The sequence below is a fragment of the Macaca fascicularis genome, chromosome 6 (genome assembly GCF_037993035.2).
Source record: "Macaca fascicularis isolate 582-1 chromosome 6, T2T-MFA8v1.1".
Lineage (NCBI taxonomy): Eukaryota > Metazoa > Chordata > Mammalia > Primates > Cercopithecidae > Macaca > Macaca fascicularis.
This window is the reverse complement of record NC_088380.1, coordinates 121,927,345-122,071,523: the sequence shown is the minus strand read 5'-3', so window position 1 is coordinate 122,071,523 and position 144,179 is coordinate 121,927,345. Positions and strand designations below refer to the sequence as shown.

At 40.6% G+C, this 144,179-nt stretch overlaps 1 long non-coding RNA gene and 1 pseudogene across 1 annotated transcript; one reads left to right on the top strand and one right to left on the bottom strand.

Annotated features, from left to right (window-relative positions):
• Window positions 1–63,322: 63,322 nt before the first annotated feature.
• On the bottom strand, window positions 63,323–64,551 carry LOC135971137 (uncharacterized). Its single transcript, XR_010587218.1, has 2 exons — window positions 64,058–64,551; window positions 63,323–63,517 (listed from the first exon to the last, which is right to left on the bottom strand). It is a non-coding gene; the product is annotated as an uncharacterized lncRNA (long non-coding RNA).
• A 26,615-nt stretch (window positions 64,552–91,166) lies between these two features.
• Window positions 91,167–94,088, top strand: LOC102139519 (catenin alpha-1-like; annotated as a pseudogene).
• Window positions 94,089–144,179: the final 50,091 nt, after the last annotated feature.

Here is a 144,179-nt window from a genome sequence, read left to right as displayed (position 1 = left end):
CTTCCTATTCTCCCTTAGAGTATTAAGAAAGTGATCAGGGGCCTAATGTATGTCCCTGAAAGCCTTGGTTTTGGTCTTGTCCTCAGAACAGCAATTCTGTGCTTAGAAGGAAATGAACATGGTTCTCTAAGACATCGTAAAACAGAATTCTGGATCCAGTGTGATGTTGATGCTGAAGAGCCTTTGTTCTTGGAGAAACCTGGTGCTAGATCTTTCCTGAAATTGCCCCAGTATCCTCAGACCCGTCTGAGCACTGAGGAGAGGGCACGAGTCATGTGCTGGAAGGCTGCTAGAGATACAGCAACAAGAAGACATTTTCAGAGCTAGGACCCCGGCCATGAAGAATTTCCAATAATTTCATGGTTGTGCCATAGGTTTGTGAACAGATTTATACACTCCAGGCATGGGGAGTTTCAGGGCTCTCAGTAAAGCAAGAAGGCTAGAGAGATGAAGTGGGAAGGATATTTACAGAGAATGAAGCAATTTTCAACCGGAAAATATAAAAATGTAGCAACTGCAGAAACCCAGAACTGATACTTCTCTACTGCTTACATTGTGTGAACACGTGTGTGTTTGTGTGTGTAGCAAAGTTAAAAATTGAGTAATCAGATTGTTTAGCAATCGTTCCTCATTAGGCCCCGAGCCTTGGTGGTGGTGCCTTGTTCATGGTTTGAGGAGCACTGGCTGGAGTGTTTGCCCTGAAGCCCCATGCCTCATCTTTTCCTCTGGGGATGGGAAGGAGGTGCAGTGGGCTGTATCCTTGAAACTTGGCCCAGTGACACAGAGCATGGGTCACTTTGCTTTGTGCAGATCACCAGACCTCAAATGGGAGGGGAAAGGCTCTGATGCTGACAGGTTTCTAAGTGAGGCTGGCTGGAGGCTGGTGTGGCATTGGCTGGGGAGGCTGGAGATCGGGATTATTGGCATTTTCTTGAACCACATGACACTGGACAAATACTAGTCAACTACCAGCTGACTTGGTGCCTTTAGGCTCCACCTCACCCTTTCAGTTGCCTCAGTGGAATCGAAATATAGGTCTGTGCTGTAAGACTTTTTCTGTGTTTCCCAAGCCTGCCAAATTCCTTGAAATGTATTTGAGGCCACTTTTTTTTCTTTTCCTCTTGTTAACTCTTTTTTCTTAAAGTCACACCAAGAATACACGCTGAACCATAGAAACATGAGAAAATTCAGAAAAACAACATGAAAGAGTAAGTATAAGCCCATTGTTAACATTTTGTTAACATTCTGTTAACATTTTGTTACATGTACAGTCACGTTAATCATTGTTAACGTTTTGTTACATGTGCAGTTATGTGTTGATTAACAACAGAGATTTTGTCCTTGTGTGACACCATCACTGTCCATCATGTGGTGCATGACTATTTTTTCTTTCTGTGTTTATTGCTTGGTAACCTCTTTTTAAAAATTGAGTATATTCTAGACATCTTTTCTTATCAATAAATACTCTTCTATACAATCATTTTAAAGGTTGGCTGCATTGTGTCCTATTGTCTGGATATGTGTAATTTATTTTGCCAGTCCATGTTGCTGGGCAAGAAAGTGGCTTCTGGTTTTCCTGTATTCAGTATAATAACCTCCTTATAGTTACATGTTTGTGTAGATCTTTCAATATTTCTCATAGCTTTCTTGAATTGGAATTGAAATTTTGTGGCTTATTATGCTTGTTTTTAAGGTGTTGATGACTTTGTCAAATTGTTCTACAGGAGGTTGTGCCACTCATTTATGAGTGTCCATTACCTGAGTACCAGTTTTCATGAACTAATGATCATTCCACCCACTTTGGGGCTGGAGCACAACAAACCACACAGACTCACTTTCTTTTTTAAGCTATTTACTTCTTTGTAGTTTTGCTTCTCATTATCCTAGATACATTATGAATTTTCTGTGGAATGTAAGTATCTTGGTCCTTCCATACATTTAACCAATGTTTTTTCAGTGCCAACATGTGCTCAGGCTGCGGCTCAGACTAGACTCTACCCTCAAGGAGCTTGCAACCTAATGATATTAATTAGAACCAGAATCTCATGTAAGTTATAACCAATTCATGCACAGCAATTTTAATGTTACCTCTTGATATATATTACCTCATTTAATGTATACAGTAATGCTGATATCAGTATTACTACCATCTATTTCACAGATAAAGACATCAAGACTGAAAGATGCTGGTTGAAAGCCTATGTAACTAACACATGGAAAAGTAGCAATTCTAAATCTCATCCTTCTTCCTTATACCCTCAAGATAGCAGGGGGAAAGAAAGTATTCTATTAAGGACATATGGAAGGACTTCTTACCCAGACTTCTTTGCCTCATTGTCTCTCATCTCTGAAAATCCCTCATGCATTCCTTTATAATCAACATCACTTTTTGAGATAAACTTCTTTTTAAGAGGTAAATAGATATACAGTTCCAAAAAAAATAATAATGCCTATCAGTTTTCTCCCTACAGGAGGGTCTAGGGTGGAGGTGGGGCTGCATCAGTGGGAGGGAAAATGAGTGTACATAATGCCACTGAATTGTACACTTAAAATGGTTAAAATGGTCATTTTAATGTTATGTATATTTTATCACAATTTTTTAAATTACCAAAATAAAACCTTAAAAAATAAACATTATCATCTGTGGGGTAAAAAATAGGAAGGTAGATTTCAGGAGATGAGCTTCACCTATCCCATATTTAACATGCATGGACCTTCCTTCCACAAGACACTGGGACTATAATATGGAAACGATTGATATTCTAAGAGCTGCTAATTTTTAGAGTTGTTTGGATTTTCAGGTTCAATATTTCATTTTCATTTCAGAAGTATAATTTTCAACATTATAATGTCATTACATATTCCCTACATAGCAGCATATGTAAAATCCAGAGACGAGACAGTGGCCTCTGACTCTCCGGCATACGGCAGTATCAGTTCCCAGAATAACAAGACATTCTTGATTATGATTTAATCATAACTGGGAAAACCCAATATGTAGAGAGGTCATGTTAGAGTTTACAGCGAGAAAAATTTTTGTTTCTTTCAATGAACAAATGTGTTTCCTTTTATTAGATGATAGTTTTTATATTAATAGTTTTCCTTTTTTCACCTTGACTACCAGGAGCACAGAGCTAATTTGGGGGATGAGTACAATGATTTGTCTATAGCTTAGGCTTTATAGTCAGTGTTTTCCTAGCTTTTCAATCCAAGTATTGGTTCTTCCATTTTTGTTTTAATGGGTCAATTGGATTTTTGACTTTCGTCATAAACGCCCTCTTTTTTTTTAAATAGGCAAGGAATATAATATAAATAAATGGAAGGACAGATGAAAAACAACCACTTGACTGACAGGCTGAAATAGAAGGGAATACTAAATTACTTTATCAGTCACCTATCCCAGTTTAGATTCCTGCCTGGCTACATTTTACTTGAGTTAGCTGCTTTTCTGCTGTCTGTATGCAAGGTATATGTTCTCTCATCCGTGACCTGCTTGGGCCTGGCCAGCTGAAAGAAGCAGCTGGTCTTCACCTTCTGAAGCTAATATTGGTATACAGTGCTTAGAGAGTCTCTGCTGGAGGAGAAGTGCTGTGTAACGTACCTGCTCTTCACATACTGTCAGAAGAAAAGTCAGTTGAGCCAGAGTGGGCAGGGTTACCAAGGTACTGCTGGTGGAGGGTCCAAGCCCAGGGCTTCAAGATAGTAGCAGAGGCAGGGGGAAGGCTGGCCCTGCCGAGCTAGCCCTGGTGGTTGAGCCTGAGTTGGTGCTGTCTTTGTCAGAGATGGCCTTCTAATGATGGTGGGTGTGCCTGTGTACCCCTGACCCCTGAGTGTAATGTAAAGCTTCTTTCTGCTTGTGTTCTAGCCCCTGAGTGTCTGCCTTATGTTTTAGGTTGGTTGTGGAAAGAGCTTTCTGTGTGAGATTTTAGAGTGTGATGCTTGAGGGGAGTAGGTGCTAGGATAATTGGCTAGCCACGTGTAGGAGAATGAAATTGGATCCTCATCTCTCACCTTATACAAAAATCAGCTCAAGATGGATTAAGAACTTAAACCTAAGATCTGAAACTAAAATTTCTAGAGGATAACATTGGAAAAATCCTTCTAGACATTGGCTTAGGTAAAGATTTCATGACCAAAAACCCAAAAGCAAACGCAATAAAAACAAGGATAAATAGCTGGGACCTAATTAAACTAAAGAGCTTTTGCACAGCAAAAGGAACAGTCAGCAGAGTAAACAGACAGCCCACAGAGTGGGAGAAAATCTTCACAATCTATCCATCTGACAAAGGACTAATATCCAGAATCTACAGTGAACTCAAATAAGTAAGAAAAAAAACAATCCCATCAAAAAGTGGGCTAAGGACATGAATAGACAATTCTCAAAAGAAGATATACAAATGGCCAACAAACATATGAAAAAATGCTCAACATTACTAATGATCAGGGAAATGCAAATCAAAACCACAATGTGATACCACCTTACTCCTGCGAGAATGGCCATAATAAAAAAATCAATAAATATTAGACGTTGGCATGGATGCAGTGATCAGGGAACACTTCTACACTGTTGGTGGGAATGTAAACTAGTACAGCCACTATGGAGAACAGTGTGGAGATTCCTTAAAGAACTAAAAGCAGAACTACCATTTGACCCAGAAATCGCACTACTGGGTATCTACCTAGAGGAAAAGAAGTCATTATTCGAAAAAGATACTTGTACACACATGTTTATTGAAGCACAATTCGTAATTGCAAAGTCATGGAACCAATCCAAATGCCCATGAATCAACGACTGGATAAAGAACTCTGAGAGAGAGAGAGAGAGAGATACACACACACACACGCATATCATATATATACATATATATCATATATACATATACATATATATCATATATATAAATTATATATATAATATGTATATACACACACACACAGTGGAATACTACTCAGCCATAAAAAGGAATGAATTAACAGCACTGATAAGTGGGAGCTAAGCTATGAGGATGCAAAGGCATAAGAATGATACAATGGACTTCATGTATTTGGGGGGAAGATTGAGAGGGGAGGTGAGCGATAAAAGATTACAAATATGTTGTGGTGTATACTGCTCGGGTGATGGGTTCACCAGGATCTCACAAATCATCACTAAAGAACTTATGTAACCAAATACCACCTGTACCCCAATAACTTATGGAAAAATAAAAAAAAAATGATGTTTTATTTTAAAAAATATTCTCTGAAAATACTTAAAGGAAGAAAAACAAACCCCTTGGGCTGGGGCCTAAGTGAGAAGAGGGTGTGTCACCCAGGGTGAAAACAACTTCTATTCTTTGTAGTCCCTCATCTACCCCTCTTGTTTCTGCACCACCCTGGAGCCAAAATGATAAGATTTAGAAGCTCACCAGCACATGTTTTGATTTTATGTTTTAAAGTCTCCTCACAACCCTAGATAGTTTATATTGAGATTAAGGAAGGGAAGGGATCATATTCAAATGACTTCGCTTTTTCTCTCTTCTGTCATTTATTAGTCATTCTGGAAAATCAAATGTCAGGTCAAATATGATGAAAGTTCAAAGTCTGTTTCTATGATTAATTTTAATATGTCCTTCAGAAAAGGAGATTCCTTCCCTTCCCAAAAGTAGACAGCTTTGCTCCTTAGGCATTTCTTTTACAAATGAGGTTTTCTCTTTATTTTCAGTAACCACACAAAGATGGCAAAAATGTTGTGAGCGGGTCTAAATTTTAGCAAGTAAGAGGAAGTTTCTGAGGATTTATAAAAATGGAAACAAAGCACAGAGCAATGAAACCAACACTGTAGTTCAAGTCCAGGGCACTGTTTAGCTCAATACTATTCTTTTAGAGGACCTATGGCCATGTGTTATAATTCCTTGTTACTCAGAGTATAGTAGGCAAACCAGCGTATTTGACATTACTTGGGAACTTTTCAGAGAAGTCTTGAATGTCCTAAATTGACATGAATTTGAAAGAGGTCACATCAACTGTTAGTTAATATTAACATACCCCAAATTGTATTTGCTTCATCAGTTTATTAGTTCCAATGAGTTCTCGTTACCAGTAATAGTTGAACCTTACCAGCTCAGTTTTCCCTGGCAGTGCCAAAGATAGGATTGTGTTCATCTTCAGAGTGCCCATAAGCTTTCCTTGGAATCCTCTGAATGTCACCCATGCTACCTTAGGAGCAGATCCTGCCCCTGCCCCCTTGCCTGTTGCTTACTGCCTACTGGGTGTTCCATGGGACTCCACTAGGTCATGGGCAGAAATAGGGAGGGTGCCACCTCCTCCAGTCTCTGTCGGCTGTTGTGCCCAGGCCCACATAGTCTTGTGTATATCCTAATTTAACTCCCAACCCCACTCTCCACAGATCTAAGCTATCTTAAAGGCTACAACTTTGACTGACGTCTCATGTCCTCACTACTTCACATTTCCATCCCCAGGCATTCTGACACAAAACCCCTCCCACAGGCTTCTTCCTCCATGAAAATCACCTCCTACAGAATGATCAATGCCCGCAGGTCACCGTTAATAGCCATCCTTCACATACTGTACTCACAACGTTTGAATCCAGTTCAGGCTCAGCTGCAACCCCACCTCTGATAAGCAACAGTATAATGTAGCTGGTTTAAACTTCAGCCACCACCATTACCACCACATCAACAGCCAATGCATGCTGTTTTTTCACTACTAATAAAACCAAAACATTTGGAGAAGCATTTTCTTAGATTACTAGAGATACTCTTTGAGCTATCTGCTGAGATCACAAGGATATACAATTTAATTTGGGGAACTACATTTTAAGATGGGCATTGATAAAGTAGGGAGGGGCCCCACATAGGCAAGAAAGATGTTGAGGTGTCTGAAAATCATTTACATAGAGTGAAAGGAAGTGGAGAGGGTAACTTGAGAATGGAGGCCAGAATAATGTCTTTAAATATTTAAACTGCTGTCATGTGGCCAGGTAGGGTCTCTTGTTCTGGATTATTCTGGGGTCCAGACTAAGATCAATGGGAGAAAACTACAGAGAGACAGATCCTGAGACCACAAATCGGCTAACAAGGAGTAAATGCCCTGGGAGGCAGAGTTCTCTGTCACTCATGCGTCTAAGCTAAGCTGAGTATGTTTACTTTGGAGCACTTTAGGAGAAACTATTGAATCGGAGGGAAATAAACACAGCACTGTCTCTTTAAACATAAAAGCTGCAAGTAACCTTAAAGATTATCATCCAAGCTTAGGAGACAATGGCCCAGAGTGGGGATTTGATTTATCCCAGTTCACACTAATCACTGTCAGAGGGGACTAGAGCCTGCATTTCGAGTCCCTGTCTCATGATGCTTTTCTCTACATGCCATTCTTCCCTCTAAGATCCCATAGAAATTTCAGCCTCTCTAATGAATGCCACAGATGGGAAAAGAATAGGCACGGAGAGTCCAGGTGGCAGTGGCTGGGACAGACCTGGGTGGTGCCAATGATATGGAGACTAATTTTAGAGTCTACATTGGGATTATAGAACATGATGACTTTTCTATTCATTTTACTCAGCAAAAATGCATTTTTGGTTCTTTTCTTCCCACATACTGAGTTTTGAAGAATCTGCAATTTGCTTTCCAGTAATTTTTTCTGATATCATTTTCATGTATGAGCAATATCAACGTCAACTCAATCAGAATTCACTTGTCCTGGTTCTTCTCAACTTTGTGTTTCCCATGGCTGCACCATGCTGAGTGTCCCTGGGTTCTGTCCTCTCTTTTGTCCTTCCTTTCCCTGTCCCTTTCCTATGTTGCTTCTAGTAAGGTATGAAAGGAGGAAGTCACTGGGAACCTGTAAAGGGGAAGGGAAGGACTGTGGGAGAAGGGAACCAAAACAGGAGATGGATGGCCCAAAGAAACTTTGCTGACTTCTTCTAATTTTTGCCTCAACTTTTTCTTATTTCAGTCATCTGTGCTAAGAAAAAGAGAAGCTATAAGCACATGTCCTTTCACATCCTACCTCACATGCCCCAGGAATGATGGCTAGAAGGCCCACGTAAGCAGAAGTAGCTTCCTCATGGCCTGTTATTCAAAATGGCTACCATCACAGTAATTCCTTTGGGGGAAAAACACCTCTAAAATGGAGTTGTTATTGAGAATTTCACTGATGCCTGAACATCTCTGAGGGAAGTAAGAGAGTGCTGCAAGGGGGTGGGGCATGACACTGGGCATCCTTGGGGATAGATGGTTAGAGACCTTCCTGGGAAGGGTTTGGAGTGTACCTCATGTATCTTTGGATCCCTGGGCTAAGGCACTAAGAATGCCTGAAACAAATCAGGTAAGTTTCCTTGGAAGGCCAACACATGAATGCATTGACTCTTTGACTCCAAATCCTGTATTAAATCAGGGAATAAGGGAATGGCTCAGCATTTTCTTGGCAGTTATATGAGGCAGTAAGAACTTCAGCTGGACTTTACCCTAGTGGATTGTCATTTGAGCTTCTCTCTTTAGGCACGATCTATAAACCTCTTATAAGAACTGTGTTCTTATAGAGTTGTTCAATAAATATTAATTTCCTGTTGTAACTGTGCCACCAGTTTAGTGACTTTGGATAAATAATATCTCCAATCTTCAGATTCCTTTGACTATAATATGGGGGCTTGAACTAAATGGTATTCAAGGTTCCATGTAGGCTTAATTGCTTAAGATAATAAAAAAAATAAAAAATATATTTGGTCTTTGTCTTCAGTTTCTAAAACCCTTGGAATTTCCTGAGTAATAGGAGTGTATCTTGTTATTCATAATGAGCCCCTTTCAACTATACCTGAGTTTATGCTAATGATGTGACCTTTGATGGGCCCCTAGATAGCTTCAGGATGGGGCAGGAGGCCAGAAAGACCAAACAGGTAATTAGAAGTTTGCAGCTTTCAACGCTCCCCACTCTGGGAAGGAAGAGGCACTAGAGAGTGAATTCAATCACCAATGACCAGTGATAGAATCAATCATGCCTATGTTAAAAATAAAGGAAAACTCCATAAAGACCCCTGGCAGCAGGGATTCTGATTCTGCAGGCCTTGGGTGGGGCCATGGAATCTGTATTGAAAGAACTCTTCCAGAGATTTAGATGAGCAATCATATCTGGGAGAAACTCTTCTGGAAAACCTACTTTCAACAGTTCAAGTTGATCCACGAAATAGTTTTGTTGAACTTGTTTTTGTTAAGTAGACTTTGCTGCCCAGCATCCCTTTTCCCTTTCCTCTGATAATAGCATGTTGATTTTCACAGGGGACACCACCTCTTTCTTCTTTTCAGTCTGAGGGGCTCTGGAGGAGCTGACCCCACCTCTGGTTACAGCAGTAGCTCATAACCCGTGGTGGCCAGTTGATAGATTCTGTCCTTTTTGAAAAAGTGATTGTTTCAAGAATAGACACATAAAGCAACTTGGTTCAGTAAAACCAATCCTTGGATTTTTTCCAGATGTTGCAGAAGAAATTTTCTTTTTCTTTTAAGATTGCTAATCTGGAGAGATATAAACCACGGCCTGCTGATCTTGCCTCCATGAGGGTGGGGCTGCTTGAGAATGGAGCCGAGATAAGAGAAAATTTGAGGGGATGGGAGTGCAGAGGGAGAGAAAGTCAGATCCCTGGTAACATCAAATAAAGCCCTCAATCAATCAATGCCATGACTAAAGCTAGATCATTACCAAAACTTTCTCTTATAGGCACCAATAAATTCCCTTTTCTCCTGTTTAGCCAGCTTAAGTTGGGTTTCTGTCACTTAAACCAAATATATCCTTCATAGCATTTTCAAATTGCCCTTCCACTCTAGCTCCAGATGGCCTGAGAGGAACATAAACAAAGCTCCTAAATCTCGTTGCCTGAAATTATTTGAGGTCAGGAGACTGAGTCTGAGTTTTAGTGCTACCATCATTCACTAATAATGATCAGAAACAAGCAATATCATCTCCTGTAAAGCATGCCCAGGATCATTGTGATAATGGGATGAAGCATATACCTTTACCACCTCGGCAGTATGAATGTGTTGAAATGTAAATGTGAGGCTGAAGAGAAAAGCAGTGATGACATTTGGTGTCTGCTCTGTGCCAGGCACAATGCCAAGCACTCTGCATATTTAATCTTGTTTCATCTTTACAATAGCCCTGTGAGGCAGGTTGTGGTGAGGGTTCACATTCACATATATAGCACCTAGTATATTTCCTGGTTTGGAGAAGTTGCTCAATAAATATTAATTTCCTGTTATAACTGTGCCACCAGTTTAGAGACCTTGGATAAATAATATCTCCAATCTTCAGATTCCTTTGACTATAATGTGGGGGCTTGGACTAAATGGTATTTAAAGTTCCATGTAGGCTTAATTGTTTAAGACAAAATTTTTGAACATGGCACTTGGAAAAAGCGTTCCATGATCAGAAAGGCTGGGGACAGGCTGGGATCAAAGTTAAGCAAGGTCTTGACCAGGGTCATGTAGCAAATCTGTAGTCAACCCTGAGGTGAAGGTGTTCTGTATCTTGATAGGGGTTTGGGTTACACAGGTGCATATGGTTGTCAAAATGAGGCACCTGTAGACTTAGTGCATTTCATAGTATGTAAATTTTACATCAAACGAAGTATTTAGATGGAAACATATTGAAGCCTGTAATTTACTTCAAAATGCACCAAAATTAGGAAGAAGTAATGGATGCATAGAGGGATAGCTGGATGGACAGATGCAATAAAGCACAGATAGTAAAACCATAATGATAGAATATAGGTGGGGCTATGCCAGTGTTCACTAAAAAATGCCCTCAACTGTGCCATATGAGATTTTTCATAATAAAATGTTAGAAAAAAATAACCTATAGCCAAGCCTGGATGTTTGCCCAAGAGCTTCCATCAGTCCATGACACCTGCTTCCCTCGGGGCCTCCATGAGAGGAACCATTGCCTAAGGGTATGAGTGCTCCTTCTCTGTAGGACCTCTAAGCTGAAACAGGCACACTCTCTTATGTGGCGATTCCCCTCCTGGGCAAACAAGGCTCGCCCTTTCTCATAAAAAGGGAAGCAAGGTTTCCTCTAGCTCATTCCCCTCATTTTAATGAGAGCCAAAGCTAAAGAGGCCACAGTGAACAGTTCTGAAATAACCCCTTTCTTCAGCTGTCATCGCCTCTACTCCCAGCTGCTCCCTTGGCTTCGGCAGCTCCTCTCCTCTAACAGTCATTTTAGCACCCTTGCCCCTCCCTTGGCCTCCCTCTCTCCTCTTGGCCTCATTTCTGGGCCCAGCAAGCTGTGGAAACATCTGAGATTCCTCTTTTGCCTTCCCTCTTTTAATCTTATCTGAGACAAGTCCAGGGGTTTAAGCAGACTTCCCTAATTATGGTTTTAGTCTGTTTAATAAATTAATCAAGCACATCAAATCTGCTCCTGCTCTGTCTTAAACTCTGACTTTAGTCCATTTTTGCATAATAATAACTCCTGTCATTTGCATTTGCTTCTCTTAATTCCAAGCCCCTTTCCTTCTCTATTCCTTGCTCTATATACATTTTCACGGGCTAGATTGGCAAGTATTATTTCTGTTTCACAGATGGAGACTCTGGGAGATGTTACAAATTAAGAGTTATTGAGTTCCTACTATGTGCATTCACTGTGCTGTCTGCTTCTAGGTACACAGTCCCACTTGAAATCCACAACCTCCTTGTGAGGTGTCTATTGTATTGGTACCACTTTTGCAAATGAGGAAACTGAGGCCTAGAGAGAATATTTTCTGAGGTACAACCACCAGATGGTAATTGCCATGAGAAGTGCAGTCCCACAGAATGTCAGAGCAGGAGGGATGCTGGTAGATTCCTAGGCCAACTCCAATATTTTCCAGTTGAGGATATTAAGGCCTAGAGAGTTAAGTGAGCTATTTAGAAGCAAAGCTAGAATTAGAACTCAGGTCTAAATTTTCTGACTTGGCCCAATTTAGCAAATGAGAAACTCCACATAGCTCCAGACATATGGGGAAAGTTGGAGTGTTACACGCCCTCAGGGTATCTGGATGCCACTCTCTGCTGGCAGTGCAATTTTTAAATCTGGCATGAGCTGAGTTGGGTTGTCTTGAAAACTTAGCCACTCACAGCCTGTGAGGCCCTTGGGCAGCCCAGACATAACCGATGTTGCCTTGTGCAATACTCGTCTCCTGTGCCAGGAGACTTTGAAAGCAGGAGCAGCATCAACAGTTGCAGTATAAACATGGGAATGGGGAGTGAATGGAAAAACATGGTGCATAGACCCCAGACCAGCTGGGCATCAGGGTCTGTTCCTTTATAGCTCACACCTGCCACATCTTGATTCAGTTTGATTGGGCTTGAGGGTGAATGGGGAATATAAAGCTGGATTTTTTCATTGGCCTGGGATTTGTATCACTTTCATGCCAATAGCATAAACTTGCTTGTCTGATACACTTTGCATATGGCTGTTCACACCCGAGTGTTGCAGACAGAAAGAGTCTTACTTCTGAGCTGATACAGCTGATATTTTCTTTCCTTTCCCAACAGAGTTGAGAGTTAGGTCAGAGGTTTATTTGGTTTATTTATTTGTATATTTAGTTACTTGTATATTTTCTAAAATTGCTTAGTGCTCTAACACCATGGGGCTCCTATCATTGAGGGGGAACCATGCCTTATAAACTGTCCTGTAGACAAGAGGCTCATAAGTCTGAATGTTGTATAACAAGGGATTCTGCCAGGCTGGACTTTAAGGTTGTTTGGACTCCTAATCACTGAGGACTCACCTCTCACTAGATGTGTGACTAAAAAGGGAGAGCATTGTTCTGCCATCATGCAACTTGCATTGTGCTAGTGATGCCCACATATGGTATTTTGTAAGATGGAATGAGCCAGACATTGGTAAATGCGCTACTTCCAGACTCTTGCTGTATGACCATTGTTGAGCCCCATAAGGCTGGATCAGTCCCTTGGTGTTGGGATGGGATTTCTCAGAAAAGAATGGAGATCATCACGACCAGTCTTCCTAGAGCAGATTATTTCTAGACAAAGTGACCATGTAGCTGAACATCAAATTGGAGCTATTTGGGGAGTGAGAGGGGGAACTATTAATAATTAATAATTACACTAAGACATCAAATGTAAACTGGAACGGATGGTCATCCTACTCTTACGGCACTAAGAGGTGAGATAAGAGAAAATACTGCCTCTCTGGGCTAGGAGGCAGAAGTCTGGAGCACTTGCCTGCCACAATGGGCCCTGGAAAAGAACAGGGACATAATGGACCCTGAGGGTAGGTCTGGGTTTTGGCACTTACTAGAAGCTACTCCCTGAATTGTACTTCTGATCCATTATCCATTATATATATTTATGAGACATAGTCTCACTCTGTTACCCAGGCTGGAGTGCAGTGGCATGATCACAGCTCACTGCAGCCTCAAACTCCCGGGTTCAAGCAATTCTCATGCCTCAGCCTCCCAAGTAGCTGGGATTACAGGGCTGCCACAACTCCCAGCTAATTTTTGTATTTTTAGTGGAGACAAGGTTTTACCATGTTGGCCAGGCTAGTCTCGAACTCTTGGCCTCAAGTGATCCACCCGCCTCGGCCTCCCAAAGTGCTAGGATTACAGGCATGAGCCCCCATGCCCGGCCAATTGTGGTTCCTTAAATGTTACCACCCTGCCAAATGTCCAGGTGGCAACGTTTAAGGAACCGCACATAAAAATCAGAATTGTTTGTGATTGTGCTGGGCATAGAAGAGTCTGGGGAACTTACTTCCCAGGAGTGAGCAGGACAAGAGGCAGCAGATGACAGCAGCACCAAGACACTGGTGCAGACAAGGCAGAGCCCAGGGACCAAGTGAGAAGAGGCAGGGGGAGGGGCATGGCTAGTGGCCATGGCTGGCTTGCCAAGGACCCCAGCCATCTGTGAATGCAGCGCTGACTCTGAGAGCTTTACTCACCTTCCCAAGTCCACCTTCACTCTTTCCCACCTGAGTGACCTTAAGAGGGTATTTCCATTGCAATCACAAGCAAAAATGCTTTTGCTTTCTGTTGCTCTTCTGTTCCTTTGTGTGGTTTCTCACCTTTGGAGAGATAATGGATGTCATTGGGAAGAAGGCTGAGCTCAGGCTTCCCATGCCCTCGCACACACCTCCAGAATGGCATTTGAGTTCTGAATTGTAATTGCTGTTGGCTTGTGTCTCTCCCACTCCCTCTGCTAACAGCAACTCGAGGTTGTCACATGCCCAGTGTCCAATGCAATGCCAGGCAAAAAAGTAAATCTAATTAAACGAAGGAGCAAGATGAAAATGACAGTGAGCTGGAATATACAAAGGTTAAGATATAGACTCCATCTTCCTCAAGGTCTCAAATATCCATGTGGATTTTCCAAGATAATATAAAAACTCTGTTCTCATTTTTCTATTGCTTTCAATTTGATTTTGTTACTCTGCTTTCTACCCTACAGAGGAAAAAAAAGGGATCTTGGCATTTCAGCTTAAAAACAAAAGGCAAGCAGGATTTGTTCTTAATAAAATGCTTTCAGAAATATTTCTCAAGGCATTTTTTTTTCTTTGCAGGTCTTACTTCTGATAATATATAGGAATGCTGTTTTTATCTTTTTTTTTTTTTTTTTCAGTTTTTCCACAGTACAGGAATTAATTTAAAAACTGTCATTATTGCCTTGGAGTTATTTGATATAATCTTAGAAAGAGTACTCACCTCTTTTAACTTGGCTTGCATGCAATTTTCCTTAGAAAATTTTCCAGAGTGAGCCCAAGGTGTTAGGAAAAATTATATAACATATCTAGTTATTTATTCTGCATATTATAATCGTTCAACAAATGTTACTTAAATAGAACATTTCCTATTTACAAAGGCTGAATAAAGTATTTTTTTTTTTTTTAGAAAAAGAAAGATCACAGAAGCTTTAGCAGATAGAAATATATGCAGGATTTATGTGTGAACACAGTTTTTATAAATCCGAGGGTAAGTAATAGAGGGATAGATTTAAAGGTTAAGATTAAACCTTCACTTTGAACTCTTTTAACCTTTTTCTTTTTAACTGTTTTTATTTGAAAAATGTGAAAAAAGGAGAAAATGAAAGTAATAATCACTGACAACTTTCCTACATTTTTTAGTTATGATCTCTCCATCATCACCACCACCAAAATCTAGTTACTAACAATTTAGTGCATGTTTTAGACTATTGTTGTTCTCAATTGCTCCTTCCCTTGCACTTCTCTCACACATGCATACACACACACATACTCACACACAAACTCACATATATATTTTTACCTAAAAAATAGAATTGTGCTAATCATACTGTACTCCTATTTTCTTTTTTCACCTAAAAATAGCTTATAGATGTATTTCAAAGTCAGTACATACAGATATTATCTCATTCTCTTTTTAAAATTTTGGGTTTTGCATTTAGCTTTTGGATCTAACTGAAATTTCTTCCTTTGTATGGTGTGAGACAGGGATCTAACACTGATTTTTCAAAATGAATTGCCAGTCATCAAATAACTATCCCTAATGATTTAAAATACTGTTAAGAGGCTGCCGTTATCATGAAATGAATTTCCATATTAATTTGAATATTTATCCTGTTTCATGGAACTATTTATTTCTGTGACAATTATTGTTTAACTTACATAATTTATAATGTATTTTGATATCTACTTATATATTTCTGTGTAAAGTAATGAAAATTTTAATTTCCATTTTAATTGTTATATCTCATAGGAAAAGGGCCCCTTCATTGCTTCTATTTTCTGGTTTGTTTTGATTTCATTTTTGTCATTTCAATTTTAACAAAGCAATGCATGTACATAATTTTAAAACCCAAACAAAACAAGAAGGCTCATAATTATATACAGCACTTGCCTCACTACTCTTCAACCCTTACCTCCTTCTTCTCAGAGATAGTCACTTTCATTTATTTTAGCTGATCTTTCTGGCACTTACCTCTGTAATTCTAAATAATATGATTATGCTACCAATTCTTGATTTACATCCTTTAGACCCATTTAGTGGCTTCTATTTTACCCAGTAAGTATTCCTGTCTCTTACATTCCACTCTCCTCTCTCTTCTGCTCAGCAGCGTGTATAATAAATTTTAGCTCAATTAATAGTGTTTACATTGAGATTGGGCAAACACTTTAAAATTGTGAAATCAATTCATAGGGTATAATTGCATTTCCTTTCTTGTCTGAAAGACACCTTTCATGGGATTTTTTAGGGTTATAAATTGCTTCTGTTTTCACTGTAATTTTAAAAAGCTAATATCCAAAGTTTTCTAAATATTCCATCGGAGACACAATATACCTATCAGCTGATGTTTTTCCCCACACTCAGAGGCATCAAAGGGTTTATTAATTCTCTACCTGGAAACTTTCTTCCCATAACACTTTGTCTTGCAATGCCAATCCCCTGTCTCCTCAATCCCATGTGTTATTTTTTCCTTAATTTATTTTCTCATTTTGTTGGAGCATATTTTCTAGTTGCTGTCAACATTTCTTTATTTTATGTTTTATTTTTTGCCCCTTTGAAATTGATTTTTATCTTTATGTCTTAGATATGTTACTTTTAAACAACCTATATTTGGAATTTGTTCATTAGTTTGTCTGTTTTTTATCCAGAAGGACAATCTTAGACTTGTAATTGCAGCAATTAGTCTGCACTTAATGTAATAACTGTACATTTGTGTTTAAATCTACCATTTTATTTTGTACTTTCCATCATACCTGCTGTTCTATTTTTTCTCTCTTCTTTGCCTTCTTTTTGATTTTTCTAGTTTGAAGTTTCTTCCCCTTCATTAATTTGGAGGTTGTACACTTTGTTTCTATTTTCTTAGTGGTTATTCTAGAAATTACAATACACATCCTTGACTTACCAAATGTTAATTACTACCTTTACCCTCCTCCTAGACAACACAACATTTAAAAATTCATTACCACTTTCCCAAATTCAATGCTATTATTACAGTGTATTTAAATTCTCTATATATTTAAAACACTATAAAACATGTTATTATTTTACATAATATTCATTTAGATTTACCCACATATCTACCATTTTTCTTGCTTTCTTTTTTACCTTCAGTAAAGAAGGTACCTTCAGTACCTTCTACCAATGATCATTTTCCTTATGTCTGAACTACACGCTCTACAATATATTTTAGTGCAGATCTACAGAAGACAAAGTCTCTTTTTACTTATCAAATAGAGTCATTATATTGCTTTAAATTTTGAGGTATATTTTTGATGAGTGTAGAATTCTAAGTAGGCAGTTATTTTCTATTACTGTATTGAAGACATTCCTTCGTGTTCTTTTTTTTTTTTTTAACTTTTAGATTCATGAGTACATGTGCAGGTTTGTTGCATGGGTATATTGCATGATGCTGAGGTTTGGGATATTAATGATCCCATCACTCACATAATGGGTGTAGTACCCAACAGTTTTTCAACCCCGGTACTGCTCCTCCATCTAGTAGTCCCCAGTGTCTATTCTTGCCATTTTTATGTCCATGAGTTTCGCTCCCAGTTCTAAATGAGCACATGCAGTATTTGGTTTTCTGTTCTTGTGTTAAATCACTTAGGATAGTGGCCTCCTGTATCCATGTTCCTGCAAAGGACATGACTGCATTCTTTTCTATGGCTGTGTAGTATTCCATGGTATGCATATACTACATTTTCCTTATCCAATCCACTGTTGATGGGAACCTAGGTTGATTCTGTGACTTCATTTTTATGAATAGTGCTGCAATGAACATCCAAGTGCAGGTATCTTTTTGGTAGAACAATTATTTTTTTTTAATAAAAGAAACAGGATTGCTGAGTTTAATGATAATTCTGTTTTTAGTTCTTTGAGAGATCTCCAAACAGATTTCCAAAGGGGCTGAAGTAATTTACATTCCCACTAACAGTGTGTAGTGTTCCCTTATCTCTGCAGCCTTGCCAGCATCTGTTATTTTTTGGTTTTTTAGTAATAGCCATTCTGACTTGTGTGAGATGGTGCATCATTGTGCTTTTGATTTGCATTTCTCTGATTATTAGTGATGTCGAGCATATTTTCATATGTTCTTTGGCCACTTGTATGTCTTTTGAGTAGTGTCTGTTCATGTCCTTTGCCCACTTTTTAACAGGGTTGTTTTTGCTTGTTGATTTAATTTCTTATGGATTGTGGATATTAGATCTTTTTTCGTCCAATGCATAGTTTGTGAATATTTTCTCCCATTCTGTAGGTTTTCTTTTCACTCTGTTGGTAGTTTCTTTTGCTGTGCAGAGGCTGTTTGATTTAATTAGGCCCAATTTGTCAATCTTTGTTTTTGTTGCAATTACTTTTGAGGACTTGGTCATGAATTCCTCCCCAAGGCCAGTAGCCAGAATGGTATTTTCTAGGTTTTCTTCTAGGATTCTTACAGTTTGAGGTCTTACCTTTCAGTCTTTGTTTTTTGATACTGAGAAGTTAGTTGCCACTCTGTCATGACTTTGAAAGTGTTCTTTTTCTGTACCTTATGATTTTCCCTTTCTCTTTGTTTTTCTTGCAAACCAAGGTATGCGTTTCTTTATATTTATCCTATTAGGGATTTATTGAACTCCAGAATTTTTTGAATGGATGTCATTCATCAATCTTAAAAAACTCTTGGTAATTTTTTTTTCATTTACTGTCTGTACCTCATTACTCTCCTTGTGGTCTATTTGGAGACCTATGTCTCCAAGACATAACATACATATGTTAAAATTTTCATTTTATGTTAAGTGTTGATAAACTATGGCTTTGAAGGCAGCCACTTGTTTTTGTAAATAAAGTTTTGAATATAGTTATGATTATTCAGTTGTTTGTTGTATATGGCTTTTTTTGAACTATAGTGGCAGAATTGATCACAGAGTGTTACCACAGAGACAGTATGGCCTGCATGATGTGAAATATTGACTCTCTGGCCATGCAAACAAATATTTGGCAATCGGTACTCATCCTTTTGGTTTTTCTGTATACTTTCTTTTGATTTATATTCCAGTTCCCTAGTCTAATATTTGGCTGTATCGGTTCTACCTCTATATCTGTTAAACCTGTAGAATTCTTAACTATAGTTACGTATTTTTTTAGTTCTAGAATTTCTACTCAGTTCTTTTTCAAATAAAAGCAACTTTGTAAAGTTCCCACTTCCCAATTGAAATGTTCAAGGTTTCCTTTTTATCTCTGAAGACAGAAAATATGATTCTGGTGGCTGTGCCCAATACTTTCACTATCTGAAATCTTTGTGGGCTTGTTTCTGTTGTCTTTTTTTTACTCCCTGGTTCTGACTCATACAGACCTTATGCTTGACATTGTATTTGAAATCTTATTCGTGGAAATAATTTGAGCATAGATTGAAAACATCTACCTTCACAGAAAATTTTAATTTGCTTCTGACACTCTAGGACTACCTTAATTGAAATTGCAGGCTTGAGATCCCTGGATCATCCAAATGAGAACAGTGTTGCTTTCAATTTATTCTTTCTCTAACAGCAGTGATTCTCAAACTTGTTTGTACATTTGAGTCACCTGGGAAACTTTAAAATGGACTGATGTTTGTTTGCTACCATCAGAGATTGTGATTTGAATGGTATATGGTGTTACCTGGGCTTTGGAGTTTTTAACAGTTCTCCAGTGATTCTAATGTGCCGACAAGTTAGGAAGCTCTGCCCTAAGAGTAAAGCCCTTCAGGACCTTAATTTAATGTATGGGTATTTATCAGACTTTCCACTTGGCAGGTCCTTTTATCTATTTTGTCCAGTGAGGCTGCCAAATACCACAGCTCCATATTGCAGCTGTTTCTTCCTAATCAGGACCAGTGCATCTGTGAGTACTTGCTTTTTCCTTCTCATATTCTCCCAAGTTTTTGGCATGGTAATCCTTCACTAGCTTATTTGCTTTTTAAGGATTTTAAGAAAAAAATATGTACGTGTATATTCATCCTCTACATTACTCAATATGCATATACAGCTGTTTTAGTCAACCTCATCAGGAGGGTTAGCCTAGGCTGCCATTAAAAGGACTCAAAGTCCTCCAGTTGCTTTTAAAAACAAGAAATATGGATAGTGTTTTTGCGTTCCTACTCTTCTGAAAATGTCTTTATTTTATCAACTCTCTGGAGTCATAGTCTGGCTGAGATTCAAAGTCTAGGTTGAAACTTAATTTTCCTTCAGATATTTGAAGGCACTATCTTATGGATCTCTTCTAACATTTATTGTAGCTGTTGTATAATCCTATTCCTTCCTCATGCCTATTTTCTTGTAAGTGACTTTTCCCCTTTCTTTGAGGACACAATTATCTCACATAATGTTTCTCACATAAATTGGGGGCAACACATAATCTCACAATTATGTAGTTTGGTATAGGGTGGGCCTTAATTTATTTTTCTGTTCATAAAAGCAATGTGTTCAATCTGGAGATTTTTGTTTTTACTCCTGGGAAATTTTTATTGTCACTTTACTTTTATACCTCTATTTTTTCTCTCTCTCTATTTGTTTATTTATTTAATTTTATTTTTTTTTTGAGACAAGGTCTCACTCTGTTACCCAGTCTCTGTTACCCAAAAATCATTTTGGTTGAATGTTGGCTTTCTTAGATTCATCCTCTATACCACTCAGCTTTTCTTTCCTAATTTTTTTTGTGGAATTTCTTTTTGTGCTATCTGTTGAAAGATCTCTTCAAATTTATTCCTCAACTCTTCTATTGGATGTTTTATTTTTATTACATTTTTATTTACAGAAGAAATTTTTATTTCTTGTTCTTTGACTCACTCTTTTACATTACCTCATTACCTCTATTTCTGGTTATAAGGATACAATGTCTTCACGTATATCTTTTTTTTTTTTTTTTTTTTTTTTTTTTTTGAGAGGGAGTCGGCTCACTGCAAGCTCCGCCTCCCGGGTTCAAGCCATTCTCCTGCCTTAGCCTCCCGAGTAGCCGGGACTACAGGCGCCCACCGTCACGCCCAGCTAATTTTTTGCATTTTTTTTTTTTTTGTATTTTTTTTTTTTTTTAAGTAGAGACGGTGTTTCACTGTGTTAGCCAGGATGGTCTCAATCTCCTGACCTCGTGATCCACCTGCCTCGGCCTCCCAAAGTGCTGGGATTACAGGCGTGAGCCACCGTGCCCAGTCTATCTTCACTTATTTCACTAAGGGTTATAGCTTTGAAAACCTTATATCCTCTTGTGTTATTTGTTTTCTCCAGATTTCTTTTTAAAATTTTTTTTCTTGCATTGGTCTTTCTCTTTCATGCTAGAGGCTTTCCTCAGCCATCTGGGGGAGGCTTGACACTCTGTTCACATTAAGAGTGAGGCTTTAAAAGATTGTTCAGAGGGCCCTGTGTGTGGGGGTAGAACTTATTGACCTGTGAGTTCCATTTATGGGTGATTGAACATGGAGTTCATAAATGCAAATCAGTCAATCAATAAAGCTGGAAACTTTTTCTTTAGGATAATTTGTCAAAAGATAATCTTCTGATAACCATCATTCTGCTCTCTACTTCCAAGACATCAACTTTTTTTAGTTTCACATATAAGTGAGAATATGCAATATTTGTCTTTCTTTGTCAAGCTTATTTCACTTAACATAACATCCCCCAGTTCCATCCACATTGCTGCAAAAGACAGGATTTCATTTTTTTATGACTGAAAATGTATTTATATACAATAGCATTCCATTGTATATATAGAACTCATTTTCTTTATCTATTTATTTGTTGAAGGACACAGGTTAATTCCTTATCTTGGCTATTGTGAATAGTACTGCAGTAAACATGGGGGTACAGATATTTCTTCAATATTATGATTTCCTTTCTTTTGGATATATTCCCAATTGTGGGATTGCTGGATCATATGGTAGTTCTATTTTTAGTTTTTTGAGGAACCTTTATATTGTTTCCATAACAGTCGTACTAATTTACATTCTTATCAGCAGTGTATAAGCATTCCCCTTTCTTCACATCCTCACCAACATTTAGCTTTTGTCTTTTTGATAACAGCCATTCTAACTGGGTTGGGATCATATTTCATTGTGGTTTTGACTTGCGTTTCCCTAATGATTAGTGAAGTTGAGCATTTTTTCACATACCTGTTAGCCATTTGTACATCTTCTTTAGAGAAGTGAGACTGAGAAGAGTAGTAGGGAGGGAGAAATGAAGAGAAGTTGGTTAAGTTTGCAGACTTCCATGTCCCTCCCCTCTGTTGCCCCTATCTGTGTAGCCCCAAATCAAAGCCTTTCCCATTCAAATTACACACAAAAAAAATAACTCTTTCATCACCAGCCTGGGAAACTAATGGCCTGACTGTGCAAGGTGAGAGAAGAACATGACTGCTTCACAAACAAACTTTCAACGTCTATTTTTAGCTCCTTACCTCAACCCAATCCTCCTTTGTGCCCGCTGTCTCCAAATCTTGAGCATCTCAGGTTTTCCATTGGGATGAATGAGCTAATTAATTTGTGGTAACTTGTCTTTAGGTGACTTAAATCCTTGCTTCCTCTGTCTTACTAAACCACTTACCTCACCTCCATCTGGTCCTATCTTTCAGACTTGTGTGGAATTCTCTTGTCTGCTTGTTTTCTTTATTCTCTTTGTCTTTTATGGGTTTCTACATTCTTTTTGACTCTAGTTAGCCATTTAAACTCCATGATTCATCAGTTCCTCATCCATACATGAAAATAATGCTGGCTTTGCCTATCTGACTCAGAGACTTTTTGTGTGTGGATGTAGTTAGATAATATACATGAAAGTGATTGTGGGAAAGCCTAGAGGTCTTTATTATTATTTTCCTTATGATGTCTTTGTCCTCATTAATCTGATTTTCTAAATAAATGCTGAATTCAAATTATGCTTTCATTTCTTACCAGAATGAGCAGTGTCTGTTTCTTCTTGGTTGTAGTAATTGTATCCCTCTTCCTTTTCATCTGCTACGGTCTCTTTTCTGTTGAGGTTTTCAGGGTGTGCATGAGTCACCACTGCTCCAAATGACTGTATGATGTTCTCTGCCCTACCCTTGAAGCACTCATCACTGGCTGGGTGGATTCTCACTGAGCTCTCATGGGTGGTGACACCTACCATCTTTGAGCTTCCCAAGGAGTATCCCAGCTGCTAAACTGGAACTGATCAACAAGAGGAGGCTGACTCTCCATTGCTGCAGTTCTGATTTCTACCCAATGGGTGTTGTCTTGTGAGAGAGATTTCACTAACTAGGCAGGCCAAACCACCTATTTTAAATCAAGATAATGATTATTAGCACTTCAAGATTCTATGAATGTTACATGTATTAACTTACCTAATCTTCACAACACCCTGTAATATCCCATGTCATGGGGAACAAAACTGAGACCCAGGTTGATGAACAAACTTGCTCAGTTTCACAATGCTCGTCAGTAGCAGAGCTGGAATTTAATTCCAGACAGTCTCTCCCGAGTCTAGGCTCTAAACCACAATGTTATCCTGTCTCTTAAATCTGCTTTAACTAGCTGAGAGTCAAGAAAATCTCCCAGAATTTAAAGTGCATAACAGGGTGCTGGCCTTCCTTGATTCTTTGATAACGTAAATAAAAGTCAACACTGGGGTTCTACCTCTAAGGTTCTGCCTTGTTTGTACCCAATACTCCAACCAATCGGACACTGATTTCTTAGGTGCTTGAGTAGTAAGCTGATGGCAGGTTGAACCATATGAAATTGTCAATATTTGGCCACTTTTGACCTATGTAAATGGCAATGTCATACGGTTCAATTCAATATTTGTTGAGCCCCTACCTACTTTGGTGCAAGATTTGGTTCCAGGCATTTTTCTTATGTTATCTCATTTAACCTTCACAACAATAGTTCCAAGTATTTTTATCTCAATTTTTCACATGAGAAAATAGGCTCAGACTAACTAGCTGGAGATCACTCAGCAATTATAGTGGCAGAGCCAGGGATCCTGTTCCAAGGTGGGTTCCTTTCCATGCATAGCTCTGCTGGCTGAGCCCCAGGAGCTGAGTGGAGCTGGAGATCCTACAGGCAAAAAGGAAGGTCACATTCAAGTGGCAGACTCAAGTTATATCAGTTTTGAAGTTAAGCATGAGTCAAAAGGAGGAAATCAAATGACCTGTGGTAAACAGATATGACTCAATCAGCAGCAAAAGTCAGCTTTGGGAAAGTGGATCAGACCTATTCCATTTTATTCAACGTTGTCACAACCGTGGGTGTACTTGCTACAGCTTTAAAGAAAATTTGTGGATTGAAGGGTGATTTGCCTAATTGGAGAATACTGTCATGGGAAGCCCAGCCAGGAGAACCCAGATGGGGGGTGGGGGGGGGCGGTGCATCTAAAACAGCTGGAGACTATTGGGATTAAAAATTGGAACAAATACAACTATGGAACTTAGTGAGTTTGAGGAAGAGATAGGATGGGAAGGTCTTTGGTGGTACAATCAGAAAAGAATGATAATTTGGGGCTCTCCAGAATCTCCAGTGCTAATTGAGCCTGATGGAGCTTGGCAACCCAGTTTAGCCACATGGAAGCATTTTGGAACGATGACAGGCTGTAAGTTGTAGATGCTGGGTTGGGAAGACAGGGGATGTTAAATGGGCACAAACACACTGAGATATGTTCCAGTTAAGTGGAATATTATTCAGGGATAGATGCAAAAATAGTTGAAGTGGTTCATAGACATTCATTTTAATTCTATGACTTTCCTCTGTGGGAAACTACTTTCCTCTGGTTCTTTTCAATATGAATTGAGTCATGTTCTTTTTATTTGCCACAAGCATTTATTCGCCCTAAGTATTTTAAAGCATTTGACAATTGCTGCCTTATTTTCAAGAAATTGATTGAAATACCCTTGCTGAGCTGCTCAGAATTTGAGATTAATTCTCAACCACTGGCACAAAACTATCAAGAGAAGATAAGAGTGAACGTGGTCATTGATCAACAGATTTTTGTTTTAACTCTTTTCTGGAAAACCTGCCAAATATTGGGGGGTATAAAGGCTTCCAGACTGCCTTCTCTGAGCTTATACTCTAATTGGGAGAAATATGACATATACATAGAGCAGAAGACATTGATTTACAAATGCCAAATGTGCAGAAAGTAAACAAAGTTATAGGAAGCAAAGGAAGCTGACATTGGCAGTGGGGATAATGAGGCCCATGATTCCTGGAGAGGGTAGATTTGAGCTGATCCTTAAAGAATGAGCATTCAGGGGCACTAGGAAAAGGGAGGAAGGCATTGCAGGCAATGAGAATGGCAAAAGAAAGAAGTCCAGGGGTGAGAGAACCCCTACTTGCTCAGAACCCAAGAGGACCAGGTTGGACAGAGTGGAGAAATTGTTGGTGAAGTAGTATGAGTGCCCCCACTTCTCTCTACATGATTTCCTGGATGATCTCGTTCAGTCTTTCTCATTTAAATAATGTCTATATGCTGATGATTCCTGGATTTATAATTCCAGCACAGACTGCTCTTCTGTATTCATGACGGAACTCTTGATTTTTGCCCTCCCAGCTCATCCCTGTCTTCCCACTTCCCATGTCTTTCCCCTCTTGGTAAATGGCATCATGATTTACCCAGGTGATCAAGTCCAAGCCCTGGTAATTGTGCTTGACTTCTTTCACTTACTAGTTTATCTCTGATCCATCAACAAGTGACATCAGCTCTTCCACAAGAGTATCTCAAATATGTTCATGTTTTTCCAATTTCTATAACTACCACCCTGGTTCAAGGCACCAAGCTCTCCTGCCTGTCATTCTATCATAGCCCCTGATTTCAGTCCTTCCAAGCTTAGCTCCCTGAAGTACTTTCTGTAACCTGAAGTCAAAATATTCTTTTTGAAATGTCATCAGAACATATGTCAGTGGATCACTCTCCTGTTTAAAATGCTTTGATGGCTTCCCAGAGCTCATAGCATAAAATGCCAACTCCTTACCATGATCTACACGGCCCTGCTTTGTGGACACCTCTCATGCCTGCCCAGCATCCATGCAACTTCTTCTAATAGCTGATTCTCCATTTTTCTTTGGGGGAACTACCCCCTTCCTGATTCTTCCTCCAAGTGGTCTGTGTGGGCTGATTCCACCCCACTTCCTGTTTCAGCAGCCAGCAAGTAACTCCAGCATGGACATTTCCCCATGTCACAGTGGTTGTCTCAGAGACGAACACATCTCCTAAGTTGATCCAATAAAACTCAAACCTAGATCTTTTACTAGAACACTGGTGCTTCTGGTGAGGGCCTAAAGAATATTACAGTCATGGTGGAGTGAAGGGGATCCAGAATGTCACATGGTGAGAGACAGAGCGAGAGAGAAAGGAGGAGTGCTATGCTACTCTAAATAACCAGCTCTCACGTGAACTCACAGAGTAAGAACTCAACGCCACAAGGACAGCACTAAGCCATTCATGAGGCATCTGCCCCCATGACCCAAACACCTCCCAACAGGCCCCCCGCCTCCACTTCAGCAGTGGGGATCACATTTCAGCATGAGATTTAGAGAGAACCACATCCAAACCATATCACCTAGGAACCGCTGGCTGTAAAATTATTCATACTTGGAGTTAATAGGGAACCATCTGTGGGAGGAGGCTTCCTGAGTGTGAAACCAACTCAGAACAAAGGAGACTGGGAATGGAGAAAGACCAAGTTTTGTGGACTCTGTTTGAGCCCAGCACAATCCCTCTTCCCATGCAGTGCCTCTACTTTTCAGTTACATGAGTCAAAATGTTCTCTTTTTAGTTCTACTGTATGCCTATGCCTATACCTATCTATGTCTATTTATCTTTTGAAGAGATGGGAAGATATCTTTCCAAGGAGCCTCCCTGGGAGTCTGCCCATGTGTCTCGTTGGCCAGCATTGGTTCCCATGTCCCTCCCAAACCAATTCCCAGAGGCTTAGGCCAATCCCTGAAGTGCGTGGATCCTTGGGGAGTGTAAGCAAAATTTGAGCTCTGTTAGAAAGCAGGTGGCGGGTGACTCATTGCTGGTTATAATTTAACAGGGTCTGCTACTTAAGGTTATCTTCTTTTCTTGGAGTTTTCCAGGTGCTATAAATGTGATACAGGCCTGAGACCATGAATGAGGGAAGCAGTTGGTTGTATTTCTAAACAGGATTGGTGGCTTCCAAACTGACCTCTGATGGTCTGCATGATTTTGGCGGAATCCCCTCTGCTTTCTTTGTCTTAGTTTCAATCTCTGTATTAGGAATTCAGAGGTTTAGCCACAATGTGTCCACAGCACAGACGATCTCAGAAAACAGATTTTAAAAAGGACCTTCCCTTCTGTGTTATTGCCTTATAGAAAGTCATAAAACATTTTTGAAGCCACACGGTTTTATTTTGCTGCGGCTTTATTTATTTGTTTGTTTGTTTGTTTATTTTTTATTTTTTAATTTACCCATTCCTGCCCTGTTCCCAGTGCCACCTCTTTTCCTTGTTCTGGTTATTTATAATTTAAAGAAAATATACTCTGCCTCTCGAGCACTGTCTTTTGGAAACCACTGACACAGAAAAGGAGAATCAAAATCAGCCTCCGTAGGCTGCCTCTGAAGGGTTTCGCGCAGCTGTAATTGAATTAGTGCCTTCTCTGAATGGTCTGGGGCCAGGATCAATAAAGCTCCACAAAAGTTCAGACTCGAGGGGAACTGCGGGGAAACTACAGGAAGAATTCCTTGGGGGAATTCCTTGAGGGCAAATCCTTGGGGGCTGCAGAGCCCAGAGCAATGCAGCCAGCGTGTGTCAGATGTTATGAAATTATGTACGCTTGTAATGTAATTTAATAGCCATCAAAAATAACTGCAACGTCCTGGGGCACCCACCACCACCAAACCTAGGGCTCAGGGTAGCCACCCCAGTTTCCCTCCCAGAAGAACAGGCCTGATTTAGAAGGGGTCCCCTGGAGGGTGGAGCTGAAGGTGAGGAGTTAGGTGAACAGATGAGGCAACTTGGCCCCCGAAGACACCCAGACCTTTGTTCCTAAGAAGCGGATCCTCCTTTTTTGCCGTCTCCTGTTGATCCTCTGTGACTCGGCTCAGGCTCTGCCTTCTTCTTAGAGCCTGCCCTGACACCTGCCCACAGTTCTGGTAGTTCTGTGCTCCCACAGCACTCTGCCCTTTGCCAAAGCAGCTCTTCCACAGGCTGAAATTGCAGGGCCATTTGTTTTTCTTCCCCACTAACCTGGTTCCTTGAGGAGTGACCAATCACTTCATCAAACGCTAGCTGTGTAGCCTCAGACAGATTCATTAACTTTTCTGAGCCTGTTTCCTCATCTGTAAAATGGGGATAATGACAAACCTTTCTTCAAATTGTTGTTGTGAGAATTAAATAAGATAGTGTGTAGCCCAGAAGCTGGGGTATAGTACTCTGTAAATATTGTTTTGGGGTTATTACATCATCATTATTATTATCTTTATCTTTGAGTCCTCCTCAGTGAGTCAGGGTACATGTCGCATGATCAATATATGTTGTTGAGGGAAAATGAATGTGGGATTGCATGAGCAGAGAAAGAACATATAAACAGTTAGGTAATGATAATGATCATTATTATAGCAGGCCAACAATGCAGGGAGACATGACAAGGTGGCAAGGGTGTGTAATTGACTCTCTAGAGGGAGGGGCCTGCAAGAGTTCAATGATTGCAAAAGAATGAAATATCCCTGTGAGATGAAGCAGTCAGGTGAGACTTCACCAGGGCCAGTAGGGCCTGAGATGTCTTTAAGGATGGATGGGACCCGAATACACAGAGAGGAAAGGGGAGGAATTTCAGAGAGAGGTCTCCTGTACTCAGGCCTGACATCTTGGAAAATGTGAGCACTGGGGATGTCCCCTTCAGGAGCTGATATTTAATTTGACTTTAGGATCTGCGGCTTAACCCTAAAGGGCCCAGCCCAATCCCAGAGTCTGTTTTATTCTTGTTGGAGAATGGGAGGCGGTGGCAGTACCAAGCCCACATATCTGCAGAAACATTTTCTTTGTAAACCAGCTCTCTATGACAACCATTGCATGTGTTTTGGGGTAGGGGCCAGCTGACTCAGGGATTAATCAAACCCTTTTATGCCTATTCTCATCTACTTTCAAAGGGTCTTTACACAGAACACTCCTAAATGAGCAGTGAATGAATATTCATAGATATATTTTCCTTACCCCCGATCAGGAAGGACACCACTCTCAGAGCCATTTTGCTGTTTCTTGGTAGAGTGGACTGACTTTGGCCTTTGTGCTTATTGCAGAGAAGAGGGAAGTGAGTCAGCCCGTAACACTAAAGAAACAGAATGTCCTTCTCCCATCTGTGATCAACTTGTCAAAGGCCAAGACGTGTGGAGGAGTCAGAGGATTTCCAATCAGAGCACTTGTCTGCAATGGGTAGAACAGGCTGGCACGTGCATTCACCACAGATTACCCTCCATGAACTGACGTGACTCAGTTTCTCATGACCTACGTTTCATTCATTTGCCTTGCCAGATCCATGGTTCTCGGCATTCTGATTGGACACTGCCTTTCAGTAATAATAACTCCTACATTTAAAGAGTGGTTTCCACTCTCCATTTAAAGAGTGGTTTCTATCCACATTATCTGATTCAACCTTCAATGATCCCGAAAGAAAGGAAGGGCAAGAATCTTTTAACCCATTGCACAAGTGAGGCATCTGAACCTGAGAGGTGAGTTTAGTCACAGAAAGGCAGACGTGAACTTAGAACACACAAATCCCAACTCCCAGGCCAGGGCTCTGCTGCACGGCCCCTTTGCCCACCTGCTGTAACCAGGATTTGAAGTATTGACACTGCAAGTATCATATGCTCAAAAATTCAAATAATGTTAGAGTCCTTCATCAAAGGAGTAAGGCAGTTGTTTAACTTCTGCTCGGAAAGAGGTCTCCCAAAGGGCGCTTTCTAAGGTCCACAGGAACTCAAGTAGATTTGGCTTCTCTGAAACTCATTCCAGTGTTCTTCTGAGCGCCACGTAGTACAGCACAAACCATCGCCTGTCTTTCACCTCTCTTTACATAGTGTCTTGAGGGCTGCCCTGGCACAAGGAACTGCTTCCCTCCAACATTTCCCTTGACAAACAGGCACTTTCCTACAATACTTGTGAGGGTTCAAATGGGCCAGGTCTATGGAGGACAGTTGTGTTATATCCCTTAAAATTACAAATGCATTGACACTTGCATTCCCAACGATCTCACTTCTGGGGATTGACCTACATACATACCTGTATGTATATAATAAGATGTACGTACAAGGTTTTCAGCTGCAGCTCTGTTTTGTAATAATAAAAATTAAAATCAATCTAAGGGATCATCTGTAGGAAACCAGTTAAATAAATTGTGGTAGAACCACATAAACACTATCCAGCTACAAAAATGAGTGAGGAAGTTTTCAGTAAATTAATAAAAATTACCAGGATATGTTATTAAGTGGAAAAGGAAAATGTAAAACGGTGTATATAGTTTGCTACATTTCGTGTAAGGGATAGGAAAGAGTACATATTTGTCTGTGTTTGTATAAAGGAACACTGGAATGATATTCAAGGAACTCATAAAATGGTTTCTTCTGAGAAGTAGAGAATGGGATAGATGAGGTAGTGGTGAGGAAGAGGGGCCTAGACTTTTTAATGGACACTTCTGACATCATTTTGAGTTTTGAATCATGTTAATGAATTATCTGTTCAGGTTATTAAATTAAATCCAATTCACTTGCCCCTACCAGCCAGCCAAGGTGTACTGACCTCTTGCCATTGAATTCCTACCTTGGAGGTTTCCTAGATACATGTGTATTTGAATGAAATCTATATTCTTAAGTCTTGGGCCATTGCTCAGGCATCTCATGAAGTCACTGGAAGATACTATCACCTAAAAAGACCCAGTCAGGTGAGAATGTGTCACCTCAAGTGGAGATGTGGAAAAAGTGAGGAGGTGTCCTGAGGCTGGGCAGGGTGGAGTGATTGCTTGGAGGATTGAAAGGCTTTCCAAAGTTGTTTGAATGACTTTGGGATTTTGTGGAAATTAAGGCCACCCCTTTTGGAGCTCAGGTGAATTACTCTCTATGCTCATGTTATTTTTTAATATTGTCGTTACTGTCACCAGATACTGCACGGAGGAGCAGAGCCTTTGTCTGGGTCTGTGGAAGCCCACCCACACCCCGTTGCCAGAACTGCTCACCTTGCCTGCCACAGCCCTCAGACTGGCCAACCTGAGTCTGTGCCCAGAGCTCTCCCTCCCACCCACCAGAACAATGGGAGTGGCTGGGTGTGGGCTGCTGTTGTACACATGGGAGGCTGGGACACTTGATGAATTAAATCATTGATCTTCAGCTTCTCCAACACTTGCTCAGCTGCACAGCTAGAGTGTCTCATCATCACACGCACACACACCTATGAAGCTGCATTTGGTAAATTTCTAGTCACAAATCAGTCAAGAAGACAGTTTTAACAAGGAAGGTCCCTGCTTGTTTAGAGTTGTGACACCTCTCAAGGTGATGGCCTCCTGCCCCTTAGTAGTATTACAAACAATCTAGGAAACCCACTCCTGACACATCTAATAGTGTTTCTCAAAAGTTCAAGAAAGATAGCATAGTCACATCAGAACCAATGTGCAATTATAATGTTTTTTTTTTTTTAATTTTCTCTCAGAAAAGATCGACTGTGGGGAATGAATAAGCTTACAATAAAACCTGAGGAATTTAATGCCACATTAATTGAACACACATTTTGACTTGAAGCATTGCCTCATTTCACGTCTCATCCTAGCTCGGCCCCACCCAGTAATTACATTTCATATTCATCATTAGCATTTCTGCTACGATAAACGGTATCAAGGGGAGTTAGTTGATTCACAGACTGTACGATTTTGCTCAGTTCTGAAGGCTGAGTCTATAGTAAATGGTATAGCCGCATAGAAAGTGTGCAGATTCCATTAATCATCTGGAAACTTCCCAGAAGTTGCTGCATATCTGCTTTATAAACAAAATTCAGAGGCCTTCTGGAACGTTCACATTTTATCTAAAAACTCTTTCAGAACTGGTAGCACTGAATTCTTGCTTAACTTGGGAAATTCCCTCTATTCTCCATGGCCCTGGACCTCTGGGCCATGTAAAAGTTGCTGATGTTTGTTCTGGGGAGACACTCCAGCTTGAGATGGGCTGACAATAGTTGCTCTTAAAGCTTAGGCTGTAATTTGTTCTTTAAGGAGGTTGAGAATGAAAGCTTGTTTTTGTTTAGGGTCTTGGCTTACTTTCACTTTAAACAGAGGGGAAGAAAGACAGGAGGAAGTGGAATGAGGTCACGGGCAGTAATTGGTCTAAGAAATGGCTCCACAGGACCCCTGTGAAATGGGCCTGGGAAATAGAGATCAGTGAGAAATCGGACATATTTTTTAGCATGGTGCGATAGGAAGAACCTGATTGGTGGGTGGGGTACAATCAGGGATTCCAAACTCTGTGCCTACAGGGACCAAGCTGGTAACTTAAACAGGGGGAGAAAAACTTGGGCTACCTGGAGAGTCTTGGCTGTGTCCCAAAAAGGCACATACATCAGCTCCAGCTAATTGCTGTCCAGGGTCATTCAGGAGGTCTAGTGTTGCTAACTGTAATTGTTTTTCAAGAGAAGCTGGAAATCCAGATTTTTGTATGCAATCTTCCAACCTAATAAAGATTGAGAAATTAATTTAAATATTTAAAACCTTAGGAGGATCATTAAAATATATTTGCAATCAGTATATGGCCCCAGGGCCACCAGTTTGCTATCTCTAGTTGGGACATCTCCTGGCTCAAGGCAGATTTGTTCTCTTCAGATATTTTTTAAGTCTATGAGTCCCTTAACTAGCAGAGGATTATTGAAATCTCTGTCCCACACTATCCTGAACTTTGAATGAGGGTGGGAATAGAAGAATATAGGGCAAAATTATTACCGTAAGATTATATTCAGAAGAGGAGGCAAGATGAACACATATTATTACTTTCTACAAGGGCTTTATAGTTGTGGATGTAGCTTATTTGTCCTCTTAGTTTGTAAACTCTTCATCACTTCAGGGGCTTCTAAGACAAATTAAGGTAATAATGAAAAATTAGAGGTGTACAAATTGCAACAAAGTAATGTGGTAAAATGCCAAATTGGCAGAGAAAAATCTGTGGATTCCAGGGTAACTTTCTGAAAGGGGGATGCTGAGGAAAGCACCTGAGTAAAGGTGTGGAGAATGAGAAACCAATGTGATTGGAAGCATCCAAGAGGCTCATTTGCCAGGGGGAGCAAGAACAGTGAGGTCGCTATTACAAGAAAGAAGATGAGAATGAAGAGCCTTTACCAGATTGATGACAGTGAGAACATGAAAGAAGAGGACCAATGAGACACTGAAACACTGGACTGGTAGAATGAATAGTGCTTGGAAACAGAGTCAGTGTTGGGGCTAAGGCAATACAGTGATCAGAAAATTCCCCTAGAGTTTAAGCCTGAGTTCTTGGAAAATACATATATATACATATACATACACAATTTAGCAAGGAGATGGACAATGTGAAGGGGGCCAGCCCTTCCACACCTGTAGGTATTTCTTAGCAGGTGGGACGAGAGACTGAGAAAAGAAATAAGACACAAAGACAAAAGTATAGAGAAAGAAAAGTGGGCCCAGGGGACCAGCGCTCAGGGTATGGAGGTTCTGCACCGGCACCAGTCTCTGAGTTCCCTCAGTATTTATTAATTACTATCTTCACTATCTCAGCAAGAGAAATGTGGCAGGAGAGCAGGGTGATAGTGGGGAGAAGGTCAGCAAGAAGGTGAGCAAATGAATCTGTGTCACAAGTAAGTTCAAGGGAAGGTACTATACCTGGATGTGCACGTAGGCCAGATTTATGCTTTTCTCCACCCAAACATCTCAGTGGAGTAAAGAGTAACAGAGCAGCATTGCTGCCAACACGTCTCGCCCCCCACCACAGGGCAATTTTTCTCCTATCTCAGAATTGAACAAATGTACAATCGGGTTTTATACCAAGCCATTCAGTTCCCAGGGGCAGGCAGGAGACAGTGGCCTTCCTCTATCTCAACTGCAAGAGGCCTTCCTCTTTTAGTAATCCTCCTCAGCACATATGCTTAACGAGTGTCAGGCTGGGGGACAGTCAGGTCTTTCAAATCCCACAAGGCCATATTTCAGACTATCACATGGGGAGGAACTTTGGACAATACCCAGCTTTCCAGGGCAGAGGTCCCTGGGGCTTTCCACAGTGCGTTGTGCCCCTGGTTTATCAAGACTGGAGAATGGCGATGACTTTTACCAAGCATACTGCCTGTAAACATTTTGTTAACAAGGCACATCTTGCACAACCCTAGATCCCTTAAACCTTGATTCCATACAACACATGTTTCTGTGAGCTAAAGGTTGGGGCAAAGTTACAGATTAACAGCATCTCAGGGCAAAGCAATTGTTCAGGGTACAGGTCAAAATGGAGTGTCTTATGTCTTCCCTTTCTACATAGACACAGTAACAGTCTGATCTGTCTTTTCCCTACACAATGAATTTTTGGCATACTGAGATTTAGGTACTAGGGTGGCAGTCATATGAAAAGGTCCTGAATATTTAAAAAGTACATATTAGTCTGGAGCTTTTGAGAAACTTTGAAATTAGAGATATACATTTTGGAATTTTTAAAAAATCAAGATGATGAATTTAGATGGTAGATAAAATTTTTCTTTTTTTTTTTTTAAGTCATACTTGAAGTTCTAGGGTGCATGTCCACAATGTGCGGGTTTGTTACATATGTATACATGTGCCTTGTTGGCGTGCTGCACCCATTGACTCGTCATTTATATTAGGTATATCTCCTAATGCTATCCCTCCCCCAGCCTCCCCACCCCACGACAGGCCCCGGTGTGTGATATTTCCCATCCTGTGTTCAAGTGTTCTCATTGTTCAATTCCCATCTATGAGTGAGAACATGCAGTGTTTGGTTTTCTGTCCTTGTGATAGTTTGCTCAGAATGATGGTTTCAGCTTCTTCCATGTCCCTACAAAGGACATGAACTCATCCTTTTTTATGGCTGCATAGTATTCCATGGTGTATATGTGCCACATTTTCTTAATCCAGTCTCTCATTGATAGATATTTGCGTTGGTTCCAAGTCTTTGCTATTGTGAATAGTGCTGCAATAAATATACGTGTGCATGTGTCTCTATAGCAGCATGATTTATATTCCTTTGGGTATATACCCAGTAATGGCATGGCTGGGTCAAATGGTATTTCTAGTTCTAGATCCTTAAGGAATCACCATACTGTCTTCCACAATGGTTGAACCAGTTTACCATCCCACCAACAGTGTAAAAGTGTTCCTATTTCTTCACATCCTCTCCAGCATCTGTTGTTTCCTGACTTTTTAATGATCACCATTCTAAGTGGTGTGAGATAGTTTCTCATTGTGGTTTTGATTTGCATTTCTCTGATGACCAGTGATGATGAGTATTTTTTAATGTGTCTGTTGGTTGCATAACTGTCTTCTTTTGAGAAGTGTCTGTTCATATCCTGTGCCTACTTTTTGATGGGATTGTTTGATTTTTTCTTGTAAATTTGTTTAAGTTCTTTGTAGATTCTGGATATTAGCCCTTTGTCAGATGGGTAAACTGTAAAAATTTTCTCCCATTGTATAGGTTGCCTGTTCACTGTGATGGTAGTTTCTTTCGCTGTGCAGAAGCTCTTTAGTTTATTTAGATCCCATTTGTCAATTTTGGCTTTTGTTGCCATTGCTTTCGGTGGTTTAGATATGAAGTCCTTGCCCATGCCTATGGCCTGAATGGTATTGCCCAGGTTTTCTTCGAAGGGTTTTACGGTTTTAGGTCTAACATTTAAGTCTTTAATACATCTTGAATTAATTTTTGTATAAGGTGTAAGGAAGGGATCCACTTTCAGTTTTCTACATATGGCTAGCTAGTTTTCCCAGTACCATTTATTAAATAGGGAATCCTTTTCCTATATCTTGTTTTTGTCAGGTCTGTCAACGATCAGATGGTTGTAGATGTGTGGTGTTATTTCTGAGGGTTCTGTTCTGTTCCATTGGTCTATATCTCTGTTTTGGTACCAGTACCATGCTGTTTTGGTTACTGTAGCCTTGTAGTATAGTTTGAAGTCAAGTAGCATGATGCCTCCAGCTTTGTTCTTTTGGCTTAGGATTGTCTTGGCAATGCAGGCTCTTTTTTGGTTCTGTATGAACTTTAAAGTAGTTTTTCCAATTCTGTGAAGAAAGTCATCCGTAGCTTAATGGGGATGGCATTGAATCTATAAATTACCTTGGGCAGTATGGCCATTTTCATGATATTGATTCTTCCTATCCATGAGAATGGAATGTTCTTCCATTTGTTTGTGTCCTCTTTTATTTTGTTGAGCAGTGGTTTGTAGTTCTCCTTGAGGAGGTCCTTCACATCTCTTGTAAGTTGGATTCCTAGGCATTTTATTCTCTTTGAAGCAATTGTTAATGGGAGTTCACTCATGATTTGGTTCTCTGTTTGTCTGTTATTGGTGTATAGGAATGCTTGTGATTTTTGCACATTAATTTTGTATCCTGAGACTTTAGTGAAGTTGCTTATCCGCTTAAGGAGATTTTGGGCTGAGACGATAGGGTTTTCTAAATATACGATCATGTCATCTGCAAACCAGGACAATTTGACTTCCTCTTTTCCTAATTGAATACCCTTTATTTCTTTCTCCTGCCTGATTGCCCTGGCCAGAACGTCCAACACTATGTTGAATAGGAGTGGTGAGAGAGGGCATCCCTGTCTGGTGCCAGTTTTCAAAGGGAATGCTTCCAGTTTTTGCCCATTCAGTATGGTATTGCCTGTGGGCTTGTCATAAATAGCTCTTATTATTTTGTGATATGTCCTATCAATACCTAGTTTATTGAGAGTTTTTAGCATGAAGGGCTGTTGAATTTTGTCAAAGGCCTTTTCTGTATCTATTGAGATAATCATGTGGTTTTTGTCTTTGGTTCTGTTTATATGATGGGTTACATTTATTGATTTGTGTATGTTGAACCAGTCTTGCATCCCAAGGATGAAGCCCACTTGATCGTGGTGGATAAGCTTTTTGATGTACTGCTGGATTCAGTTTGCCAGTATTTTATTGGGAATTTTGCATTGATATTTATCAGAGATATTGGTCTGAAATTATCCATTTTTGCTGCATCTCTGCCAGGCTTTGGTATCAGGATGGTGCTGGCCTCGTAAAATGAGTTAGGGAGGATTCCCTCTTTTTCTATTGATTGGAATAGTTTCAGAAGGAATGTTACCAGCTCGTCTTTTGGGCTGCGACAATGAGGTTTTCTAAATGTATAATCATGTCATCTGCAAACAGGGACAATTTGACTTCCTCTTTTCCTAATTGAATACCCTTTATTTCCTTGTACCTCTTGTAGAATTTGGCTGTGAATCAGTCTTGTCCTACACTTTTCTTGGTTGGTAGGCTATTAATTATTGCCTCAATTTCAGAGCCTGTTATTGGTCTATTCAGGGATTCAACTTCTTCCTGGTTTAGTCTTGGGAGGGTGTACATGTCCAGGAATTTATCCATTTCTTCTAGATTTTCTAGTTTGTGTAGAGGTATTTTTATTATCCTCTGATGGTAGGTTGTTTTTCTGTGAGATTGGTGGTGATATCCCCTTTATCATTTTTTATTGCATCTATTTGATTCTTCTCTCTTTTCTTTCTCTCTTTCTCTTTTTCTTCTCTCTTTCGTATTAGTCTTGCTAGCAGTCTATCAATTTTGTTGATCTTTTCAAAAAACCACCTCCTGGATTCATTGATTTTTTGAAGAGTTTTTTGTGTCTCTATCTCCTTCAGTTCTGTTCTGATCTTAGTTATTTCTTGCCTTCTGCTAACTTTTGAATGTTTGCTCTTGAATCTCTAGTTTTTAATTGTGATGTTAGGGTGTCAGTTTTAGATCTTTCATGCTTTCTTTTGTGGGCATTTAATGCTATAAATTTCCCTCTACTCACTGCTATAAATGTGTCCCCAGAGATTCTGGTATGTTGTGTCTTTATTCTCATTGGTTTCAAAGAACATCTTTATTTCTGCCTTCATTTCATCTGAAATCATGACATCATTCTGACTTCATAGTCATTCGGGAACAGGTTGTTCAGTTTCCATGTAGTTGAGTGGTTTTGAGTGAGTTTCTTAATCCTGAGTTCTAGTTTGATTTCACTGTGGTCTGAAAGACAATTTGTTACAATTTCTGTTCTTTTCCATTTGCTCAGGAGTGTTCTACTTCCAACTATGTGATCAATTTTGGAATAAGTGTGATGTGGTGCTGAGAAGAATGTATATTCTGTTGATTTGGGGTGGAGAGTTCTGTAGATGTCTGTTGGGTCTACTTGGTGCAGAGTTGAGTTCAATTCCTGGATATCCTTGTTAAGTTTCTGTCTCATTGATCTGTCTAATATTGACAGTGGGGTGTTAAAGTCTCCCATTATTATTGTGTGGGAGTCTAAGTCTCTTTGTAGGTCTCTAAGGGCTTGCTTTATGAATCTGCATGCTCCTGTATTGGGTGCATATATATTTAGGATAGTTAATATATATAGGATGGTCTTCTTTGTCTCTTTTGAACTTTGTTTGTTTAAAGTCTGTTTTATTGGAGACAAGGACAGAGACTGACATGTCATATGGCCAGGTACCCCTCTAGACTAGGATTGCAACCCCTGCTTTTTTTTGTTTTCCATTTGCTTGTTAGATCTTCCTCCATCCCTTTATATTGAGCCTGTGTGTGTCTCTGCATGTGAGATGGGTCTCCTGAATACAGCACACTGATGGGTCTTGACTCTTCATCCAGTTTGCCAGTCTGTGTCTTTTAATTGGAGCATTTAGACCATTTACATTTAAGGTTAATATTGTTATGTGTGAATTTGATCCTGTCATTATTATGTTAGTTGGTTATTTTGTCCTTTAGTTGATGCAGTTTCTTCATAGTCTCGATGGTCTTTACAATTTGGCATGTTTTTGCAGTGACTGGTATTGGTTGTTCCTTTCCATGTTTAGTGCTTCCTTCAGGAGTTCTTGTAAGGCAGGCCTAGTGGTGACAAAATCTCTCAACATTTACTTGTCTTTAAAGCACTTTATTTCTCCTTCACTTATGAAGCTTAGTTTGGCTGGATATGAAATTCTGGGTTGAAAATTCTTTTCTTTAAGAATGCTGAATATTGGCTTCTACTCTCTTCTGGCTTGTAGAGTTTCTGCTGAGAGATCTGCTATTAGTCTGATGGACTTCCCTTTCTGGGTAACCTGACCTTTCTCTCTGGCTGCCCTTAACATTTTTTCCATTCATTTCAACTTTGCTAAATCTGACAATTGTGTGTCTTAGAGTTGCTCTTCTCGAGGAGTATCTTTGTGGCGATCTCTCTGTTTCCTGAATTTGTATGTTCGTCTGCCTTGCTAGGTTGGGGAAGTTCTCCTGGATGATATCCTGCAGAGTGTTTTCCAAATTGGTTCCTTTCTCCCCATCACTTTCAGGTATACCAATCTGACGTAGATTTGGTCTTTCACATAATCCCATATTTCTTGGAGGCTTTGTTAGTTTCTTTTTATTCTTTTTTCTTTAAACTTCTCTTCTCACTTCATTTTAATCATTTGATCTTCAATCACTGATACCCTTTCTTCCACTTGATCAAATTGGCTACTGAAGATTGTGAATGTGTCATGTAATTCTCATGCCATGGTTTTCAGCTCCATCAGGTCATTTAAGGTCTTCTCTACACTGTTTATTCTAGTTAGCCATTCGTCTAATCTTTTTTCAAGGTTTTTGCCTTCCTTGCAATGGGTTCAAACATCCTCTTTTAGCTCTGAGAAGTTTCTTATTACTGATCATCTGAAGCCTTCTTCTCTCAACTCATCAAAGTCATTCTCCGTCCAGCTTTGTTCCATTGCTGGTGAGGAGCTGCATTCTTTTGGAGGAGAAGAGGTGCTCTGATTTTTAGAATTGTCAACTTTACTGCTCTGGTTTCTATCTTTCTGGTTTTATCTACCTCTGGTCTTTGATGATGGTGATGTACAGATGGAATTTTGGTGTGGATGTCCTTTCTGTTTGTTAGTATTCCTTCTAACAGTCAGGACCCTCAGCTGCAGGTCTGTTGGAGTTTGCTGGAGTTCCACTCCAGACACTGTTTGCCTGAGTATAAACAGTGGAGGCTGTAAAACAACAAATATTGCAGAATGGCAAATGTTGCTGCCTGATCCTTCCCTTTGAAGCTTCGTCTCACAGGGGCACCCAGCCATATGAGGTGTCAGTCAGCCCCTACTGGGAGGTGCCTCTCATTTAGACTACTCGGGTGTCAGGGACCCACTTGAGGAGGTAGTCTGTCCATTCTCAGATCTCATACTCTGTACTGGGAGGACCACCACTCTCTTCAAAGCTGTGAGACAGGGATGTTTAAGTCTGCAGAAGTTTCTGCTGCCTTTTGTTCAGCTATGCCCTGCCCCAAGAGGTGGAGTCTGCAGAGGCAGGCAGGCCTCCTTGAGCTGCAGTGGGCTCCAACTAGTTCGAGCTTCCCAGCCACTTTGTTTACCTACTCAAGCCTCAACAATGGTAGACGCCCCTCCCCCAGCCTCACTGCCACCTTGCTGTTCGATCTCAGACTGCTGTGCTAGCAGTGAGTGAGGCTCCGTGGGCGTGGGACCCTCTGAGCCAGGCGCAGGATAGAATCTCCTGGTGTGCCATTTGCTAAGACCATTGGAAAAGTGCAGTATTAGGGTGGGAGTATCCCGATTTTCCAGGTACCATCTGTCACGGTTTCCCTTGGCTAGGAAAGGGAATTCTCTGACCCCTTGTGCTTCCCAGGTGAGGCGATGCCCCACCCTGCTTTGGCTCACGCTCCGTGGGCTGCACCCACTGTCCGACAAGCCCCAGTGAGATGAACCCATACCTCAGTTGGAAATGCAGAAATCACCTGTCTTCTGCGTTGCTCACACTGGGAGCTATAGACTGGAGCTGTTCCTATTTTGCCATCTTGGAACCTCCGAGGGTTGATAAAATTTGTAAGAAGGTTGCGGGGGAGAAAAGAACCCAAATGAGGAGAAAACTTTAGGGAAATACCTGCACTTAAGACATCAGCTAAAGAAGAGTATCCTGAAAATATAGGATCAGAAAAAGAACCAAGAAGAAAGATTCAGTAACAACCCCAAATGCAACTGAAGGCCAAGGAGAGTGTGGCCCCAAGAGAATCTGATAACTCATCAGTAATCAAGAAATCTCCAGTGAGCAGCTTCAATTAGATGGGAGTATAGCACAGAAGTCTGGAGACGAAAACATTTAAGAGTAAATGGGAGACTGATGTGAACAACAGCGCAAACTAGAGTTGCCTGGCATCTGTCCCCCAACAAAAGGGGATGAAAACAAGTAAACGACTATATTTTGACTAAAGGGACTGAGGAACGATGCTGTAGAGTACCAGTGGAGCAGCAATATGCCTGTGAAGCACAGAATTCCCAGATAGCACCATAAAGAGGGGAGCAAGGCACCCTGCCCCTGACATACTGTCTCCCCTACCAGATGCAACCTGGAGTCGGGGGGTGGTGGGGAGCAGTTTCTTACAGGGAAAAAGTGAGCTGGAGATCCTCAGTGGTCCCCATTGCTACCATAGATGCCAGTAGTCCTTGCTATAGAAGAGTTCCCCAATCCTTACAGGCCCAAATCCAGTTTGGACAGTTGCCAGAAGTTCATGTAATTGCATTACCTCAGAATAGGATCCCACATTGTGCATCCTGTAACCTCTTTAACCTAAGCTGCTGTGTCATGGCACTATCTTGAAAGCAGACCCACTGCTAGAGACCACTGTTAGACTGCATTTTGCCCTGGCAGCCAGTAGCCACTGATTCTCTCTGTCTCTGAGGCCCCACCATCATTCCATCAAGTTCACAAAGGTGCATGAATCGTCATGACCTCAACTGCCCAGACGCTAGGCAGAATGAGTGGGACCCTGGCATCCAAACCCAAAAGGCAGCCCTGGGGAACAGGCAGACCTGCAGTGTGGGGAAGCTGCTGCACAGTCAGCTGGCCTGCCTCAGCCAGAGTGTCAGCCACCCTGCTCCCTGGAAGGACAGCTCTACAGTTGTCTGGTGTACCCCAACAACCAGCCCAACACCCCTGCCCCCAGCAAAACCATGCTACTGTTGTCACAAACTCCCATAGCCTAGGCCATTGAGGCAATCACAGTTATCACTGACAAACATTATGGCTGAAGAAACTGTATGGAGACTACACCACGAAGTCCACCCAGAACCAAAGACAATGTGTCATTACCAACCAGTACTGTAGGACCCATCTGTAAGAAAAAGTCTCTCCCTATGAAAACTACTCCATAAAGTTAGAAAAAGTGACAATTCTGCTCGATATGCAAATATCAATATAGGAAAACAAGAAATATTAAAAAGCAAAAAAGTAACACCCCCAAAGGAGCAATCTCCAATGGCAGATCCCAAATAAAAGGATGTTTATAAAATGCCTGAAATGAATTCAAAATAATGATCTTAAGGAAACTCAGCAAAATACAAGGGAACACAGACAAGCAAATCAATGAAATCAGGAAAGCAATTCATGATCTGAATAAGAAATTCCACAAAAAGATATTATAAAAAGAACCAAACAGAAATCTTGAAGCTGAAGAATTCAATAAATAAATTATACAACTGAGAGTTTCAACAACAGACTAGATCAAGCAGAAGAAATAATTTTTGAACTTGAAGACAGACCTTTTGAAATAACCCAGTCAAAAAGAAGGAAATAAGAATAAAAAATAATGAAGAAAGCTTATTGGACTTATGAGACACCATTAAACAAATTTTTGCATTATAGTAGTGTCAGAGGGAGAAGGGTGGAGAAGGGCACGGAAAATCCAACAAAATAAGAGTTGAAAAAATCCCAAATCTAAGGAAAGATATGGACATCCAGATTCAGGAAACTTAAAGTCCTTAATTAGATTCAACTCAAAAAGATCCTCTCTGAGGCAAATTATAATCAAACAGCCAAAAGACAAAGAGAGAAAGCTGTAAGAGAAAAGTGTCAAGTCACATACAAGAGAATTCTTATTAGAGTAGCAGAAGATTTCTCAGCAGAAACCTTGTGGGACAGGATAGAATGGGATGATGTATTCCAAGTGCTGAAAGAAAAGAACCTACTGGACAAGGTTTTTATTTCCAGCAAATTTGTTTTTCAGAAATTAGGGAGAAATACAAACCTTCCCAGACAAACACAAACCAAGGGAATTTATCACCACTAGACTAGATTTACAAGACATGCTTAAGAAGGTGTTTCAACTGGAAACAAAAGGATAATAATTGCTATCATGAAAACACATAAAAGTATAAAACTCAAGAGTAGAGGTAAATTTATAATAAAACTCAGAATACCCCATTGCTGTAATGGTGCTATGTAAAATTTTCAATCCTTAATTATGAAGATTTAAAATAAAAAAGGTAAAAAACGGTTATAATTGGTGGCTAAGTAACAAATAATAGGTAAAGATCTTAAAGTAAGGCAAAAAAAAAAAAAAAATACATAAACGGGGGAGGAGGGAAGAAAAAGTTTCAAGTATTTTTGTGTGACCAAAGTTAAGTTATTAGATGTTGCTGTAAAAGTATTTTAAAAATGTAGTTAACATTTATAATCAGTAGACTTTTATTAAAGCAGACTAATCTGTTTGGAATGAAACTCTACCAAGTTAGCTGCTATTTACTGTCCCCAGCAGCTGAGAGGTCCAGACAAAAGAGCACCAGGAGGGAATGTACTGGCATAGGTCCCTTTCAGGCAGCCTTGGCACCAGGGGTTGGATTGTAGGCACACCTTCAATGACAAAACAGTCATGTGTAAGTTTTATTTTATTTATTTATTTATTTATTTATTTATTTATTTATTTATTTATTTTTGAGACAGCGTCTTGCTCCATCATCCAGGCTGGAGTGCAGTGGTGGAATCTCAGCTCACTGCAACCTCTACCTCCCAGGTTCCCTCCAGGATAATCTTTGTATTTTTAGTAGACACTGGGTTTCACCATGATGGCCAGGCTAGTCTCCTGACCTCAAATGATCCATCTGCCTCAGCCTCCCAAAGTGCTGGGATTACAGGTGTGAGCCACCATGCCTGGCCAGTTTTAAAGTTTTTAGTACTTACAGACTCTGGAGAATATACAGCATATGTGGAGGCCGCACACACATGAAGGTCAGGGAGAAAAGACAAAGAGACAGAGAAAGTGAAAGAATCAGTGGGCCAATGCCTTTATTGGGTCCAGGGCATCATTCAAACAGGTTTCCTGTGGGGAACTTTGACTTGTAGGTTTACAGAAAACAGGTGCTAGTTCTACAGTGCGACTGAGGGGTGGTCACTTTAAGTTCATGGACAAATATTTAATTGGTCTGTTTACAGGAAGTAGTGGAAAAGCAGGAAACCCAGCCTGCTAGGCAGGAGAGATGCCCCTGAATTCTATCTCTGACCACTGGCTAGAAATGTTTGGGTGGGATATAGTATTGGAAACTACATCAAGGGTGACTGAGGTCTGCTTCTGGTATGAGAAAGTTAAACTTATATTTAAAAATAGATGCCAAGGCAACATGAAATTATAAGTACCCACTACAGCATAATAATGTGCATGAGCCTTATCCAATCAGTTGAAGGCCTTAAGAGCAGATACGGAAGTTTCACAAAGTAAAAGGAATCCTGTCTAAAGACTAACAGAAACTCGGCCTTAGTTCCTAACCTGCAGACTCAAGACTGCAAGGTCAACTCTTACCTGAAATGCCAGCCTGACCGACATATTTTGAACTTGCTGGTCTCTACAGTTGCAAAAGCTTATTTCTTGACATCATTCTCTCTCCCCGCCATTCCCCATGTGTCTGTTTATATGCTTATATGTATGTGTACATATACGTGTGTATATATAGACTATATATATCTATATTTTAATCTACACTATTGGTTCTGTTGCTCTAGAAAACCCTAACTAATATAAGGTCCTTAAAACTCCCAGAGGGTTTCAGGAAACCTGAGAGCAGAGGAGGCTTTCCTAAGTATAATACCCCAAAGAAGAAATGGTGACATAAGAGAGTGAAGTAGTGGCAGAGAGAAGGGTGAACTAACTCCTTCAAAAGGGGTGACTTCTACTAAACCGCATGTAAGTGTTGCCATGGGAGAATGGGAGTCTGGTGTTATTAGTGTGATTAATTAAGAGAAGCCAAAGTCCAAATGACTATGGGAAATCGCTATGGGGAGGGTTTTTGCAGAACCATACATTTTGAGCATACCCATAGAAGTGCAATCTACAATAATGTGTAGGGTTTACTGAATTTGAAGCCATATAAACCAGGCACAAGACCGCTTTTACATTCAGGGACCTCCCTGCCCAAAGAGGGAAATAAATGTCATGAGTTTGAGCCTCTCTGAAGAAAAGAAATAATGCTAACATGGTTTATCAAGAGGCATTTATTTTTATTTAATCACCACAATGTTTCCTTGTTTTAAGGCTTAGGAAAAAAGAGAAGAGTGAAGAGGGCTCATCTTTTCATTGACTTCATTTATGTTATGCTTTTGAATCCTGTCAGATATATTTTTAGAAGCCTGTAAGTGAATAAAGCTTTATAAAGACAAAGTAACTTCCTGAAACTTCAACTCAGGTTATTTCTGTCTTGCTACTTTCAAAGGGTATCAGAGCTCACAAAGCAGAGACAAGAAAAAACAAACAAAGGTGAAAAGTAAGCCCTTGTACGTGGGAGACAGGCTTGCATGGAACATGTGATTATGTGGCAGGAGATATAGATGTGACTCATGAAATTGTATAGCAAATTTTTTTTTCCCCTAGGAAAAAAGGTTCAACGAAACAGACCAACCTCTCATGGAAAGTGACTTAAGTGCTGGTTAGTATTATCAAGCTATAGAAAGCTCAAGTGATTATGATTTTTTTCTTTTAAAAAGCAGCTAATTGCTAAGGATTATACTTCCCCCTGTTTTTCAATGTATTCTGATGTTAAAGTGAATTTGATGATTCATGTAATTGAACAAAAATATGTGTTATTACATAACAGGAGGGAAAAGATTAAGCTATCACTTGGGTGCCTCTCATTTCCTAGGTCATTATGCAAAATATAGTGTTCCTTGACGTTTTCTATTTTCTTAATAGTGAAAAATATACTTTGGCTGAAATGGTTTGAGGTAAACCATTTTTACTAAGAATCCAGCACCAATCACAATAATGGCCTAATTCTGGAAGCTCTCCCTGGAATATGCTGAGTGCCAGATGGCACTGGGAGCATCAATAAAAGAAAATAATTTCTAATGCAAGTGAAATGCTGATGGCAGATGCTGCTAGCTGCAGGCCCACATTGGCTGCAGACAGGATATCGGGGTACTATTTAGCTGGGAATCTTTTCTGATTCTGTCAGTTTGCTCTTCTAGAAGATTACAGAGTGAAACACAATAGTGATTCTCACCTTGGCTGCACATTGGAATCACCTGGGAAAATTTAAAACATGTATTGATGCCTGGGTCCCATCACCAGAAATTCTTATGTAATTTGAACGGGTTATGGCTGGAAATCAGCGTTATTTTTAAAGCTCTCAAGCTTTCTCTAACATGAAGCCAAGGTTGAGAGCTATTACTCTGTTGGAGAGCTTACAGAATGCCAGAACTTGAAGAGAATGAATTCCTTGCTTTATAGATGAGGTCACTGATACTCAGAGAGACAAAGTGACTTGCTCAAAATCACACATCTTATTAACCCATGTATAGCAGGGTGATCACTAGAACCCATCCCAACCCAATGTTTTTTCTTTTTCTTTTTTTGAGACAGAGTCTCATTCTGTTGCTCAGGCTGGAGAGCACTGGTGCAACCACAGCCCACTGTAGCCTCAACCTCCCAGGCCCAAGTGATCCTCCGACTTCAGTCTCCTGAGTAGCTGGGACCACAGGCATGCAACACCACACCCAGCTAATCTTTTCTTTTTTGGTAGAGGTGGGGTCTCCCTATATTGCCTATGCTGGTTTTGAACTCCTAGACTCAAGGCATCTTCCTGCTTCAGTCTCCCAAAATATGTTTTTTCTATAATACCCTACCACACAGGCTTTGACTGATGGGCGACAGGGAAATTAGAGACTTGAAAGTACTTGAGAGAGTTGTCAAAATATTGTGTGAGTAGCTGCCACTACCTATATACAGAACCAGTCACAGGTCACCACTCAAAAATGCTCTTATGGCTTGCTGGGCATCTGTATGCAAATGGAGTTGGTTATCCCATCTGATCTGCCTTTGGGCTTTATATTTGAAGTTAAAATCCTTTCCAAGATAGGCAGGCATCTACAAAGACTCGTTAGTAACATGTGTATGTGAGAATTACACTTGGTGAGATTCTGGGTTCTTGCTGCAAATTGCCATTGTGTGGTCTTTGCTAAAATGAAAACCCACTAGTTGCTGAGTCTTCTACACCGGTCAATCGACTGGTCAACAAGTGGAGATGGGTATCTACTAGAGAGGAGGATCCATGATAGCTGCTTTGAGCATGAAAATACATGACATGGTTGCTCTTTCAATCAATGTATAATACAAGTGAGGGACAAGACATCAGAATGAACATCTTTCCTTGCTTGCTCAGCATCTCTTGGGAAACCATACCTCTCTCATTTCTGGTCATATGTATGTGGGCAGCCTGACCTCCAGATTGAGGTCTGAGCATGACTGTCAGGCTAAGAGTCTGAGATGAAGGGATGAGCAAATAGTGCAAGTTGTGCCCAGTTGGGGAAGTCTTGGGTCTCAATGGAACTGTGAAGAAGAGGCTTCAGTCTGTGGATTAACTCATAAACTCTAGCACCCACAACAGAGGAAGGGAGAGAGAGAAATGTTGCTCTGACGGCACTGTTGGAGCCCCTGGATCCAGCCTTGCCTGAATTCCCTGGACTTCTCCAAAGACACTGGACTTCTTAGATACATGATCCATAAACTTCTACCCTCTTTTGTTCTTTGATATAATTTGAGTTTGATTTCTCTCCTTGTCAATTAAAAGAGCCATAAGGTTGGGTACTTTATCTTAATCCCTTTAAGTTACTTGGAAGGTCTGCTACCGTTCATCTTATGTCAAACAAAGCTGAGATTTTTTGCCAACAAACCCAATGTGAGTGCTGATTAATTAGCTGTGCTAGCAGACCTTTCTGCTTGCTGTCTTAATGTCAACTTGTTTTCAGGAGCTATTAGAGAAGCTGCTAGGGATACCTGTTTGGTGATGTGGAGATTAATTTGTTTTTCACTAGTAACACCCTCATTTGATCACAGTTACAATTCCTAACAAGACATCCCACTTTCCTGTTAAATCAATTCACCACCTGCCTTTGCTTCTAATCTTTGACTCTTAGCATATATATGAGGTATAGTTAATTATGTGACTTGAGATTTCAATTAGTTTTTCAGTTCATAATTCTACATTGCAAACTTATTCATAATCTCAGACATGTCACTGGCGAAGTTAGTGAATAGGCAAACTCAGCCCATGTGGAAGGTAATAGAAAAGAAATATTTTTGAAAATATATTTGATATTTAAGAAAAGCAAAATTTCCTCACAAGAAATATCAGAACTTTGTTGTCTTATACTCATTTTGTGATTCAGAATTGTGTTGATTTTCAATTATGTATCAGTGAGGAATGAGTGATGTACCAAAACTTAACCTCTAAAGATTTTGATCTGTCTCTAAATAACAAGTAGCATAAAAGCAAGAACTGAAGGAGAAAAAGGCATACTAATGTAGGAAATGAGGGTCCTAAGAAAAAGGCAATAGGGAAGGGCCCTGGGCTCTTAAATAATTGGAATATGAAATCCTTCTTAGTAGAGAATGTCCAGAAGTGTGCTAAGGGTTCACATTATTTTGTGAGGGAAGACAAAGTCTCAGTTCTTTTGTAAACACTTTGAGGTTTCAAAAACTCTTTGGCTCTCTAATTTATTTGAAACATCTATTGCTTCATGAATTGGCCTCAAGCACTCCTCAGTAAGTTATTTATGTGGTACTCAACTGCTCCTGCAGGTTTATGTCAAGCCACAGCTGTATAAACAAAGACTATTAATCTATTGGTTGAATTTAACAGATACTTTAGTCTGTTTAAATCCACTGACATTTCAAATTAGTGTGCCTCCAGATTCTTCACAGAACAGCTACTGAAGGTGACAGGGCTGTTTCTAAATAGCTCTGAAGACAAACAATAAGTGTGTTCTAGAGAATGACCACCAAAGAAATGGGAACTACCATTCTATTTTTGTTTAAAATTATGAAGAGAATTTTCAAAGGTGCTGGAAGGGAATAAGGATGGCTCAGAAAGGAAGGTTTCAGACAGTCTAAGTTAGTGATGTAAGCTCTTATATTTTCCACATAGGGTGCCTGATTAATAGTAGTAAATAATTTATTGGCCAGATGTGAAACAATAGTTTTCCCCTCTACATTCTTTCTTGATAAGCTTTTAGGTGACTGTTTTTGTTTGGGTCTGATCCCTGCTCCAAACAGACCTGAAACAGGGCCAAGTTTGGGTAGTTATTCAGGAGTGGGCCTCAGGGTACATCACTGACTAATTGGGAACAGTGAGAGAGGAAAGGGGAAAATGCCAATGGTATGTGAATTCTACCCAAGTGGGCACCTGGGGATTTGTCCTTCCAGAAACCTTAGAGTAACTGAGTAGAATGGCTTCCAAACCTTACCAAGAAGGTCAAGAAAATGGGGTACTTATCTATCAACTCATTGGTTGAGGATTGCTCCTGTGGCTTTGAATCTTGGAGAAAACCCCAAGGCAGAGAAGAAGAAAGTCTTTGTGCTTTAGATGAGAAGCTGTCAGCTGGCAAGAAGAGTCTACCGTTTCTCCAAGTGATTAGATCCAGAAAAATAAGAGTGGGGCATCAATAGTCAGCCACACAGGCCATTTTTATATAGCCAAAAAACTTAGGTTTGTCATGAGAAATTGTATTTATTCTCTCCAGCAGAAAGAGGTTTGACTGTTTCCAAAAAAAAAAAAAAAAAAAAAAAAATACGGTGGAATGATTTGGGACAGGTTTCTAAGCAGCACACTCCAGTAATATTAACATGACATATGAACAATATAGTAGCAGAAGCATGAGAAAATGCTAAGTGAAATACTAATGTTAACTGAAAAAAATCACATTATAAAACTGTACAATTTCAGCTATGTGACAAAAAATTTTTTTAATTTATTTTTTATTATTATACTTTAAGTTCTAGGGTACATGTGCACAACATGCAGGTTTGTTACATATGTATACATGTGCCATGTTGTGTGCTGCACCCATTAACTCATCATTTACATTAGGTATATCTCCTAATGCTGTCCCTCCCCCCTGCCGCCTCCCCACAATAGGCCCCAGTGTGTGATATTCCCCTTCCTGTGTCCAAGTGATCTCATTGTTCAATTCCCACCTATGAGTGAGAACATGAGGTGTTTGGTTTTCTGTTCTTGCAATAGTTTGCTGAGAATGATAGTTTTCAGCTGCATCCATGTCCCTACAAAGGACCCAAACTCATCCTTTTTTATGGCTGCATAGTATTCCATGGTGTATATGTGCCACATTTTCTTAATCCAGTCTGTCACGGATGGACATTTGGGTTGATTCTAAGTCTTTGCTATTGTGAACAGTGCTGCCATAAATAGACATACATGTGCATATGTCTTTATAGCAGCATGATTTATAATCCTTTGGGTATATACCCAGTAATGGGATGGCTGGGTCAAATGGTATTTCTAGTTCTAGATTCTTGAGGAATCGCCATACTGTTTTCCATAATGGTTGAACTAGTTTACAGTCCCACCAACAGTGTAAAAGTGTTCCTATTTCTCCACATCCTCTCCAGCATCTGTTGTTTCCTGATTTTTTAATGATTGCCATTCTGACTGGTGTGAGATGGTGTCTCATTGTGGTTTTGATTTGCATTTCTTTGATGGCGAGTGATGATGAGCATTTTTTCATGTGTCTTTTGGCTGTATGAATGTCTTCTTTTGCAAAGTATCTGTTCATATCCTTTGCCCACTTTTTGATGGGGTTGTTTGTTTTTTTCTTGTAAATTTGTTTGAATTCTTTGTAGGTTCTGATATTAACCCTTTGTCAGATGAGTAGATTGCAAAAATTTTCTCCCATTCTGTAGGTTGCCTGTTCACTGTGATGGTAGTTTCTTTTGCTGTGCAGAAGCTCTTTAGTTTATTTAGATCCCATTTGTCAATTTTGGCTTTTGTTGCCATTGCTTTTGGTGTTTTAGACATGAAGTCATTGCCCATGCCTATGTCCTGAATGGTATTGCCTAGGTTTTCTTCTAGGGTTTTTATGGTTTTAGTTCTAACACTTAAGTCTCTACTCCATCTTGAATTAATTTTCGTATAAGGAGTAAGGAAAGGATCCAGTTTCAGCTTTCAACTTATGGCTAGCCATTTTTCCAGCACCATTTATTAAATAGGGAATCCTTTCCCTATTTCTTGTTTTTATCAGGTTTGTCAAAGATCAATGGCTGTAGATGTGTGGTATTATTTCTGAGGGCTCCTTTCTGTTCCGTTGTCTATATCTCTGTTTTGATACCAGTACCATGCTGTTTTGGTTACTGTAGCCTTGTAGTATAGTAGTATATATAGTAGCCTTGTAGCCTAGTAGTATAGTCAGGTAGCATGATGCCTCCAGCTTTGTTCTTTTGGCTTAGGATTGTCTTGGCAATGCAGGGTCTTTTTTGGTTCCATATGAACTTTAAAGCACTTTTTTCTAATTCTGTGAAGAAAGTCACAGGTAGCTTGATGGGGATGGCACTGAATCTATAAATTACCTTGGGCAGTATGGCCATTTTCACAACATTGATTCTTCCTATCCATGAGCATGGAATGTTCTTCCATCTGTTTGTGTCCTCTTTTATTTCACTGAGCAGTGGTTTGTAGTTCTCCTTGAAGAGGTCCTTTACATCCCTTGTAAGTTGGATTCCTAGGTATTTTATTCTCTTTGAAGCAATTGTGAATGGAAGTTCATCCATGATTTGGCTCTCTGTTTGTCTGTTACTGGTGTATAAGAATGCTTGTGATTTTTGCACATTTATTTTGTATCCTGAGACTTTACTGAAGTTGCTCATCAGCTTAAGGAGATTTTGGGCTGAGACAACGGAGTTTTCTAAATATACAATCATGTCATCTGCAAACAGGGACAATTTGACTTCTTCTTTTCCTAACTGAATACCCTTGATTTCTTCCTCTTGCCTGACTGTCCTAGCCAGAACTTTCAACACTATGTTGAATAGGAGTGGTGAGAGAGGGCATCCCTGTCTTGTGCCAGTTTTCAAAAGGAATGCTTCCAGTTTTTGTCCATTCAGTATGATATTGGCTATGGGTTTGTCATAAATAGCTCTTATTATTTTGAGATACATTCCATCAATACCGAATTTATTGAGAATTTTTAGCATGAAGGGCTGTTGAATTTTGTCAAGGGCCTTTTCTGCATCTATTGAGATAATCATGTGGTTTTTGTCTTTGGTTCTGTTTGTATGCTGGATTACGATTATTGATTTGCATACATTGAACCAGCCTTGCATCCCAGGGATGAAGCCCACTTGATCATGGTGGATAGGCTTTTTGATGTGCTGCTGGATTCTGTTTGCCAGTATTTTATTGAGGATTTTTGCATCGATGTTCATGAGAGATATTTGTCTAAAATTCTCTTTTTTTGTTGTGTCTCTGCCAGGCTTTGGTATCAGGATGATGTTGGCCTCGTAAAATGAGTTAGGGAGGATTCCCTCTTTTTCTCCTGATTGGAATAGTTTCAGAAGGAGTGGTACCAGCTCCTCCTTGTACCTCTGGTAGAATTTGGCTGTGAATTCATCTGGTCCTGGACTTTTTTGGTTGGTAGGCTATTAATGATTGCCTCAATTTCAGAGTCTGCTATTGGTCTATTCAGGGATTCAATTTCTTCCTGGTTTATTCTGGGAGGGTGTACATGTCCAGGAATTAATCCATTTCTTCCAGGTTTTCTAGTTTATTTGCACAGAGTTGTTTATAGTATTCTCTGATGGTAGTTTATATTTCTGTGGGGTCAGTGGTGATATCCCCTTTATCATGTTTTATTGCGTCTATTTAATTCTTCTCTCTTTTCTTCTTTATTAGTCTTGCTAACAGTCTGTCAATTTTGTTGATCATATCAAACAACCAGCTCCTGGATTTATTGATTTTTTGGAGGGTGTTTTGTGTCTTTATCTCCTTCAGTTCTGCTCTGATCTTAGTTATTTCTTGCCTTCTGCTAGCTTTTGAATGTGTTTGCTCTTGCTTCTCTAGTTCTTTTAATTGTGATGCTGGGTGTCAATTTTAGATCTTACCTGCTTTCTCTTGTGGGCATTTAGTGCTATAAAATTCCCTCAACACACTGCTTTAAATGTGTCCCAGAGAGTCTGGTATGTTGTGTCTTTGTTCTCATTGGTTTCAAAGAACATCTTTATTTCTGCCTTCATTTCGTTATGTACCCAGTAGTCGTTAGGGAGCAGGTTGTTCAGTTTCCATATAGTTGAGTGGTTTTTATTGAGTTTCTTAGTCCTGAGTTCCAGTTTGATTGCACTGTGGTCTGAGGGACAGTTTGTTATAATTTCTATTCTTTTCCATTTGCTGAGGAGTGCTTTACTTCGAACTATGTGGTCAATTTTTGAATAAGTGGAATGTGGTGCTGAGAAGAATGTATATTCTGTTGATTTGGGGTGGAGAGTTCTGTATTAGGTCTGCTTGGTGCAGAGTTGAGTTCAATTCCTGGATATCCTTGTTAACTTTCTGTCTTGTTGATCTGTCTAATGTTGACAGTGGGCTGTTGAAGTCTCCCATTATTATTGTATGGGAGTCTAAGTCTCTTTGTAAGTCTCTAAGGACTTGCTTTATGAATCTGGGTGCTCCTGTATTGGGTGCATATATATTTAGGATCGTTAGCTCTTCCTGATGAATTGATCCCTTTACCTTTATGTAATGGCCTTCTTTGTCTCTTTTGATCTTTGGTGGTTTAAAGTCTGTTTTATTGGAAACTAGGATTGCAACGCCTGCTTTTTTTTGTTTTCCATTTGTTTGGTATATCTTCCTCCATCCCTTTATTTTGAGCCTATGTGTGTCTCTGCATGTGAGATGGGTCTCCTGAATACAGCAAACTGATGGGTCTTGACTCTTTATCCAATTTGCCAGTCTGTGTCTTTTAATTGGACCATTTAATCCATTTACATTTAAGGTTGATATTGTTATGTGTGAACTTGATCCTGTCATTATGATATTAGCTGGTTATTTTGCTCGTTAGTTGATGCAGTTGCTTCCTAGCCTCGATGGTCTTTACATTTTGGCATGTTTTTGCAATGGCTGGTACTGGTTGTTCCTTTCCATGTTTAGTGCTTCCTTCAGGATCTCTTGTAGGGCAGGCCTGGTGGTGACAAAATCTCTAAGCATTTGCTTGTCTGCAAAGGATTTTATTTCTCCTTCACTGATGAAACTAAGTTTGGCTGGATATGAAATTCTGGGTTTAAAATTCTTTTCTTTAAGAATGTTGAATATTGGCCCCCCACTCTCTTCTGGCTTGTAGAGTTTCTGCCAAGAGATCTGCTGTTAGTCTGATGGGCTTCCCTTTGTGGGTAACCTGACCTTTCTCTCTGACTGCCCTTAACATTTTTTCCTTCATTTCAACTTTGACAAATCTGACAATTATGTGTCTTGGAGTTGCTCTTCTCGAGGAGTATCTTTGTTGCATTCTCTGTATTTCCTGAATTTGAATGTTGGCCTGCCTTATTAGGTTGAGGAAGTTCTCCTGGATGATATCCTGAAGAGTGTTTTCCAACTTGGTTCCATTTTCCCCCTCACTTTCAGGCACACCAATCAGATGTAGATTTGGTCTTTTCACATAATCCCATATTTCTTGGAGGCTTTGTTCATTTCTTTTTACTCTTTTTTCTCTACACTTCTCTTCTTGCTTCATTTCATTCATTTGATCTTCAATCACTGATACTCTTTCTTCCAGTTGATCAAGTTGGTTATTGAAGCTCGTGCATTTGTCACGTAGTTCTCATATTATGGTTTTCATCTCTATCAGTTCTTTTAAGGTCTCCTCTGCATTGATTATTCTAGTTATCCATTCATCCATTCTTTTTTCAAAGTTTTTAGTTTCTTTGCATTGGTTATGTAGTTCCTCCTTTACCTCTGAGAAATTTGATTGACTGAAGCCATCTTCTCTCAACTCGTCAAAGTCATTCTCCGTCCAGTTTTGTTCCATTGCTGGTGATGAGCTGCATTCCTTTGGAGGGGGAGATGCATTCTGATTTTTTTGAACTTCCAGCTTTTCTGCCCTGCTTTTTCCCCATCTTTGTGGTTTTATCTGCCTTTTGTCTTTGATGATGGTGATGTACTGATGGGGTTTTGGTGTGGGTGTCCTTTCTGCTTGTTAGTTTTCCTTCTAACAGTCAGGACCCTCAGCTGCGGGTCTGTTGGAGTTTGCTTGAGGTCCACTCCAGACCCTGTTTGCCTGGGTATCAGCAGCAGAGGCTGCAGAAGATAGAATATTGCTAAACAGTGAGTGTACCTGTCTGATTCTTGCTCTGGAAGCTTTGTCTCAAGGTTGTACCCAGCCATGTGAGGTTTGAGGTGTCTGCACTTGTAGGGGGATGTCTCCCAGTTAGGCTACTCAGACGTCAGGGACCTGCTTGAGCAGGCAGTCTGTCCGTTCTCAGATCTCAACCTCCATGCTGGGAGAACCACTGCTCTCTTCAAAGCTGTCACACAGGGACTTTTACATCTGCAGAGGTTTCTGCTGCTCTTTGTTTAGCTATTCCCTGTCCCCAGAGGTGGAGTCTACAGAGGCAGGCAGGCCTCCTTGAGCTCCACCCAATTCGAGCTTCCCAGTAGCTTTGTTTACCTACTTAAGCCTCAGCAATGGCGGATTCCCCTCCCCCAGCCTCGCTGCTGCCTTGCAGTTAGATCTCAGACTGCTGTGCTAGCAATGAGGGAGTCTCCGTGGGCGTGGGACCCTCCAGGCCAGGTGTAGGATATAATATCCTGGTGTGCCGTTTGCTAAGATCCTTGGTAAAGCGCAGTATTAGGGTGGGAGTTACCCGATTTTCCAGGTGTTGTGTGTCTCAATTTCCCTTGGCTGGGAAAAGGAATTCCCTTTCCCCTTGTGCTTCCCAGGTGAGGCGATGCCTCGCCCTGCTTCAGCTCTCACTGGTTGGGCTGCACCCGCGGACCAGCATCGACTGTCTGACATGCCCCAGTGAGATGAACCTGGTACCTCAGTTGAAAATGCAGAAATCACCCGTCTTCTGTGTTGCTCACGCTGGGAGCTGGAGGCTGGAGCTGTTCCTATTCAGCCATCTTGGGCGCCCTTGAGAAAAATATTTTATAAAGCAAAATAAGGCTAGAAAGAATATATCGAGATGTTAATGTTGTTTATCTCTGAGTGGTGAGATAAACAACCAGAGATAGCTTTGTAATTTTATATTTGGATAAATATCAATTTTATATTTGGATAAATATAAAATAGATAGATATATAATTTTATAGACTTTTCTTATTTCCCAAATGTTCTACATCAAACATTTTTACCTTTTGTAAAAGTGAACATGTCTTTTTGCTTTCCCTGCATGAACAAGTTAAATGGGATGTTTGCTGAGTAGACAGGTGTAGACCTGCCACAGCACAGCAGCGTCTCTAGAAATAATTAGACACTCTTGAGCTTGTTGGTTTGAACACAGAGGCCAACCTCACTCAGGTCTGTCTTTGCTGCCCAGCTCCCCGGGGCAAGCTGGCAAATCGTGGGTGCTCACTTCAAGATTAGCTCATTACCTGCTTATGCATGAACTTGTGAGGCCAAGAGGGCAGGTTACAGTACAAGGCTACTGCAAGGACTGCAGGGAGGCAATGGCTGTTACCTGCTTGGTTCAGAGAAGTCCACCAGGGAGGCAGTACCTGGCAGTGGGTAGTCTATATGTTCCTTTTGGGTCAAGCTGAGAAGCACATACTAGTTCAGTTTATCATCTTCAGCAGCCAGTCAGGCCAGTGGTGCCACAGGACAGTGCATTTTCAGGCCCATCTGGGAATAAGCACAGTGCTAGGAATGATGGAAGAATAAAAATCCAAGTATCCTTGAGGACATGGTATTCCAGAAAGAAGGTAATATAATCTGAAAACGATTGACCATGCAGAGAGGATGTGCTTAAATATAAATATAATATACAAAGAAAATATGTCTGGAGTTTGGGAAGGAGCTGGGGAGGGATGGTTCAGGAGAGAGTCACTGTGGACTGGAGTGGTTGAAAAAAGGTTTTCTAGAGAAGGCAGTGCTTTGAATAACAGGTCATCTACACTATGGTGAAAATCCACCTAACGCAGTAGCCTTTACTGTATTGGGTCAGGTACAGCTTTAGTATCTAGAATTCGGATCATGGTTCTGCCTCAGATTCCTTGTGTGTCATCATTTGGAGTATGTTTTCTGTCCCATAAAATGCAGTCCCAACAGCTGCCTGCCCCACAGGTGTACTGTGATGAGTAACTGATGGTAAACATCCTGAGTAAACTTGGTGGTGCTATTACTAAAGGCTTAAAAATGTCAGGTGATTAAATGTAGAGACAGGCACCAGTGGGTTTCTGACATATAAAACAATGAGAGTGACAGAAAACTCAAAGTATGCTTGAAATTGTGGCCAGTGTCAGCAGGTTAATGCAGGAGGAATTTCTCTTTTGGGGTGTGTTACTTATAAGCTGAATATAGAGAGGTAGAATCAACTGATAACTATTTTTTCAATTTATGTGGTATGCTCAGGCCTAAACTGGGTATTATTAGGGGAATCTAAAACATTATTAGCAAGAGAGTTGTTTGGGCGAGTTTGTGGCACATAAACCTGAACGGGAAGCGATCAATCCTCAGGAATATAGACACCCTGCTAGATTAGTATCACAGAGTTTACATAGCCCTCAGGAGGAACCCTAAGAGAGGTTCATTTTCCCTAAAAGATTTAATTCATCACTGAATCTAATTCATCACATCTTTGAGCACAAGACCCTTCTATGTACTTGTTTGTTCTATTAATGCAAAATAGATTCAATTGAGTCAGGAAACAGTACCCCCAAAACCAACAGAACAGAAACAACAGAAAACTGGCCCCAATTTGTACAGAGTACACTTTTCTTCTTCCTGCTGGGGTCTTTGCACAGTATGGTTACAATACCCCTGCATACCACACTGGGTAAATACCTACTGTGCCAGCTTTCCTGCCCTTTGGGACTGGGGCAATCCTGTCTAAAGAAATGAGAAGAAGTCAGAGTTTACTTGATCAATTCTGGACATGAGGGGGTGTGTATGGCTGTTTATGCACTGAGCCATACCATTCTACATCAGGCTGAAAAATTGCCTGAAAGAGGCCTTATAATAAACTTGGAGTCGAAAAACAGTAAGCAAACAATAAAAGTAAACCACAGGAACACAGTAATAACATTTCCATAAGGTGATATTTGCAGCACTTTTGTAAATATTGACTCACTCAGTATGAAGCTGAAAAACAAGCCTGGTTTATATTTGGGCCAACCATATATAGCATGGGGAGTACTCCCTTAGAGAGTTTTTCACTGGCCCCAGGATCAAGCCTAGAAATGAGCACTCCCTTATGTGTGACCTGTAGTCTTCCATTGCAGTATCTCCCACACTATCTAAATTCATCAGAGGCTTTCTCTTCTGCCTTAAAACAGCATTTTCTCCCAGTAGTTGGAGAGATGATGAGGCAAGATCAGCTATAAATAATGATGTGGCCTTATAAAAATAATCATTCTATCTTATGAAAGCATACTGTTTGCTTTCCCCTCTCTGTTTTTTTTTTTTGTCTGCACTAAAAGAACTTAATGGCAAGTCTCCTCTCTTTTGGGGAGAGTTTGCTGATCAGGGCCTTCTGCCACATGGAAAGACAAACCAATACTTGATTTGTTAATCATCATACTATGGGATAATTCACCAAACGATTATTGTAAAAGAACAAGAAGGAGGATAAGGTTGAGAGAAGAGTGACTTGGAGGATACCATTAGAGAAGAGGAGATTATTCTCTCGTACAAGAAGAGGTCTATGAATGTCAAGCAGAAAACGTGCCTTTCATTCTAAGAGCTCAAGGAAGCAGCCAATGCTCAAAGGAGATGGTTGCATGATGTGTCAGAAGAGATGAGGACACATGCTCTGGAGTTCTCAGTGCCAGCAGCAATTGGTGAGTCTCAAGCATGGGCAGAGCAGCCATCCTGGGAGTAGTGTGTGTGTGTGCATGTGTGTGTGCATGTTCATGTGTGTGTGTACCACCTAGCAGGGTGGGGCTTCCAAATGGAAATCGGGTTGATTTATAAAAAATAGATATGGTCCTTCTTGCACATCCAAGTAAAAGAAGCACCTTAAAGCATTTCCATCCATGACCCACATCAGAGTGGCCTCTCCGTGTAACTCAGCTACAGAATCTCTACCTGGCACACTCAGGGGCCAATCGAGATTTTGCCTACTGAAATTTATTTAATCTGGGGGGCCTCCCTTAAGAAAAAGAAAACATATATAAATATATAATTAGCTAAAAAGCCTTGAAAGGAGCTGGTACAATTGAGGAAACCTGAAACTTAAGCCTTGTTAGTTATATGATACACCCTCCTCTGCTGTCATTATCACATTTTGTCCTGAGTAAGCTGGGGAAAAAAAGAGCCCTAAAGGGCTCTTTCCCCACCATTGGTAGACATTCTTCCTTTTCATGGGAGTGTTTCTCATTTTGTCTTCAGCTTTCCACACTCTCCAAACCAAGGGAGGCTCTGCAAATGTTTAATTTACACAAAAATGTGTTGCTCTGCTCTCTCCTGGAAGTCCCTTAACTAGGTTACTCAGCCAGGTGTTTAACTTTAATTTTTAAAAAATCTTTTCTTGCAGAATGAAAGTCTTCCCTACTTTGGTAATCTCTCTCCCTGCTCAGTCTCACCCTTCCTCTTCTATATGCAATCACTTTTAAAAGAAATTTTTGGGCTCAGCAAGCGTTTTAGAAGATTGAGAGGAGGGAAGAAGTTGTATTAGTTCATTTTCACACTGCTATAAAGAACTACCTGAGACTGGGTAAGGTTTAATTGACTCACAGTTCTGCATGGCTGGGGAGGTCTCAGGAAACTTACCATCATGGTGGGAGGTGAAGGAGAAGCAAGCACTTTCTTCACAAGGCAGCAGGAGAGAGAGAGCAAGGGAGAAAGTGCCACACTTTTAAACCATTAGATTCCATAAGAAGTCACTCACTATCATGAGAAGAGCATGGGGGAAATTGCCTACACAGTCAAATCACCTTCTGTCGGGTCTGTCCCTGACACAAGGAGATTATATTTTGACATGAGATTTGGGTGGGGACACAGAACCAAACCATATCAGAAGGGGATCGCTCATCAAACCTCACTGGAATAATTTACCTGGTCTTGAAGGGAAACTAATTTTGCTCTTTTGAGAATGAGCAGCAAGGATCATATGCAACTCTGAGTCTCTCTCCACCTGAGGCATAATGGGTTTTTCAAAATCTATTGAATTCCTGCGACTAAAATAAGTCTCAAATCCACATCAACATTTTCTGAATTGCCACAGTGGAAGAAGTATTTTTTGTGGTTTTTGCAGGAGAAGGTGGTAAGAGTCCAATTTCACCAAGATGGAACCTCATTTCACTAAAGACATGCAATAGACTGAGCCATAGGTTCTGAAGAGAATTCCAAAGAGTTCCGAAGCATTCTGAGCTGGATGTTTCTACTAATTCAGACATTAGGTCTCATTCGAAAAAGAAAATCTCATTATTTTAGAGTTAGTCCTCCCATATATTTCAAGAAAGATGTCACAGGATGTTTAAAGGTGTAGTGCTTTATGTATAAAATGTAGTTTTCTTTAGCTGTCATTTTCTCATCTTTGCATTGGGCATAATGAATAAAGAAACAGCAGGATCTTGTGATAGAAAAAGAAGAGCCAACATGTGTTTTCCACATTTGGATTTACAACCTTGACTTTTTCTTTGTTTTTTCTTTTTCTTTCTGCTGCTGCTGCCGCTGCTGCTGCTGCTGCTGCTGCTTCTTCTTCTTCTTCTTCTTCTTCTTCTTCTTCTTCTTCTTCTTCTTCTTCTTCTTCTTCTTCTTCTTCTTCTTCTTCTTCTTCTTCTTCCTCTTCTTCCTCTTCTTCTTTCTTCTTCTTTCTTCTTCTTTCTTCTTCCTTCTTCTTCTTCCTTCTTCTTCCTTCTTCTTTCTTTCTTCTTCTTTCTTCTTTCTTCTTCAAATCCCAAGTCTTTAGAAGAGGATTATACATCCAAGAAAGAGTCTTGGCCTAAGGTGAAAGAGGTTTACATAGGCAGTTAGGAGAGTTGGGGTCTATTTACCATCTTCAGCCACTGGCCAACCAGTCCAAGGACTTCATGTCCCTCAATCTTTCTGCCTTGATTCACTCATCCAGTTCGAAGCTGGGCTAGATAATCTCTTAGGTCCTTCCAAGCTAGTGTTTATTTAATAATTTTCCTCTGAGAATTCCAGAAGTCTTTCCATGACTCACCCAGCTAAGAGTCCATTTAGGGAAAGCAGAGGGGCCACAGCTCTGTTCTCCAAAGAACTGGTCAAGCTCAGAAAGTTATTTCAGCCAAAGGTAGTGTGGAGACAGTGTGTTCAGACACAGAGCAGGGAAAGCTGATAGAATTAATGAACCTGATATTACAGGCACTGGAATGGTGCTGCTCTCCGGCTTGGGGCTTGATAGATAAAACTGGCTTTTGCTCAGAATCCTGCTGTAATGAAAAGGTATGCTCAAGGGAGACCTAAACCCAAGGGCAGGTGGCTCTGCCACATTGTCTGACCTTTGGCCAGTCACTCACCCTCTCTGGTACACAATTTCTGTATGTGTGTGTGTGTGTGTATATATATATATGAAAAGAGGGTAATAAAGTCAGCCCTGCCTTGCTTAGTGGCTTTTTGATAAGGTCAAAACATATATGGAAGCAAAAGTGTTTGAAAACCATAAAATGATTCATAAACAGAAGGATTGCAATTAGCTTTGGAAGTTGTTTCTGCTCCTGTGCAGGGTTGGTCTAGGGAGGAAGCAGGGACTGGGGAATTTCAGCACAGGAATGGAGAGAGGAGAGTCTAGGCAGAGGGATGAAGGGAGGCGAGGTTGGGATCCATGAGAGAACCAGTGAACACAGGGGAAGAGCTGCTGCCTAACAACCAAGTTCAGGCTAGGGTTTTGGAAGTTCAGAGCCTAATATGTCCATATCCCCACTCTTCACTGAGGCTCCTGCTTCCAAAGGCCCTCTGTTTGTTGTTGACAGCTTGGCCTTACTGCTGATAATTCTGTTGCTGTGTTTCTTCTAAGCAGAAAATATCTGGCTATGGACTACATAGGTGATGTCTCACCCTAGAACTCTCTTGCCTTATGAGACAGAAGACGAGCCCTGGCAGTCTGCGCTAGAAGCAGATACTTTGATCACTTCATAGGATGGGATTCAATAGACAAGTGAGGCAGGGACAATGCTGAAATAAAAACCACGCCAGGTACTAGGAATAATCATCATCATAGTTACTATTTATGGAGCACTGTGTGCCAGATGCTGAGCTAAATGCTTTATACACATTTCTTACTTAACCTTCACATCTACACTATAAGCTTGATATATTATGATTTTACTCCAATTTAGAGAGGCCATGGATCTTACTTGAACTGCTTATTGTATTCTCTAGATAAAATTGACTTGGAACTTTGTTTGGACTCTAAATTCTATACTCAATCATTATGCTGTTCTGCTTCTTTTGGGTCCACAGATTCTTATCAAGTCAGCCCAAAGTTATCTGGACTTTAGCAGAATTCCAAAGTAGAAATCAAATCAGTCCTGAGCAGTGAAGAGACCAAGATGTAACAGTGATGCCCAGAAGTGTCTGACTTACTCCTCTTATTTGGCTAGAATAAATAAAATAAAAATAAAAACAGCTGCAGCTCCTTTATTGAGCTGCAGGGCTTTTTTCCTTTTGGAGCCATTCTGCACTTGTTTAGGAAGAGTAAGATGTCATAGAAGGGACAGGAAATAATTTGTTGTTGAGCCTTTTAGCTAGCAGTATGCTGATGCTGGCTTGCACTGCCACACACCTGCCCACAGAGCCAATTGTGTGCATCTCTTGCCAAAGCCAATTCACTGAGTTTTGCTTGGTAACTTGAACTTTGCCAAGATGGTAGTATTTATACCATAGAGAATGGCAAACACTGCAAATCAGAGCTTTGCTTTCTTGCAGAGCCAGTTGTTAAACATTTACCTACATACCGCTGACTCCAGCCCTGGTTTGTCATTTTGTTCCATAAATTGTAGATGCCAAAGAAGAGTTGTTTCTGAAATATGGTATTTAAAATGATGTCTTAATTCTACATACATAGATATTATACATGAATTAAGGAGCCATTTTAATATTCACAGCTGAGGACAACTGCTAAAAGTTGCCTAATCAAACATGCTCTAGACAACTGGGTGCGAGTAACTGGACCCTTCCTTATTGCCAGGCCTTGTAGAGCATCTTGCCCCCAGAGCTGCCATCTGTGCCTGCAAGAGAAAGGAACTGTGATTAGTTTCCTTTGGTGAGGTCCGGCAGCTCAAATTGTGACAGGGAGACTGCATGTGTGTGCAAATGACCTTTTCCTTCTTGACATTTTAACATATCAGAGATAATAACAGAAATAAATGAATCAAACGATGGAGCTGAATGAATTCATTTGAGGAAAATATTTTGTCAGATTACCTACATTTTCAACTACATCTACATTAACCAGAAATGGCATTTTTTATGTTATCCATAGGATCACCTCCCCTTATTTCCCATGGAAATGGAAGCTAGCAATAGAAAGAACTACAGAACTACATAAAGAAGCTTATGGAGAAGCAGAACTACAGATTACCCCACATCTCAGTATTGCTGTTACTTCCAGAGTCTTCCTCTTAAGCTTTTGTCTGAAATGGAGTGGGGAGTGAGTGTTCAGCTGTTCTAGCCCCTCCTTCTCCATCCTTGTGGGTTCTCATGGGGAGGAGGACATGAGCACTATCCAGCATTCACTGGGGAGGTAGAAATGTCTATTAGGCACTTACCCCAACACTCTTTAACTGGAGCTATGAGAAGGTAGCACCGGACGATCTCTCTTACTAAGGTCCTCTCTAGCACACAGATTCTGCGGCTAAATAATTGACATTCGTGTGGCCCGGGGTGCATGCAACCTTTCAAGCACTGCTCCTGACAGTCTGAGAGAGAACTGGGTTTCAGTCCCAGTTCCCCAGCCATATAAAGACCTTTATTCTTTCAAAGGCTACTTATTTTCCTAATCTGGACTTAGCAGGTGGAAGGATACATTTCCTCAGATTTCCTAGTAAAATATTAGCCAGCACTGTAGTAAAAATAATAAAAATAATATTAAATTATTTATTATGATTATTAAATTATATTAAATTATAATATTAAATGACCCACTCTGTGTGGCCAATAGCTGGCATGTTCCAGTGCTGATGGGCATGGGAAGGCTCTGGGAGCAATGTGAGGGCCCTGCCTGGGGCAGTCCAGCGTCTGTTGGGCGCCGCTCCTGGTGTGTAGAGTCTTACATAATACCTGGGCACAGTAGCCTGCCCCTCCCTGCTGGGGTGTTTCACAGGACACAGGATTAGAGGGCTAGAGCCAAGCTCTATTTCTGGAAGGCAGAAAGTTCAGCTGTAGAGTAGCCACTGGGAAGACACTCATTTACGCCACTGAAGGAAGCAAAGATAGAGACTCCTAGGGAGAAAATTATTTTGGAAGGCCATTTTGCACAGATAATTTAAGAACATTTGGGAACAGGGTAGGGGAAGAAAATAGAATAAACAAACTGGAAAAGTAACTATTTCCCCTGTTGTCGCCCTTCTTTGGCTACTGTACAGATTCAAACCTAGGATTTTAAAAGTATAATTTATCCAATACCTGATGAAACAAGACTTGATGATTAACTCTTTGCCACCAACCTAAACTTACATTTGAATACACACTATACCTTAGTAAGTACAGTAAATTCTGATGCCTCATCACCCTGCAGAATCTCTATTAACCCAAATCCCAGATCTCCAAGCCAGGCTAGACATTGTTTTCACATTCATGTGTGAGAAGGCGCACTGCTATTTGTGTATATACTCATCTGTTTTATTGCTTCCCTAGGCCATTAATTCCTTCAGGACAGAACATAGTAAGAGGTATGGTGATAATTCAATATAGCTAATTAAGGAAAAATGATCTGAACACATATGTCGTTAGTGGTGGCAATGGTAGTGTGTGTATATGTTTTGGCAGAATGGGTAAGTGAAGTCAGTTAGAATTGACAGTTCTGAAAGGGGGTAGGTCCAAACCTGGGAAGGGGAGAGACAAGCTGGGATCTAGGAACAGGAGGTAAAAACCAGCAATGAAAAGGCATGTTGAAAGCAGAGACACTCGGGTATGTGAGTAGAGACAAACCCAGAAGACAGGAACCAGATCAGGAAAGAGCTGTCATACAACAGGAAGGATACAGAATGTGAACCAGGATGCTAGACTGTGACAATACCCAGGACATTTCCTGAAGCCCCAACATCAGCAAAAAGAATGCATACACCAGGGCCCAGATGAATCAACCCTGTTTGTGCAACAGGTAGGGGTTTCTATCACCCAAATATTAATGTAGTATTCGATATCTGATGTGTATTCAGGTGAGCATCGGTTGTTTGCTGAAGTCACATTTGGAAACTTCCTTCAGTGGCAAGTTTTTTAACAACACAAGAAGATAAATATCATGAGTTCTTTGTCAATGGCTTTATTAATTTTTCTCTCTCTATTTAAGCAGAGGGGTGAAAGGCCAGATTTGTGCCAGGTAGAGGTTGGAGTGTGCCTGGAATGCCTGTTAGGAGGCTATTATAATGGTCTAGAAGAGATGATGGTGACCCAGACAAGGAGTTGATGGGAGGAGTTTGAAGATGCATTAGAGGGAGCAGATTTGAGTGCCAATTAGACAATTGATTGCAAAATTCAAATGCCTACAGGCTTTTGTCTGTGTTTTAAATTTTCCATAATAATGTTTTTAATTGTAAGAAAACAAGAAGTGGAAGAGAAACCTATAAGTTAAAGGAGACTTAAATATAGCTACCAATTGCAACATAGGAATATCATTTGGATCCTTGATTCAAGTAAATTGTTAAAAAGTTTGAGACTTGGAAAATTGATCAGTGACTTTTTGCATTAAGGAATTATTATTGCTTTACATGTGATAAGAGCATTGTGGGTTTTTTTGAGTTCTTTTAGAGGTATGTACTGAGATGCTTACCAATGAAATTATATGACTGGAGTTTACTTTAAAAATATCGGGGAGTAGAAAGGGGCTAGCAGAAACAATATTGGCTTTGAGTTGATATTTGTTAAAGCTTCATGATGAGTTCTTGAACTCCTTATACATGGAGTCGGGGCTTTATTTGTGTTGACCACTGCTAGTACCATGTACCAGAAACTTCTTTCAGAGCTACATGGTCTGTTCTGCTCAAGTAGAGTAACTTTCCTATTGCACTAGGATGAAGACATCCAAATGTGCACATAATAGATGAAACAGCTACAAGAAGGTGGGAGTTGTAGAAAAGCTTTTTTTTGCTTGTTTTAAATGTATATATTCAGCCCTTTCTGCTAAAAAATTGAAAAAAAAAAAAAAGCAGCATTTTGGAATTAACCAAGATAAGTAATGATGTTGTTGGAGAGGAAAATTGCCTCCCTTCTCTTTTTCTTTCTTAGTAGCTGAACTTTGTTTTGCAAGATTCATTGTTACCCAAAATAAAGACTACATCTCCCAGCCTCCCTTATGAGGTGTGGCCATGTAGTGTGAGCAGAAATGTTAGGTGGGGCTTCCTGGAAGGCTCCTTAGAAGGAACTGACTCATCGGAGTGGTATGTCCTTCTTTTCTTCTCCCCTCACTTTTTCCTTATGCCCAGAATACAGACATGAGGTCTAGAGTTCCAGTAACCATGCTGGACCATGAGGTGCTCTTCAGGATGAAACCCACATACCTCATGTGGCCAAGCAGAAAGATAGGAGGAGCCTAGTGCTCCTTCTGAGGACTCTGGTGACTTTGAACTGCCTACCTCTGGACTTATTTGATCAAGCAAGAATAAATCTTTATGTGGTTAAGCCATAGTTACTTTAGGTTTTTAATTATATGCAAATGGACTTAATGCTATTGGATACACATACTTGATTATAGTGAATAAAACACGACCTATTTGGTATTATCTATCAAAAGTTAAAGTATATAGAGTCATTGACTCAATAATCCCAGAGTCAGGACTTCATTTTGTAGTTATACATGCAAGAAAGTATTGTTTGGAAAAGCAAACCCTGTAAACAATGCTTCTTTTTTTAAAAAAAACTAAGCATAAATTAATAGCGTGGAGAGTTTGCACTCATTAAATTTTCTTTAATATTACTATCCTAGTATTTAAGGTACAGTCTAATTTCTAGTCTGTACTACTTTAAATGGTATAGTAAAGGTATTAGTGGCTCCCCTTCAGCCTCCCCTTCCCTGTCCACCTCTCCCTTTCCTCTCCCTCTCTTTCACTCCCATTCCTTTCCTCCCCCGCTCATAAATGTATAATTTTACTGAATATTCAAGGATCTAGTCTTCCCAGGATCCATGCAGAAATTCAGGGGAGATGAGAACACAGGAAAGGATCTCCTCAAGGATGGCTAATCCAGCTAGGGATTCTCTGTGCCAGCTCTGGGGTTGATACTGATAGTCTCCCTGAACACAGAGTCCGGGAACTCTCAATGGCCTCCGAGTGGTTTTAGCCAGGTTGTTTGTTTCTTGCAGATGAACGAGGACACACGTGCTCTGACAGGAGTTGGCATGTGTCCAGGAGTTTATTTACTCATACTCCATATGAAGGCAAAGGTTTATTTTAATTCTTTCCTGGAGCATGAGAGCTCGGCTTAAGGGAGTGGAATGGAAACACAGTGGGAAGATAGCAGCAGGGTAGCCTGAGCCATAAGGCAGATGGCGGAAAGGTGACATTTGTTCCAAAGGCTCTCAAGGCCTTGTGAAGCTCATAGGAGAAACTTACTTGATGCTTTAATTTTAGGACAGTTATTTTATTGGGAAGAAGCTTTAGTTGCTGGCTGTTGCTTCAGTGATAAAATCTGAACCTTGGCAACCCCAGGGTCCTACAGAAAGGATTACTGTAGGATTATCAAGAAAGCTCATAGCTAAGAAGTAGCAAGTTCCAGGATTGATTCAGGGGTGGATTCTCACATAGATTAATGTGAGTTGATGATGTCTAAGAGATGAAGGGAGGTATCTATGGATTTGTCACTAGACAAATGGGATCTATGAATTTCTCACTAGATCATCTATATTAGTCTTGACAATTTTGGTTATGAAATACATGCCCAACTTAAACTGGCTCAAAGAAAAATCAGAATTTATTGATCCTTGTAACTGGAAAGTTCAGTGGGTGGTTTCAGGCTCAATTTGATCCAGGTCTTTAGACAGTGAGTGCATGAAGGACACAATCATTGTCTCTTTCCCACTCACTCCTGCTTTCCTCTGTGTTAGTTTCATTCACAGGCAGGTATTCCCTACAAGGTGGTAAAGATGACCACCAAGAGTTCCATCAACAAGCTTAGCAACCCCAGAGTAAGGCACCAATAATCTCAGGGTTGATTTTCATGGCCCAGCTTGGGGCACTTTCCCAGCTCTGAACCAATCACTTCCCCTTTGATTTTCCAAGTCGAGATCCAATACCCAAATCTGGAGCCAGAGTCACTTCAGATGAGTGGGGGAGAAGCGGAGGAGTTTAAAGGTAAATTAGTATGTTGTTATCCGGATCAGGGAGATGGTTGGCAGACAATTAAATGTCTACCACACCAGGGTAGACTTCTAGACTTCAATTATTTTCCAGTAGTAAATGAAAAGAAAAAGAGAAACTACCAATATACTACGCAGTATATGATTGATTCTTCTTTGAAATGTTGGAGATTAGAGGCTCCCAGACCACAGCCCAAGGCTTTGGGACTTACTCCAGAGTCTTTGAGTTTCTCGGGGTTATCACAAGTATTTGGGTTAAAAACAGACTGGACTAGAGCACATGTATATGCTCTTGGGGTTTTCTCCAAAACCAATATATATGTGTTCCAGTCCCAGGCATGGATGAATTCCTGGTCTAGGAATTCCCCTAAGAGGTAAAGTAATTCATAAGTTTTCCCAAGAGCTTTATAATTCCCCCTCCAAACCTAAAGGAATCAGTCTAATTTATTTTTTGTCCCGTTATTTCCTATGTTGTTATTAATGAATACACTGATGCTTTCAGAGCAGCCAGTAAATGGAGAGCTGGACCCACACTCAGGTGTTCTGCCCCAGGTCAGATGGGTGATTCTGTACCCTGCTGTGGGTGGGTAGAACAAGCAGCAAAGAACGTTGGTTCTACCTTCCAGAAATAGAATGTTTGAAAAGAAATCTTTGTGAAGTTGAGAAATGCTATCTTTTATACTATACAGATTAAGAGTGGAGTCTACAGAGGCTTTGAAAATGCAGTGGAAAATGCTGGATCAGAATGCAAATAATGTGAGCAGACCAAGCAGGAACAAAGAATGTGCAGCATTGCCAGTCCTTCCCGCTTTTCTGAAAATGAGAACTGTGTGAAGACAATAAGCTCATTTCAGAAACTGCCAATTGCTGATTCTTTTTCTTACTGGAGAGCGAATATTCTGGAACTCTTCCTACAGGAAAGGTCGTCAGATACAGACCTATTTCCAAACAAACATTAGTAAGGAAGAGAGGCATAGTCTGGAAATGTGAAGAAAAAGAAAAGAGGCATCCTGGCAATGAGAAAAGCTCAGGTCATGGCCTGTCTTCATCAATTTTCTCAAAAACTGAGACATAATTGGTAGAGAAGGAGCCAGTCTCAGTCCCTGTTGGAGTAAGATGCCACCTCTACCTATGCATTCCGGGACATTTTCATGGAGCAACTGACAACTGCTGATTCATTTTACTTAGGAAGGTTCAGAAATTTCAAACCAGACAAATCCTCTGCTCCTTCTGAGTTCACGAACATGATCCAAAGAGCAAACAAATCTGGAAACGTCCAACAATGATAGCGGACTTTCAGTCAGTTTATCTGCCACACCCACTCCTTACCTACAACTTCTAACAATGGCAGTTCTTTGTACCATGTGATTGAACCGGGAATGGTCCCTAACCAAGCCAGAGACCAATTAAATTACTCTCCAGGAATTCTGAGCTTAGAGACATATAGAACTTGCCAATTGGGTTGAGGACCATAAAGAAACAGATGTGTGGACTGTGTATGATGAGGTACCAGCCACCACAAACCAGCCACCCACAGGACATACTGATACACGACATGTTTTGTTTGGCCTGTGAGGTTTGAAATTTAAATGGTTGCCAACACTTAAAAACTGAAGTATTTCACATTTAAAACTAGGTGGGCCTTCCAGAGCAAACTACATGGAAATTGTGGTTATCTAAGAATGAACAAGCTGAACCAGAGAGGCCAGACTTGAGGTGCATTTGAGACTTTTCAGAGTTTTAGAACATACATTCCAAGATCACACACATACTCCCATAAATGTCCATCCAGAGGACCAAGGGGCCTGCCGCAGACTCACCTGCTGCTTGGAATAGTTGAACAACTTTCAGCAAACTCACAGGAGATTTAGTGAACACAGAATTTGGTTTTATTTGAGTGGCCAGATTCCCCAACTCTCTCCACAGCTCCCCAGGCCCTGAGGCTGAGTGGTACAAGCAAGTTACCTTTTTAGACCCCACTGTTTCACATGTATGAGCCCTACAGGCAGTGGAGTCAGCGAACCCTGCCTAATGTGAAGGATGTAGAGGATTTCTGAGGGGCCCCAGTTCTAGCCCCTACTAAGGTCTAGCTCTTTAGCAATTCCAAGTTTCCCCAAAGACTTTTTTTATATCTACAGTAAGCTTTCTCCCTTCTCTCTGCTCTCCCCACACAATAGACAATTTATGTGAGCTAATTTGAGTGGATTTCACACCTTGCTCCTAAAGGGGCTCTCCCGAAAACAACCTCTGAGAATTAACCTAGCAAAGAAAAGATCCAGTGCAGAAGAGAACTGGACTATGTTCCACGATATCACCTGGAGCCACTGGCCCCTTTAATGAGGCCCTCTTTGGCAGCCTCAGAACCCCTGTTGATGGGGAGTCTTTCAGGCTTCTTCCCACCCACAGCATCTGGGCATAGCTAACTATATCATAGAAGACATCAAGCTATAAATGACTTTTTTTTTTTTTTTTTGTCCCACATTCTTGTTTAAGTTGTCAATTTGTATGTTTAGGAGATATTTTTAAATGTTTGCTTGTTTGTTGCAAAACCTCGGTAACCTCACTCATTGGATCCATTCAAAGATGCCAGAGGAAGAAAGGGTTCTCACCTAAGACACTCAGAGGCCTGAGTGTTTTTGGGCTCTTGCCCAAGGGAGTGGGTGTGCAGTATGTTATACAGCCTTCATGCAGTTCTTTGCTCTTTTCTGTGAGTCAGAGTCATGTGCTGTTTAAAATAGGTGGTGACAGTGGGCAGGGCACTCCAAACACAATAGCAATTCATTGAGTGTATTGGGAGGGAGAGTGTGGTCTTTCATCCAAAGCCTGAGCGAGGCTCCATTTGACTGTTGTAAGGTCAGATGGAGCACGCTGATCCACTGAGTTGACTGGCAAAGCTTGACTATGGATATCCACAGACGCAACCGCGTGCTGTGTCTTTAGGAAGATGCGGGCAAGTGGATTGTGTCAGATGTCCAAATGGTAAGTAAGCAGTCATGTCCTTGTGTCTCGGCTTCCCTGATGAAACTATACTAAGCATGTACTTACCTAAGAATGCACAAGCTCACTAATGCAGCTCAAGTGGAGCGTGAGCTGAGGCCCCTGAATGAGGCGTGCTTGGGATTTTTACCCTTTTAGAAGTGTTCAGAGATGAGACACCCTCTCCTCCTACATATACACCCACACCCACACCCACACCCAGACACATAAACATGTTCTCCTGAGCATTTACCCAATAGTTCATGCTGATTGTGGGTCTAATGACTAAATTTCAAACCTACCTCTGGCCCATAATGCTTAGCTGGTTGTACAGCTTTAGGTAATGGAAGAAATAATCACATGACTTCCCCAAAACACATGCGATGAACGTGCTTCTGACATGATAGCCATGTGGTGATGAGCAAAGCCTGGGCAATCTGCAGCTGTGATCCATCAGAGCATAGGAGTGGACAGTCTTTCCAGGAAGCCACAGCAGCAGCCCCAGGAGGAGAAGTAGTCGTTTCTAACTGTTACAAATTACCCGCACAAGGAAACTTAGCAGTTTCCAAGAATTACATGTGGCAAGCACCTGTTGTGCCAGAGAATTAGAGATCACTTTATGGGTGGGAGTGGGAAAGTTTGCTGGACTAAAAAAATGACTGTCACCCAGCCTTGCCTTAGGCAGATGTGGCAGAAGTTTATCCTTCCATCATCTCCCTTTCGATATCATTTTCTTGCCCTCCCTCCTGCTTCCCACCCCCATCGCCGAACCACTGTCCACACTGTAGGTAATCATCACGCTCTCTGCGCTCTAATATCCCTCATTTTTTATCCTAGAATGACTACCAGTCACTGTGTTAAGTCTTCCGAGATGATTCTAAGCCTCAGTGTTAACTGTGAGATAGAAGACTGTGTTCTCTTTCCATGACTACCATCAGGAAAGGAAGGGTCTGTGGGCAATAGGAGGACTTTATTAATTCCTTAATGAAGGATGGTCCACAAACCATGGTTTAAGGCAAGCTCTGTTTAGGGGAAAAAAAAACAAAACAAAAAACCAAAAAACAAAAAAACAGCTCACAGCAGATCCAACAGGAGCCCCCGAGCATAAAGCTATGCAAATGGAAGGACAGTGTCCCTGAAAGAAACTCAACTTGTTCTGATGTGTGGCTGCTTTTCGTGGCTGTTGGGTTTTTCATTTGTTTTATTTTGAGAACTTGACATTTTCCCCTTTCTGGTGCATACAAATGCAAAAGCAGCATTGGCTGGCACTTGGCATCTCATTGAGACTCAGCAGTCACTACCACTTTCTGATATGACTTTGGCTCCTGAGGGGCCCTGCCTACTGGAATTTTGTGAGGATATTTTAAATAACAAAAGACCTAACAAATTACAATGTACAATCATATGTCGCTTAACAATCTAGGCTATGTAGTATAACCTATCGCTTCTAGGCTACCAACCTGTGCAGCAAGCTACTATATTGAATACGGTACGGAATTACAAAACACAAATCAGTAGGTGATAGAGATTTTTTGTTCCATTAAAATCTTATAGGACTACCATCATATTTGCAGTTCGTCATCGACTGAAATGTCACTGTGTGACTGCAGTTGAAAACTTTGCTGTGAGACTATAGTTATTACAGCCTGAATCTTGTCATCACTTGTAAAGGCTAACTCTGAGCCCAAGCGCCATATAAATATAGAAATGTCATCTGATTGCTATATTACTGAAATTTGTTAACTTTTGAGAGCAATTTCTTAGAGATTAGAAAAAGGAAGATTCTAGGATTATTAAATTTATTGAAGATTTTCACGGGTTCTCAAATGATATTTGAAATGATCACATTTGGAGACATACCACACACAATGTCTCTGCTTGCAATGGCCCCATGAAATGGCCATTAGTGGATTCTGTTCTTATTAGATGAAAACTCCACTAAGACTTTGATTCCAAATAATTTACCTACCCCACTTTACTGACCTAAGTTAATAGTTCTTACCAATGTTTCCATGCTCAGGAGACATAATAGAAATTATTTTTGATGAGGAGAAATAAAAACATTGATTAGGCAGAACTAGGGCTCTTTCTGAGTGTGAGCCTATTTCTTTTTCTTCTATTACAATTCCACCAGTTCTCTTGTTTTTCTTCTAATTTATTCCACCTTCAAATTCTATCTTCTGCCAAATAACCGGTTTCCCATTTCCCTCCCAGAGAGTCTTTCCAGTCAGCATCCAACCTTGCTTCCTCTTTGTTTCTTCCATCCTATCACTTCTTCCCTTACTCATAGTTGGGTGGGTATTTACTATCCGTGCAACATTGACTCAGTGGGTGTTGTGTTAATGGACTGAATGTTTACATCCCCCTACTAAATTCATATGTTGAAATCTAATCCTGGATGTGATGGTATTTGAAGGTGGGGTCTTTCAGAAGCGATTAGGTCATGAGAGTAGAGCCCTTATGAATGGAATTAGTGCCCTTATAAGAAGAGGCCAGAGAGCTAGATAGCTACCTTTCCGTCATGTGAGGATGTGAGAAACTGGCAGTCTACGACCCAGAAGAGAGCCCTCTCTAGGATCTGATCATGCTGCACCTTGATCTCAGACTTCCAGCCTCCAGGACTGTGAGAAATAAATTTCTGTGGTTTATAAGCTATTCAGTCTACGTTACTCTGTTATAGCAGTGCAAACTAAGATAGTGGGATATCTGATAAATTCTCAAAGCCTTACAGTTTGAAGCCAAATTCAGCATCTGTGTGGCCTGACATTCTTTATTAAACATACATTTGATGATTGCCTATAAATAATCTTAGCCACTTTGGAGCTCACCACCACCACAACCATCACCAGTCTTGAATATTCTTTCCAGTCTCCTGACATTACAGAAATGTTTCAGCTTGCTGAAAGGAAGAGGTGCCACCATTTCATGATATTCAGTCCTCTGACACATGGCCCCAATTTTTTTTCTTTCTTCTCAATACCTGCTTTCCACCTGTACCCTATTCTAACTCAATATTCATTTTTCATGCCTAGTGTTTCCCTGCCCATTGCTGAATAAGGCACTACTATAATGTCTAGATCTGTAGTTCCTAGCCTTTTTTGGCACCAGGTACCAGTTTCATGGAAGGCAATTTTTCCATGGATGATGGAGGGATGGTTTTGGGATGAAACTGTTCCACCTCAGAGCATCAGGCATTCGTTAGATTCTCATAAAGAGTGCACAACCTAGATCCCTCACATGCACAGTTTGCAATAGGGTTCACACTCCTATGAGAATCTAATGCCACCACTGATCTGACAGGAGGCAGAGCTCTGGCAACAATGCTTGCTCACCTTCTGCTGTGCGGCCTGGTTCCTAACAGGTCATTGACCAGTACTAGTCCACGGCCTGGGGGTTGGGGACTGGTACTGGTCAACAAAAAAAGTGCTCAAAGACCTCACCAGACCATAGGCCTAGACCTAGATTGTGAGCCTAATTGGATAATAAGAACATCCCCAAGTCACACATAAACATGTTCCCATTTCAGTTTACATACATTTATGTAAGTGACCAATAAGAATTTTTGCTGATGTTTAGAGAAATGAATTGTGCTTGGGGTCACTTTATCTTCAAAAGCCACTTAATTGTCATTTTCCAATTTTTGGTTAGAACCAAATAAGAGCTAGTGAAGACTAGAAAATATAAAACAAGTACATTGTGATTTCATTGAAAGTTGTTTTACAACCTGCACACTTGAAAATGGATATTATTAGCTGAATTTAATTAAACACGATGGCCATATCAGGGAACTTGACCAATCATATCAAGACCTGGCCATACAGGAAAAGCTGTTTATTGAAGCAAGCTTCCAAAAACCTTTAACTAGTGTGACATTTGATAAGTAACACAGACATAATGAAAAATGTTAACTATCCATGACCATGACTAATGATAAAACAATGATAAACAATCTATTGCTTAAATACTCGTGTAGGAGGAGAAATGTGATTATGAGGGCAGATCTGGACTTTTGTGATGAAGGTTCCAGCTGGTGAGGCTTCCAGGTGGTTCTGAGCCCCTGCTAAAGACCATTTTGAAGCCTGGCTCTCTTGGAGGTAGTCAGCTCCGTTATTTTTGGATCGTGGTTAGCAGCAGCTGGGGAGCTTTAAAACAAACACAGCAATGCCCATGTGCCCACCCTGATCAACTCAATAAAAATGTCTGGAGTATCAGTATTCTGTCTTAAACCTCCCCCTTTGGTTCTCATATGCAGCCAGATTTGAAGCTGCAGGTATAGGAGGTTAGATGACTCAGAATTTTGAAGGTTCTGTGGTTCCATGTCAGGATGTTGGACTGAGTATATCCTGGAGCTTCTTTACTCCTACAGCGAGGGACTTGACTGGTGATCCTGAACAAAAAGTGAAACTTTCAGTGAACCAGAAACTGGAATAAATCCTAAAGGATGAGGTGAACACTGGATTGATCAAAGACAGAAAAGTCAATCAAAAACATGCACAGGGAAGTATTGCTTAAAAAAAAAAAAAAAAAAAAAAAAAAAAAAAAAAACGTGCAGGGAGCAGCAAGACTGCCCCATCTCCTAAAGTGGCAGACACCAGAAGCAGGAAGGTGTCAAGGACAATCAACATGTTGGTTCTTGGGGCACTGCTGCAGAAGAGGCCAGGTAGATCTTCCTTCATCAATTCCCTTCCATCTACCCCTGAGCCAAACAGCAGTGACAAAGTGTCCACTTCCAGGTAGGAGCTGTGACCGGGGAGCCCAAATTAAAGAGGCATGGCATGGCCATGTCATGAGGCCATCATTGCCAGGGGGCACCAGACTAGAATACCTAAGAGAAATCTCACCCAGCGGCTTGTCTTCTACTTTCCCTGAAAACAGGCCATAGGACAGTCCAGAGCAACAATGTTCCCAAGCACATGACATCCACTTACAGAAAATGCAGTCTAACAGAGACCCTTAATAATAAAGATGACAGTCAAGATTCACAAGATGAGAGCAGCTATAAACAGATCAACTAGAGGCCATTGAGATTAATGCTTATAATACAAAATTGAGGCCGGACATGGTGGCTCACACCTATAACCCCAGCTCTTTGGGAGACCGAGGCAGGTGGATCACCTGAGGTCAGGAGTTTGAGCCCAGCCTGGTCAACATATAGTGAAACCCTGTCTACTAAAAGTACACAAATTAGCTGGGCATGGTGGCAGGCGCCTGTAATCCCAGTTACTCAGGAGTCTGAGGCAGGAGAATTGCTTGAACCTGGGAGACGGAGATTGCAGTGAGCTGAGATCCTGCCATTGTACTCCAGCCTGGGCAACAGAGCAAGACTCCGTCTCAAAAAAACAAAACAAAACTGAATAGGTAGTTGGAACTGACATTTTTTCCAAAACTTAATTTTAGTATAATAAACACTAATGTATACCTATGACCTGGTTACTAGCAATAGTTCTTAAGTTTGATAGTTCACATTTTTAGAGACAGTCTCTTCAAAAAATAGGGCTGGGAAAATTGGATATCCTCATGCAGAAGAATGAAACTAGACCCCTATCTCTCACCATATACAAAAATCAAAACGAATTAAAGACTTAACTCTGGCCGGGCACGGTGGCTCAAGCCTGTAATCCCAGCACTTTGGGAGGCCGAGGAGGGCGGATCACAAGGTCAGGAGATCGAGACTACAGTGAAACCCCATCTCTACTAAAAATACAAAAAAAAATTAGCCGGGCGCGGTGGCGGGCGCCTGTAGTCCTAGCTACTCAGGAGGCTGAGGCAGGAGAATGGCGGGAACCCAGGAGGCGGAGCTTGCAGTGAGCCGAGATCGCGCCACTGCACTCCAGCCTGGGCAACAGCGTGAGACTCCGTCTCAAAAAAAAAAAAAAAAAAAAAAAAAAAAAAAAGACTTAACTCTAAGACCTCAAGTTATGAAACTACTACACAAAAACATTGGGGAAACTCTCCAGGATATCAATCTGGGCAAAGGTTTCTTGAGTAATACCTCACAAGCACAGGCAGCCAAAGCAAATATGGACAAATGGGATCACATGAAGTTAACAAACTTCTGCACAGCAAAAGAAATAACAAAGTGGAGAGAAAACCCACAGAATGGGAGAAAATATTTGCAAACTACCCATCTGTTAAGGGATTAATAGCCAGAATATATAAGGAGCTCAAACAACTCTACAGAAAAAAATTCTAATAATCCAATTTAAAAATAGGTAAAATATTTGAATAGACATGTCTCAAAACACATACCTATGATAGACACATGAAAGGTACTCAACATCGTTGATCATCAGAGAAATGCAAATCAAAACTACAATGAGTTATCATCTCACCCCAGCTGAAGTGGCTTATATCCAAAATACAGGTAATAATAAATGCTGGTAAGGATGTGAAGAAAAGGGAACTCTCATATACTGTTGATGGGAGTGTACATTAGTACAACCACTATGGAGAACAGTTTGGAGGTTTCTCAAAAAACTAAAAATAGAGCTACCATATGATCCAGCAATCCCACTGCTGGTTATATACCCAAAAGAAGGGAAATCAGTGTATCAAAGAGATATCTGCATTTCCATGTTTGTTGCAGCTCTGTTGACAATAGCCAAGATTTGGAAGCAACCTAGGTTTCCATAAACAGATGAATGGATAAAGAAAATGTGGTACTTATACACAGTGGAGTACTATTCAGCCATAAAAAAGAATGAGATTCAGTCATTTGCAACAACATAGATGGAAATGGAGGTCATTATATTAAGTGAAATAAGCCAGGCACAGAAAGACAAATATCACATGTTCTTAATTATTTGTGGGATCTAAAAATAAAAACAGTTGGATCCAGGGAGATAAATAATAGAAGGATGGTTATCAGAGGCTGGGAAAGGTAGTAAGGAGGTGAAGAGGGGGAGTGATGGTTAATAGGTACAAAAATAGAATAAATGAATAAGGCCTAGTATTTGATAGCACAACAGGGTGACTATAGTCAATAATAATTTAAGTGTATATTTTTAAATAACTAAAAGAATATAATTGGATTGTTTGTAACATAAAGGATAAATGCTTGAGGAGATGGAATCCCTGCCTTCCATGGTGTGATTATTACCCATCGCACTTCTGTATCAAAACATTTCATGTACTCCATAAACGTATACACCTGCTACATACCCACAAAGTTTCTTTTAAAAAATGGTTAAGATGGTTAAAAAATAGTTTCCATTTTTAGGATGTACATGATATTAATATTCAAATGAGACATAGAAAGTATTTGAAAGAATGAAATATTTTCTGTAATCCTTTTTTTAAAACTTGGTTCATTTTGAAAATCAACAATGAGTGAAAAATAAAACCAAAAGAAAGAAAAGTAAGTTTTTCTCTCAAATACATAAGAAACTCTTGCTGGCATTTGTATTTTAAATGTCTGGAGTAAAATAGGCCAAATTTTCAAAGGCAGTCAATAACAGTTTATAAAAGGACTTTTATAATTTGATTTAGGCAAAGAGGAAATATTCCATTTAAGATATATTTGGTTTCTCCTCCACCTCTCAAATTGCCTCACTCCTCTTACCAGGCCATAGTAGATAACGGATCCTCAAATCTCACTAATAAATAATGGCTTTAAAATAGCTGCTCAAATTACACACACTGTCAGAGTATTTTCCCTTTAAGATAGGATATCAGTGAACACCACAGGTATCAATTTTTTTGTTATAAAAATTTCTTCAGCAAGCCCAATTACTTTCCTAGTCCTTTTTAATCTGTCATATAAAGCCTTTTTATGGTTATACCTATTTACTAATTATGATTGCTATTTTGCTCAAAGAAATATTCCCCCAGGCATACATCTATTTATATTTCCTAATGACAAAGTATGCTTATTTTATGTAGTGTCACAAATATTATTTTATTGATGCTGCTTTTAAAAAATATTTTAATTGTTACTCATCAAGGCATATTGCACACCTAGATCAAAAAGAGAACCAGCAAGCACACACATTTCTTAACCTAAGTAACATCTGAAAACATAAGACTTAGACTTCAATTACATTTTCCCTTGAAGAAAATCCACTCAAGTTTGGTGCTTATCCAAGAACTTATAATGTCAATTTCTAACATACATTATAATGCCCAGTACACATGTATTTTCAGAAGAAAGCAAGTCATAGCAAATCAAAATTTTCCTAAATGCTATTTGATATATTTTTATAGCAAATTAAAAATTTTTGAGTATGAAAACTGAAGGTGGCCAGGCACAGCTGCTCACACTTGTAATCCCAGCACTTTGGGAGGCTGAGCTGGAAGGATCATTTGAACCCAAGAGATCAAGGCTGCAGTGAGCTGTAATCATGCCACAGCACTCAAGCCTTGGTGACAGAGTGAGACCTTGTCTCAAAAAACAAAACTGAAGGTATGTCCAATAATAAAACAAATATAGCTTATACAGCAAGCTTATAGGTTTATTTGTTTAAAGTCAACAGTATATTTGCATTCTGCAACTGATCTGTAAATCCCATTGTTTTTCTCTGGAATTTTATAGGTACAATGTCTCACAAAGCCATGTCTCTTATCCTAGAAATATCTTTTGGCATCAGGCTATGCAAAAGACTCTGATGTGATACTTCCCCTGAATTGGAATAAATTTTACTTTTCCAGAAAAATATGGCAACCTTATCAACCACTTACTCATAAGGAACAAAAGTTACTACCAATTGTTCTTTTAATTTTACTCTAAAATACTTAAAGTTTAGGCATTTCTCATGTTTTTGAATTGCACCCCCATAAAAGATAACGGAATGAAACACAGTACATAATTTCAAAAGACAAATCTTAGTATCTGACTCATTTGGCACATCCTTAGAATTTAAAATAAAATCAGTAGAAATAAAAGTGATGTAATTTTCAAATTTCTACATGCTGGAGTCTTAGAACAAGGAGCTTCTAAATGAAAAGAAGGGGGAGGTTCAGCTCATCTTGCTAATTATATGCATTTTTCCTTATGGAGTAACTGATGCTTTCTGGTTTATTTGGGGAACTTTTGTTTGTGGGAAAGCATGTACATTGGGCCAGATCTTGTTGGTTTCTCTTCTGAAGATGGAACACCTCTCTTTTCTGGCATTATTCCAGGACCACTTGCAGTTGGGATTAATAAGCCTTCAATCTCTTGTTAAAGTCAGATCATAATGCAGACTGTTTTGGAGGGTTGAATTCGAGGTTGTTGACTTGGCTATTGGCTGGATGAATCCAGCAAGTAGGGAGGTATAGCTTGATGACATCAAATTGCATGTTCGGGTTCATCATCAGGTGTATCTGATTAAACTCAATCTAGGCCTTTAGCCTGGGGATGTGTCCTGGTGAAACCACACAACAGCCAGTGAGACTGGGTGAGATTTTTCAGCTTGTGAGAAGTCAGTTACATCATAACGTCACCTGGTATGAGCTTCCCCTGGTCAATGACAGTCTTAGCCAGCAGAAAAATCTCTGTGTCCCTCCACATATTGCCTCTCGGCAGATCCTCGTGGGAAAGGTGGTTCAGTTCAAAGGGTTTGATGATTCACAATGGCAGGGTGTGCTTGCTGGAGCCTGGCCCCCATGATCACATTGTGAGCAGCCTCCCAGAGGCCCCCTTGGAGCCTGCACAAGACCTGAATGAACCAATGACTGGACCCTGGCCTGGCTTGCGTGCTCCCCAGGCTCTGGGGCTGGGCTCTGGCTGCAGCATTGTGAGGACACACAACTCAGAGGGCGCAATGGGCAGTAGAAGTTGATATTTTAAAATGGACACTGCAGAAGAGTAAATTCATGAGTTAAAAGACTGAGCCAAGGAATTCTCCCATGATGCAGTACAAAGAGCTGAAGAAATGGTAAGTGTGAAAGGAAAATTAAGAGACATAGAGTGTAGATTCGAAAGTTTCACCTTTCACAAGTAGAAAATGGAAAGAATGTAGAAACACAATGTTTAAAGGCATAGTTACAAAATAGACAAGAATTTCCCAGAATTTAATAGTATGAGTTTGCAGGAATAGAAAATATATCAGTGGAACAGTATAGAATATCTAGAGGCAAATATTGGCAAAGGTGTGAGTGAATATGTATTTTCACACTCTACTGGTGGGATATAGTGCAGACAGCTACTTTGGTAGGCAATTTGGCAGCAGCTATTAAGTTTTTTATTATCTATTGATATCCTCTTTAACAAATACTTTCACATGACAATAAGGAGGCTTGTATAGGATGTTCATTGCAGCCTGATTTATAAACCAAAAAGTTCTTAACAGTCTAAATGTTCACTAATAGAATAGTTAAATGAACTTTAGCCATACTGTGTAATATTATGCAACAGCTAGAAAGAGAGAGGTAGATTGCTAGATATTGACATGAAAAGATTTCTAAGACATTGTAAATAAAAATTTGTAGAAGATTTTATACAGCATAATATAATTTATATTAAAATATATCTCTAATGTGAACTGGAAAGCTAATGAAAGGTTTTGAGCAGTGTAAAGACATGATCAGATTTTTGGTTTGTAAAAACGAAAACAAGGGGACCTGTTAGGAAGCTACTTCAACAGACCACCAGATAAATACCCAATCAAAAAGTTAGCAATATCCCAAATTAATAACCTAACATTACACCTAGGAAAACTAGAGAAACAAGAGCAAACCAACCCCAGAGCTAGTAGAAAAAAAGAAATAAGTGAAATCAGAAAATGTAAAATATAAAACTATAAAAATCCTGGAAGATAACCAAGGAAATAATATTCTGGACATAGGCTATGGCAAAGATTTCATGACAAAAACAACAAAGCAATTGTGACAAAAACAAAAATTGACAAATGGGACCTAATTAAACTAAAGACCTTCTGCACAGCAAAAGAAGTTATCAACATTCAGCAAAGTCTCAGGTTACAAAATCAATGTGCAAAAATCACAAGCATTCCTACACACCAATAACAGACAGAGCCAAATCGTGAGTGAACTCCCATTCACAATGGCTACTAGAGAATAAAATAACTTACAGGGGATGTGAAGGACCTCTTCAAGGAGAACTACAAACCACTGCTCAAGGAAATAAAAGAGGACACAAACAAATGGAAGAACATTCCATGCTCATGGATAGGAAGAATCAACATCGTGAAAATGGCCAGATTGCCCAAAGTAATCTATAGATTCAATGCTATCCCCATCAAACTACCACTGACTTTCTTCACATAATTGGAAAAAAACACTTTAAATTTCATATAGAACCAAAAAAGAGCCTGCATAGACAAGACAATCCTAAGCAAAAGGAACAAAGCCGGAGGCATCATGCTATCTGACCTCAAAGTATACTACAAGGCTACAGTAATCAAAACAGCATGGTACTGGTGCCAAAACAGATATATAGACCAATAGAACAGAACAGAGGCATCAGAAATAACACCACACATCTACAACCATCTGGTCTTTGACAAACTTGACACAAACAAGCAATGGGGAAAGGATTCCCTACTTAATAAATGGTGTTGGGAAAACTGGCTAGCCACATGCAGAAAGCTGAAACTGGATCCCTTCCTTACACCTTATATAAAAATTAACTCAAGATGGATTAAAGACTTAAATGTAAGACCTAAAACCATAAAAACCCTAGAGGAAAACCTAGGCAATACCATTCAGGACATAGGCATGAGCAAAGACTTCATGACTAAAACACCAAAAGAGATGGCAACAAAAGCCAAAATAGACAAATGGGATCTAATTGAACTAAAGAGCTTCTGCACAGCGAAAGAAACTATCAGCAGAGTGAATAGGCAACCTACAAAATGGGAGAAAATTTTTGCAGTCTATCCATCTAGCAAAAGGCTAATATCCAGAATCTACAAAGAACTTAAATTTACAAGAAAAGAAAAACCTATCAAAAATTGGGCAAAGGATATGAACAGACACTTCTCAAAAGAAGAGATTTATGCAGCCAACAAATTTATGAAAAAATGCTCATCATCACTGGTCATTAGAGAAATGCAAATCAAAACCACAATGAGAAACCATCTCACACCAGTTAAAATGGCGATCATTAAAAAGTAAGGAAACAACAAATGCTGGAGAGAATGTGGAGAAATAGGAATGCTTTTACACTATTGGTGGGAGTGTAAATTAGTTCAACCATTGTGGAAGACAGTGTGGTGATTCCTCAAGGATCTAGAACTAGAAATACCATTTGACCCAGCCATCCCATTACTGGGTATATACCCAAAGGATTATAAATCATTCTACTATAAAGACACATGCACACATATGTTTATTGCAACACTGTTTACAATAGCAAAGTCTTGGAACCAACCCAGATGCCCATCAATGATAGACTGGATAAAGAAAATGTGGCACATATACACCATGGAATACTATGCAGTCATAAAAAATGATGAGTTCATCACCTTTGCAGGGACATGGATGAAACTGGAAACCATCATTCTCAGCAAAGTAACACAAGAAGAGAAAACCAAACACTGTATGTTCTCACTCATAAGTGGGAGTTGAACAATGAGAACACATGGACACAGGGAGGACAACATCACACACCAGGGCCTGTCAAGGGGTGGGGGACTGGGGGAGGGACAGCATTAGGAGAAATACCTAATGTAAATGATGAGTTGATGTGTGTGGCAAACCAACATGGCACATGTATGCCTATGTAACAAACCTGCAGGTTGTGCACATGTACCCCAGAACTTAAAGTATAACAATAAAAAATAAAAAAGAAGCTATCAACAGACTATACAGACAACCTACAAAATGGGAGAAAATATTTGCAAACTATGCATTTAATAAAGTTCGAATACCCAGAATCTGTAAGAAACTTAAATTAATAAACAGCCCCATTAAAAAGTAGGCAAAGGCCATAAGCAGACACTTTCTGAAAGAAAACATACACTCAGCTCACAAGCATATGAAAAAATGCTCAGCATCACTAATCATTAGAGAAATGCAGATCAAAGCCACAGTGAGATACCATCTCACTGCAGTCAGAATGGCTATTATTAAGAAGTCAAAAAATAACAGATGCTGGCATGGTTGTAGATGAAGGCAATGCTTATACACTGCAGTTGGGAATGTAAATTAGTTCAGCCATTGTGGGGTATAGTGTGATGATTTCTCAAAGAACTTAAAACAGAATTACCATTTGACCTAGCAATTCCATTACTGGATATATGCCCAAAGGAATAGAAATCATTCTATCATAAAGACACATGCATGCATGAGTTTATTGCAGCAGTATTAACAATAGCAAAGAAATGGAATCAACCTAAATGCCCATCAACGGTAGACTGGATAAAGAAAATGTGGTATATATACACTATGGAATACTACACTGCTATTAAAAAGAACAAGATCACATCCCTTGCAGAAATATGGATACAGCTGGAGGCCATTATCTTAAACTAACTAATGCAGGAACAGAAAACCAAATACACATGGACCCATGTGTACTTAAGGGTGGAGAGTGGGAAGAGAGAAAAGATAGAAAAACTACCTATCAGGTACCATGGTTATTACCTAGGTGATGAGATAACCTGTACATCAGACCCCCATGACACACAATTACCTATATGACAAACCTGCATAGGTATCCCTGAATCTAAAATAAAACAATAAAACAGGTACCCCTGAATCTAAACGAAAAGAAAACTTGTCAAAAGACCAGCAGAAAAGTGAGAAAGTACTATTTTAATTTCTTCAATTATGAGAGAAATTGAACATCTTTTCATTTGTTTATGGACTATTTACATTTTATTTCTATGCCAAATTTTTAAACTGACAATTTCCTGCTGACCACTTTCTTGAGAAAAAATGCTGGAAGTTTAGTTTACTCCACAAGCCATAAAATAGATCGTCTTTTCTGTCTTGGGTGGTCCAGTTGCACTGGCTTAGTACAGATCAGGCTATGCATCATATGGGGCTGATGCTATTTAGAGGCTGCTGAGCCACCAACCATGCATCTACTTCATTCTCTATCCATTAAAAGCCATAAAAATAACGTGATGGGTTGCTCTCATTCTATAAGCAGGAGAGAAATCTATTTCCAGGATAAAGATTTGGGGAGTAGAAAACCAATTTCTGTGTTTGTACTTGTAGTGGCAGAGTAGAATTTGTGGTCTAACTTTCCAGACTTTTTATTGTTTCTGCTATTTTGGATCTTTAATCATATAATTTCTCTTACTGTTATATTCAAAACAGTTACACTGAGTACATAAGATTTAAAAGGTATAGAAATTTGGCCTGTATTCTCCAGCAAAGGAAAAAAATTGTGTTATAATTTGAACTACTACTTTGCATAATACTAATTGCTTTGCATAATAAAGAAGCATGCTATTACAATCTTTTAGCATAACTAGTTATATACATAAAAAGTAATCCTGTTAAGGCCTTTCTATCCTCTTGGAATAGATTTAGACTTCTAGTATACTCAACCTTTAATTGAGATACCTAATTTGGTACCAGACTCTGATCCCAGTATATTCCACATAGAATATGGGTGAGGAGATGGGAGCGTTTCCTTGGCTCCAGATGTGAATGGGAGATGTACTTTGGAAAATCTAAGTGCAGTCACAGATGAGGCTGGCCTGCTGGTACATGTCAGACTGTTAAAGCACATTGGCCATTTCTGGCTCCTGAGGCTACCTTGCTCCATTCTCCTTTTCCAAACCTACATCACATAAGCCATTTGAGACAAATGGCTGTGCAGCTTGTTCTTAAGAACATCTGGTAAGAGATTTTTTTGACAAAATACATTTAAAAACTACTAGCCAAGTAATATCATTTAGTACATTTGACCTCATTTTGCAGAAACAACCAAGGCCAACCAAACATGACTGTGTGGAAATTTATCAAAACTTTCTAGATATGTTCTTCATGGTAATGGAAGCCAAGTGCATAGCAATAAAAGAAAAGCAGCAGGAGCTCCTCAGATTAGGCTTTTTTCTAAGGTATTACTCATCTTGTCATGAAATGTTCTATGTTAATTTATTGCCTACCCCTTAAGGGAAAGTTAGCAGTTTAGAGCATCCAAGGAGCCACAGTTAAAAGCCACAAGGAAGATAACAAGCTTGAAAACCATTCATTCATTGAGTCAACAAACTTTAATTTGGAATTTTTCTGTGTAACTAGTTTTTCTAAGTAGAGGGACAGAGCCCATGAGGAAGAATGCAGCCTAATTGCTTGTGTCACGCTGGTGACCTTCTATTGGGTATTATGGACCAGTATTTTCCAAAGTATGACAATTGCTCCTCTGTGGAATGTGAGTAGATTTTAGGTCTCTGTGAGAGAACATTCCCGAGCCTCAGCCCCAGATTTGATGTGTTTTGTTTTAGTTTTTAAACATTGTTTATTATGGAAAATTTCAAAAGATACATAAAATTAGAGAATTTGTAAGTCCATGTACCTACCATCCAGTTGTTAAAAAGATTAACATTTTCCAATCTTATTTTATCTATCTTATATTTTTTCTGCAGTATTTTAAGTAATAACAATTTTTATTTCAATGGTTAAAGTAAACATTTTAATGTGAATAACAAAAAATATGTAACCAGCACATCAAATCTATAATTTCACAACATTATTGCTTTGGACAAAACTAAACTGTAAATTTAACTTTTAAAACTGCTACACAGATATGTGAAAGTTCAAGAAGAGAGCACACAGATGGCTACAGTTTATGAACTGTTGTTAGAAGCAACAAGAGATTGGGAGATAGTAGACATTCCCCTTCATCCTCCCTCCCTCAGTGAGGTTAGGATAGTCAGAGGAGAGTCCATCTTCTACGGAAAATGCTTAGTACCATGCCTGGCGCTTAGTAAGTACCCATAAAATAGAAGCTAATATCATTTTTTGGAAAGCATCTTTGATTCCAGAGAACTGACACTGGCTAACATTTATTAGGCCCTTACTGTGTACATGTTAGGAGCAGCAAATCCATATGGATCTGCAGCAACCTCAATTCTTGCCTCCTCAGAAGAAAGAATTTGACCAAGGGGCATAAGGTGGGGGAGACTGAGGCAAGTTTTAATGCAGGAGTGAAAGTTTATTAAAAAATTGTAGAGCAGAAACAAAAGGAAGTAAAGTATGCTTGGAAGAGGGCCAAGGGGGTGACTTGAGAGATTAAGGTACACTGTTTGACCTTTGACTTGGGGCTTTATACTTGGGCATGCTTCCAGGGCCTGTATTACTTTTGCCCTGATTCTTCCCTTGGTATGGGCTGTCCACATGCACAGTGGCCTGCCAGCACTTGGGAGGGGCTGCGTGCACAGTGTGTTTACTGAAGTTGTACACATGTTCATTTGAGGCATTTTTCCTTACCCAGTCAAGCGTTTCTAGAGGAAGGTCACACCAGTTAAACTCCACCATTTTGCCTCTTAGTGCACATGCTTGAGCCCACTTACCCAACTCCTGAGATCTTAACGGGAAGCTGCTAATCACCAGTTTCGGGTTTTTTTCTATCTATTGGGAGACTGCCTTTCCCTGGTACCAGCTGCAACCCATTATTATTTTAGAGATACAGTTTAATGACCACCTGACCGTCACCAATCACCTGATGGTCACCTGACATTCCTGGTGGCTGGGGTTGCGGGGGACTCTCCTGCCCTGTTCACATCTACCTAACTACCTACTCCAACATATGGACACTTTGGTGGGAGATTTACATACATTATCTCCTTTCATCTTCACAGTTAAACTATGAGTAGATATTAGTTTTCCCATTTTCAGAATTAAAAAGTTGAGGCTTAGAGAAATTAAGTTACTTAAGGTCACAAAGCTGTTAAGCGGTGAAGCTAGGACTTGAATTCAAGCCTATCTTTCTCTAAAGCTCATGTTGTTTTTCCACTGAGCTCCCCAAAAAGCCAGGGCCCACCTCCTGACCACGGGAGACAACTGGGGAAGAATTAGACATGTAGAGTTGGAGGCCTGATTCTTCTATTTGCTAATATTGTGACCTGCAACATTTCACTTCATTTTTTCTGACCCTCTGTTTCTTATGCCTTGAATGGGGGTGCTAATATTATCCAATTTGCAAGCACAAAATGCAATAATGTATATGGGAATCTGGCATTGTAGTCACTAAATAAATATTTGTACTCTATTCAGACACCACCAATAGAGCATGTAATCTTGAGCAAACCCCTTTCCTCTCTGGATCTTGGTGTCATCAGCTATAAAGAAGGCGGGGTCAACCTCAGCATGCTACAGTCCTGAGACCTGACTTCATTTTCCCCAAACAATACTCCCTGACAGCATGAAACAGTTAAGAGCAGTCATCGTCCCTGTCCTAATGGCAGTTAGATGTACCTCTTCAGAAGGGGGGGATTGATGCAGTGGCCACTCCAGATGATCTGCCACTACCATCACACTAGCTGCAGTGGGGAGGCATGGCGGAGGCTGTATGCTCCACAGATCAGGCAGGAACCCCACACTCCTGGGTGGGGCCACAGCCTCCCAAGTTGTGGCTGCAGATCTGAGCCTTCCTGTGCTCTTGGGGGGCCAGGAGCAGGTAGGAGCCCTGACCTTACAGTTGCAGCTGCAGCCTCCCAAACCACAGCTGCAGACTCCGGCCTCGCACTCCATGGAATAGGCAACAGCCCTGTCACCCAGGGTGCAGCTGCAGCTGCCCAAACCATGACTGCAGACTCAGGCATCCCTGTACTCTTGGAGGCCCAGGAAGGCCTGCCGCTACCCTTGCAGGCTCAGAAGTGCCTCCTCCCAGTGCCTGGCTTCTCCTTGCTGTCAGTGCCCTCTCCAATCTTGAAGCAAAGTTGGGGCAGAGCCTGGGTACCATGAACAGCAGCAGGAGGTAGACAGATTCCCAGACAGAAGGGGGCAGTTCCTGAAGGCTGGGGGCGGGACTGCCAGTCCCATGGACCGGAACTGGTGTCTTTTCTGGGCCTACTATGGCCACTCATGGACCAATCAGCATGCACTTTCTCCTCCCTGAGGCCCATAAAAGCTCCAGGCACAGCCAGAGCTGAGCAAATGATGGGATTACCAGCTGCAGAGAGGAGCTGCCCTCTCTACTGAGAGCTTTGGAGACCTGCAGAGACGCTGGGACCACCAGCTGCAGAGAGGAGCAACCCACTCCAGGACCTCCTCTCTGCTAGGAGCTGGGCAGATATCAGGACAACCAGCTGCAGATAGGAGCTACCCTCTCCAGGGCCTCCTCTCTGCTGAAAGCAGCAAACATCAGCACAACCAGTAGCAGAGAGGAGCTACCCTCTCCAGGTCCTCCTCTCTGCTGAGAGCAGCAAACGTCAGCACAACCAGTAGCAGAGAGGAGCTACCCTCTCCAGGGCCTTCTATTTACTGAGAGCTGAACACGGAACAGGATGACCTGCCTACAGAGAGGAGCTACAGAACCCACTGCAGGTCTCCTCTGAGCTGTTTTAACACTCAGTAAAGTTCCTCTTCATCTTGTTCACCCTCCACTTGTCTGCATACCTCATTCTTCCTGAGTGCAAGACAAGAACTCAGGCAAAGGTGCCACCAGCCACAGAGGTTTCTGGACAGTAAATTGACACCCCAAAGATCCCATAGCACTTCTAGGGATAATATTCCAGAATATCATTCTGATTAGACCACAATAAATATTACTGATTCTGAAGTTAATGAAAATGACTAGATAAACTTCCATTTGGTATAATTTTACTTATAATTACTTAATCCAGATTCCTTGGAAAGCAGAGCCTGAAAATGCACTGTTGCTAGTACTGTGATAGGGAGTGTGATCCCATGGAGCAAAAGTGAGGGGAGTGAGGCAGGGAAGGAGAGAGAGAAATTCAAGCAGGCATAACTGAGGTGGTCACCACTAAATACTTCTGATTGCCCTATCTTACAAGACCAGGACTTTGAAAAGCTGCATCCCACGTCTGGAATTAAAAAAAAAAAAAAATCTATCAGTTTTCATCTCCCATTTGGGAGCATTTTGACCATGTGGTATTAATTCCTCTGTAATTATGAATTGTGCAATTCTGGGGCCTGAGACAGGGCCTCTGAATTCCTTGGAAGTTAACAGGGAATCCTAGGATGGGAAGATTGAGGCTCATGGCATGGGTATGGAGCTGGACTCTGGAAGGAGGTGCCTGGCAGAAATAATTGGAGCTGGGTGCCAAGGTGGCAGCTGGAACAAGAGACAGGTGAGGCTGAGAGGACCTGAAATTGGTATGTGATATGTTAACTTATACCCAATCAACTTCCAAATGGAATCTGATGAGGCTTACATATACAATAAGGATGATGGTGAAAAAGGAAATAACTCAAAGCAATAGTAACAACAACAAATTACCTCAGTTTCCTTATCTTTAAAAGGGAGGAGGACAAAGCAGCAGGTATCGTCTTCGGGCCTCCGGAATCCTGTGCTCACCCCACTCGCCACAGAAATGACTGCTGTCCACGCAGGCAACTTAAACTTCAAGTGGGACCCCAAAAGTCTAGAGATCAGGACTCTGGCAGTTGAGAGACTTGTTACACAGGTTACAACCCCGGTAAACACCAATAGTAAGGGGCCCTCTAATAAGAAAAGAGGTCATTCTAAGAAGGCCCATGTTTTGGCTGCATCTGTTGAACAAGAATTTCTTGGAGAAGGAGGATAAAATTGCGAAGGAGAGCCAGTTTTCTCAAGGAAGAGCTTGTGGCTGCTGTAGAGGATGTTCAAAAACAAGGTGATTTGATGAAAACTGCTGCGGGCAAGTTCGCAGATGATCCCTGCTCTTCTGTGAAACAAGGCAACATGGTTCGGGCAGCTCGAACTTTGCTCTCTGCTGTTACCCAGTTGCTGATTTTGGCTGACATGGCAAATGTCTACATATTACTTGTTCAGCTGAAAGTTGTGGAAGATGGTATCCTGAAGTTGAGGAATGCTTGCAATGAATGAGACTTAGGAATACAGTGTAAAGCCCTAAAACCTGAAGTGGAGAAGCTGAACATTATGGCAGCCAAAAGACAAGAGGAACTGAAAGACGTTGGCCATCATGGTCAGATGGCTGCAGCTAGAGAAATCCTGCAGAAGAACGTTCTAATCCTCTATACTGCATCCCAGGCATGCCTACAGCACCCTGATATTGCAGCCTATGAGGCCAACAGAGACCTGATATACAAGCAGCTGCAGCAGGCAGTCACAGGCATTTCCAATGTAGCCCAGGCCACTGCCTCAGACGATGCCTCCCAGCACCAGGGTGGAGGAGGAGAAGTGGCATATGTACTCAACAACTTTGATAAACAAATCATTGTGGACCCTTCGAGCTTCAGCAAAGAGTGCTTTAGGCCTTCCCTGGAGGAGCACCTGGAAAGCATCATTAGTGCTGCTGCCTTGATGGGTGACTCGCCCTGCACACATGATGACCATCATGAGCGAATTGTGGCAGAGTGTAACGCTGTCCTCCAGGTCCTGCAGGACCTGCTTTTGGAGTACATGGGCAAGGCTGGATGTAAAGAAAGAAGTGATACGCTCAATTCTGCTATAGATAAAATGAACAAGAAGACCAGGGACTTGTGTAGACAGCTCCACAAAGCTGTCATGGACCACGTTTCAGACTCTTTCCTGGAAACCAATGTTCCACTTTTGGTATTGATTTAAGCTGCAAAGAATGGAAATGAGAAATAAGGAGTATGCCAACGTTTTCTGTGAACATGGCAACAAATTGATTGGGGTTGCCAACTTGGCCTGTTCCATCTCAAATAACGAAGAAGGTGTAAAGCTTGTTCGAATGTCTGCAAGCCAGTTAGAAGCCCTCTGTCCTCAGGTTGTCAATGCTGCATTGGCTTTAGGAAAACCACAGACTAAATTGGCCCAAGAGAACACGGATCTTTTTAAAGAACAATGAGAAAAACAAGTCTGTGTTCTCACAGATGCTGTTGATGATGTTACTTTCATTGATGACTTCTTGGCTGTCTCAGAGAATCACATTTTGGAAAATGTGAACAAATGTGTCATTGCTCTCCAAGAGAAAGATGTGGATGGCCTGGACCACACAGCTGGTGCAATTCAAGGCCGGGCACCCAGGGGTATTCACGTAGTCAGCTCAGAGATGAATAACTATAAGCCAGGAGTCCAGAACCAGAGAAGGTTCTGGAAGCCACTAAGCTGCTTTCCAACACAGTGATGCCACGTTTTACTGAGCAAGCAGAAGTAGCTATGGAAGCCCTCAGCTCAGACCCTGCCCAGCCCATGGATGAGAATGAGTTTATTGATGCCTCCCACCTGGTATATGGTGGCATCTGGGACATCAGGAAAGCAGTGCTGATGATAAGGACCCCTGAGGACTTGGATGACTCTGACTTTGAGATGGAAGATTTCAACGTCAGAAGTAGGATGAGCATCCAGACAGAAGACAATCAGCTGATAGCTGGCCAGAGTGTCCAGGCAATCATGGCTCAGCTTCCCCAGGAGCAAAAAGTGAAGATTGCAGAACAGGTGGCCAGTTTCCAGGAAGAAAAGAGCAAACTGGATGCTGAAGTGTCCAAATGGGATGACAGTGCCAATGACATCATTGTGCTGGCCAAGCAGATGTGCATGATTATGATGGAGATGACTGACCTTACCCGAGGTAAAGGACCACTCAAAAATACATTAGATGTAATCACTGCTGCAAAGAAAATTGCAGAGGCAGGATCCAGGATGGGCAAGCTTGGCCGCACCATTGCAAACCACTGCCCCAACTTGGCCTGCAAGCAAGGCTGGCCTGCCTCTACTCGGTCTGCCCCGACTCAGTCTGCTGGCCTACCTGCACTGCATTGCCCTCTACTGCCACCAGCTCAACATCTGCAGCAAGGTCAAGGCCGAGGTGCAGAATCTCGGTGGGGAGCTCTTTGTCCCTGGGGTGGACAGTGCCACGTCCCTGATCTGCGTAGTCAAGAACTGATGAACGCTGTGGTGCAGATGATGAAGGCATCCTATGTCACCTCTACCAAATACCAAAAGTCACAGAGTAATGGCGTCCCTCAACCTTCCTTCTGTGTCATGGAAGACAAAGGCACCAGAGAAAAAGCCGTTGGTGAAGAGAAAGAAACAGGATGAGACACAGACCAAGATTAAATGGGCATCTTAGAAGAAGCACGTGAACCCAGTGCAGGCCCTCAGTGAGTTCAAAGCCATGGACAGCATCTAAGTCTGCCAGGCCAGCTGCCCCCACCCCTTGGGACTTCTGAAGATCAGTCACTGTTCATCACTCAAATGAATTTGCTAAATACAACACTGATGTTAGATTCCATGGGGAAATAGGCAGGCTATGAACCAGTCCAGGTGGTGAATTTTCCAAGGACATACTTGTGTTTAAGTTGATTAAAAATGCTTTTAGAATGCAGGAGCCTACTTCTAGCTGTATTTTTTGCATGCTTAAATAAAAGTAAGATTCCATAACCAAAGATAATCCCACACTAAGTTGTTAGTAATGCTCTCACCAAGCCGAGATGCCTGTTCTGTTAGTGGTGGTGGCGTTAGGGTTTGAGAGAAGGGAATTTGGCTCAACCTCAGTTAAAAGGGTGTAGTCCAGATGGCTTGACGGCTTTTAAATGACCAAAGATGACCTGTGGTAAGCAACCTGGGCATCTTAGGAAGCAGTCCCTGGAGAAAGAATGTTCCCAGAAAGGTCTTTGGAGGGACAAACTCAGTAAAACATAATGTATCATGAAGAGAACTGAATACTCTCTTGATGACATGAAATGAGAATTTTAATGCATGGTTACAATTACTAATGCATGCTACTGCAGGTCATTAATAAAGTTGCTTTTTGCAGGCACAAAGAAGGAGGATAATAATAGGACTTAACCATAGAGTTGTTGTAGTGATAGAATGAATTTAAACATTTAATACTTGTAAATAATTTAAAATATATGCAGCATATGAAAGGCACTGTATATGTTTGTTTTAAAAAATACTGCTAGTCCCATGAGCTTAGATGGTTTTGCAACTAAGTACTAAATTTATCTCTAAGCTTTCTGGCAGTTAAGGAAAAAATAAAAATATGACAGCATTCATAATTTACATTAACTGATTGAAAGGAGTCTGCTAATTCTGAAAGAGAGCCAATAATTTACCTGGCATAAACACCTAAAGGGAATTTATCCCAGGAGACATTAAAAACAGAATAAAACACGTTTTCAAAATGGCTTAAGCAAGATTTGTAGAAGAGTTCTTTGACTGGCGAACTCTCTCATGGATACTTCATCAGAGAAAGCTCTTTCTTCTGGGAGCTAAGATAAAGATGTTCATGTTTGTAGCTTTCTGATGTGTAACCCTGAATCAGTGGTTTTCAACAGGGGCAGTTTTGCTCCCTGTGAGGACATTTATCAATGTGTGGTGACTTTATGGTTGTCACAGCTGGGGGTGGGGGAGCGTGCTATCAGCATTTAGTAGACAGAGGCCAGGGATACTGCTAATACTGCGCAGGACATACCTATGCTATAAAAATTTATTCGTGTTTATCTGAAATTCAAATTTAACCAGGAATTCTGTATTTTAATTTGCTAACTCTAGCAACTCTAGCTGCCCAACTTCTTATAATGCACAGGACAGCCATTCACAACACAGAATTCTCTGGCCTTCAATGTCAATCGCACTGAAGTTGAGAAATCCTGCCCAAAATGAAGACTAGATGTTTGCAGACTTTTCTAGAGGAATAGAGAAAAAGTATGGACATTAAAATATCTTTCTTCCCTTCAGACTTTTCTTCAAAATTAGTTAGTTGACAATTAATTTCAGGTCAAAACCTCTAGCCTTGTCTAATTAAGTCATACCCATGATGCTGACTCCAGCAAACAGGTGACAAAGTGGATGTCCTACAGGAAGCTTCTTGAAAATCCCCTAATATCTCTTGTTGCACTAATAATTTGATACCACCTACTGCCTTAGGGTTGGGTTACCTGGAGAGATTGCTGAGTACACAATCTGCTAATCCAGAAATATGTATTGCCACTGACATTGAACAAGGTGATTTTGATGATAAAAAGGGGCAGGAAATAAGACTTGATAACCTTATATTTGAGTTGCAGAGGTAATCACTAGGGGAAAATACTTTAGGAAGATACTCAATTTCATCTTTGTGTCAGATTAAGTGAAGGCTGGTGGGTTAACTGACAAGCTGGGACAGATTTTTGGGGTGAAGTTCATTTTCCAGAAGAGGGGCCCATCTCTTGGCTGGGCTGTGAGGCTGAGCAATTACTGGGCTCCAGGGAGGCCTGGTCTCTCCAAGGAGGAAGCATGGGGTACCATTTAGCTCCAGAACAGGGGAATGGAAAAGCTTTTGTGGGAAGCATCACTGCTTGGGACTGATTTGTAATCCCCCTTCCTCCTAAACTCCGTTTACTTCTCTGGCCGCCTATCGCCAAGGCTCACATTGTACTATTTCTTAGGCTTCATTAGACACTTCTTCATGTAGCATGAGCCAAATGATTGCCCTATGATATATCTAACAAAGAAAATATTCTCTAAGTAGAACAGGAAAATGTCACAATTTAAATTCCCTCATGAAAATCTCAATGACTTAACCTCTCATGCCTGAAATGTGGTAAGTTCAGTTCAGAACTTCAGTTGCTGTCCAGAGGATGTGCTTTGCATTCAGAGGTTGCATTGCTAACCATGAAATGGCACAGACAAATGGGAAAATCAACTGCCAGCTGCTCCCCTCAGCTAAACTGCCTGTTTAAGAAGGTAGAAGATATGCTCTACCCAGGACTGGCTCACCTGGGGTTGTATAAACACCTCTCTTATTCTTAATTCACATCAATTTTTTGTGACCTTCTCTTTGCCATTTCTTAGCTGCGAGATGATGGCTCCTGTATTTCTAACCTCATGCCATGGAAAAGCAAATGAAAGGCAGGACCATGCCATTTATTGAGGTAATGTGATAACAGATATTCACACCGGTGACCCTGGCTCACCCAGAAAGGATTCAATTACTCCTGTGTCCTCTGTTCAGAGAGGAGTGAATTTTTTCATCCACTTTTGAAAGTCTGCCATCAAAAAAAATAGCAGAAAATAATAACACTTTTTTTGTGATTGAAGGGTTAGTTTCAATTTTCTGAAAAATTAACCTCCATGGTACCCTTCCTCCTCTCTGAAGGCTGAGAAACAAGGCTCCACTGTACTTGGATAATGTGCTCAATCCTCTGGCACACAGATGATTTCCCATTGGTTTTATTTTGAGATGGAGGGTTCTTGATGACATACAGTCATTTTAAAAGAAAAAAAAAAGCTTTTAAATGGAATAACATTAGATTTACAGAAACGTTGCAAAAATAGTACAGAGAGTTTTTATATACCTGACATCTACTTTCCCCTATTGTTAACATCTTATATAACCAAGGTACATTTGTCACAGCTGAGAAACCAACATTAGTGCATTACTATTAACTCCAGACTTTATTTGGATGCCACTAGCCTTTCCATTAATATCCTCTTTCTGTTGTAGATTTCAATCCAGGGCATCATGTTGCATTTAGTTGTCAAGTCTTCCCAGTTCTCTGGTCTGTGAAAGTTTCTCATTCTTTCCTCATTTTCAATGACTTTGTCAGTTTTAAGGAGTAGTGCCCAGGTACTTAGAATGCTCCCACATCTGGGTGTATGTGTCTGTGTGTGTGTGTATGTGTCTGTGTGTGTGTGTGTGTGTGTGTGTGTGTGTGTTTTCATATAATTAACTGGGGTTACTGGGTTTTATAAAGAATAGCACAGAGGTAAAGTGTTCTTCTTGCCAAGCACATTATATTAGGAGGTACATGATACCCACATACAATGATGTTAAGCATCATCAGTTGGTCAAAGTGGCATCTGCCAGGTTTCTCCACTGTAAAGGTACTATTTTCCCCCTTTCTCTTCTCTGATCTTTTGCAACCAAATCACTAAGTCTAGCTCACCCCTGGAAGGGGTTAAGCTCCACTTCCTTGAGTAGGGAGCATCTACATATATTGTTTTAAATTCTTGTCTAAGAAAAAATCCATACAGCCATTTTAATGAAATATTTTAAACAAATACACATAACAAACTCCCACATTTAACAAATGTTAACATTTTGCCAAATATGCTTCAGATCTTTTTTTTACATTAAAAAAATCATTCCTGATATGGTTGAAGTATTTTGCTGTTCTCAATTACCTCACTCCTTTCCTATTGGTAAAAACAATCATGTTTTTACATATATGTATATATCCATAAAAAGACTTCCATATTTATATGTTTTATTTTACGACTTGATTTTTTTCATTCAACTTTATGTTTCTGAGATCTATCCAGGTTAAAGTGTGTATATAGGAAGAAAGGCATTTTAATCTCACCAGTAAATTGCCTCTAAATCATTTTACATCTCAGGTTATTTGTGGAAGTGTTTCCTGTAGGGCGTCAATCATCCCATGGTGTGTGAATTCTTGCAAGGTTTAGTTTTGGGAAATGAATGATACCTCCTAACTTTGTTCTTAATAGCTGGACTCTGGAGGTTGTAGGAAGGTGAGAAGGAGGAGAAAAACTTCTATTTGGTAATTCCTACATTCTCTTTCTATTGGCTGTCCCTCTTGTTATCCTTTCTAACCTGGCTACCCCTTCGCCAACATCTCTGTCTTCTGTCTTTCATTCTCTAGTGTAGGTGAATCGTCAGAAAAAAGTACCTGGTAACAGCAGGAGGAACAGCAGGAGATTTCCACTTCAGCCCTCACGAGACAATGCAAAGCACCACAGGACAGAAGATAACACAGTTTCAGTAGCTGAGCTCCGAACATTAATGTCTTAAAACTCAAACTCAGTATGTCCCAAACGAATACATCATCTTTCTCCACAAGTTGCTCCGCCATCAATGTTCCTAACTTCAGTTTCCACCCAATTGCCTGGGAACTGTCCTTCACTCCTACCTTTCTCTCTGCTCCCACTAAATTATGCCCTAAGTCCTACTATTCCTATCTTCTAAATATCTTCATCTTTTCTTTTCTTTTTTTTTTTTTTTTTTTTTTGAGACGCAGTCTCGCTCTGTTGCCCAGGCTGGAGTGCAGTGGGGTGACCTCCGCTCACTGCAAGCTCCGCCTCCCGGGTTCACGCCATTCTCCTGCCTCAGCCTCCTGAGTAGCTGGGACCACAGGCGCCCATCACCACGCCTGGCTAATTTTTTCGTATTTTTAGTAGAGACAGGCTTTCACTGTGTTAGCCAGGATGGTCTCAATCTCCTGACCTCGTGATCCGCCTGCCTTGGCCTCCCGAAGTCCTGGGATTACAGGCATGAGCCACCACGCCCGGCCTATCTTCATCCTTTTATCTCTGTATAGCTCCATGCCATCACCCTCACCTGAATTACATTAACTCACTCCCAAATTATTGTAGCATATGCTCAACTGGGCTCCCAGTGTAAAAGCTGTCAGAATCAAAATGGAGTCACTTGTGTTAAAAAACAAAAACAAACACCAAACCAACACATGACAAATAGAGCTGGGGAATGTCATAAAGAGAGTTTTCTCATGCTTTCGTGCCTGATAACAAAACTATCACAAAAGATTCTGCAAAAGCCACCTTGTAAAAAGGCCACAACATCCTTACACACACAAAAATACTTCTATAAGGACATCTTCCCTGCAAATGCATGTCCAACCTTAGACTGGCATCACCCTTGTTATTGATCTTTGTAGTAGCCAAGGATAATTACCTCAAAACAAGTATGCAATTCTCCTCATTTTTCCTTTAAAAACCTTTGTCTTCCTTTACCTTCCTGAATGCACACATAGTTTACCATGGTACATATATTCCCATGGCAATGCCCATTCCTGAGTAAATATTCTTTTCTTTTAGAGAACCTCTCTCTGATATATAGGTTGACAGCTGATCTAGTCTTGCCCCCTCCAATCTATCTCTCACTCTGCAGGCTAGAGAAACCAAATCATAATACTTCCCACTGGCCTTGAGACAGAATCTGAACTTCTAACAAGATTTACAGTGCCTTCAAATCCCTCCTTTGCTTCTGTCTCTGGTCTCACTTCCTATCCTATTTGCCTCAAATTTCATTTATCCATCAGCTTCTTTTACTTTCCCAAATATACCAAGCTTGCCTCACCTCTGAGGCCTTCACACGTGCTCTTCCCTCTGCTCAGAATACACTTTCATCCAACTTGATCAGCTTTAATACTCCTTTCTGCAAGAACTCTGACAAAGGCCCTTTCCTCGACCAAACTTTAAACAGCTCCTCAGAGTCTTTGCTTTGACCAGGCCTCGTCCTTGGGCCCTGTCCTTGGCCTGCTGAAGCCTGTTTCATCAAGCATCCTCCTGGTCAGTTTAGATTCCCCCACCCTTGATGTCTGACCACCTTTGACATCCGGTCAAGTTCTTCATCCTCTCCTCTAACCTTGAGGTCTAAGTCTTTGGTCCACCTTTATCACAAGTTCTGGGAGGCCATTTTAGCAGGAATCCCCCTACACTTGATGTCCCTCTTAGTAAATTTCCATCCACAGACCCTTTACTCTGCTTGCTGGCTATAAATTCCCGGCTGTCTGCGGCATTGAGAACTGAGCTCAGTTCTATACTAAAGTCTCTTTCCCTTCCTGCAGTAGTTCTTCCTGCACACAATCTGCCTTTATTGACTTTAACTGGTGTCTAGCTTGTTTCTCTGACAACCCCTTGATCCCTAGACTAGGCCGACGCCCATCATACGCCTCCTTCACTTTCCTTGTGACTGCCAGAACACTTTATTGTAACTTCCGTAACTAGGGACTTCTAAAAACTGAGTTGTATGTCCTAAAAGCAAGTCTCAGGTCTTATTTACCATTGTATTCCCAGCATAACATAGAGCTTGGCACACACAGGACACAGGCAATATTTGTGGAATAATGGAATGAAGTTCCAGTGTTCCTCACTTGCGTGTATGGAATGTTCCAGCACAATGGGCAGTTTTAGCCATCGGGGGGTAGTATGGTGGGCCTATGGCATGGATGGAAAGAGTCCACCTATTTCTTAACTGTTGCACAACTCTCAGAAATTCCTTTCTGCATCTGGCCTGCCATGTAGCAGAAACACCAAACTGATTTTCTCCAGCAACGGCCCCAGGTAGAATTGGCAGCTGCCTACCTCATTTGCTTACTCTAGCTGGCTCTCTCATCACCAGTGCCTACAATTCATTATTGTACTCTCCAAATTTGTTTACTTGTCTCTCTGCATTTTCAGGCTGCCACAAAGTAGACTAGACCTAAACTAATCAAATTTTGTGCTCAGGCACAAAATGTTCTTCATTTAATGTAACCATTTCTCATTTTGCATCTGTTTCTCTGCTTAATCATTCATTAATTCTTGGAAGTAATTGACTGGTCTTGATACATTTCACACACTAGTAAAGAATTTCATATACATCTTAGGTTTGATTGGGGGCTTTCTGTTATCTTGAAACAGACGTAGCCAATAATTTCAAATGGAAGTATCTTCATTTTCTAATGTATTTTAATAAAGTCTGGAATGTGAGTAGAGGCAAACAAGGCAATGATTACATGAAGTGAAAATTATCTTTTAGGCAAATATAATAGGTTAATATTGCTATTAAGAGACCAAAGGGACCATCTGTAAGTCCTTCACAGACCACCAGGGTTACACTCAGTGAAACCCCTCTTCCTAATAATGCTCTGTCATGGTTCTGAAGGTTTATGGAAAAGAAAATTCTGTAACCTTTCTGGCAAACCCTCCTACATGTTAGAAATGCTGACTCAGGAAAACCTGAGTCTATTAATTTTTCACTTAAATTCTTCATGTTGCAGGTAAAACCTTATTCTGTTTGCCTTTTTGCAGTGTGCGAGAAAAATAGAAGCTTAAAGATGTTAAGTTACTTGTGTATAATCTCATCTAATGAGTAATACATGTAAGATTTGAACCAAGGCCTGATTCTAAAGCATGCCTTTTTTTTTTTTTTTTTGTCTTAACCAATGAACTTCCTTGCCTAGTTAATGGGATTGTTCAGTACACAAGGTGATTTATTTCCCTAAGTAGCTTAGACTAAAGGTAATGCCCACTATTGGCCATAAATCCTTGTGACTCTAGCTCTATTTCCAGGAGTCCAGGGCAGTAAGGCAGCTCACAAGCTGCCTTTGGAAATACTGGAAATGGAAGCAGAAGACTGTAATGCCTCATAGCCCAGAGTGCTTCCTGAGCTAGCTGGAAAGCTCTGTTCCTGGGCACCCCAGGCTTTTGGTACAGTTTTACACTTCTGTTTTTCTTTTCTTTTTTATTTTTTTGAGATGGAGTCTCACACTGTTGCCCAGGCTGGAGTGCAGTAGTGCAATCTCGGCTCACTGCAACCTCCACTTCCCAGGTCCAAACAATTCTCCTACCTCAGCCTCCTGGGTAGCTGGGTTACTTTTTATATTTTTACTAAAGATGAGGTTTCACCATGTTGGCCAGGCTGATCTCATACTCCTGACTTCAAGTGATCTGCCAGCCTTGGCCTCCCAAAGTGCTGGGATTACAGGTGTGAGCCACTGCGCTGGCCTACACTTCTTATCATACACCACTCTGACATTTGAAAAGTAGTAAAAGCTAATCTGAGTTCAAGAATAGCAACTATCTTAGATCCTTTGTAAAATGAGGACAATAATAGTCCCCACTTCATCATTCTAGTGTGGATCAATGCTGTATTACATATACAGTGGTTGGAATAGAGCCCAGTAGATAGTCAGCTCTTAATAAAGCTTAGGTATGAATACTATTTTAAAATTGTTGCTTTTATTATTGTTATTGTTTGAGAGCAAATTATTTAAGCACAGCTGCAGTTAATTAAGAACCTCTGTAGTGCGGTTCCTGACTGGCCAATGACTCAGCTACTAAGAGAAAGAGGAAACGCCAGTAGTTGCTGCTAAAACACGCACACCCTTACACAGGTGCCTGGACACCCTGAGAATTTTATGCATTCACTTTAGCTTTTCCCAGAATTACATCCACTGTTTTAGAAAATTTTAACTTACTAATAAAATATTATTATACATAATTCTTGTCCCCAAAGTCTTCCTTTGAAGTACTCCTATTTATACCATGTAGCCCTTAAGTTTCTCTTTTTGATGATAGCTTATTGATTATTCACATCCAGAGATTGTTTTTTATTGTGTTACATTTGCTCTTGAGATTTTTAACAATTCTTTTTTCTTTCTTCACGTTGTATAGTTTTGTTTCACATAAAGATCTATTATCTTGCATCTATGTTTCTTAAATACTGTTTTTTACACTTCTTAAAACTTAAAAACTTTTTTAAAAAATTATACTTTAAGTTCTGGGATACATGTGCAGAACATGCAGGTTTGTTACATAGGTATACATGTGCCATGGTGGTTTGCTGCACCCATCAAAAAAAACTTTTAAGTATATAAATGCACAAGCTGCATAAAATTATTTACTTACTATTAAAAAAATCCTCCAAAGAGGTAAAAGGTTCTTATAAGCACTTGTCCATACTTTATTAGGTTCAAAATATTGAACACCTGTTTAAAGTTATAATTGTAGAAACTGTATGTCTTATTTTAAGGTATATAACAAAGCTCAGAAACACAATGGCATTGTTATAACGTGTCACCTGCCATTGTCAACAGTGGATTAATTAATAGGCATGGTTTCTACAGGATCATTAGGTAGATTTTATATTCATTTTTATCGGATGTTTTATCTCTACACAAAGGTGTAGGGGAGTGCAAATATGTCACGGCAGTATGCTACCATGCTGCACCTGCACCCCAGCCAGCCCCTACCCACTCCACAAATAGCCCTATATTAGTGAATGTGTGAACTTACTTGAGCTGAGTGGACTAGAAAATAAATACCTAAAGGGAGTTTATTAAGAAGAGAAATGATATGTTTCAGTTCTTGCTAGCAGTCTAGATGCTGGTGAATGTTAGGCCACCACCGTCCATGTCCTGAACTCTCTGAAAGACAACTCTGTCATGGCAAATGACATGTGACCATGTTCACTGACTCATGCAAATATAAGAAAATCATTGAGAGCTCAAGACCCTACTTTCAGAAGATTGTATGGGAACTGCTAACAGGACCTTCTGAGTACGCTGCCAGCTCATACCTGTTAATTAGGTACACCTGCCCAGGGCCAGCTGCCCATGTGGAGGGTTCACGGGCAGGTCAAAACTCCACCTCTTTCAGCTTCTTCTGGCTGCTGGGTAGCAGGAACTAGCCTAATTAATCCTGATGCTTCCTAAGCATTTAGGTTAGAGAAGTAAAAGGCATCAGGAAGTCAAAAGGTTTCTTTGAGGTTTTTTGTTGTTGTTGTTGTTGTTTTAACTTAAAAGTCCTACATAAACTGATGTTGAATTTATAAAAAGTTTTGCTTTGGAGATTGAGGTGAAAAGAGTCTGATTTCTGAGGTCTACTTATGACTCAGCAAACTGCCACAGGCACTAGATCAGAGAAATGCATGCCTCGTCAGCAGGAAAGCAGCAGGTGGAAACAGCTGCTCTGTGCAAATTTATCTGGACTGATCACAGCAGCAGAAAAGGAACTAGATTTATGTCAAGACCTGGGCCACAGACCAGAGTGACTTTTTTCTAGGAAATGGCAACAGTGCCAGCAATCTTTTAGCACAAGGTATAAGAAAAACTAGTCATGCTCTACCTGAAGTAATTTTTTTGATTCATAATATTATTTATTCTGTTACTGGAAAAATAGAGATACTCTTTCTTTCTTCACTAGCTGTAATTTATAGCAGGCAGGAAGAGAGTGCTGGATTCCCAAGGGTTCTCTAAGGAAGTCAACAGCAATCCCCCACTTTTGTGCCCCTAGAACAGCATAACATTAAACAGTGGACAATATAGGGACTTTCAAGGTCATGGTTCACAAACTCCCAACTTGATCACATATCTCATTCTATATATTTGCCTGGAAGTCCATCTCTTAGACTATACAGTCTTTTCTTGAGCCATTTTTAAAGTGAAATTTTAACTGTACCTATGTGGAATTTTTCTGGATTTCTTCCCATCTACTCAATATCAATATCTACTCCATATCCATCTACTCAGTATCTACTCAGATCCCCTGCCTTGGAAATTGGAAAATGGAAGATGGGAGTGGAAAACAATAATATCAATTCTTAGTTTTTGGAAAAGAACCAATTGCTCAAATATTCATTCTTCCAGAATCAGTCTTGGAAATAACCACTAGCTACTCTATCAGATAACTCGTGCTGCAAGATAAACTACCCCAAAATTTGTAGCTTAAAACAACCACTATTTATGTAGCTAACAATTTTGCAGATCAGCAATTTTGACTGAGCCTAAATGGGCAGTTCTGGTCTTGGCTAGGCTCAATTATGGGTCTGCCGGGTTGACTGGGAAACATAGGATGGGCTCTCATTCAATTTGTTGCTTCTCCACGTGGTCTCCTCACCTTCCAGCAGGCTAGCTCAGGCTTTTCCACATTGAGGCTGGCTAGGACCCTAGAGAGAGAGCAGAAGCGTTGAAGGCCTCCACAAGGCTTACCTTGGAACTAGCACAATATTACTTCCACCATATTCTATTGGTCAAGTCACAAAGCCAGCCCAGATTCAGGGTCAGCCTACCACTTGATGGGAAAAAGTTGCAGAGTCACATCGCTAGGGGCACAGATGCAGGGAGTTATTACACTGTAGTCATCTTTGCAATCTGCCACACCTGCAATGGAGGAAAAGTGGATCCAAATAATTTTATTACAGGTGAATTTCCCATAGAAGAAAAATGAGCTAATAGATAAATTATACCTTTAAAATAGTAATAAGCAGTCATTCTTTCTAATATTGATGCCTTGAAAACAAAAACTACAGGGGCAAATTCTCAGCTTAGTTTTAGTCTGGCTTCCCAGATTTTATACATGATAAATGGAAGACCCTTCCCCTTAATATAACTTTCATTTTACAATAGTTTGTATAGATTCTTATTGCAGGCTGGTTTTCTGGGAAGTAGACTCTGAGGTGGAGTTGAGTGTAAAAAATGTTTATTAGGGATTCTCTCTGGGATCAACACCTGTGGAGGAGTGAAGACAGAGCAGAGGGAGGAGTTGAATGATCAGGCAAGTCCACAGCCTCGGTGGACCCTGTGGGAGCTCTGGATCTAAATGCCCTGTCAGAGTTGTCCCAGCTTGGGCCACTGTGGTTAGGCCTTTATAACCAACCCTTCCTCTGTCAGTCACTGGATGTGGGCCTCCTCTGGAAAGGACATAATCTTAGGCAAGGTGGCTTTCTGCAGCTAAGGCACTCCCTGAAGGTGCCCATAGATGAAGGCTGTCTGCTAACAGCAATTCTGGGGCTGAAGGCCCTTCCTTCCAGATCCATCACAATCCTAATAGAATTATGATGAGGTTCTAGCTACATACAACTAATTTCATCTGCAGGAGAAGCTACATGATGCATCATGTGATGATATTTATTGACTGTTGTTTTCCTCAGAGGGTTCTAAATAGCTTCAAGAAGTCTAGCTGACTCATAGTGCTGTTACCTTCATTTTATTGCTGGGGCTGAGCAATAAGTGGTAGGCTAACTGAGGAATTTATCAGTCATCCATGCAAGTAAATTTCATGCATATTTCAGGCTTCCTCTTCTCCCTTGAAAGCAGCATTCATTTCTGCCATCCTACCCTCTGGCCAACAATTTCTGACTGGGTGGATAGGGATGTGGGCTCTTTCTGCCTCTTCTGTCTGGATCACAAATTACCTTCATCGTCATGAGTGAGTGAATTTGTGCTAAGGGAGGACGGGGGTCCACAGATGAGCCCAACTCTAAGGTAGTCATACATATAAAATGCTAAGCTTAGCAAATAAATCTATTGGAACTGATTGTGTACAATAGTATCATTTTTTTCTTTTTATGAAGGAATGAAGCACGCTCCCTTAGTGAATTTAGAATAGGATTTGATTTTCAAAAACTGATTTACATACAACCTTTCAATCATCTGCTGTACATGCAGCTGGATTAAGAAAGCTTTAGTTGTACTTCTGGTCTGATTATGGGATTGCCCTTGTAAGGGCCTTAAAGTAGTCTTTGTTAAAGTTTGACCAGCCATAATGACAGGTATAATCGTTTAGGGGTTAAGAGGTCAGGTTCTGGAGTCAGACAGACTTAGATTGCAATCCTGTCTCCGATGCTTTCTAGATGTGTATTATTGGACAAATCAGTCAATCGCCTAAAACCTCAGTTTCTTCCTCTATATAATGGGCATCATAATATCTGCTCCCCCCCAAAAGGATTCAGTGAAGTAATGCCCACAAAGAGCCTGGAACAGGCCCCGGCACTATCAATCTTAGGTCTTTTTCTTTAGGATGAAGATGACAATGATGGTGGGACATTTGGTCTTTGCCTTCCGTGACATCCCTATAAACACTCTTCTTTATGGTCATCTTAATCTGATGTTTCTTAATTTTTCTGATGCAGGAGATCTGAAGCAATTGGTAGCAGGTAGAGGTAAAAGAATATACAGCAGAGAAATGTATATTTGAAAATATATATTGAATAGATTCACCTTTCAAAATAGCAAGAAAACATAACCTGGCTAAATTCTAGGAGAGTTACATTTTTAAAAATAGCTATGACTGTTTCAGTGCTACCTGAAAGCAGACACCTAAGGGAACATAGGAAAGGGTGTGGGGGTGTGGTGCCAGCCACCATGGGAGTGAATTTCTTGGGTTCAGGAATGGGGGTCAGAAAGTCAGCAAGAGAACAAAATGTCTAAAGGTTTTGGGCCTATGGGCGGGATACAAAACCACAGTCTTCTCACACCAGATCCACTGGTGGTTGCCAGTAGTGACAGATTGAGAGGGCTGATAATACACAAGGCAAATTGAGAAGGTTTCTAAATATAAGGACTTTTGACATTATCCATGTAACCTCAGCTGTTCTATAATGAGGTTTAACCTTCGTCCACTCTGGCACAAGACTTCACATGTCACAACAGTTTGTCACAGAGAGGATACTGCTAGATTTACAGACTATGAAGATATTTCAGGCTGGGCCTGGTGGCTCACACTTGTAATCTCAGCACTTTGGGAGGCCGAGGTGGGTAGATTACCTGAGGTCAGGAGTTCAAGGCCAGCTTGGCCAACGTGGTGAAACCCCCTCTCTAATAAAAACACAAAAATTATCTGGGTGTGGTTGCACACACCTGTAATCCCAACTGCTCGGGAGGCTGAGGCAGGAGAATTGCTTGAACCTGGGAGGCGGAGGTTGTAGTGAGTCAAGATTGTGCTACTGCACTCCAGCCTGGGCAACAGAGTGAGACACTCTGCCTCAAAAATAAATAAATAAATAAAGATACTTCTTAGATATGAGCTTAATATTCTACAGTGGAAGAGAATGTCTCTATCTTTCGCCATAGTGATTTATTCATCCATTTCCAGTTTTGGTATTCTCTAGTTGGCAGTGAGAGGAAACTGGTATGTTCTATTTTACCAAGCTCTTTCTTGTGTTCATACTCAGGTTACCAACTTTCAAGAACTGGAATTCAATAAAATGCATTAATGTTGAAGCTATTGAAATAAATTTATCCTTTCTTTCGCAATTTAGAAGAGCTTTGGGATCTGTTGGGATCTCACTGTTTCATTATCACTGTGTACTTCTACAGGTTTAGAAGATGTAAGCAACTGAGTCCAATATATGTCCAGAAGCTATCTTGTGAATATGTCCCTAGCATCTGATTCTAGACCTCCATGCTACTTTCTCCTAAAAGCTTAGAAGCTACCTCAGGTCATTTGAGTCTTCTCCTTGTCTGGATTCAGAGTCAATAGGCTTGTCCCATTGAAGTAGCCTTCATTTTATGCTATCCGCAAGACATCTTAAAATGGAGCAACAGGCAGTACTTCTCAGGAAGGGAAATGTTGATGGGAAATGCTTTATCTGGGGATCTCAGACCCACACGCCATCTCCAGGCCTTGTGACAGAAACCCTGGGCTTGAATATGGCCTGCCTGGTGTTTCAGTCTGATTCTGATAGCAGAACAGTGAAACTAATCTGAAGGATTTCATGTTAAGCCTTCAAATAAAATGTCAATCACTTTCAGCTGAGCAGTTTCCGTCACAAACAGACATGACCTGTATCTTCTAAGGTCCTTTGTATCAAAGCATTTTTGTTATTTTTTATCTAGCTGTCTTATTAGTTTTCAAAAGTAGAAAAAATATATAATTGAGTTCTTGATCCTGCAGTGTGTAGAATTTAACTATAAAGTGTGATACTTATTTTCTTGGACGGCTGAAAAATGGACTGATTTCAAGTGGGAGTCCTAGGAGGGATTTGAACAACACACCAAGTGTACAGTCACCTTTAAAAAGGTATGGTTTGCCAAAACAAAGGCCTTAAAAGACCACACCACTTATCACTTGACCTGTACGCTTACTAAGCTGGCCAAACTCTTCCCTGGCTAGATAGCCAACAGGAGCAAACTTCTCAGCTCCCTGCTTTGGTTCCTGTCCTATCACCTGAGCATCTCGTCTTGCCCTATTTGCTGCTCCTCCCCTAGCTGTTGACCTTCTAAGCATCTTAGCTATTGCCTTGCCTGCAGTCTCTGGCCTCACCTTTGCCCATCAGACCCAGTGCTTGATTGCTTCTCCCATTCCCTTGCCACCTCCCTGGGACTCCAGTTTACACTCTGCTTGGATGACAGCTGCCCTCTGCTGCCTGTGGTAACACCTTCACCCAGTCTTTTCCCCAAGGCTAGTACATTTGTGGGAGTTGGGGGGGTGTGGAGGGTACTCTTGGTTCAGGAAAAAGATACGGCTAAATTTGTTTCATCACAAAAAACTTTTAATGGATTCTGAACAGCTTTTATTGGTTCTGCAACATGTTTATTGTGAATTCAGTACGTCTAACATTTTTTTCTTATTCACTGATTGACAGACATCTATTGAGACCTACCAGGTGGCCAGTGCTAGGTTTGGCATTGAGAAGTTACCGTGTTATCTTAAACCCTGAGGAGGATGTAAGAATGATCCCCTGGCTGTGAGATCCATCTCCCCACATGTGGAAGAGTTGATTGCACTTATCTTTATGCTTGGCAGACAGTCTATTTTCCATCCAGTCCCTGTGGGCATCTCCTGAAGCTGTCAAAAAAGAGGCAACCTTCCCAGATAGACGGTTCCTTCATAAAGTATACACACAGTATCAAATACAAAAACACAAAATAAAACTTTACATATAGTGTACTTACGTTAGTTGCTAAAAAGCAGGGGAGAGACTGCATATATTTATGTGGTACCTCTGGAAAAACACGCAAGAAAATGATAACATTGGCTGCCTCTGAAAGAGAATGGGATAGTTGGGAGTCAGGGGAAGAAGGGAAATTTTTCACTGTATATTCTTTTGTACCTTTTGAATTTTAAGCCATGTGAATATTAGAGCTATTAACAAAACAAAACCAATTTTTAAATGTTAAGTCCTCAAAGAGGAGAGCAAGGCAGTGTTGGAATAAGTGGAGCAGCAATTCCTTGTTGTAACCTGTAATCTTTTTTTTTTTTTTTTTTAATTTTATTTATTATTATTATACTTTAAGTTGTAGGGTACATGTGCATAACGTGCAGGTTTGTTACATATGTATACTTGTGCCATGTTGCTGTGCTGCACCCATCAACTCATCATTTACATCAGGTATAACTCCCAATGCAATCCCTCCCCCCTCCCCCCTCCCCATGATAGGCCCCGGTGTGTGATGTTCCCCTTCCTGAGTCCGAGTGATCTCATTGTTCAGTTCCCACCTATGAGTGAGAACATGCGGTGTTTGGTTTTCTGTTCTTGTGATAGTTTGCTAAGAATGATGGATTCCAGCTGCATCCAAGTCCCTACAAAGGACTCAAACTCATCCTTTTTTATGGCTGCATAGTATTCCATGGTGTATATGTGCCACATTTTCTTAATCCAATCTGTCACTGATGGACATTTGGGTTGATTCCAAGTCTTTGCTATTGTGAATAGTGCTGCAATAAAGTAACCTGTAATCTTAAGCAAACTGACGAGAGATACCGAAGTGTAGATATAGAAGGTAGATCCCTAGGAAATCATTGAACAAGGAAGCAGAACTCAGCCTTATGAATTGTGTGTGCTTTTTTTCCTGAAGAAAATACATCAAGATATCGTTCATGGATGTGCACGTGTTCAGGCCCCTTCGGCCCATGGCTGGGAAGCAGACAGGCAGGCAGATAACAGGCCCGGGTCAAATGGTAAGGGGAAGCACCTGAAAGCCCTGGTGACACTGAGTGATTCAGCCAGAAGAGATAACCATCTGCGTTAAATTCTGCAAAAATGCATGTGTGGGTTTCTGTGATGGCCACCACCAATTAGGATGTTTAATATTGTAAGGCATGTTTAATTTAATATTGAAAGGCATGTTTGAACTTCAGGCAGGAAGATATTGGATTTTGATGATCCTTTCACACCATCTTCCTTAATGAATGAAATCTCTGAATTATTCTCAACACAGAATAAATTTGTGTTCCCAGGTGTAAACAATAAATAATGTACACAGAAAGTGCTTTACAATATTGGATAAGGCCATGTCTATAATCTGCTGTTTACACTTGTATCACTTTTTCTTGGTGATATATGAGCTTAATACAGTAAAAAGCTGCAACTGAGTCTGGTGCAGGCCACAGAGGGTAAGTCACAATTCACAGACGCCGGTTTGTTGTGAAATTTTCAAATCAACTACAACAGGCTACCAGCACTAAAACTCCTCAGACCAATACACAAATATTAAAAATTTGCATTTACTTAATAACTACTGAATGATGGTGCTGAAGTAGCTACTATGCACAATCTTTAATTTTTTTTTAAATAAAGGCAAAATACAAGATTTGTTCTATTGATTGCATTTGCTGGGAATTTAAAAAGTTCATGTGGGAAAATTCACATTGTAATTTCAAATCATGGAAAATTGCAGCAATGGCAAATCCCTGAGGTGGGCAGAACTCTCTAGTGAACCATAACCAAATGAGCCACCCCTTTCAGGATCACAAAGCAACGCTGAACAGCAGAGACCTTCATTTGGTTTCCCTTGTTACAGTCAGGTTGAACATATTTGGCTGCTAACTTATCTTAGATTCTCAGCTTAAGCAATTTACACAGATCACATCATTAAATCTTCACAACTACTGACTGAGCTATAATTATTCTGTTTTATGGATGAGGAAGCTGGAACACAAAGAGGATAAGTCATTTATACAAAATCACACAGCTAGTTGATGGTCAAATGCAGCCAGCAAAACTTTCAAATCTGTGTTGTAACCATCACATTGTACTGCTGCTCTAAAGAAATATACTAGGTTCAATGGGACCATTTTATACATGCTATGTTTAATGGAAAAGTAATAACTTTATGCTTAAATATTAGAAAAGAGAACTGTAGTAAACTATGGCTGCTATGTACAGTTGTACAGATGAACACAGCCCAACCATAGGGGCCTCATCCATGTTACAGCCCCTAGAGGGGCACCTCTTAGATCTGGGCAATGTACAATGTACACCAATGTGTGCCATGGCCCTGAGTAACCTGAAGGGTTGATGAAAGTTGTATAAATGTTTCTTTACCACAGAAATATTATTTCCTAAATTAGCCCTATAAAATTAGAAAAGTAGATTATAGAAAAAAGAAAAGCAAGGGAGAGCAAGAGATTATATAAAGCATTACAATTGGCAAATTTATTTTTTATCTATATGATTCAAATTTGACAGGCTGAGTTAAGTCATTTTGCTATGAGACATTATAATAATTAGAATTATCACCTATACACTCACATTGCTTCTAATTATCTTCTGGTTTTTTGTTAGTCATTTTATTATATGTGATCAGGATTCATATTTAAAGTCTATTAGGAATCATAATTTCCACAGTTTCTGACATTCAATCCCACTTCTAAATAGACCACCAGATGTTGTATCACAGCCTCTCGATTTTTAAATTCATATTGATTAATTTCTTAATTGGCTCCAAAATTATCACTAGGTACTGATAATTTCATGATTTTGTTAATTTCTGTGGGATGGATTCCAAGTGTTGGTTAATAGGGTATAAGCATTTTTTAAAATTCAGAGGCATTGTCAAACTGGCCCCTAAAAAGGCTGGATCAATTTGTGTATTCACTAACGGTCTATGAGAATATCTATATTCTTATGCCCTCACCAACCCTAAATACGATCACTGAAAAATTGTTTGCTTATTTGAGGAATTGAAAAAACTATCCTCCTGCAGAATCCAAGTCAGAGATAGTTACTATTAATGGTTTATTATATAGTTTCCATAGCATCTTCCTGTTATAAAACATTACAATATAGATGTTTGTAACATAAAAGGGCGCATACTGCACAAACTGTTCTCCACTTTGCTTTTCTCTCCCTTACGGATCTTATAGAAAATCCCATATCAGCACATATTCAGTTAATTTTTAAGAGATATACAGTATATAGATGTTCCATTATACAGGTGTTCTAATATTGATTTAATGTTGTGTTAATGGACTTGTAGGTTATTCTAGACTGATTTTAAATAATGCTTCAGTTAATATCTTATATCTTTGCACACATACATGAATATCTGTTGATAGATTCCTAGACATGAAATTTCTGGGTGGAAAGCCATGTGCATTTAACGTTTTGGTTGATGTTGCTGACATCACCTCCAAAGAGGCTGCATCATTTGCAAGCTTACCAGCAATGCCTGAAATCTCCTGTTTCCCCATAGCCTCTGTAAAATAGTGCTCTGTCAGACTTCAGGAACTTTGCCAATCTAGAAATTGAAAGATAGTATCTCAGTTTAATTTTAATGTCCACTAGTCTTACTATGACTAGCAACGGACAAACTTTATAGTATGTGTAAGAGGTACTTGTACCTATTTTTCTATGAACTCTCTTCACCCATCCTTCACTCATTTTTCCACTGTTTTTCAGTAACTGCTATTTCTTTTTGATTTGTAAAACGTACTTATTTTTATATGGAGTAAATTAGCTCTAGTCATCTGTTTTGTTAGTAATAGTTCCCATTTGTAGTTTGTCTTTTGTAATTCTTTGAAGTATTTTAGGCTGTGAATAATTTTTTTTACTCTTATATAGACAATTTTATCTATTGCTTGTGTTTCTATGTTTTGTTTCTTCCTTAGAAAGGCCTTCTTCATTCCAAGATTGAATTTAAAGATTCTTTTATATTTTCTTCAGGTGCTTTCACTGGTGCTTTTTAAAAAAAGATTTATTTAAACATCCGACCCATCTGCTACTTATTTTGCAGTAAAAGGTAAGCATCCAGATTCTTTTTTCTCATTAGCGTATCAAATATTGAATAATCCCTCTTTTCCCCCACGGTTTAGAAATACTGCTTTCAAGAAAATTCCAGAATTTACGTCAGAAAAGTCCCAAGGAAGACACTGAGTTTAGTCATTCCCACACGTTAACTTGCCGATTGGTGCTCTGTGGTCACTTCAGGGTCTCACAAAGGTCCCACCAAAAGTACAAGTTCCTGCCCCAGGAGCTTCAGATTCTCGGAGACTTCAGGAAACTGTCTTTTTGCCTCTAGCTGTTTTTTTAAAAGTTTTTAACCCAACAAAAACATTGTTACGGGATGCTTGGGGTGTCGCTTTGCCAGCTGGAAACCTCTGTGGCCAGTGGCTCCTCTGGCCCAGTTTTGCTTGGGTCCACTGGGTTCATTATGCCTCGTTGGCCTGGCAGGCTGTGCTCAGCTCATGCTACCTTCCTGGATCCCACACCTGCCAAGGGCGAACCAGGCACAGAGCAGCAAGGAGTGTGTGATCAAGGGTGGGGTCCAGCCACTGCGCACAGTCAGACATGCGGGCTGCAGTGGGGCAGGCAGGCTGGCACAGGCACAGGCTCCGTGTGAGGCTGCAGTTGGACTAGGAATACCGCAAGCAGCTTCTATGGCTGACAGTGGGCAACGTGGTGGTGTCTGGAAGCTTGGAGATGCCAGCAACTGCAGAGACCTACGGAAGGTGTCACAGCCCTGGCTCAGGGAGCTCCTAGGTCTGTGCTTCCTAAAGGGCTCCAGTTCTTCTCTCCTTCTCTCTTCTCTCCTTCTTGTCATCCGTAACATGGTGAGCAAGGGCTGTGTTTCAGCCCTGTTTGGTTACAGCTCTTTTAGCCCTGCCATTTGGTGGCTCCTGAGTTTCATGCACGTCCATGTGAAGAGACCACCAAACAGGCTTTGTGAGAGCAATAAAGCTTTTTAATCACCTGGGTGCAGGCAGGCGGAGTCCGAAAAGAAAGTCAGCAAAGGGAAATGGGATGGGGCCATTTTATAGGATTTAGGTAGGTAAAGGAAAATTACAGTCAAAGGGGGTTGTCCTCTGGCGGGCAGGGGTGGGGGTCACAAGGTACTCAGTGGGGGAGCTTTTTGAGCCAGGAAGAGCCAGGAGAAAGAATTTCACAAGATAATGTCATCAGTTAAGGCAAGGACCGCCATTTTCACTTCTTTTGTGGTGGAATGTCATTAATTAAGGCAGGAACAGGCCATTTAAATTTCACTTCTTTTGTGATTCTTCAGTTACTTCAGGCCGTCTGGATGTCTACGTGCAGGTCACAGGGGATATGATGGCTTAGCTTGGGCTCAGAGGCCTGACACTGAGTTCTTGTCTTATGTCCAGAAAGAATGAGGTATGCAGACAAGTGGAGGGTGAGCAAGACAAAGAGGAGCTTTATTGAGCAATAGAACAGCTCAGAGGAGACCCACAGTAAGTAGCTCCGCTCTGCTAGGCAGGTCGTCCCAACAGGTGTTCAGCCCTCAGCAGAGAGGGTAGCTCCTCCCTGCAGGCAGGTCAGACCATCATCTCTTCAACTCTCAGCAAAGAGGGTAGCTCCTCTCTGCAGCTGGTCACCCTCTCATTTCTTTGAATCTGGCTGAAGTCTGGAGTTTTTATGGGTCTCAGAGGGGAGGAAGTGCATGCAGATTGGTCCATGGATGGCCACTGGTGGGCCCAGAAAAAGCACCAGAAGTTCCCACTCTGGTTTGTGTGACTGACAGCCTGGCCCCCAGGCTTCAGGCCTTCCCCAGATTGAAGGTGGGGCTTCACTGAGGACCTGCCCCTTTCTGCCCAGGAGCCTGTCTGCCTCCTTCCACCATCCATGGTGCCCAGGCTGTTGGTGCTGAGGGGCGCCAGCAGGCCAGCACTGAGCTGCCCTTAGCACCTCCTTGGCCTTCCTCCCATGCTCATTGGCACCCAAAGTCTGAAGGGAGCCAAGGAAGAAGGAAGCTGGCATGTCAGTGCTGTCCCAAGTGTCTGCACAGGTTGTGACAGCACCCAGGCTCGGCCTCAACTTGGCTCTGTGATAGGAGTGGGTGCTGACAGCAGGAAAAAGCCAGAGAGTGGAAGCAGGCACTTCCAGCCTGAGGAGGGGCACCTTCCATCCTCAGAGAGTGCAGAGATGCCTGGGTCCACAGCTGCAGCTTGGGTGGCTGCAGCTGCACCAAGGTGGGCAGGTCTCCTGCCTGCTACTGGCTCCAGAGCACAGAGATGCCTGGGTCCACAGAGCGCCTAGCAGGGTAGGGCTCCTGCCTGATCCCAGGTATTAGGTCGCAGGGGTACTTAGGGCACAGATGTGGCTTGGGCAGCCATAGTTGCACCTGAAGAGCTCCTGTCCTGCCAACTTGGAAGGGGTGGGGCTCCCACCGGCTCTGTGGAGCATGCCATCCCAGGGCACCTCCTCTTTGTGCTTTCCCCACAGAGCAGCTGGCGAGGTGCAGGTGGCACAGCGTTCCCAGTCAGCCCCACACAAATGAACCCGTGGCTCCTGGGGCCAGCCCTGTGAGTGCTCGGGGCTCCTGGGACATACCGAGGAGTGAGGTTGAGGCTGCAGTGGAGTCTCCAGGCCTAGAAGCAGGTCCTTCCTGGTCATGTGAGGGTGGGAGTGGCACAGCAGCTGCCTCAGGGGTGCAGGACACAGGGTTCTTACCACTGCCAATGCTGCTCCCACAGCCATTCCTGCTGCCACTATCCACATCTCACCACTGCAGCCAGCATGATGGTAGTGGCTGCTCCAGATGGCCCGCCACTGCCATCATCATGAAAAGTTCAATTAAAAAACTGTATAAACTTTACCTAGTTTCACTGTCATTAACATTTTCTCACGTTTGTTTTATATCTCTTTATATATTTATGTGCCTGTACACACACACACACACACACACACACACACGCACATCTATATTTTTGAATCTTTTGATAATTAGTTGCAAATATAATTTCACTCCACCCTTATATGTTGACACATTTTTTTTCTAAGAAAAGGATATTGACGCATTTTTATTCTAAGAACAAGGATAGTCACCTACATAGTCACAATAATACTTATCATGCAGGAAATTTAACAATATAACAATACTACTATCTAGCGATCCATATTCAAACATTCCCAGTTTTCCAATAATATCCTTTGTATTTGGTGTTCCATTCATGGTCCAATCAAGAATCCGCAATGTATTTAGTTTTCATGCCTTTTTAGTCTCCTCTAACCTAGGACAGAATCCATCATTTTCTTTTTTTCTTTAACGACCTTGACTTTTTTGTTGTTTTGCCGAACATCCCTCAATTTGGGTTTGTTTCCTCATGATTAGATTCAGATTGAGCATTTTGGGCAGGAATGCTGTAGTATAAATAATGATCTATGTCATACTAGAAGACACATGATGCCTCATAATTCGTGATGTTATGTTTAATCACTTTGTTAATGTGGTGCCCATCAGATTCCTAGGCAGCTACAATTTCTAGGTGCTACTCATGTGATTTAGATGTAGAACCGGATTTAAGAGTCACTGGGTTAGTCAAATGTCCTATTTAGAGATAGCACTCTCTTCTATGGTGTCTTTGAAAGCTGGGCATTTTCCAGGAACTTTATTAGCTCCAGTAAAGGAGAATGTATAGACGTCAAGGTCAGACAGATCTTTCATCTAGGTAAGTGCATTAGAAAATATATTTAAAGCCCAAAATAAAATAATTAAAAGCAGTGACTCAAACAGATATTTGTACACCCATATTCATGGCAGCATTATTCATAATTGCCAAAAAGTAGAAACAATCCAAATATCCATTGATAAATGAATAGATAAATGAAATTTAGAATATACACAAAACAGTATATTATTCAGCCTTTAAACAGGAAGGAAATTCTGACACTTGCTATAATGTGGATGGACCTTGAAAACATCATAATGTCTGATGTTCTTAAGTAAAAAGAAGCCAGACACAAAAGGATATATACCATATGATCCCATTTATATGAGGCACCTGAAACAGTCAAATTCAGAGATACAGAAACTAGCATGGTGATTCCTAGGGGCTGGGGGAAGGGAAATGGGGAGTTATTATTTAAAGGGTACAGAATTTCTGTTTGGAAAGATAAAACCCATGTAGAGATGGATGGTGACAATGGTTGCACAAGAACATCAAGGTACTTAATGCTCCTGAGTTGTGCTTTTACCACACAAAAAAACTCTTTTTTACAAACAGACATTTGTTTATATCAAGAAAAAATTGTTGCCACTTTCTAACTCTTGTTTCTTTGTTTTGGCTTCTGGAACAATACAAAATGTACTTTTTCTCTCTTCCTTATGATATCCTTTCAACTAGTCTCCAACCCATGCCTACACTGCCCCTCCCTGTTGACCTTCTCAACCTAGAGGGAAAAATAGAGTTGAGTGGAAGTTTTACTTCTTCCAGATTCATTATTATTCTTTTTCAAAAGTCAGAATAGTTTAGGACTGCCTTAGGATGTTTTTTTCTTGAGAAAAGTAAAATTAAACATTCTTGTACTAAAGTGGTCCACCCATTTCAGACATAGGACAACATGTATGGTACTTGCCCATGGCTCTCCTTCTCTTGTTCTAAGCCTTCACTCCACTCGGTGCCTGCAGAGGATTATGCAGCAGCTGCTTGAAAGCAGGATGCATGTGATGATTTATATCCAGCAAGCTGTAGAGAATGCCGAGGTCTTTTATCTCCTTGAGGCATCAGGGCAGACAGAATAGAACTTGGCCAACTGGAAACAGCTTGACATTCCTTGATAGGCTCACATAACAGTTCATAGGTACAAAGACAGTTCCACTTTGCCATGGCAACGAACTCATTTCCCCCAGTGAGGTAGGCTTTGGCAAGGCTATTAGCTGCCCTCATAGCTTAGCAGACACTTGACCACTAGGCTGTAGGCTCTATGTGAGGTGCTCCATGCTCCATGCAACTCCAAATTCAGGCCCAATGAGCTCTTCAATGTCATCAGATTTCAAGCCGATCAGTGGGCTCAAGGCCTAGTACTATCATAAAGAAGTCGTGGAGCACATGGTGGGTCTCCCCCGATCCCTCAAGGGTGATGCTCAGCTCCATGTATTTCTGGGGAGGCTCCACCAGCCTACATTTACCAGCACTCCTTGGAGGAGTTTTGTGTCCTTTCTTGGAGCAGACAGGGGAAAAATAATCAAAAGAGAGGAGTCCACAGTGAGGAGAAAAGGAAAGGGTAAGCGATTCTGGAGTCTTACATGGGAACCAGTCTTTCTGCCTCTCAGGCCCCACTGCATACACCACTTGCAGAACAGGCTCGGGGCTGGCATATTAGTAACCAGAAAGACAGCCCCAATAAAACAGATGTATGGATGGATAGAGGGATAGATAGATAATGGATGGATGGAGAGAGAGAGAGCACAGCCCAGGGGTGAAGAGGAAAGGGCAGGCCTTTAGCATCAATTGGACCCAGCCTGATTCTTCAGACCCAGAGATCTAGAGTCCAGTTTAAGTTGGAAGTCAGACCTTTAATGGAGAGCTCCAGACATGAGACTAGGGAAAAGAGGCCCAATATCCTGAGAGTAAGAACCTCCTCCTCCACCCAAACCCACCATTCTCTTTCCTACCATCATCCTAGGCTGAGGTTATACCTGGTGAATTGGAAAGTTAAGACTCTTTACAAAAAGGAGAGGAGGCCACTGAGCAGGAAAAGAATGGAGGAGATGACTCCCTGAACCCTGATGGTGTATTTTTCCTTTGGTCCATCTAAAATCATGCAAGCATTCCTTCTTTATTTTCTTTGCTTATAAATCAATTGTCTGCCCTGTAAATGGTACTTTTCTTCTTATGACAAGCTTCCTATGTATCACTCCCATCCAGGTAACCATCACTTACTCAACTGAAGGAGACTATTTTTGTGCCCAATTTGCTTGCTGGAAACTGCAGAACTTCAATGTCTGCAGTGAACACAGAAAGAAAAGAAAACCAGTTGTCTGCCTTGGTGATGAGGGCAAAGAGTCAAGAGCAGCAATATAGGCAGCTAACAAGCATTTAGTGATGAGGGAACAAGAGAAGGGAGGAAAGGCAGGGGGCTCAAGGTCATGGCCAAGACATGGTTTTCCTACTCAGAATTAGGTCTGGGCCTGACCATGTTCCTATAGACCAAATTCTGTCCTCCAGAAATAGGTACAGTGACCCACACATAAAAAGCATTATAAGCAAATGAGGTGCCTCTTTAACTCTTCGATGAGCTCTAAAAGTTGTCTTTATAGGTTATAGTCAGAGCAACTGTTAGAGAAACTTGTTTTTTTCCCAGAGAAAAAGAGTTGCCACTGTGAGAAATAACTGGGATTTCCTGACATTAAAAAATAATAACAGAAATATTAGTCCCTTTGGTGTTAAGTAAATGAAGGAAATGGGGAGAAAGGAACCACTATGCATTGAAGAGGAAAGCACTGAGCTTCCAAACACATCCTGGGAAATATGTAATACTTCCCTGAACATAGGGGAATGTGGCTGTGAGATTCTCAGCACAGAAATATGTTAGCCACATGCAAAGCACATAATAGAAGTGGTAGGGACAGAAAAAAGATGGGTCCCCAGGGAAACCCCACCCTCATGCTGAAAAGCCTGAAACCACAGTCCAAAGTGAGAGCTTATATCCCTGTTTCCCTGCTCAAATGTTGCCTTTTCCTAAAACCACCCATGGACCCTACTCCACCCCATCCTGCGCCTATAAAAACCCCAGATTCAGCTGGTAGATAGGACTACAGCTGGACACTGGAGAGAAGCAGCTTGACTTTAGAAGGACAGCTTGATGGCGTAAGTTTGAAAAAGAATCTGGCCAGAGACAGCTGGGCTTCAGGGGAAGATTACCTACTGACCCCATCCCCTTTTCAGCTCCCCTGCCCACTGAGAGCTACTTTCGTTGGCAATAAAATCCCCTGCATTTACCATCTTTCAGTTCATTCATACAGACCTCATTTTTCCTGGATGCTGGACAAGAGCTCGGAAGCCACAATTGTGGATACAAAAGGTGGTCACACTGGCGCTCTGCCCTCCATGAGGCCTGCACAGAGTTTGCTCCTGCCGGTGCTAAAGCATCTGGCCAGTTCCTGCACCCACTCACCTCGCACTCCCTCCCACAAAGGATGGAACACAGTGGATCTGAGTGAGTGGAGTTTGATCTCATGGATGCTGAAGCAGTGGCCGGTTCCAGTGCTCATTTGGTCCAGTTTCCACACTCATTCGCTTGCATGCTCCCTCCTGGGAGGAGTTTAGAGTGACAGGCTGAGTAAATGAGACACCCCTGTTGTGAGTCCTGCAAAGGCGCCAGGGAAATCCCCTGCTTCAGAAAGTATCCTGAAAATGAAGTGAACAGGCAGCCATGGACACCTCTCCCAATTACTCATTGTTCTAGTAAATACTATGAGATAATATTCTGAGCAAAAGCACCCTTAAGTGACACTGCCCACCATCTTGGAACATTTAAAGCAGTGCTCGTGGGAAGTTCAGAATGAGCTGGAAAGTCAACTTCCAAACTAGGGGCACTCCAGTCCCAAACACTGCCTGCACTAGCTGACATCAATGCCCCCACACTCACTTTGCTGAGGCAAGGGAGAGGAAAGGGGTTGACACTAGCCATGAAGGAAATTCTGATTTCAGCTCCATGATATCTATCCAGGAACCCACGAACTCTGCTGAATGATCACCAACAGGTGCAACCATGAGACAATATGTTGACAGGAAATTGCACAAAGTGGGGATCAAGATGGCCTTAACTGAACTCACTGGAAACTGAACATCTCTAAGAGCCAGACCACTAGACATGGATCTCCTGGTGTGGTGCAGCATCACTGATCAGATATTCTTGCCAAAACAGTTTAACCTAAATTCAATCAATCTTGTAGATCTAACTTCCAGTTTATATGAAATACATGGGTAGAGGAACAATTCCACCAAGAAGTAGTCAAAGCCATACAATAGAACTTTCTACAAGACAGTTGACCTTGTTTTTCCATTACATCATTGGGATTAAAAAGTAAGAAAAAGGAGGAGGAGGAGGAGGAGGAGGAGGAAGAGAATAATAAGATGCAAGAGAAGGGTTTATTCTATATTAAAAGATACTTAAGAGACATAATACCCAAATGCAATGAACAGACTTTATTTGAATTCTAACTACTCCAAACTGATAGGGGTGGAAGGGCTGTAGTTGAACTAAGGCAATCAAGGAAACTTATACATGAACTGCTTTCAAATGATACCAAGGAATTGTTAATTTCATTGATTAAGATATTGGCATTGCAGTCATATAAGAAAATATCTATAGTTTTCAAAGAGATATACCAAAGTTTGCAGGGTGAAATGACAAGACACCTGATATTTGCTTTAAAGTACTTGAGGGGAATTAACAACAAAAAAGAATAGATTAAGCAAGAATACTCTTTAGAATTCTTTTTTTTTATTTGAGACAGAGTCTCACTCTGTCACCAGGCTGGAGTGCAGTGGCGTAATCTCAGCTCACTGCAACCTCCGCCTCCCGGGTTCAAGCCACTCTTCTGCCTCACCCTCCTGAGTAGCTGGGACCACAGGCACGCACCACCACACCCAGCTAATTTTTTGTGTTTTTAGTAGAGATGGGATTTTAACATGTTGGCCATGATGGTCTCAATCTCTTGACCTCATGATCCAGCCCCCTCAGCCTCCCAAAGTGCTGGGATTATAGGTGTGAGTCACTGTGCCCGGCCTACTCTTCAGAATTCTTATGAGAGATGCTTTTATCAAATTGCTCATATATGAAAATACATTGTGCACCAGTAAAACAACTTTGTTCTGTGACACACACATACTCCCACACACAACTGGAAACACATTAGGCCTGCTAGCACTCACGAGAGGAGAGTAAGAAGCATTCTTCTAGTAGCCAGAAATGGGTCTGTTCTTTCTCCATCTTTTAAAATAAAACAGAAAGAATGTTTTTAGGACAGAGACAGGCAGCTCACATATGAAGAAATATGTTTGGCTTTCTAAAAATGATGATTTCTTTGAAAATCCACTGATTTCAAAGAAGCTTAAAGAATGTTTACCTCAGATTGGCCACTTGGAACAAAATGGAGATGGAGTCTTCCTGGTGCTCAGGCTTTCTCCAGGACAATGCAACCTACCTTGTCTTATTGAGCTTCACTTTACTGTACGTTGCAGATAGCGCCCTTTTTTTTTTTTTTTTTTTAACAAATTGAAGGTTTGTGGCAACCCTGCATCAAGCAAATCTATCAGTGCCATTTTTTCCAACCACATGCGCTCACTTCATGTCTATGTGTCACATTTTGGTAATTCTCACAGTATTTCAAACTTTCACTATTACATCTGTTTTAGTGATCTGTGATCAGTGACCTTTGATGTTACTATTATAATTGTCTTGGGATGCCATGAACCATCACCATGTAAGATGGTGAACTTGATTGATAAAATGTTGTGTATGTTCTAACTGCTCTACCAACTGGCTGTTCCCCCATCTCTTTCCCTCTCCTTGGGTCTCCCTATCCTGTGAGATACAATAGTGTTTAAATTAGGCTAATAAATAACCCCATAATGGCCGCCAAGTGTTCAAGGGAACAAATGAAATTCTGAATGAATTTCTTAAATGAAAAGCTAGAAATGATTACATTTAGTGAAGCAGACAAGTTTAAAATGAGACAGGCTGAAAGTTAACGCTCTTGTGCCAAACAGTTAACCAAGTTGTGAATGCAAAGGAAAAGTTCTTGAAGGAAATTAAAAGCACTACTCCTGTGAAAACATGTAGGATAAGAAAGTGAAATAGCCCTACTCCTGTGGAGACCTACTGCTTAGAAAAAAACAAAAAAATCCTTTCAAAATATTGTTGCTCATTGACAATGCACCTGGTCACCCGAGAGCTCTGATGGAGAGGTACAAGATTGACTCCATATTTGAAAGAAGTTCTACTGTGGGTAAAATGTTATCAAGCTGGATTGCATGCTACAGAGAAATATTTCGGGAAAGAAACAGTCAACTGATGTGGCAAACTTCATGTTGTCTTATTTTAAGAAATTGCCACAGCCACCTCAACCTTCAGCAGCCACCACCCTGATCAGTCGGCAGCCTCACTGAGGCAAGACCCTCCCCTAGTCAAAAGATTACAACTCATTGTAGGGTTAGATGATCATTAGCATTTTTTAACAATAAAGTATTTCCTAATTAAGGTATGTACATTTTTTAGACATAATGTTATAGTGCACACTTAATAGACTACAATATAGTAATCATCACTTTTATGTGCACTAGGAAACACCAAATGTATGACTCACTTTATTGTGATATTCTCTTATTATCTAGAACCAAACACGCAGTGTCTCTGAGATAAACCTATAGTCCTCAAAACATCACTTGGGCATTTTTAGGAATGCAAATTCTCCAGGCCTACCCCAGATGTATAGAATCAGAAATTCTTGGTAGCAAAGCCAGCAATCTTGTTTTAACAAGCCCTCCAAGTGATTCTGTGCATATTTACAATGAGAGCCATTGCCCTAAGCAAAGGCAAGGTTAAGAATGACATCAATTATCCAAACCCCTGAAAGGGTCATTTAGGAAAATGCAAAAGTAATGCACTAAATGACTCATCACTCTTGTTTACTAAGTGGTAGGAGTTTATCCAGTGGTAACAGTCTCAGATTCCTTCCTGTAAATATATCTCTGCTACACAGTTTTGTTAGGAAGTATAGTTAACAATTCTCTTTTAATCCAGGCCTGGCCAGGAGGTTAATGTTCTCAAAGAGTTTTAAATCTGGTTGCCAACTTGTGTCCATTTAACATGAAGCCATTTCATTCATTATGCACATCGCAGCTCCTGATTTGGCTGGCTGGACTGTGAACATCATCTTCTGTTACTGAGTGTTATCAGCTGCAGAGTATTTGGTGGGTGCTTTTAGACTCAGAAGACTGAATTTAATCCACTCTTTGACAGACCTCCACTCAGGCATTTTTATTTATTCAACTAGTTGGCGTAGGCATCCATTGAAGGCAAATTAGCAGAGATCTATGCTTACAATAGAAAAATTTTCTTTCTCTTGATGTCTTTGAGAAGTGGGAAATGTTTATTCTGCAAGAAAAATATCACATTATGCAAAGGGATTAGAAACTCCCTTTGGAAAATAGAGTTATACTTCTAAAGCAGCAGTCATTTGATTGCTAACTACCAAAGCAGAAGAAACTCACCTGCTGGTTTCATGGACTCATGAAGTCAGGTCTGAGCAGGCTGAGGCTGAGTCACTGGAGGGTGCAAGGAACCAAGAAACCAAGTCTTCACCTTTGAGGAAATCGATGTGAAACAATCTTTAGGTTTGTGAACCCAAAAGTATCTGAGACAGGTCTCAATCAATTTAAAAGTTTATTTTGTCAAGATTAAGGACACACCCATGACACAGCCTCAGGAGGTCCTGTTGACATGTGCCCAAGGTAGTCAGAATACACATTGCTTTTATATATTTTTAGGGAGACATAATGTATCAATTAGTAAATGTAAGATTGACATTTGTTCCACCTGGAAGGGCAGGATAACTTGAAGGGTGGGGGAGGGCTTCCAATTATAGGTAGGTAGAGTTAAATATTTTTTGATTGGCAGTTGGTTGAGTTATCAGTAGAAAGGAATGTCTGAGTTATGATAAGGGGTTGTGGAGACCCAGGTTTTATCACGCAGATGAAGCCTCCAGGTAGCAGGCTTCAGAGATAATAGATTATAAATGTTTCTTATCAGGCTTAAAATCTAAGAATCCCTAAGCCTAGCTGGAAAGGTGACCGCATCCACCTTTAAACACAGGGCTTGCAACTTAGCTCACACCTGACCAATCAGGTAGTAAAGAGAGCTCACTAAAATGCTAATTAGGCAAAAACAGAAGGTAAAGAAATAGCCAATCATCTATTGCCTGAGAGCACAGTGGGAGGGACAATGATCGGGATATAAACCCAGGCACTTGAGATGGCAAGGGCTACCCTCTTTGGGTCCCCTCCCTTTGTATGGGAGCTCTGTTTTCACTCTATTAAATCTTGCAACTGCAAAAATAAATAAATAAATACATCTGTGTTGATGTGAAATGCAGGTCGTCTTTTCCCAAATGCCAAAATAGAGGAGGGTATAATGAAGCATGTTCAACACCGCCCCAGATCCACGCAAATTTTCCACCCTCACCTGAACCAGTTTTTCAGGTTAACTTTGGAGTGCCCTGAGATGAGGGAGTGCATTCAGATGGTTTGGGGCAGGGCTTAGAATTTTAATTTTGGTTTACAGCTTCAAAGACATTGTTGATGTTGATGAAAAGAATAAGAATTGAACTCTGTAAAACATTTGAAGAGATTTATTCTGAGCCAAATATGAGTGGTCCTGAGAACATGTGCCCAAGGTGGTCAGGGCTCAGCTTGGTTTTATACATTTTAGAGAGGCATGAGACATCAATCAAATACATGTAAGAAATACATTGGTTTGGTTTAGAAAGGCGGGACAACTCAAAGCCAGGGGGCTTCCAGGCTATAGGTGAATTTAAACATTTTCTCATTGACAATTGGTTGAGTTTGTCTAAAGACCTGGGATTAATAGAAAGGGAATGTTCAGGTTAAGATAAAGACTGTGGAGATCAAAGTTCTTTTGAAGTCTTATAGTGGCTGCCCTTAGAGACAGTAGATGACAAATGTCTCCTATTGAGATCTTAGTTAATCTCTTTAGTATTGGGAAGGTCTGGAAGAAAAAGATCTTCCAGCTATGTTAATAGAGATTCTTTACAGATGCAGATTTTTCCCCACAAATAACAAATTTGCAGGGCGACTTCAAAATATGGCAAAGAAACATGTTTTGGGGTAAAATATTTTTATTTTCTTCCTTGTCTTGTAATATTATGCCAGAGTCAGAGTGGAAAGTAAGTCATGATATGTAGGGTTAAATAAAGCCTATGTGATGAGAATTTATGATTTGTAGGGCATGACTCCCCAGACCCCTTAGATAGGAATTTGGGCAAGATTTTAAAAAATCAGAGTTTAGTCCTCATTGACTTTGTAAGTCCAGTCTCATTAGGGCCATATCTGCTTGCCAAGAAGGGGCTGGAGAAGTAGGTCTAAATTTCTAAAAGTGGAAGTTGGTTTTTTAGTAACATTTCACATGATGGGGTAAGAAGAACGTTGATCTTAAAATCTAACAGTACAAACTTCAAGTCTGAGTTTAACACTTAGATCTGTTTGAAATAGGCCTGATTTCTTATTCTCTGAGCTTCCATTTTCTCATTTACAAAATGAGAATAATATAATAACACCTAGTTGGCAGAGGTTGTATGAAATTATACACACATACAGACATACATTGTGTTCTGCTACTGTCCTATTTTTTTTTTTTTTTTTTTTTGAGATGGAGTTTCACTCTTGTCACCCAGGCTGGAGTGCAGTGGTGCAGTCTCAGCTCACTGCAAGCTCTGCCTCCCAGGTTCAAGCAATTCTCCTGCCTCAGGCTCCCAAGTAGCTGAGATTACAGGTGCCTGCCATCATGCCTGGCTAATTTTTTGTATGTTCAGTAGAGACAGGCTACTAAATATGTTGGGCATGTTGGGAACGCTGGTCTTGAACTCTTGACCTCAGGTGAGCTGCCTGCCTCGGCCTCCTAAAGTGCTAGGATTACAGGTATGAGCCACTGCTACAGTCCTATTTTTGTAAATACTAATTAGCTCCTATGTAATTGCTAAAGAGTGGAATAATGGCAGTACAACATGGAAGTCATGTTGGACTTTGCCAGCCTATTCATGTTCTCCTCCATAAGTAACAGTAGCTGGTCCCAGAGTGTACCCCCACAGCTGAACATGGCAAGTGAGGAATATAGTAGTGCCTGTGATGTCCATTCACCCCTTGTTTTTATTTTTGGCTCAGTTCTACCCACTGTTCTGTCTGGAAAGTGTTCATTACATGGTTTTTCCCAGTCTTTGGACATTTTGCCCTTGCCACCATAGCTCAGCATCCTATACACTGTGTGTATGTTTTTTTTAATTAGGAATTTAACTTTTTTTACTGTGCTAATATTCTTATTAATATTGTTCCCATTTTTGTTGATGCCCTGGTTACAAATATACATAGATTTTAAGAGATGTGATTCTAATATTATTTTTCCCATTGGCCCTGTTAATTTTAGTGTGAACAATAATTTTATGTTAATTTTGTAGAACACTAGCTTTATCAGAAAGACAAATATTATAACAACGCAGAAATGGCATAATGCAAAATAAATATTCCTTTAGGTATACAAATACTCCTTGACTTACAATGGAGTTACATCCTGATAAACCTATTGTAAGTTGAAAATATCCTATGTAAAAAATTCATGTAATACACCTAAACTACTGAACATCATAGCTTAGCCTAACCTACCTTAAATATGCTCATAACACTGACATTAACCTACAGTTGGGCAAAAATCATCTAACACAAAGTCTGTTTTATAATAAAGCATTGAATATCTTCTGTGATTTACTGAATTATACTGAAAGAGAAAATTTGTAGTATAGTATGTCTACTCAAAGTATGGTTTCTACTGAATGTAAATCAGTTTCCCATGCCAAGAGTCTGGCATGGGAGCTAGTAACACCAAAACCAAGGGGCCAGGAGCTCTCTGTCATATCTGCGATGGTGATGTCAGTGCTTTCCTCCCCAGATGGTTGGGGTCATAGCTTTGAGCATTCTTTCCTGCGAAGTCTAGAGCTAGATCTTCAGGCCTTATGATGATTCAAGAGCTACCCACTGTCCTTTCAGAAAACTTTTCTGCTTCACTCAGCCAGAATTAGCTTCTGTTGCTTGTTATGATACCTATCTTTCCAGGTATCTGTTAGTCTATTGGTGCATCTAACAAACTACCCCCCACATCTCAGTAGCTTAACACAGTAATGTACTGTTATATTTCATCATTCTGGAGTTGACTGGGCTCAGCTGGGTGGTTCCTTCTTGGGCTTTCTTACACAGCTGCAGTCACATGGTGGGTGGCCCTGGAATCATCTGAAGACTGGGCTGGGCTGGTGTTCCAAAATGGTTCCTTCACCTACAGGCCTGGCTCGTTACCCTTTCTGTTTACACACAGTGTCTCATCTTTCAGGGCCTCTCCTCCTGATCTGAGGCTTTTTACAGCAAGGGGATTTCACAGTAGTCACACAGGCAGCTGGATTCTAAGAGGCAGAAAATTAACACTTAAGAATCACACCTGGAATTAACACAATGTAACTTCCACATTCTTTTGGCCAAAGCAGTCAAAGGGTCTACTTGAGTTCAAGGGGAGAAGGGCTGGGATGCAGAAATAGACTTCAATTCTTAAAGCAGGAGTAGCAAGGTTATTCTGCCACTGCCAGAGAAAGTTTTGTGGCCATCTTTGAAAAATACAGTCTGCCACATTGTCCTCTAGAAGGTAGGTACCAAAAGAATAATATAGAAAACATTCAACAATGTGGATTTTAAAAGGAAAAATGCCCATCCTTAGGCGTCTATGAAGTGATACACAAAGTCTACAGTGGTATGGCTTTTAAAGGAAGGTGTGACCTCTCTGTGGAGAAATGCCCTCTCTCCCTTCAGACCAATTCCAAACCTCTAATTAGTGGCAGATAATCCAGTGCAATCTGGGGACTCCTAGAAGTTTAAAATCCAAGAGGAAAGTTCTCTCCCATTACTGGCTTTTTTCATTACTTGGGAAAATCTACCAAGTGAAGAAATTGATAAGCACTGTCCTAGTCAGCCAAGCCTTGGACCTGAGTATTTAAACATAACGAAATAAAAAAGACAGTAAATAAACTGCTGCACTCCAGGCTGTTTCCTGAGTTATATGATACATGACAGTGCCATATAGGAGGAGGAACGGCACTTCTGAATTCATTTTAGTGGTTAAAAACTGGGACTATGTCTGAACACCACTTGATTGAACACAGTAGCTGCCCGAATAATGGTCTGTTTGCCTTCATATCAAGCAATCATTTCTTTGGGTATACTTCAGGGATGTAAGAGAGTGTAACTTTGTCTCTGATATCCAATATCTCTGATTCAAAATTTGTTTTTCTTATCATTTTGACATTACTGCTTTAAGGCAAGTACCTGACAAAATTACCTATACTGGTTGCACAAAGCTAGTCTGAATCTAGCTTTTTAAAAAATCTGTTCTTCCTGGGGCACCTGCAAGCTTGACCAGGAAAGTGCTCTGCTGTCTGGAACCTGATGGGTTTAGTATTATGGACCAAAAATAAAATTCTAAGGCTTCCTTGATAGGGACAGAAGGCAGAGAAATTCTAGGCAGAAAAGGGTGGTGTCCCTGGTGAAGCCCCACCCTCAAGCCTGGAACTGCAGCCCGAAGTGAGAACATGCATTTCTGTTTTCCTGCTCGAATGTTGCCTTTTGCAAAACCACCCATGGCCCACCCTGACCCCCATCCTGTACCCATAAAATCCCAGGCTGGAGAAGGCTGGACATCAGGGGAAGAAGACCTTTCCACTCCATCCCCTTTTCAGCTCCCCTACCCAATGAGAGCCACTTCCATTAGCAATAAGATTCTCCACTTTTACTATCCTTCAATTCATTTGTGTGACCTGTTTTTTCCTGGATGCTGTACAAGAGCTCAGGATACAAAAGGCTATCACACTGACCCTCTGCACTCGCCAAAAGGCAGAGGGTTCACTGAGCAGTTAAACACTTAACCTATCCACGGATGGCAAAGCTAAAGGAGCACTACCTGTAATACTCCTTCTGGGACTTCCAGGGTTGCAGGTACTACCCACTAGACCCTGCCATGAGACCAGCATGGAATTTTGCTCCTCCCAGTGCCCAAAAGTGCTCACTCTGGCTCTTGCACCTGCTCACCTGTGTGCTTTCCCTCCCATGAGGGATTGAGAGCTGTGGGCTGAGTAAGCAAGGCACCTCTGTCTCAAGGCCCACAAAGGGTCAAGGAAAATTTCCTATTTCACTCCAACCATCTGAACAGACTTCCTCCTCAGCCAGGGTTCTTTTAAAATTTAACCTGAGAGACTGTTTCAGACCATGATGGGAAGTGGGATCAAACATGCCTCATTATATCTCTCTGGCATTAACATCAACACAAACTGGTAAGAAATATTTTACAACCTATTCTCTCTGAAGTCTAGTAGCCAAAGGTTTCCTCAGCAAATAAAAACTTGGGTCTCCACAACGCTTTATCTTAACCCAGATATTCCTTTCCATTGATCCCAGGTCTTTAAGTAAACTCAACCAATTGTCAACCAGAAAATGTTTAAATCTACCTATAAGTTGAAACCTCAGCCCCTTGCCTCACCCGCTTTGACCCACCATTTTGGATCAAACCAATATATTTCTTTAATATATTTGATTGAAGTCTCATGTCTCCCTAAAATGTATAAAAACCAAGCTGTGCCCTGACCACCTTGGGCACATGTTCTCAGGATCTCCTGAGGCCTGTGTCGCAGGCTATAGTCACTCATATTTGGCTTAGAATAAATCTCTTCAAATATTTTATACAGTGTGACTCTTCCTCACAGTATTTTGTGTGTAGTTTTTGTTTCATATACCCCATTTGGGCCAAGGTTAATTCCATTTGGCTAACAGAGTGAGCCAGAAGTTCTAAATAATATTTCTCTGCACTCTGGCTTATTTGCTTCTGCTTTGCTTTTGTCAAGACAAGGTTCCTATAAAAACTATAAGGTCTTAATATCTGATATGACTTTTCCCCTCACATAATGTTTTCACTGGCTTCCCCTCTACTATCTTTGTGTTATTATTATCAGCATTATCATTTATATAAATTAGTTCTTCCTTAGTTTCAAGTGACATAGAACCAAACTCAAATTGGCTTAAGACAGAAAGCAAATTCATTGGCTCAGGAAGCCGTAAGGCCCAGGGACTAGGCTGGCTTCAGACATGCCTATGTCATTAGGACTCAATTTCTCTCTCCCTCTTCAATTTGCTGCCCACTGTTCTGACTTCATTCTCAGTCTCCCTTTAGTTTCTCTGGAAGCTCCAGGCTCTCTCTTCACGGTGACAAGATTGCTGGGACAGCTTTCACCCTACATGTTCTCAGGCTACTCTTTGGGTGAAAAGAGAGAATATTTTCCAGTAGCTTGTAAACAAGTCCTGAGATTTATTCTGATTAGGCCAGATTAGGTAGCGTGCCATCTCTGAATCAATGATTGTAGACAGAGGAATATGCAACACATTCTATGGGTTAAGCCTGAGTCATGTGTCCTTAGAACCAGGGGAATGAAACCCCTGCGTGCAGGCTGAATCTGCAATCAGAATCAGGATCTGTTGTTAAAGAAAGGAAAAGGAGCCTGGGCATGGTGGCTCACACCTGTAATCTCAGAATTTTGGGAGGCCAAGGCGGGCAGGTGGTCTGAGGTCACGAGTTCGAGACCAGTCTGGCCAACACAGTGAAACCCTGTCTCTACAAAAATGCAAAAAAATTAGCCAGGTATGGTGGCATGTGCCTGTAATCCCAGCTACTCGGGAGGCTGAGGCAGGGGAATTGCTTGAACCAGGGAGGTGGAGGTTGCAGTGAGCCAAGATCGCACCACTGCACTTTGGCCTGGGTGACAGAGCAAGACTCTGTCTCAAAAAAAAAAAAAAAAAAAAAAAAAGGAAAGAAAGGAAAAGGAATTCTACGGAGGTAAATAACAACTATTAATATTATTATTACCATCATAATCATTTTTTAGCTACCATTATATATATGATTCCATTTAATCTCTACTGCCTGGCACATAATAGCTGCATAATACATACTGAAGGAACGACTATTTTACTGATGATAAATGTTTGTTCAACCCTTTAAACTGCCAGACAGGGCTGCCAAGAGTCAGGTGCATAAAAGAAAGCAAACGTTACTGCCTTGAAACACACGTTATCCATCATATTTTAAAGCAGTTCTTCAGACCTTTATTACTTGTTTGAATTATATAGGCAGCATTTGCACATGTTATAAATGAAGTACATTTTATATTTCTATGTACATGGATAGCTTTAAGTCTCTTTCTAGGCAAGTGAATCTGACACATTTCACTTTGAGCTGAATTGGAATGCTTCCAAAATGCACTTTCAGATGCTGCAAATGCACCTCATTTCTGGTGCCTCACTGTCTATGCAGAAAGCCTTCTTCTCCCTGGGGGAAAGAGTGGAAGCAAGAGAGAGTGAGAGAAGGGAGAGGAGAAGAAACTGTCAAGTCAGCGTCAGCAGTGCAGTAGTGAGGCATTCTTTCTTTTGTTTTGTTCAATCCTGTTGCTTACCTTTTTTTAGCCTTCTAAACGGAGAGAACAGCTTATCACTATCCAGGGCCACGTTTTTGATAGAGGACAGGGCATAGAAAATTATGTGGATGGCTATGTCTAAATTCTCCCAAGGATGGTACTAAGAATGGCACATAATTAGTACCATTCTGGATGCATACACACGAGTTAATTCATAACTAGTACCATTATAGATGCATAGAGTTAATTCGTTACATACAATAAATGCATTAGGGTATTAGAAAACAATTCGCTCACAGAACTGCAGTTAAGAAAGGCTGAGTCATACCTTGGTGCTTAGTCATCCTGTTGATCTGAGTATATTATTCTCTATTGAAGAAAAAAGGTATTTATTTATCTGGCCAGAGATAAGAATGCAAATCAAAATCCTCCAAACACACACACACAAAATATATAAATGTGTGTATATGATATTTAATCTATGTAATACATATTATGTTCAATATATATTTTATATATAATATATAAATTCAATATCCAATATCTATTATGTATTTCAATATACATGTATACATAAATATATATGTACATATATATGTGTAATTTTTACATAAATATACATATATACATAAACATACATTGATATGGCTTGGATCTGCATCCCCAACCAAATTTCACGTCGAAATGTAATCCCTAACTCTAGAGGTGGGGACTGGTGGGAGGTAATCTGATCAAGGGGGCAGTTTCTCATGAACGGTTTAGCACCATCCCACGAGTACTGTATAGTGATAGAGTTCTCATGAGATCTGGTTGCTTAAAGGTGTGTAGCACCTCCCTGCCTCTCTCTCTTTCTCTTGCCCTGGCCATGTAAGATGTGTCTGCTTTCCCCTTCACTTTCTGTCATGATTGTAAGTTTCCTGACACCTCCCCAGAAGCAGAAGCCACTATGCTTCCTGTACAGCCTGCAGAACTGTGAGCCAACCAAACCTCTTTTCTTCATAGATTACCCAGTCTCAGGTTATTTCTTTGTACCAGTATGAGAACAGACTAATATATACATACATATAGAAATACTCATATATATACACATACATATCATTTTTTTTTTTTTTTTACTTCAGGAAGAAATAAGAAGTGCTGCCTCCCAAGTATGAAGGAGAGAAAACTCCTTATTACTCATAGACTACCCCTTGGAGATGACAGAAATTGCCACTGAGGAGTCTCAGAGCAGTACAACGTGAGCAGGAAATGGCAGTGCAGTCAGCTCCAACCGTATGCTCCCCCCCCATCATTGAACTCTTTAATTCCGTACAGAGAAGAGGAGGTACTGCTTTCCCTGAGGAGAGCATCTGTGGGTGCCTCTCCTTGGTGGCTGTGGTAGGGTCTCCACACCTTAGGTAGGAGAGCCAGCTGGATCTCTTGGAGAAGCACCTTACCTGCCTCCTTCCTGCCCGTGATGGCAGCCCTGGTAGCTGGGAAGAGGCTCCCTCCATTCCATAAGAGACTGAACACAATCAATCTCTTTGTCATTTCTACTGTCTTGCCTTTTGACCATGAGGTACCTGAAGAGCTTCCTTCTTTGTATCTATTTTCACGTCCCTGGAATGAGAGCTGCAGAGAAGAGAATAGAGCCAAGCAGGCTTCTGACAAAGTTTTAGGAGGTGTCAGAGTCACTGGACAGAGATAGATGGTACCTTCTCTGCACTGGCCGTGGCCCCAGAGCAGCAGAAAGTCTAGAAACTAATTAAAAGTCAGATATGCTTTTAATTAACTGTAACTCCACAGTCAGATAAGCAAGTAGGGTAGGGGTAGAAGGATTCTCTTCTTTCTTCCATGAAGCTCACAGAATAACTCTTCCTTTCCTCTATGCACAGACCAAAGATGAGTTGGGTACCATGAGTTTACACAATGCCTTTCGTCTGGATAACCGCAAAACACTTCCTTGAAGATAATTTCTGAAAAGAAAGGTCAGAGAGATAAGTGTGAAATCAAAGTGTGGTTCTGGAGCCTCACCCTGATTTTATGACACACTGAAGAGAAATGGTCTAGCATGTCAGTTCATATTTCTGTGCATTTGTTTCTTTTCTCGCAATGACTGCCTCCCAGGGGTAACTTAGCAAAATCCAGCATTCAAAGGACTTAGTCAGGGCTACAGTGAGATTTCGACTCACTGAAGGCAGTTTGGTGAGTAATTTTTCAGAGCTGATTTTTCATTAGAGAGAAGACGGTAAGTTGGGAATTAAGTGGGAACAAAACACACTGGCAAGAATATGTATTACAGCTGCTAAGTCAGACAAACAGTGAGTCATCTGGTCTCACCACAGCCCTTCTCTGTGGAAGCTGCCTATGGACTTTGCCACGAGTTTGTATTTGTGAACAGCAAATAGGTTTAGAAATATTGTCTAATAAACGGCAAATTCACTTTATTCTTGTTCTCTGTAACTAAGATCTGACCTATGAGATGAACTTGGGGGTGGATTTTATTAATAAAAATTGTGCAAATATTCTACGGTTAAAATATTTATTTAATTATTCTTCCTTTTTAATTAAAATGAAACTGACCTATATCACATAGCCCTGGCCTAGGGAAAGATAAAATGTACCTTCTACTCTGATGGTGTTAGTGTGAAATATTTGCTTCATCACAAAAGAAACTCAGAGGGCATTTTGAAATTAGGTCAAATAACACCATCAGTCAGGTAACAGTCTTTTTCTCTACGCTTGCATCCTTTTTCTCCTGCCTTACATTTTCCATAAAGAAAAACATGCAACAACAGAGAAAAAGAATAAGAGAAAATGATTACTTTTTATTTTTTGTTTTTTATTTTTTTTGAGATGGTGTCTCACTCTGTCGTCCTGGCTGGGGTGCAGTGGCGCGATCTCAGCTCACTGCAAGCTCAGCCTCCCGGGTTCAGGCCATTCTCCTGACTCAGCCTCCCGAGTAGCTGGGACTACAGGCGCCCGCCACCTCGCCTGGATAATTTTTTGTATTTTTAGTAGAGACGGGGTTTCACCGTGTTAGCCAGAATGGTCTCTGTCTCCTGACCTAGTGATCCGCCCGCCTCGGCCTCCCAAAGTGCTGGGATCACAGGCGTGAGCCACCGCGCCCGGCCCGATTTTTTTTTTTTTTTTTTTTTTTGTCTTATGGTGAGGGGTACGGCTCTTTCACCCAGGAGTGCAGTGGCACAATCTCAGCTCCCTGCAACCTCTGGCTCCCAGGTTAAAGCCATCCTCCCACCTCAGACTCCAAAGTATCTGGGACTACAGGCACATGCCACCATGCCGGGCTAATTTTTGTATTTTTTTGTAGAGGTGAGGTTTCACCATGTTGCCTAGGCTGGTCTCGAACTCCTGAGCTCAAGCACTTCGCCTGCCTTGGTCTCCTGAAGTGCTGGGATTATGAGCATGAGCCACTACTCCCATTAGAACATGATTTTTAAAAAGAAAAGAATTATATGAAAATACGTAAAACTGTCCTTGACCAAACGATTGTTGTAGTGAATGTATCTCTGTGTGGGAAATACAGCATTTGTTCCTTCATTGATTTGCTAAATATGTATTACATACCCAGTGTGAAGCTGCTGTAGGAGAAATGTAAGGAAAATGATTTGAGATCATGGGTCGTAAACTCAGACGTCTCTGGTACTGAAACAGCTACCGTAAATCTGTGATTGTGACCAAGCAAACAGGAGAATGCTCGCTCCATTTAAAGCATTCACATTTAATTTTAAAAATCACCAAAACTGCTTCCAGTTTTCAATCCCTGGAACATAGAGGAGGAAGTTAACTATTATGAAGGGTAAGGCTTAAAGAGTGAGTAGACTGTCAATAAAAGAGAAAGAGCAGGAAAAGATATTATAACTTGAGACAATTTTACAAACAGAAGTCTAGACTTCAGGCAGAGAAGAGCCTGGGTGAGTAGGATAAGTTCTGGGCTTTCAGTGTGAGAAGCTGAGACTTTAGTACAAACAGAGCAGAATTTTCTCTTTTGGTGTGAATGGAATTCTACATTCCCTTCAACCTGTTCTTTTTCCAGAGTACTGTGGCTTAGAAATGACACTACTATTCCTCCTGTCCTTCTGGCCAAAACCTGAGAACCATAATTCTTACTTCTCCTTTACTCTCAGACCCCAGGGAAAGAGTCAGATTTTGTGGAAATCGAGTTGTATACACTAGTCGGGAGGGAGGGGTTCTGATTAAGTAAGAGACTGCAAAACTAGATACAAAGATGCATATTTGTGTGGGCTGGTGCAAGCAGCAGGACCTGAAGCCTAAGTTTCATGGAAACTCACCTCTGCAAACCCTACAAGAACCCCCCCCCCTTGAAATCTGTTGCCTCTGCCTTAAAAAATATATACCAAATCCAACTGTTCCTCCTGACATTCACTACTACCCCACTAGATGACAGCACCATTAGCTGTGGCATAGATTCCGGCAATTCCAGCCACCTGGCTTGTCCTCTACTGACACTCTTGCTTTGCTGCAGTGTGTTCCAAACACATCAGGAAGAATGATTCTTTTTAAATCTAAATTGGATTGCATCATTCCTTTCCTCAAAATTCTTCAATGGCTACCCATCACACATAGGATAAAATCTAAAGTTATTCCCATGGACTCCTATTGAAGGGGGTCAGCCCCTCCATACCTGTGGGTATTTCTTGTCAGGTGGGACGAGAGACTGAGATAAGAAATAAGAAAGACACAGAGACAAAGTATAGAGAAAGAACAGTGGGCCCGGACGACCGGCGCTCAGCATATGGAGGACCCGCACTGGCGCCAGCCTCTGAGATCCCTCAGTATTTATTGATCACTGTTTTAACTATCTTAGCGAGGGGAGTGTAGCAGGGCAACAGGTGGGGAGAAGGGCAGCAGGGAAACATGTGAGCAAAGGAATCTGTATCACGAATAAGTTCAAGGAAAGGTACTGTACCTGGATGTGCACGTAGGCTAGATTTATGTTTCTCTTTACCCAAACATCTCAGTGTAGCAAAGAGTAACAGAGCAGTATTGCTGCCAGCGTATCTCGCCTCCAGCCCCAGGGCGGTTTTCTCCTGTCTCAGAATAGAACGAATGGGAATGGTCAGCTTTACACTGAGACATTCCATTCACAGGGATGAGCAGGGGACAGAAGCCTTCCTCTTAACTGCAGAGAGGCTCCCTCTTTCACTCCTCCTCCTCAGTACAGACCCTTTACGGGTGTCGGGCTAGGAGACGGTCAAGTCTTTCCCCTCCCGTGAGGCCATATCTCAGGCTTTCTCAGTGGGGGGGAAACCTTGGACAATACCCAGGCTTTCTTGGGCAGAGGTCCCTGCAGCTTTCCGCAGTGCACTGTGTCCCTGGTTAATCAAGAATGGAGAATGGCAATGAATTTTACCAAGCATACTGTCTGCAAACATATTGTTAACAAGGCACATCTTGCACAGCCCTAAATCCATTAAACTTTGATTCATTACAGCACATGTTTCTGTAAGCACAGGGTTGAGGCTAAAGTTACAGGTTAACAGCATCTCAAAGCAGGAACAATTTTTCTTAGTACAGATCAAAATGGAGTTTCTTATAGCTCCCTTTTCTACATAGACACAGTAACAATCTTATCTCTCTTTTCCCCACACCTATGGGCTCCAAGGCCCTAATATGCAGCACCTGCTCACTTCTCAGACATTTTCTGCCACTCTTCCCGCTGATCACTCCACTGTAGCCACGTTGGTTGGCTTCCTTGCTATTCCTTTATCAAAGCCTTAGGGCCTTTGCATTTATTGTTTTCTCTGCCTAGAACACCTTTTCCCAGATTACTTTGATGACTCTCCCCCATGACTTTACTCAGCCTTAGCTCAAATGTTACCTTCAAATCACCCAATCCAAATGCACTACTTTAACCTCTATTTCCTTACTTGATTTATTATTTTTTAATTTATCACTACTTACTTTACGATTATTTACTCATTTGTTGTTGCCTATTTCCTCTAGTAGAATGTAAACTCCAGGAAGGCAGGGATTTTGTCTGTTTTATTCCCTTCTGTTTTCCCAAAGAATAGCATAGGACCTAGCACAGAGAATATTATAACCCTTCTCTGGAGGAATATGACATCCTCCAAGGACTCTATGATTTTTCAAACACAAAGTCCAGCATTTAATTAAAAAATAAAAAATTCTAGTCATATGAAGAAACAAGACCAAAAAAGAGAAACTAATAATAAAAATAAACCCCCAGATGACCTAGTTGTTCAGAATCATCAGACACAAACTCTGTATTAACTGTCATTAATATATTTAAGAAAGCATATGACAAGATAGAGAATGTAATCAAAGAACTTGTATCTATACAAGAAATGCAATAGAGATTCTAGAACTAAAAAACTCAGTGCTGAAATTAAGAAGTAGATTATTTATAGTATATTAGATTCAGCAAAAGACATGATTACTAAACTGAAAACAATATTAGTAGAAAATGTAGCGGCTGAGGCATGAAAAACAAAAGAGGTTGAAAATACAAAATACAGTAAACATATAGGACATGATGAAGATACATAAGTGATGTGGTAAAAAGGCCTGAATAAGTACCACTGGGCTTCAAAAAAGGGAAGAGGAAAGGAATTGGGTTGAAACAATACTTGAAGAAATAATGGCCAAGAATTTTCCAAAAATGATGAAAGACATTAAACCACTAATTCAATAAGTTCTCCAAATGCTAATTGGGATAAATACAAAGAAAACCACAAATAAGCACATCAAAGTGATATCATCATGACTGCTTAAAAAAATGACAAAACTCTTTAAAAAGAAAGAGAAAGTCAGGAAGGAACAAGAGAAGCAGATGAGTTGTAAAGAGATATATTGAAAGTCAGAAGGCAATGTAATGGCATCATTAAAGTGCTAAAAGAAAACAATTGCCAACCTAGAAATCTATACCTAACACACATATTCCTCAAAAATGAAGGCAAAACAGAGTAATTTCCAAATAAAATATGACAGAATGTGTCACCCAGAGACCTGCACTAAAAGAAATGTTAAATAAAATTATTAGGCAAAGGGAAAGTTATTTCAGACATATACACAGAAATGTAGAAAAGGATGATGAACAATGGCAAGGGTATGTATAAATGGATATTATCTCTACTAAGGAATAATAATGTCTTGTGACATCTAAAGTGTACAAAGGAGGCTGGGCATGGTGGCTCAATCCTATAATCCCAGCACTTTGGGAGGCTGAGGCAGGTGGATCCCTTAAGGGTTAGGAGTTTGAGACCAGCCTGGTCAACATGGTGAAACCCTGTCTCTACTGAAAACACAATTAAATAAATAAATAAATTATATATATATATATATATATATATATATGTATGAAGGAGTAAAAAGATAACAATGATAACACAAAGGTGGGAGAGGATAAATGGATTTAAAGTGTTCTGATAGCTTATCAATATCTGGGAAGTAGTAAGATAATTACAGTAGTCTCCCCTTAATTCATGTTATTATATGTTTCCTTATTATATATTCCAAGACCCCCAGGGGATGCCTGAAACCACAAGTACTACCAAACCCCATTGCCATCATTTAGAATGTCTACCTACAAATTTAATGCTTTTTCCATTTTAACAAGGCACATATCATGCGCTGTGACTGTAACTTTTGCAGTTTGAAGTGCAGGCACTTAATTTCCTTATTTGGCATGTAAAACTAGCCTGTAGATTTCCTTATTTACAATTTCACAAATAGAAGATTTGTTCTTCACCTAGATCTTAGCAACTTCAATGTACTGTTTTTTTTCCTATTCAGTTGAGAACTTTCACCTTTTCACTTGAAGGAAGCATTTTCTAGTTTCTGTTTGGCATAGCTGAATTGCCAACATCACTATTTTTGCAAGTTTGGGCCACTATTAAGTAAAATAACTGTGATTTGAACACAAGCACTGTGACGCTCAACACTGGGTAAGACAGCCCATATAGCTCCTAAGTGACTAATGGGTGGGAGCCTCTATATTGTGAACACGCTGGACAAATAGATGATTCATGTGCTGGGCAGAATAGAGTGAGACAGTGCAAGATTTCATCATGCTGCTCTGGACAGCACACATAGTTTGAAACTTAGGAATTATTTATTTCTGGAATTTTTCTTTTAATATTTTTGGACCTTGGTTGACTGCAGGCAACTGAAATCACAGAAAGTGAAACCCTGGATGAGGAGGGACTATTGTAATGTATGTGAGATTGTAGTAAGTCAATGATGCATAGTATACTCACTGGAGTAACCACTAAATGAATAATATTTTTAAAACACGCACACACACACGCCAGGGAGTACAGGGGAAAATAGAAAAATAAATTTTTACTCTATTCAAAACAAGGCAAGAATGGGAGAAAATGCAACATTGAACAAATGAGACAATTACCAAAAAAGAGTAAGTCAGCAGATTTGACAAAAACATATCAATAATTATTTTAAATTCCTGATCAGTCATATACTACTTATAAGAGACATACCTTAAATATAAAGAACCAGAAAGGTTGGCAGTAAAAGAATGGAAAAGGATTTACCATGTACATACTAACTAAAAGCTAGTATAGCTGTATTAATACTAGACAAAGCAGACATTAAAGCAAGCCAGTTATCAAATTTTGCTTGTTATTGCCTCTCAGCTCCAAAGTCACCCTGAGATATGTTTTGCCACAATGGACAGAATTCCTTTAAGTATCTCTCCTTTTTTTAAAATCTAATTTTCTTTTATTTTAAGTTCCAGTATTCATGTACAGGACATGCAGGTTTGTTACATAGGTAAATGTGTGCCATGGTGATTTGCTGCACCTATCAAGCCATCACCTAGGCATTAAGACTCACATGCATTAGCTATTTATCGTGAAGGCATCACTCCTTTTTAAAGAGCATGATTTAACTAATCTTTCTCAGTATATAATCCTACAGGAACACTACAGGAAGAAGGGCCTCTCCTGCTGCTTCTGGCTGCTCCATGGCAGGTCAGTGGTATTAAGGTGAGGACATTTGGTAGAGCTCTGCCCCAGCTATGTGGCCAGAATGCCTGGTCCCCTGGTGACCTTGCAGCCTCAGCTTGGCCTGGGGATAACCTGAGCCACCAGGTGGTTCACCTGTGGCCTGGAAGGTTTCCTCTTTCTTTTTTATTTCCTTGTAGGAAAACTTTTAATGAACAATTGACTGTTATGGATTTTAAGCCTTAGTATTTATTTTTTCCTATGTAAAACCAGATAATTAAAACAGGCTGTCTCAAGTGTGCTAGAAGACCATAGTATGAAAAAGAATAATAGTCATGTTTCCTCCTACTAGAGGGTTCTTTCAAGGCCCCACTCCTTCTGCATATCCACACATCCAGTTGCTGATCCCCTGCCCTGCCCTGAATTCCAAAGTGTTGCTCCCTGTTTTATCCAATGAAATCTGGATTCCTTCCTAGTTTGTCCTTTCTTGGATATTCTCTAAGCCTAGGGTACTTACAGAGTTTCTGCATGTTTTATAGTCATTCTTAACAGAGCACAAAAGTCTTTATTATGTCCATTCACTTTATTAAACTTCCACTGCTTAACCCACTGATTGAACTCAGACTAATACAAAGGATTATGTCAAAGTGATGAAATATCATTTCACCAGGGAGATAGAACAATCCTAAATCTGTATTCTGGTAATAACATAACTTCAAATTATACCAAGCAAAAATTTCACTAAAAAAAAGAAATTAACTAATCTATAATTATAGTGGGAAATTTAACATAGCTCTCAATAATTGATAGAATGAAGCAGAAAGTTATACCAATAAGGATATAGAACATCTAAACAACATAATTAACATACTTGACCTAATTGGCATACATAAATAGTGCACATAAAGACAACAGAGTGTGCATTCTTTTCAGGGAAACATGGAACATTTAGTTAAATTGATAATATGCTAGACCATAAAAGACACTTCAATAAATTTTTTAAATTTTAAAGGATTGAAGTCACTTACAGTATGCTTTCTGACCATAGTAGAAATAAACTAGAAATCAATCACAAAAAGATAATTAACAAATAAAGATAATGAGAAAATAATATTTTGAAAATCAGCAATGCTCTTCCAAATTAGGGTTGACCTTGTGAGGGTTGGGGCTTATTCTAAATAATGCTGCTTTTGTTTAGTGTAGTTCAGAAACATTTGCATTGAAACTATCTTTGGATGTATTGGTGGACTCACCCATACTAAAAACACAGACTGATTACTCATAACTTGTTACTTTTTTGCAATGTCAAGTATTATTCAACTAGATCTATGCCCCAACCCTGGCCCTTAATCACAATGTTTAACACTGAGTGACTTGTGCATATTTCCGAAAATGAAATACAACTTAAAGTATGACCGTTTGATAACGTTAAGGATATTTTTTAAATGCTCTGCTTTCTCCATCTGGCCTCTCTATACCTCAGTGTTTTCATATACAAAATAAGAGGGTTTGAATTGGAAGTCACTAAGGGCTTTCTAACCCTTAAAATTGTATGAGTGGATGAACTCTGACTGTATGCAAATATTCTATTTTAATACGTACGGTTGACCCCTGAACAACACAAGTTTGAACAGCATGGGAAATACATGCAGATTTGCTATCCCTGAGACAGCAAGACCAACTCCTCCACTTCCTCCTCCTCCTCAGCCTACTCAACATGAAGATGATGAGGATGAAGACCTTTATGATAATCTACTTTTACTTAATGAATAGGGAACATATTTTCTCTTACTTATGATTTTCTTAATAATGTTTTCTTTTACTATAGCTTATTTTATTGTAAGAATACAATATACAATACAGGTAACATATAAAATATGTGTTACTAAACTGTTTAGGTTATTGGTAAGCCTTCTAGTCCACAGTACATTAATAATAGCTAAGTTCTGGGGAAATCATAAGCTATATGTAGATTTTTGACTGAGGTATTGCCACCCCTAATCCCTGTGTTGTTCAAGAGCCAACTCTGTATTATAATAGGTTGCCTGTCAA